The sequence below is a fragment of the Aotus nancymaae genome, unplaced genomic scaffold (genome assembly GCF_030222135.1).
Source record: "Aotus nancymaae isolate 86718 unplaced genomic scaffold, 86718_ANA_hifiasm-v0.15.2.pri h1tg000043l, whole genome shotgun sequence".
In the NCBI taxonomy this organism is placed as follows: Eukaryota; Metazoa; Chordata; class Mammalia; order Primates; family Aotidae; genus Aotus; species Aotus nancymaae.
In genome coordinates, this window is record NW_026988457.1 from 16,391,521 (window position 1) to 16,533,119 (window position 141,599).

The following is a 141,599-nucleotide window of genomic DNA, read 5'->3' on the forward strand; positions in this document are numbered from 1 at the left end:
AGAGCGAAACTCCGTCTCAGAAAAAAAAAAAAAAAAATCTTCCGGGCGCGGTGGCTCACGCCTGTAATTCCACCTACTCGGGAGGCTGAGGCAGGAGAATTGATTGAACCCAAGAGGCGGAGGTTGCGGTGAGCCGAAATCGGGCCATTGCACTCCAGCCTGGGTAACAGGAGCGAAACTCCGTCTCAAAAAAAAAAAAAAAAAAATCGTCCAGGCACGGTGGCTCACGCCTGCAATTCCAGCTACTCGGGAGGCTGAGACTGGAGAATTGATTGAACCCAGGAGGCGGAGGTTGCGGTGAGCCCAGATCGCGCCATTGCACTCAGCCTGGGTAACGAGAGCGAAACTGCGTCTCAGGAAAAAAAAAAAAAAAAAAAAATCTTCCGGCCCCGGTGGCTCACGCCTGTAATTCCAGCTACTTGGAAGGCTGAGGCAGGAGAATTGCTTGAACCCAGGACTCAGAGGTTGCGGTGAGCCGAGATCGGGCCATTGCATTCCAGCGTGGGTAACAAGAGCGAAACTCCGTCTCAAACAAAAAAAAAAAATCTTCCGGGCGCGGTGGCTCACGCCTGTAATTCCAGCTACTCGGGAAGCTGAGGCAGGAGAATTGCCTGAACCCAGGAGGCGGAGGTTGCGGTGAGCCGAGATCGCGCCATTGCACTCCAGCCTGGGTAACAAGAGCGAAACTCCGTCTCAAAAAAAAAAAAAAAAAAATATTCTGGGTGCGTTGGCTCACACCTGTAATTCGAGCTACTCGGGAGGCTGAAGCAGGAGAACTGATTGAACCCAGGAGGCGGAGGTTGCGGTGAGCCGAGATGGCGCCATTACACTCCAGCCTGGGTCACAATAGCAAAACCCCGTTTCCCCTCGGCCTTCTGTCCCCCAGGCTGGAGTGCAGTGCTGCGATCTCAGCTCATTGCAACCCCCGCATCCCGGGTTCAAGCGGTTCTCCTGCCTTGGCCTCCTGAATAGCTGGAACCGCAGATATGCACAAACATGTCCAGCTAATTTTTTTTTTCTTTTTCAGGCTGGAGTGCAGTGGTGCGATCTCAGCTCATTGCAACCCCCGCCTCCCAGGTCAAGCGATTCTCCTGCCTTGGCCTCCCGAGTAGCTGGAAACACAGGAATGCACCACCATGGGCAGCTAATTTAAAAAAAAAAAAAAAAAAAAACGCCGGGCGCGGTGGCTCACACCTGTAAACCCAGCGCTTTGGTAGGCCGAGGCGGGTGGATCACGAGGTCAAGAGATCGAGGCCATCCTGGTCAACATGGTGAAACCGTGTCTTTAGTAAAAATACACAAAATTAGCCGGGTACGGTGGCGCGTTCCTGTAATCCCAGCTCCTCAGGAGGCGGCTGAGGCCGGAGAATTGCCTCAACCCGGGAGGCGGAGCTTGCCGTGAGCCGAAATGGCGCCTTTGCACTCCATCCTCGGTAACGAGAGCCAAACTCCGTCTCAAAAGAAAAAAAATTAGCTGGGGGTGGTGGTACATGCTTGTGGTTCCAGCTACTCAGGAGGCCAAGGCAGGAGAATCGCTTGAACCTGGGAGGCGGCGGTTGCAATGAACTGAGATCGTACCACTGCACTCCAGCCTGGGGGACAGAGTAAGACACTGTCTCAAAAACAAAAAGGCCGAGGGTCGTGGCTCACGCCTGTAATCCCAGCACTTTGGGAGGCGGAGTCCGGTGGATCACGAGGTCAAGAGATCGAGACCATCCTGGTCAACATGGTGAAACCTCGTCTCTACTAAAAATACAAAAAATTACCTGGGCACGGTGGCGAGTGCCTGTAATCCCAGCTACTCAGGAGGCTGAGGCAGGAGAATTGTCTGAATCCGGGAGGCGGAGGTTGCGATGAGCCGAGATCGCGCCATTGGACTCCACCCTGGGTAACAAGAGCGAAACTCCGCTCCTGTTTTTTTTTTTTTTTTTTTTCAGGCTGCAGTGCAGTGGTGCCATCTCAGTTCATTGCAACCCCCGCCTCCCAGGTTTAAGCGATTCTCCTGCCTTGGCCTCCTGAGTAGCTGGAACCACAAGCATGTACCACCACCCCCAGCTAATTTTTTTTCTTTTGAGACGGAGTTTGGCTCTCGTTACCGAGGATGGAGTGCAAAGGCGCGATCTCGGCCCACCACAACCTCCGCCTCCTGGGTTCAGGCAATTCTCCTGCTTCAGCCTTCTTAGAAGCTGGGATTACAGGCACGCGCCACCGTGCCCAGCTAATTTTTGTATTTTTAGTAGAGATGGTCTTGATCTCTTGACGTTGTGATCCGCCTGCCTCGGCCTTCCAAAGTGCTGGGATTATAGACGTCACTATAATTGTCACTTTTCTTTCACTCTCTGAATAAAGTACCTATGCATATATATTTGTGAATGGATCTTTTGTTTCTTTTCAAATGCTTTATTAGCAGTATTATATAATCATTTGGGTTTATTTCCATCTTTCTTTCATCCACAGGCAGCATATCACAATTTGGGTCATACCAAAGATATTTCTGTATTATTTTAAACCCCTTTTATTTTCCTTAATAGTGTTTGATTGATTTGAGGAACATATTATTCAACTCTCTGAATGTCTACCTCTTTACTGCAAAGTGAGCAAAATAACATTTACTTAATAAACTAGTCTAAGGCATAACATTGAATTACTATGTGAAATTTTGCTGGCCCAATGCCTGACACATAATTACCTGTCATTTAATAGAGGTTTATTTGCAGCAACATATCATCATTGTTTCCACTATTACCACTGCCGTCATCATCATCATCACCTCCTATAGTTGTTCCAGCAAGAGAATGGCTTGGATGTAACTAATACAGAAAATAAGAAGACTCTCTTTTGTTACTTTTTATTGATTCATAATACCTATGAACACTTTTGGGGTACATGTGATATTTTATTACATGCATCATATGTGTAATGATAGGTCAGGACATTAGGAAATTTAGGACGTTTATCACCTTGAGCATTGATCATTTCTCTCTTTGTTGGAAACATTTAAATTCCTCTCTTCTAGCTATTTTGAAAAATACAATATGTTGTTGTAAACTGTAGTCACCTTACTCAAACAGTTTTTTCTCTTCACAATTTTTCACAATTTTGTCTGTGTTTCTTTGTTTTCCTTTTTGACTTTGTTGGAGTGAAACCACAGCCTATGCACATTCACTATCCTGAAAAGATTCTTACATGAAGAAGTATCTGATTCCTTCCATCATTTACCATACGTCCTTCTTAATCTCATTAACACTCAGCATGCAGGAGTACTTTACGTTACTCATAGCTCTTGAAATTATGCTCCTCAGTATTCTGATCTAACGTATAGAGAAAACAGAAGTAGAATTTACAAGGTCTATTCACTTTGGGAAGGTTAGTACAAATGAGGTGTTCAGTTTCTTATAAGGATATAGCCTACAATTTAGGGAATTTGTCGCCAGAAGAAATGTGATATTTAAATGAGCAATTTTTTTATTGTTCTAAACAGCTAACCACATTAACAGCAAACTAAACTGGAGGTAACATTATATATATTTTTTCACATAGAATACTGAATATCTATATATGCTAATATTTTACAAATGAACAAATCCACATATTGCTGTTTCTTGTATTTAGATTTATTTTCTTGTATTAACTGAATTCAGAGGAAAGTCTTAGAAAGCACAAACAACTAGGCACTGATCTAAATTTCTGCTTAGATTAACTCTCATTTTCATCACATAAGAATAAACGTCAGGATCAGCCCATCTTATTATTTCTGCACACTTCACTCAAATCATATATTTGCATTTGATTTGTCCTAAAAATTCCTGGCACACACTTAAAATAAAGATAAAATAAAAGATTTTAAAGGTGAGGCAAATAACCTTCTCACCGTGAACAACTCGAACTCGATATTTTGCATCTATCTCTTTGGTTAGCCATGTGTTTCTTTACTATTTTGAATACTCCCTGTAGCATGTGCTAAGTACTTCGTATGCAGTTTCTGATTTAAAGTTTTTCTCATGACAATTTAGTGGTAGGTACCATTATTATCACTAGGTTCTATTATTTTTGTCACCTCTCTAATAATAATCAATTTCTTCAAATTTCATCAAATTATGGCCAATTTTATGATTTCTATCCAGCTGGCTCTTGGATAGTAGACAAACTCATTCCTGTTTTTTTTTTACTGTAGTATGAGCTGCCAATTTTGACGAACTATTTTTTTTTCCCTTTTGACCTGGAGTCTCACTCTGTTACCCAGGCTGGAATGCAGTGGCATGATCTTGGCTCACTGCAACCTCCGTCTCCTGAGTTCAAGGAATTCTCTGCCTCAGCCTCTCGAGTAGCTGGGATTACAGGCACCCACCACTACACCTGGCTAATTTTTGTATTTTTAAAAGAGACAGGGTTTCACCATCTTGACCAGGCTAGTCTTAAACTCCTGACCTCGTGATCCACCTGCTTCAGTCTCCAAAAGTGCTGGGATTACAGGCGTGAGCCACCGCGCCCAGCCTGGTGAACTGTTTCATAGATACATATGGCTATTGGGTGTCTGTGTCTTGTGTACGTATGTCAGTGCTGTGAGGACAAGGATTATTATTGGGGTTTTCTTCAAGAGAGATTTTATAAGGGATGTGATCAAATGTAAAGCTATAATAATAAAAAGTGGTAATTACATCCAGTCCCCCTTTAGTGTCTGACCAAAAATGCTGAAAAGAAAAAAACACCATTATTTCACGAACTGAGGAATGAACAGGCATTTGTCTTGTCAGCTTTTCAAAGTAGAATTTTAAGATTCCTTAGTCAGTAATAAGTAATATTTGGAGAATATTTTGAAAAGTAAAACAAGAGAATAAACATCATCTCTACTTTCACCAGCCATATGTAATCAGATTTAATATACTGTTTCGTGTGTTTTCTATCTTTTAATAAATGTTGATGAAAATGTTGTCATGCTTTATATATGGTTTTAGCACAATTTGAATGTTTTAAATTATATCAAATAATCTTTCAAAACATCCACCTTAATGATCTTCAGAATTCTAGCATATGCACGTGCTGTAATTTATCAGATTCAGCATGGAAGGACAATGGAGACTAAGCTTTCATAAAGAAATACAAGCAGGAGGCAGATATGCTTGGGAGTTGGCATTACCATTTCTACGAGCACATCAAGAATATTTTACCATAATTAGACAACATTAAAAGGCTTTGCACAAAGTGAATGGACCACCACGAAATTATGTTATGTGAAAAAAAACAGCAATTCTCAAAAGATTACATGATGTATAGATCCACTCAAATATTCTTAAAATAATAAAATCCTAGAGATGGAAAAAAGAGTAGTATTTACTAGAGGTAAGCATCTGGGAAACAAGGGGTGGTTATGGCTTTAAGTGGGGAACAGAGGAGCCTCGTGGGAATGGAACAGTTACGCATCTCGATGGTTGTGGTTGTCAGCCAAATCTACGGATGTGATGTAAATTTCATAGCATTATAAACACACACACACACAAATGAGTGAATATATAACCTATACCATTCAAATATACTTTGTGAAATGCAAAAAAATGAAGTGTCTGTTCCTTCATACTTAATGATCCCCTAGAAAATTATGGAGTAGAAGTAATAGGAATGAACTTAAGGTGATCAGACTCTTAGAGAACATAATGCTAAGCTCTTTAGACATGCAGATAGATGTTAGATAGATAAAGACCCATGGTGTGTATGTGTGTCTGTGTGTGTGTGTGTATGTGTGCATGTGTGTGGGGTGTGTGTGTCTGTGTATGTGCCTGCATGTGTGTGCAGGGTGTGTGTGTCTGTGTGTGTGTCTGTGTGTGTGGTGTGTATGTGTGTGTCTGTATATGTGCATGTGTGTGTGTGTTGTGTGTGTGGTGTGTATGTGTGTGGTGTGTGTCTGTGTGTGTGGTATGTGTGTGTCTGTGTATGTGTGTGTGTGTCTGTGTGTGTGGTGTGTGTGTGCATGTGTGTGTGGGGGTGTGTGTGTCTGTGTGTGTATGTGTCTGCGTGTGTGTGCAGGGTGTGTGTGTGGTGTGTATGTGTGTGTCTGTGCATGTGTGCATGTGCGTGTATGTGTTGTGTGTGTGTCTGTGTGTCTGTGTGTGTGGGCAGGGTGTGTGTGTCTGTGTGTGTGGTGTGTATGTGTGCATGTGTGTGTGGTGTGTGTGTGCATGTGTGTGTGTTGTGTGTGTGGTGTGTATGAGTGTCTGTGTATGTGTGCATGTGTGCGTGTTGTGTGTGTGGTGTGTATGTGTGCATGTGTGTGTGTGTCTGTGTGTGTGGTGTGTATGTGTGTGTCTGTGTATGTGTGCATGTGTGTGTGGTGTGTGTGGTGTGTGTGTGGTGTGTGTGTCTGTGTCTGTGTCTGCGTGTGTGTGCAGGGTGTGTGTGTGTATGTGTTTGTCTGTGTTTGTGTGCATGTGTGTGTGTTGTGTGTGTGTGGTGTGTGTGTCTGTGCGCGCACGCGTGCCTCGCTCTATGTCTCAGGGCCTGGGTGTCCTAACTCGGGGAAGCCGACTGTTAGCTGCCCTTCTTCATGTTGCAGCTGCTTTTCATGTAGCTCTTCTGTGAGGAACTCTGAGTTTCAAGTTCACCACCTCAACTTATAAAGCCGGCCTGTCTGAGATGCTGGGGGCCCTAGGGCTGCTGCCACTCTGGTGACTGCACTGCTGTGATAAGCAGCCTATTTGAGTGAGGTGTCCTCAGAAGGGAAGTCCTCAGAAGGGCATGACCCAAACTGTATTATCTCTCACGGTGATCTCATTTGGCAGCAAATTCTCCAATTCTGTGTGGGAGAAATTAGACATTTCTCTAAGAATTTTTGTTTTAGATGTGATGCGAGGATCTGGGGACTAGTTGGGGACCTACTGAGAGACGTCCCTTTACTTCACCCACTGTGCTTGGCATATGTAATAGTTTATAGGAAGCATTTGGTGAGAACACTGTTTGTAAACACCTGGCCTCAAGGTGTTGATGTGTTGGCTCTGTTCCTGTAGTGACAGGCCAGTGGCGATCTTGGCCAAAAGCCCTTCCTTAGAGACTGGAGCACTTGCAGTTCTGGGAACCTAGCCTGCTTAACTGAGGGATGTGATGCTGGGTCGATTCAGTGTTCCTGCTCTATGTGGAGCATAGCTGGTGAGCGCTCCAAAGGATCTGAGTCACTCCTCTTCCTCTTTTTCCTTGTCTTCCTCTTCCTTCTTCTTCTCCAATTATAAAACCACATTCTTGGAAAGCTTCCTTATTATTGGCCCAGATAAGGATGCTCCAGCAACATTATTTTAAATGTTTAATATACAATGTGTAGTAGCCCCATTGACCGTTGAAAGAATTTTAAGAAGATGTGAAAGACATTCACATTGACAACATATGTGTTGCGTGAACAATGTGTACTGAAATGGACAGACGAGAGGTAGACATTGAGCTGTGAGTTGATAATCTAGCAAGTTATGGGGCTGGAGGGCTTTTCGAAAAGACAAAGGAAGAACATACAAACAAATAAAAATGACTGTCTTTCAAGGATTAAAACTTGTTAGGAAAGCGAGATAGAGAGAGCAAACATATAGGATCACATTTAGTTTATATTTCCCTCTAGTTTTCAGACTTTAGATGCTCTGTCCTTCTCTACTTTGCAAACCTTCTTCTAATTATTTACAGTAAGATACTGAGAGTCTTTGCTTCTTGTTCTCTATAGGATGTTCACAGGGAAACATAGAGGCATGGTTCAGCACATAGATGTAAAGTGAATGCTTGTAACTTTGGTTCCCTTCCCTCCGTTTCCCTAATGTGGTGACTAAGAGTGTGTTTTTATAAATAAAAAGGCTGTAGTACACATCCTTGATGGCAGCAGTGGCAAACATACTGGGGAGACTGGATCTCACTCTGGTATATGTCCTGGGACACAAGTACCTCTATGAGGGGTGTAGAAGACAACTTCAAAGAGAAAAGGAATATAGGTAAAATCTGGAGTTCTGTGAGAGAAAGGCAGAGGCGGAGCAGAAAATTTCAGGCTTGAACAGGGGAAACAGATGGCACGGTGTGGTCAGTGCCTCCAACCGAGAGGTAAGTATGACGCTCCTCTATTTAGAATCCTAGGGAGGAGACTTGATGTGTCTGTGGTCATACAACTCAGCAAAAAATGTCTGGGGCCAGAATCCAGGCCGTTGTTAGGTCTCTCCTTCCTTCTAGCACATTGGCAAATTGTACTAGGAAGTAGAGGTGGAGATGGGTTCATGTACAACGATATGGCATTCAGCTGAAGTGGATCAGGGCAGGAAGTTTTATGATTTAGGGAGGGAGTAAGACGGGAAGGATTCATTGCCCCCAATCAAGAAAGAGAGCCCTTGACCACCAGTTAAAGAATCCCCCAATTCCCTCTTTGCTATAAGTCACTGAAACTGAGATCTAAGGCAGGGCCTCCATGAGTTCGGAGCACTCAATCCAGTGGGGAGATCCCAGAACAGGATATTTCCTAGTTTGAGAATCCCTGTCATGCCAGTTATGGGTAAATTTGCATTTCAGTTGGGACATTGCTGGACCAGCCCAGTTTTAGGCAGTTCCACTTCCTGCTGGGTGGGGTAGCAAGCCCTATAAAGAGGTTCCCTGCTGCAGGACTCCTAAACTCCTGGCACCCAAGCACCGATCTGCCTTGGAGAACCTGGTGAGTCTGCTTCCTTGAGTTCCTCTGTTTTTTGTGCCCTGTAATGTTGAATTTAATCTGAATACGGCAAGTTTGGAGGATCCAAAACTATGATCATTGGTTTGATGGTACTTAGGGGATGGAACCACAGGGTTAGATAATATGATACAATGTTTTAGATTGCTTTTTGAAAAATGCAGAGTTATAGGTCCATATGGACAGAGATGTTAATAGGAAAGGTTTATTAGAAGAAGAGAAAAGGATGAGGTATTTTTCTCTTTTCCGTGTTTTTCTGGCATCCGTTTCAAAGTTTTGTATCTTAGCAGGTGTGAGGGCCTGGAATTCTTCCTGAACAGCTCTTTGCTCTGTTCCCAAGTCAATCCACTGGTACTTTACAACAGATAATGATGATAGGAATAGCTTGTGAGATTGCCTGAGGTGTCTGCACTTGTGACTGTGGAATCACATGATTAATTTTTTATTACAGAGATTTTTCTTTGGAAAAATCGTATGAGAAAAGGCAGGATTTCCCAGGTCTGATGAAGCAACTTGCTAAAGTGGAAAATAGAAGACAGTCATGTAAAGGGAGCTAAGGGTTTAAATAAATTTTTGGAAATTGGAGAAATAATATGCTACGGTATTACAAATAAGCTTTGGCTTCTCTCTCTATAGGAACCCCTTCCTGTGAACACTGTCATATCATTTCTTCCAGGTTCTGAGACTCCAGCAGGATGTCTTACCAACAGCAGCAGTGTAAGCAGCCCTGCCAGCCACCTCCTGTGTGCCCCACGCCAAAGTGCCCAGAGCCATGTCCACCCCCGAAGTGTCCTGAGCCCTGCCCACCACCAAAGCGTCCAGAGCCCTGCCCACCTCAGCAGTGCCAGCAGAAATGTCCTCCTGTGCCACCTTCCCCACCCTGCCAGCCAAAGTGTCCACCCAAGAGCAAATAACAGCTTCAGGATTTGTCAGGCCCATGAAAGGATGAGGATAATTGGCCCACCTAGTTCTGCAGCTCCACCTGCATCTTCTCATCAAAGCCTACCATGGATGCACAGGGAGCCTCTTTCCCCTTAGCCTGTGATCTGCCTGTGATGATCCCTGACAGCAAAAGCTTTTCTTTCTGAGGCTGCCATCCTGTCCAGGTAGAGACTGAGCAAAGGAAGTCCTCAGCTGTTCCAGCTCCCAGAGCTTCGGAAGAAAGAGCAGCAGCTCTCTCCCTGGGAACCATCAGAGAATTCTGTTGATGTTTTCTGTGTCTGTCTGTCACCTGGGCATGAGCTTCTCCCACCTGTGCAATTGTCACTTTTCTTTCACTCCCTGAATAAAGTATCTATGCATATATATTTGTGAATGGATCTTTTGGTTCTCTTCAAATCTGCTTTATTAGCAATATTATACAATCGTTTGGGCTTATTTCCATGTTCCTATGATTCACAGTAGGATCTCACAATTAGGGTCATACCACAGATTATTTCTTTACCATTTTAAACCCCTTTTATTTTCCTTCATTAGCGCTTGATTGATTTGAGGAACATATTATTGAACTTCTCTCAATGTCAATCTCTTTAATGCAAAGTGAGCAAAATAACATTTACATCACAAACTAGTCTAAGGCATAAAATAGGATTACTATCTGATATTTGATTGGTACATTGCCTGACATATAATTAGGCATCATTTGATAGAGGTCTATTCACAGCAATATATCATCATTGTTTTCACCATCACCATCACCACCACCTCCATCATCATCACTCCCGGCCACAACACCTCTGTATATGTACCAGCAAGAGCGTGGCTTGAATGTAACTAACGTAGGAACTAAGAAGACTCTCTAATGTTATTTGTATTGATTAGTAATATTTGTACACATTTACTGCATACGTGTAGTATTTTTTACATGAATAGACTGTGTTAATGATCAAGTCAGGATATTAGGAAATTTACAGCATTCATCACCTGGAGCATTTATCTTTCCTCTTTGTTGGGAACGTTTTCATTCCTCTCTTCTAGCTATTTTGAAGTATACAACACATTTTTGTATATTGTAGTCACCTTACTCGGCTATCAAATATTAAAACCGTGTACTCTTATGGCACGATTGCTAACAGGGGTCCCCTTTCTGCAGGAAGTAAAAGGAATTGCTTTGCTGAGAGATCCTTTGTCCCAGAACTGAGGATTTTTTTCTTTGCAACACTGAAAATTTACATGTAACACTGGACAAGTTGTAAAACAGTTAAATAAAGTAATCCGATACAAAAAAAATTAAGACTTACTCTTTTTATGTATCTGTATGTTTTTACTTATTAACCAGTATTTCTTCATTCTCTATCCCCCTGAACACCCTTCCCTGCCTCTGGCATCTATCATTAACTCTCTACCTTTATAGATGAACTTCTGTAGTTCCCACATACGAGTGAAAACATGCAATATTTGTCTTTCTCTGCTTGATTTATTTACTTAGAATAATGACCTCTAGTTCCATCTGTGTTGCTGCCAATGACAAGATTTTATTCTTTTTATTGCAATGGAATGGTATTTCATTGTGCATATATGCGTGTTTTCTTTATGCATTTATTCATTAATGGACACTTAGGTTACACAGCTTTTCTATTGTGAATAGTACTGCAAGAACCTCAGGAGTTCAGGCATCCCTTTGACGTACCGATTTCTTTTCCTTTGAATAGATACATAGTAATTGGATCGCTGGATTGAATGGTAGTTTTTTAGTTTCTGGAGAAATCTTTGTACTGTCTTGCATAGCAGCTGTGCTAATTTACATTCCCACCAAGAGTATACAAGTCCTCTTTTTTCTTTGCATCTTCTCCAGCTTAATTTTTTTAACTCTTAAGTTCAGGGGTCATGTGCAGGTTTGTTATATAGGTAAACTCGTGTCACGGGGTTTAATTATAGCGCCCGTTAGTGATTTTTCCCGATCCTCTCCATTGCCGGTGGTGGGCGCCAGTGTCTGCTGTTCTCCTCGAGGTGTCCGTGTTTTCCTATCATTTAATTCACATTTATAAGTGAGAACATGTGGTATTTGAATTTCTGTTACTGCATTAGTTTGCTAAGGATAATGGTCTCCAGCTTCATCTATGTACCTGTAAAGGACATGATCGCCTTCCTTTCTATGGCTGCATAGTATTCCATGGTGTATACGTACACGTGTACCATATTTTCTTTGTCTAGGCTATCATTGATGGGCACTGAGTTTGATTCCATGTCTTTGCTATTATGAATAGTGCTGCAATGAACATAACACATGCATGTGTCTTTAGAATATAGAATGGTTTATATTCCTTTGGGTATATGCCACGTAATGGGATTGCTGGTTGGAATGGTAGTTCTGCTTTAAGGTCTTTGAGCAATTGCCTTCTGAACTGGGTATTTTGTCTGTCATCTCTTGTGTTGTTTTATTGTGACTCTTAGCCTTCTTGGATTGGGTTTCAGAATACTCCTGCATCTTATTGATCTTCCTTCCTATCCATATTTTGAATCCAATTTCTACCATTTCATCCATCTCAGCCCAGTTCAGAACGCTTGCCGGGGAGGTCGTGTGATCCTTTGGAAGAAAGACGGCACTCTGGCGTTTTGAGTTTTCAGAGTTCTTGCATTGCTTCTTTCTTATCTTTGTGTCTTATGTTTTTTCAGTCTTTGAAGTTGGCAATGTTTGGATGGGTTTTATTTTTTTTAATCTCATTTGATAACCTTGAGCTTTTGATTGTGGTGTAAGGTCAATCCAGACAACTGACTTCATTTCTGAAAGATTTTAGGGTCCCAACACTCAGGTCCCAACTCCTGGCCTGCATGCTGTAACTCTGGGGGGACTGTATCAGGCTTGACTTTGTTCTTTGGCTCCCCCAGGTTAGGAATCCACTGTGCTTTGGAGGCTGATGTGCTCGCTGACCCCTAGCCACTACACTGTGATGGGTGGTGTCAGCCGAAGTGTTTAGCAGGATGGTGCCAGCGGGGTCCATTATTGTTTTGTATGTGCCAGGAGCAGTGGCAGCATGGCAGGTTGCATACTCTTAGACTGGGGCAGGATTCTAGCAGGTGCTAGGGTAACTGCCTCTGTGAAGGCAATGTAGCTTGGGGCTGTAGGGGGTCCCTGCTGGTGACTGTGTGTGTGGTCACACTTGTATTATTGGTATTTGGGTGGGGTGCTGGCAGGTGCAGATCTGTGTGCTTTCTCTGTGTGCAGTGGGAAGTTGTTGTTTTTTGTGGTGCAGGAGTTTCCACTGTTTTCAGTGCCTAGTTTCACTCCCATGGTAGTGTTGGCACAAGGGTACATGCTGGCATGGGCAGTACACTGGCAGGGGTGGGGCTGGCTGGCTCCAAGACAGCAATGGCCATCACCAGGGAGAAGGGGGCTGACTGTACTCTCACTGCAGCAGTGGCAGAGAGGGATGCACACACTCACATGTACTGCTGCGGAGAGGAAAGCAAAATCCACTCATGCACACACATGCTGGCAAAGTGACATGGCGTGTTGCTCTGAACCCAGGGGAAGCTGCAGTGTGTGGAGCAAGCAGATGGGCTAGTGGGTGATTGTGGGCAGCTGCCCCATTGCGGTTCTCCACTTGTCAGCTGTGATCTGCCAGCATAGAGGCTACGATGTGGGTCCCAAGGGCACCAGTGTTTTCCCTGCAAGCAGGTACAGCCAGACTGACACCCCAAGAGAGGCCAGCTGACCAGGGAGTGCTCAGGTCAGACTGGCCCCATCTCAAGGGAAAGATTGCCCTGTAGAGTTCAGGTCCAGTGGTTCCCCGAGAGCTAAAGTCTTCGATGAGAGAAAGTTGAGCTTAGGGAGATGGCCATCCCTGGCCCTGCTCCACCGCAGATACTTCCCCACCAAGCCCTTTGGGGTCCACGTCAGCTGGCGTGCTGCCCTGTCACTTCTCTAAGCAGCTCTCCCTTCCAACTGGAGTCTCCCTGGTGGTTGAGGAGGTCTCCTGCCTCGATTCCAGAGGCCCACGGTGAGAGTGGGTAGCTTCCTGCCAGTTCAACTCAGCTGTTCCCCTGAAGTCACTGGAGGCCAGGAACGAGTCCTGGTGTGTAGTGTCCCTGTGCAGGGTTCCTAACTTTCTCTCTTTTCAGCCTAGCTTCTGGGTCTTCCCTTTGTTCACTTTCAGTACCTTCCCTCTGAATATCTGTTAGACGTGCACCTGGCATCTCGGTCCCTCAGTGGCAGCTGTTCCACCTGGCTGCGTCCTGTTGGCCATCTTGCCCCGAGCCACAGGAATTATCTGGTATGGTAAATGTTTCTGAGGCTTTTTCTGCATCAATATTCATGAGGAATATTGGTCTGTAGTTTTCATTCCTTGTAGTGTCTTTGCCTGGTTTTTCTATCAGTATAATGGCGGGCCTCATGGAACAAGAGAGGGAGTATTCTGTATTTTCCGTTTCCCTTTCTGAAAGATTTTGAGAAGGATTGGTATATACATCTTCAGTAAATCCTTCTGGTTCAACACTTTTTTTTTTTCTTGTGAGGTTTTAAATTAGTGATTCAGTTTCTTTACTTACTATATATCTATTCAGATTTTCTATTTCATCATGATTTGGTTTGGTAGATAGTATATATCTAAGAATTCATTCATTTCAACTGGGTTATCTGATAAACTGACAGAATTGTTCATAGTTTCCTCTTCAAATTTTTTCATTTCTGTAAAATCAGTAGTAATGTCCCCACTTTCTTTTTGATTTTAGCTATTTGAGTGTTGTATTGTATTTTTCTCTGGTTAATCTGTCTAAAGATTTGTCAATTTTATTTACTTTTTCAAAGAAGTAACAATTTTATTGATTTTTCTCTACTGTTTGTTTGTATTTTGTTAGTATCTCTACTCTAGGCTCATATTTGCTTTTTTGGGGCTTAGTGTATTTTATCTTTTGTAGCTTCCTAAGTTGTATTATGAGGTTATTGGTCTGAGAATTGTTTTTTTCATTAAAAATGTGTGTGGTTATGGCTATAAATTTCCCTGTTAGAACTGCTTTTGCTGCAACCCGTAAATTTTGGTATCGTGTGTTTTGTTGTCAGTAGTCTCAAGCAATTTCTAATTTTCTCTGTGATTTCTTTTTTGATCTGTTGGTTGTTTAAGAATTTGTTGTTCTCTGGGTGCAGTGGCTCATGCCTGTAATTCTAGCACTTTGGGAGGCTGAGACAGATGGATCACCTGAGGTCGGGAGTTTGAGACCAGCCTGATCAGCCTGGAGAAACCTAGTGTCTACAAAAAATACAAAATTAGCTGGGCATGGTGGCACATGCTGTAACCTAAGATATTCGGGAGGCTGAGGCAGGACAATTGCTTGAACCCAGGAGTCAGAAGTTGTGGTGAGCTGAGATCATGCCTTTGCACTCCAGCCTGGGCAATAAAAGAGTGAAGCTCCATCTCAAAACAACAAAAAAAGAATTTATTGTTTAATTTCCACAAATCTGTGAAATTTTCAGTTTTAATTAGATTACAGGTTTTTTTCTTTTTTTAAATTATACTTTAAATTCTGGGGTACACGTGCAGATTGTGCAGAATTGTTACGTAGGTATACACACGCCATGGTGGTTTGCTGCATCCATCCCCATGTGACCCACATTAGGTATTTCTCCTAATGTTATCCCTTCCTATTCCTCCCACCTCCTGCTATTTCTCCCCTAGCTCCCCACCCCGCAAGAGGCCTCAGTGTATGATGTTCCCCTCCCTGTGTCCGGGTGTTCTCATTGTTTAATACCTACTTATGACTGAGAACATGCGGTGTTTGGTTTTTCTGTTCTTCTGTCAGTTTGCTGAGAACGATGGTTTCCAGCTTCATCCATGTCCCTGCAAAGGACATGAACTCATCCTATTTTATGGCTGCATAGTATTCCATGGTGTGTATGCACCACATTTCCTTTATCCAGTCTATCATTGATGGGCATTTGGGTTGGTTCTAAGTCTTTGCTATTGTACAGTGCCACAATGAACATATGTCTGCATGTGTCTTTATGTTAGAATGTTTTATAATCCTTTGGGTATATACCTAGTAATGGGATTGCTGAGTCAAATGGTATTTCTATTTCTAGATCCATGAGGAATCACCACACTGTCTTCCACAATGGTTGAACTAATTTACACTCCCAACAGTGTAAAAGCTTTCCGATTTCTCCACATCCTATCCAGCATCTGTTGTCTCCAGATTTTTTAATGATCGCCATTCTAACTGGCATGGGATGGTATTTCAATGTGGTTTTGATTTGCATTTCTCTAACGACCAGTGATGATGAGCATTTTTTCACATAGTTGTTGGCTGCATAATTGTCTTCCTTTGAAAAGTGTCTGTTCATATCCTTCATCCACTTTTTGATGGGTTTTTTGTTTTTTTCTTGTAAATTTGTTTTAGTTCTTTGTATATTCTGGATATTAGCCCTTTGTCAGATGGGTAGCTTGCAAAAATCTTTTTTCCCATTCTGTTGGTTGCTGGTTCACTCTAATGATTGTTTCTTTTGCTGTACAGAAGCTCTTAAGTTTAATTAGATCTGATTTGTATAAGTTTTCAGTTTTATTCTATTGTGATTGGGAAAAGTACTTTGTATGATTTTAGTCTTTGAAAATATATTAACTTGTTTTCTAGCCTAATATGTGGTCTATCCTGGAGAGTGTTCTTCCAAGTTCTCTTGAGAAAACTTTAAGGTGTATTCTGCTCCTTTCGGGTGGAGTGTTCTATATTTGTCTGTTTGGTCCAATTGGCTTATATATTTAAGTCCTCTATTTTTTTTAAATTCTGTTATTTTAGCCATTTTTGAGAGTGAAGTATTCGAGTTTTTAGCATTTATTATACACCTATTAATTTCTTCTTTTAATTTCTCTCACTTTATCTTTGTATATTTTGGAGTTCTGATGTTTAGTAAATGTATGTTTATAACTTCTATAATTTCCTGATGAATAAATCTCTTTAACAATATACATGTCCTTTGTAGTCATTTATAACAGTTCTCAAAGTTAATTGTGTCTAATGTTAGTGTATCCACCTCTGGTCTTTCTGGATTTACTGTTTTCTGTATATTGTTTGTCTTTCAATACAGTCTGATTTCTGTTTATTTGATTTTTTGGTGGTAAAACTAATTTATTGCGTTTTATCTTTTGCGTGTACTCAAAAATATTTTTTTGTGGTTTCAATGGGGATTATACATACTATCCTAAAGTTATATTAATCTAATTTGAATTAACAACCATTTAACTCCAATCGCATTGAAAAGTTGACTTATACCCAGCCTGGCTGACATGGTGAAACCCTGTCTCTACTAAAAATAACAAAAATTAGCTGGGTGTGGTGGCACACGTCTGCCTGTAATTTCTGAGGCACGAGAATTACTTGAAACCAGGAAGCAGGGTTGCAGTGAGCCAAGATCATGCCACTGCATTCCAGCCTGGGTGATGGAGTGAGACTCTGTCTCAAAGAAAAAAAAAAAAAGAAAGAGAGAGAAGTTGTACAATCCTATCTTCTTTTTATGTTTAGTTCACAAATTACATCTTTACACATTGCGTGTTCACTAACATGGATTTGTAATTATTTTGTATACATTTGCAATCTAAGTCTTGTAGAAAACAAAAAATGGAGTTACAAGATAAAATTGCAATAATGCTGTCTTTTATGTACCTGTGTACATTTATCAGAGATTTTTGTATTCTCATACAGTTTCAAGTTTCTCTCTAGCATTTTTTGAATGTCAGAGGCTCTCTTTATCACTTCTCATACAGAAAATCTAGGGGTAATGAACTGCCTTAAGTTTTGATTTCCAAGAATGTCATAATTTTGCCCTCATTTTTAAGGACAATTTTTCCAGCTGTAGAATTCTAGGTTGAAAGAATTCTAGGTTTTCTTTATTTTCAATATATCATCCCACTGCCTCCTGATCCTAAAGACTTTTGGTAAGAATTTGGTCAACTATTTGTTAAGGATCTCTTAGATATGATGATTCACTTCCCTCTTGCTGCTTTCAATAGTCTCTCTTTTGATAGTTTAATTATAATGTATTTCAGTGTGGGTGTCATTGAATTCATTTAACCGGGAGTTTGTTGTGCTTTTTGTATGTGTAATTTTACACTTTTCAGAATTTGTATAAATGGAACCATACAGGTTATAGTCTTTGAGACTGACTTTTTTTTTTTTAACTTATCAATTTGCATTTAAAATTCAGCCATGTCTTCATGAGTCTTGATAGGTCATTCCATGTTATCACTGCATAGTATTCCAGTGCTTGCTTGGATGTGATGCACCACAGTTTATCAATGTAATTATTAAAGGGCATCTTGGTAGATGACAGATCTTGGAGATTATGAATAAAGCTGCTATAATCATTTGAATGCAGCTTGAAATTTGTTAGATCAATTTTTGAATGTGCTTTTGCTGAATCATAGCATAAAATTATGTTTATCTCTTTAAGATTGTGAATTGGTTTTCACTTTTCTCATAACGTTTCTGGTTTATGTAACCTTTCTAATACTTCCAGTAGAATTCGGATCTCTTGTCTTATATGTTAGAATTCAAACAGTTTTTTTCTCTCCAAATTTTTTCACAATTTTGTCTGTGTTTCTTTGTTTTCCTTTTTGACTTTTTTTGGAGGGAGACCATAACTTATGCACATTCACTATCTTGAAAAGATTTTTACAAGGAGAAGTATCTGATTCATTCCATCATTTACCACTTATCCTTCTTAATCTCATTGACACTGAGCATACAGGAGTACTTTATATTACTAATAGCTCTTGAAATTACGCTCTTAAATACACTGATCTAATATACACAGAAAATAAAAGTAGAATATATAGGGTCTATTCACTTTGGGAAGGTTAGTGCTAATGAGCTATTCAGTTTCTTATAAGGATTTATCCTAAAATTTAGGTTATTTCCCACCAGAAGGAATGTGATATTTAAATGAGCAGTTTTTAATTGTCCTACACAGCTAACCACACCAACAACAAACTAAATTGGAGGTAACTTTATATATATTTTTCACATAGAATGCTAAATGTATATACATACTATTTATTTTACACATGAACAAATTGACATATTGCTATTTATTGTATTTAGACTTATTTTCTTATATAAACTGAATTCAGAGGAAAGTCTTAGAGAGTCCAAACAACAAGGAGCAATTGAAGTATCTGGTTTCTATCCTTTGCTGTAAATTTCTGCTTAGATTAACTCTCATTTTCATCACATAGGATAAGTGACAAAATCATCCCATCTTACTGTTTCTGCACACTTCATTCAAATCATATGTTTGCATTTGCTTTCTCCTAAAAACTGTGGCACACAGTTAAAATAAAGATAATATAAAAAGTCTTAAAGTTGAAGCAAATAACTTTCTGAACCATAAACGAACTCAATATTTTGCTTCTATCTCTTTTATTAACAATGTGTTACGTTAGTATTTTGAGTACTATCTGTAGCCTGTGCTAAGTACCTTATATGCAGTCTCTGATTTAATTGTTTTCTCATGACAGTTTAGTGGCAGGTACTATATTATCACTATGTTCTAGTATCCTTACTGCCTGTCCTACTAATTATCCATTTCTTCCAATTTCATCATATTATGGCCAATTTATGCTTTCTATCCACCTGGCTCTTGGTTAGTGGAGAAACTCTTTCCTGATTTCTTTTTACTATGGTATGATCTCCCAATTCTGGTGAATTGTTTCATAGATACATATGGTTGTGGGGTGTCTGTGGCTTCTGCGTGTATATGTCAATGCTATGAGGATGGGGATTATTGTTGGAGTTTTCTTCAAGACAGATTTTAGAAGGGATGTGATCAAATGTAGAGCCATAACAATAAAAAAAACTACTTACATCCAGCCCCACCTTTAGTGTCTGGCCAAAAATACTGAAAATAAGGAAGACTGTTATCTCACCAATTAAGCAATAGACAGGCTTGTCTGTTGATGGCTTTTCAAAGTAGAATTTTAAGATTACTTACTCAATAAAGGTAACATTTGGAGAATATTTTGAAAAGTAAAACAAGAAAATAAACATCATCTCTAATTATACCAGTCAAATATAATCACATTTAATATGTTGTTTTATATATTGCCTAACATTAAATAAATATATGTTAATGAAAATATCATCATGGCTTACATAAGTTTTTAGTAGAATTTGAATGTTTTAAAATGTTAAGTAATCTTCCAAAATATCCTTCTTAATTATCTTCAGAATTCTCCCATATTCTACCTGATTCATCAAATTATGGAAAGACAATGGAGACTAAGCCTTCCATTCAGAGATGAAAGCAGAAGGCAGATATGTGTGGGGACTCACAGTTACCATTTCTTGGAACATAAAAAGAATATTTTACCATGATTCCTGTTTCTTAATTTTTAAAACATATTTAATTTTAAATCTTCATTTTCCAGCACTGCTTTGTTTAGTGGAAAGTATCATAGTAAAATGTGAGATAACATGTTAAATCAAGTATTAGACCAAATAAAATTTTTGTTCTTTCCTGTCATTTTTAGGTACTAATAATTCATACTTAATGATCCCCTAGAAAATTAGGAAGTAGAAGTAATAGGAACGAACCTAATGCTATCAGACTCTTAAGGAATATAAAGCTAAGCTCTTTAGACATGAAGATAGATGATAGATAAATAAGGCCCCTGGTGTGTGTGTGTGTGTGTGTGTGTGTGTGTGTGTGTGTGCGCGCGCGTGTGTGTGAAATATGCTGGGCTCCCTGTCTGAGGGCCTGGATGCCTTAACTTGGGGAAACTGTGCCTGTTAGCTGCCTCTCTTCATGTGGTGGCTGTTCTTCATGTAGCTCATCTGTGTGGAACTGTGAGTTTCAAGTTCACCACCTCAACTCGTAAAGTGACCCTGGTTGAGATCCTGGGTGCACTAGGGCTGCTGCCACTCTGGTGCCTGCACTGCCATGATAAGCAGCATGTTTGAGTGGGGTGTCCTCAGAAGGGGAGTCTCAGGGTGTGACCCAATTGTATTATGTCACACAGTGATCTCATTTGGCAGCAAATTCTTCAATTTTGCATGGCAGACATCAGACATTTCTCTATGGATTTATGTTTTAGATGTGATGTGAGGCTCTCGGGTGGTAGTAGGGGACCTATTTCATAAGGGACCTTTACTTGGCCCAGTGAAATGCTTGCCACGTATAATAGTCTATAGGAAGCATTTTGTGAGAACATCATTTGTAAACACCTGGCTTCATGGTGCTGACATAATGGCTCTATTTTTGTAATGTTCTGGCTGGTGATGATCTTGGCCAAGCCCTTCCTTACTGACAGGATCAACAGCTGTTCTGGGACCCTAACCTGCTTAACTGAGGGATGTGATGCTGGGTGGATTCAGCACGCCTGCCTTTTCTGGAGCACAGCTGTTGACTTCTCCAGTGATTCTGAGTCTTTCCTCGTCCTCATTCTCCTCTCTTCTTATTCACTTATAAAACCACTTTTCTTGGAAAGCTTCCTGATTAATGGTCCAGATAAGGAAGCTCCAGTAACATCACTTTAAAGGTTAAATATACAATATTTAGAAAGCCTCATTGATTGCAGGAAGAGTTTAAGAAACACGTGAAAGAACCATTTTGAAAATTTGTTTCTAAATGCACTAAATGCATTGACAACATATGTGTTGAGTGAACAGTATGTACCAAAATAGACAGATGAGAGGTATACATTGGGGTGTGAGTTGATAATCTAGCAATTTGTGGGACTGGAAGGTTTATGGAAAAGACAAAAGAAGAACATGCAAACAAATTAAAAAGCACTGAGAAACATCTAAAACCTGTTTGGAAATAGAAATAATACATATTACACTACCCTTCATTTGTATTTTCCCCCTGATTTCAGACTTCAAGCGCTCCGACTTTCCTCACTCTGCAAACCTACTTCTAATTATTTACATATGATAATGTGAGTCTATGCATCTTGTTCTCTATAGGATTTTCACAGGGAACCATATAGACATGGTTCCATGCATAGATTTTGAGTGAATGCTTGTAACTTCAGTTTCCTTCTCTCCACTACCTTTTATAAATAAAAAGGCTGTAGTTCACATCTTTGATGGCAGCAAGTAGCAAACGTGCTGGGGAGACTAGATCTCACTCTGGAATCTGTCCTGGGCTGCAAGTGCCTCCCAGGAGGCACTTGTGGTGTAGAAGACAGCTTCAAAGAGGAAAGGAATATAGGTAAAAATCTGGGTTTTTATGACAGAAAGGTGGTAAATTTCCGTCTTGAACAGGGTCAGCGGATAGCACATGTGATCAGCTTGCAAACCCAGAGGTAAGCATTTTTCTCCCCTGTGTGTAATCCCAGGGAGTTGATGTGACCTGCCTGTCATCATGGAACTTAGCAAAGAAAATGCCAGGCCCAGTTCAGGCCTTTGTTAGGTCTCTCCTTCCTTCTAACACATTGGCCAATTGTACAAGGAAAGTAGACGCAGAATTGGATTCACGTGCAGCAATACGGCATTCAGCTAAAGTGGATCAGGGTGGGAAGTTTTAGGATTCAGGGGAGTTAAGATAGGAAGGGATAACTGTTCCTAATCAAGAGCGCCCTTGACAAGCAGTTAGAGAATCCCCCAATTTTCTCTCTAACATAAGTCACTGAAACTGAGAGCTAGGGCAGGTCCTCTGTGAGTCAGGAGCACTTAACTCAGTGGGGAGATCCCAGAACAGGATATTTCCTAGTTTGAGAATCCCTGTCATGCCAGCTAAGGATACATTTGCATTTTAGTTGGGACATTGCTGGACCAGCCCAGTTTTAGGCAGTTCCACTTCCCAGTGGGTGGGGTAGCAGGCCCTATAAAGATATTCCCTGCTGTGAGACTCCTAAACTCCTGGTACCCGAGCATCGATCTGCTTTGGAGAACCTAGTGAGTCTGCTTCCTTGAGTTCCTCTGTTCTTTGTGCCCTGAAATGTTGAATTTAATCGGTTATCAGCAAGTTTGGTTGATCCAATTCTGTGACCATGGGTTTGATGCTACTTAGTAGATGGAAATTTAGAATTAGAGTACAATGATATGCTATTTTAGCTTGTTTCTTGTATACACTTAGGTGTCTATAAGGACAGAGAAATGAATAGGAAAGCTTTGATTTGGAGAAGAAGAAAGAACAAAGTATTTTTTTCCTCATGTTTTCTTGGTGTTCTTTTCAAATGTTTGTGACTTAATAGGCGGAAGAGCCTGCAATCCATCCCAAACAGCCCTTTGTTCTGTGCTCAAGTCAACCCACTGGAACTTTACAACAGATAATGGTGGTAGAAACGGCGTGTGAGATTGCCCATGGTATCTGAACGTCTCACTGCCTTTCCTGAAGGTGTAATTTTCACAGAGATAACATGCTTGGTTCATTACTGCAGAGATATTTTCTTTGGAAAAATTGTATGAGAAAACACAGGATTTCCCAGGGCCAAGGAAGCAATTAATTTGCTAAAGTGGAAGAGAGAAATGAGGGAGTCATTAAAAGGCAGATAAGACTTTAAATAAATTTTTGGAGACTGGAGAAATAATATCCCATGGTGTTACATAAGCTTTGGCTTCTCTCTCTATAGGAACCCCTTCCTGTGAACACTGTCATATCATTTCTTTCAGATTCTGAGACTCCAGCAGGATGTCTTACCAACAGCAGCAGTGTAAGCAGCCCTGCCAGCCACCTCCTATGTGCCCCATGCCAAAGTGCCCAGAGCCATGTCCAGCCCCGAAGTGCCCTGAGCCCTGCCCACCACCAAAGTGTCCAGAGCCCTGCCCACCTCAGCAGTGCCAGCAGAAATGTCCTCCTGTGCCACCTTCTCCCCCCTGCCAGCAGAAGTATCCACCCAAGAGCAAGTAACAGCTTCGGGATTCATCAGGATCATGAAATGATGAGGATAATTGGCTCATCTTGTTCCACAGCTTCACCTGCATCTTCTTATCAAAGCTTACCGTGGTTACACAGGGAACTTCTTTCCCCTTTGCCTGTGATCTGCCTGTGATGATCCCTGACAGCAAAATGTTTCCTTTTTGAGGCTGCCATACTGCCACTGTCCAGGTGGAGCTGAGAAAAGGAAGTCCTCAGCTGTGCCAGCTCTCACAGCTTTGGAAGAAAGAGCAGCAGCTCTCTCCCTGGGAACCATCAGAGAATTCTGTTGATGTTTTCTGTGTCTGTCTGTCATCTGGGCATGAGCTTCTCCCACCTGTGCAATTGTCACTTTTCTTTCACTCCCTGAATAAATCATCTTTGCATATATATTTGTGAATGAATCTTTTGCTTCATTTTGAATCTGCTTTATTAGCAATATTATACAATTATTTGGGTTTCTTTCCATCTTTCTTTCATCCATAGGCAGGATCTCACAATTATTGTTATCTGAATTTTGGGCCATATCAACGATTATTTTCATATCATTTTAAACCCCTTTATTTTTCCTTAATTAGTTTTTGATTGATTTGAGGAACAATTCAATCAGAATTTTAATCTCTTTATTGCAAACTGTGGAAAATAGTATTTATATCACAAATTTATCTTAGGCATAAAATGGAATTAGTATCAGGAATTCAGCTGACACATCACTACTACTCATTTTATAGTAGTCTATTAGCAGCAGTACAGCATCAGAGAAATTCAAATCAAAACTACAATGAGCAAAGGAGAAAATGGGCAGTTGTTCCGTGTGCACTGAGTTTTACTTTTGCAAGATAAAAATGTTCTAGAGATACATCGCATAATAATATCAGTGTACTTAACATGTCTAAACTAAAAAAATTTTTATTTGTGCATAGAAATACAATTGATTTTTGCATATTGATCTTGTATCCTGTAATCTCGCTGAATTTGTCTGTAAGTTCTAAGTGTGTGTGTTTGTGTGTGTGTGCGTGTGTAAGAATTTCTTAGGTCAGCTCTCTGTATCTGTGGGTTCTGCATCTGTGCTGCTTTTTTTATGTTTGTTGGCTGTATAAATGTCTTCTTTTGGCAACTGTCTGTTGATGTCCTTTGCCCACTTTTAATGGAGTTGTTTGTTTTTTCTTGTAAATTTCTTTAAGTTTCTTGCAGATTCTGGATATTAGATCTTTGTCAGATAGATAGACAGCAAAAATTTTCTCCCGTTCTTTAGGTTGTCTGTTCACTCTAATGAGTTTCTTTTGCTGTGCAGAAGCTCCTTAGTTTAATTAGATCTAATTTGTCCATTTTTTCTTTTGTTGCAATTGCTTTTGATGTTTTTGTCATGAAATCTTTGCTGAAGACTATATCCTGAATGGCATTGCCTAGATTTCCTTCTAGGGTTTTTTTTCCCCCATAGTTTTGGGCTTTACATTTACAGTTTTTACAATAGAACCAAAAACAATAAAACATTTAGAAATAAAATTAACAAGAGAACAATGATATCAGCAAGATGGATGACTAGAGATGCCCAGTTCTCCCACCACCCTCACAAAAACAAACCAAAACAACAAATAACCAACTACATTTGGATTACAGTGTCTAAAGGAGAGCACTGGGATAAAGCACAGAAGTGGTGAAACCCATGCGGAGCACAGAAATGTAGGACATCCAACAGACTAAATCAAGCAGATGAAGGAATTTCAGAACTTGAAGGTAAGTTTTTTGAAAGCATCATTTTAATTTTTTTCCAGTTAAAAGAAAAAAATTAGAAAAGAGTAAAGAAAGTCTATGGGACTTATGGGACACCATTAAGTGAACAAATATTCACATTATAAAAATTCCAGGGGATGAAGAGATAGTGAATGGCACAAAAAGCTTATTTAGCAAAACAATAGCTGAAAACTTCCCAAGTCTTGAGAGATATATGGACATCAGATCCAGGAATTTCAAGATTCCCCAACTGATTCAAACCAGAGCTGTCCTCTCCAAATCATATAATAACCAAACAGCAAAAGTCAAAGACACAGAGAGAACCCTAAAAGCAGGAAGAGAAAAGCATCAAGTCACATATAAGGAAATCCCCATAATTTGACTATTAGCAGATTTTTCACCAAAAACCATGCAGGCCAGGAGAGACTGAAATGATATAGTCAAAGTGCTAAAAGAGGGAGGCTTCAAGGTGGCTAACTTAAGGTATATTATACTTACTTCCATTACTAAGAATAATCAAAATAGAGAGTAGATAATGATAATTCAAATAGATGATCCAGAGCAGACACTGGAATTCAGCAGGAAAATGATAAGAAATACTAAAACAAAGAAAGGAAGAAGAAAGAAATTAGGCAGCCTGCTTGCCGATGATAGGCTGGGAGCCAAGAGAGACTCCCCAGTATGGGAAAAGAGTAAATGAGAATCAATATTGTGAAAATGGCCATACTGCCCAAAGTAATTTACAGATTCAACGCTATCCCCATCAAGCTACCAATGACCTTCTTCACAGAACTGGAAAAAACCACCTTAAACTTCATATGGAACCAAAAGAGAGCCCGCATAGCCAAGTCAATTCTAAGCAAAAGGAACAAAGCTGGAGGCATCACACCATCAGACTTCAAACTATACTACAAGTCTACGGTAATCAAAACAGCATGGCACTGTTACCAAAACAGAGATATAAACCAATGGAACAGAACAGGGGCCTCAGAGGCAACACCATACATCTACAACCATCTGATCTTTGATAAACCTGACAAAAGCAATGGGGAAAGGATTCCCTGTTTAATAAATGGTTTTGGGAAAACTGGCTAGCCATGTGCAGAAAGCAGAAACTGGACCCCTTCCTGACACCTTACACTAAAATTAACTCCAGATGGATTAAAGACTTAAACATAAGACCTAACACCATAAAAACCCAGAAGAATATCTAGGCAAAACCATTCAGGACATAGGCATAGGCAAGGACTTCATGACCAAAACACCAAAAGCATTGGCAACAAAAGCCAAAATAGACAAATGGGACCTAATCAAACTCCACAGCTTCTGCACAGCAAAAGAAACAGTCATTAGAGTGAATTGGCAACCAATAGAATGGGAAAAAATTTTTGCAATCTACCCATCTGACAAAGGGCTGATATCCAGAATCTACAAAGAACTAAAACAGATTTACAAGAAGAAACAAACAAGCCCATTCAAAAGTGGACAAAGGATATGAACAGACACTTTAAAAAAGAAGACATACATGAGGCCAACAAACATATGAAAAAATGCTCATCGTCACTGGTCATTAGAGAAATGCAAATCAGAACTACACTGAGATACCATCTCACGCCAGTTAGAATGGCGATCATTAAAAAATCTGGAGACAACAGATGCTAGAGAGGATGTGGAGAAATAGGAACACTTTTACACTGTTGGTGGGAGCGTAAATTAGTTCAACCGTTGTGGAAGACAGTGTGGTGATTCCTCAAGGACCTAGAAATAGAAATTCCATTTGACTCAGCAATCCCATTACTGGGTATATATACAAATGATTATAAATCATTCTACTATAAGGACACATGCACACGAATGTTCATTGCAGCACTGTTTACAATAGCAAAGACTTGGAACCAACCCAAATGTCCATCAATGATAGACTGGACAAGGAATATGTGGCACATATACACCATGGAATACTACACAGCCATAAAAGACGATGAGTTTGTGACCTTTGTAGGGACTTGGATGAATCTGGAAACCATCATTCTTAGCAAACTGACACAAGAACAGAAAACCAAGCAGCACAGGTTCTCACTCATAGGCGGGTGTTGAACAATGATAACATGTGGACTCAGGGAGAGGAGCATCACACACTGGGGGCAGTTGGAGGGGCAGCCAGGGAAGGGAGAGAGGGGGTGGGGAGGGTGGGGAGGGTTAACATGGGGAGAAATGCCAGATATAGTATGCACTTAAAGTAAAATAAAAATAAAAATAAAAAATAAATAAATGAATAAAATAAAATATTATGCTAAGTTAAAGAAGTCAGATACAAAGGGCCACATATTGTTTAATGCTATTTATATGAAATGTCAAGAATAGGCAAATTTCTAGAAACGGAATGTAGAGTAGTGGTTTCTAGGGGTCTGGGGGCAGGGGAATGAGGATTAACAACTCATCAGTATGGAGTTATTTGGAGGAGTGATTAAAGGGTTCTGAAATTAGATAGTGTTGATAATTGCATGAACTGTGAATGTATGAAGGACTATTGAATATACACTTCAAAAGGGTGAATTTTGTAGTATGTAAATTCTGTGTCAATAAAGGTATTTTAAAAACAAAGAAAATGGGCTCTTTTGTAAACATAAATGCAAGAGAATAGAAGGAAACCAAAAATCTGAAGAGATAAAATCCAGAGTGATTTTGAGAGACAAAAGTCCATCAAAACTCAGGTTTGCAGGTAAGATTAGATTAAGTTTTGATGTCATCCCACCTAAGTTTATTTTTCCAAATAATGTCAAAGGAGCCACGGTAAAGGAAGAAGACACGGAAAAAGGAAGTACAAGAATTTCATCTGTGAAAGAAATGTGAGTATAGTTACTAGCATATAGAACTGGCTAGAAGCAAACAGATTAGAAATCCACTAAATTTTTGAGGAATCATGTTTCCAAAGTAACCACAAGCAGGATCTGAAAATAAAATGAAATGAAGCAAAACAGCTTTTCAAGAGCCTTAAATGACACTTGGTTAGAAAGTGAACTGCATTCTTCCAATCCATGAACATGAAATTTTTTCATTTGTTTGTGTTATCTATGATTTCTTTCAGCAGTGTTTTACAGTTCTCCCTGTAGAGATGTTTTATATTCTTCCTTTCACCTCCTTGATTATATGTATTCCTAGTTATTTTTTTTGTGTGTGTGTGTGTGTGGCCATTGTAAATGGGATTCTGTTTTTGATTTGACTCTCAGCTTGAACATCATTGATGTATACAAATGTTACTGATTTTGTACATTGTTAAATGGCCATACTGCCCAAAGCAATCAACAGATTCAACATCATTCCTTTCAAACTATGAATGCTATTTTTCACAGAATTAGAAACACCTATTCTAAAATTCATATGAAACCAAAAGAGAATTCAAATAGCTAAAGCAATCCTAAACAAAAAGAACAAGGAATCACATTACTTGCCTTTAAGCTATTCTATAAAGCTATAGTAACCAAAACAGGATGGTACTGGTACAAAAACAGACACAGAGACGAATGAAACAGAATAGAGAACCCAGAAATAAAGCTGCACACCTACAGCCATCTAATTGTTGACAACATCAACAAAAATGAGCAATGGGGAAAGAACTCTCTATTAAATAAACGGTGCTGGGATAACTGGCTAGCCATGTGCAGAAGAATGAAACTGAACCTCTATCTGTCACCATCTGAAAAATTAACTCAAGATGGATTAAAGATTTAAATGTAAGTCCTCAAAATATAAGAATCCTAGAAAAAACCTAGGAAACACCATTCTAGACACTGGTCTTGGGAAAGAGTTTATGACCAATTTCTTTTTTTTTTTTTTTGAGACGGAGTTTTGCTCTTGTTACCCAGGCTGGAGTGCAATGGCGTGATCTCGGCTCACCGCAACCTCTGCCTCCTGGGTTCAGACAATTCTCCTGCCTCAGCCTCCTGAGTAGCTGGGATTACAGGCACATGCCACCATGCCCAGCTAATTTTTTGTATTTTTAGTAGAGACGGGGTTTCATCATGTTGACCGGGATGATCTTGATCTTTTGACCTCGAGATCCACCCTCCTTGGCCTCCCAAAGTGCTGGGATTATAGGCATGAGCCACCGCGCCCAATTTCTTAACAATTGTAACAAAACTAAAAATTGCAAGTAGGACCCAGTTAAATGAAACAGCCTCTTCACAGCAAAAGAACCTATCAACAGAGCAAACAGACAACCTGCTAAGTGGGAGAAGATATCTGTAAATCATCTGACAAAGGGCCAGGCGTGGTGGCTCACCTCTGTAATCCAAGCACTTTGGGAAGCCAAGGCAGGCAGATCATGAAGTCAGGAGTTCAAGACCAGCCTGGCCAAGATGGTGAAACCCTCTCTCTACCAAAAATACAAAAATTACCCTGGTGTGGTTGTGGGCATCTTTAATCCCAGCTATTTGGGAGGCTGAGGCAGAGAATTGCTTGAACCCAGGAGGTGGAACCTGGGAGGCAGAGGTTTCAGTGAGCCAATGGGAGGTCAAATCACACCATTGCACTCTCAAAAAAAAAAAAAAATCATCTGACAAAGGTCTAATATCCTGAGGATATTATCCATAAGGAACTCAAACAACACTACAAGTGAAAACCGAATAATCACATTAAAAAGTGGGCAAAAAACATGAACAGACACTTCTCAAAAGAAGATACAGAAGTGACCAAAAAACATGAAATAATGTTCAACATCACTAATCACCACAGAAATGTAAATCAGGACCACAATGAGATACCATCTCACACCAGTTAGAATGGCTATTATTTAAAAAGTAAAAAAACAACAGTTGCTAGCAAGACTGTGGAGAAGAGAGAAATTTTATACACTATTGATGAGAATGTAAATTAGTTCAGCCACTGTGGAAAGCAGTTTGGAGATTTTTCAAAGAACTTAAAATGGAGGTACCATTTCACCCAGCAATCTCATTACAGGGTATATATACAAAAGAATATAGATTATTCTAACAAAAAGACACATCCACTTGTATGTTTATTGCTGTACTATTTACAATAGCAAAGTCATGGAATCAACCTAGGTGCCCATCAACAGTGAATTGGATAAAGAAAATGTGGTACATATACACCGTGGAATGTTCCACAGCCATAAAAAAGAATGAAATCATGTTCTTTGCAGTAACGTGGATGGAGTTGGAGGCCACTATCCTAAGCAAATTAATGTGAGAACAGAAAGCTACATATCACACGCTCTCACTTGCAAATGAGAGCTGAACATTGGATACTCATGGACATAAAGATGGCAACAATAGACACAGGGGACTAATAGACGAGGGAAGAAATTGAAGGGGTTAAGGGTGGAAAAACTACCTGTTGGGTTCTATGCTCACTATCTGGGTGATGGGCTTATTCATATTCAAGCCTCAGCATCACACAATACACCCTTGTAACACACCTACAAGTGTATACCCCTGTATCAGCCCATTCTTCCATTGCCATAAAGAACTATCTGAGACTGGGTAATTTAGAAACAAAAGAGGTTTCATTGACTCACAGTTCCATAGGCTGTACAGGAAGCATGGCTGGGAAGGCCTCAGGAAACTTACAATTATGGCAGAAGGCAAAAAGGAAGCAGGCACATCTTCACGTGACAGAGCAGGACGAGAGCGAAGGTGGAAGTGCTACACACTCTTAACCAACAAGATCCTGTGAGAACTCACTCACTATCATGAGAACAGTAAGGGGGAAGTCTGCCCCCATGATCCAGTCACCTCCACCAGGCCCTCCTCCAACATTGAGGATGACAGTCTCACATGAGATTGGGTGGGAGCACATAACCAAACCATGTCAACTCCTAAATCTGAAATAAAAGTGGAAACTATAGAAAAGAAAAAAATAACAAAAAATTTTAAAAAGAAAAGTGAATTGCCAAGTTACCTAACCAAGAAGGGCATAGTCCACAGTACACACTTCAGGTTTGATTATAGAGAACAGTATAAAAAAGGGATAATTCTACCTATGGCAAAAAAAATGCATAGCAAAGTTAAAAGGAGTTCTTTCCAGAGAACAGAATCAACACCTTAAAAGGAACTTCTGCCACTTCTGGTATATTGGAATGGGAAGAGTGTGGCTTCACAATGCCTGCCCAGTTGGATTTCAGAGTACCAAGGCCCAGTGGCTGCCATGTGTCACCATTATCTTCCTTTGCGCAGGGTAGTTTTGATTTAGTTTTCCTGTATCTGCATTGACATTGGATGCTGAGTAATAGGAAAAACGGCCCATTTGTTTGCTTCATAATTTTCTGAACAAAAGGAGCCATAGGAAGACATGATGGACAGCATGTGACTCTCCCGGCCCTCACCCCTTCCTCTGGGGCTGCCTTGAAATCCCAAGCCATTTTTAGTCCCCAGCCGTCCTTGTCCCCCTACCATCTCGGCAAGGGCCCTCGATTCCTGCCCCTACATCCTCAGACCAGACGGCTCCTCAAGCCGTCAAGAGTCCTAAATTCCGGCGGACGCCCTGCACCGAGTTTCCAGCGACCCACATTCTCCCTCCGGCTGCCCAGGATCGCGCGCTTGTCTCTGCGCAACAACAACATCGATGACCGCGGGGCGCAACTCCTGGGCCAGGCGCTGTCCACGCTGCGCAGCTGCAACCGGATCCTAGTCTCGCTCAACCTGGGCTTCAACCACATCGCGGACGTGAGTGCGCAGCGGGGAGAGACCCGCTGGGAGCAGGTGCGGCTCGGGCGGCTCACGCCTCCCTGACCACCCCTTAGGGCCTCCGGCTTAACTGTTCCCTGCTCTGGCTGTCCCTGGCCCACAACCGCATCCAGGACAAGGGCGCCCTGAAGCTGGCGGAGGTGGGTGTGCCGATCAGGTGGGTCCGGGACGAGGACTGGCCGGGGGAGCCGACCCTGACTCCGCTGGCGTCCGACCTCGGGGCACCCACCTTCCGCAGGTCCTGCGACCCTTCGAGCTGACGCACACTGAGGTGGTGGAGCGCCGGCGCCTCCTGCTGGAAAAAGCGACGCAGGAACGCTCGCGATCGGTGAGGAATCCCCAGGTCCCAGGCCCAGGCCCTCTAATCCTCGAGCCCACCTCCGAAGTCCGCTGCTTTTCAGCAAACTGGACATCCGGTTAAATCTCCATCCTCTGTCATGACTTTTTCCCTCCGACTTCTGCATAAACGTTTGCCAAGCCGCTGCTGGGCGGGCTCTAATTGCAGAACCACCCTATGGGCAGTTGAGTGTATTGGTTAAGAGACAGGACACTAGATTTAGACCATCTGGACCTGAAGTCCGGTTCATCCATATCCTAGCTTGTGACCTTGGGCATGTTACTAAACTTCTTCTTTTAATGGTAGAATATTTTGCTTTATTTCATTATGTGCAGGATATTTGGGATAACTAAACTTTTTTTTCTCTCTTGAGATGGAGTCTGGCTCTGTTGCCCAGGCTGGAGTGCAGTGGCACAATCTCGGCTCACTGCAACCTCCGCCTCCAGGGTTCAAGCTATTCGCCTGCCTCAACCACCTGAGTAGCTGGGATTACAGGTGTGTGCCACCAGGCCTGGCTAATTTCTGTATTTTTTAATAGAGACGGGGTTTCGCTGTGTTGACCAGGCTGGTCTCGAACTCCTGGTCTCAAGTGATCTGGCCCCTCTTGGCCTCCCAAAGTGTTGGGATTACAGGCATAAGCCACTGTGCCCGGCCTGTTATTTAACTTCTCCTTGCTTCAGTTTCTTCATCTGTAAGTGGGGATGACTGTACCTATTTCATGACTGTTGAGAGGATTTAATGACTTAATTCCTGCAATCCATTTAAAATAGCACCTGGCACTTAGCTCAATAAAAGTTAGCTGCTATTTTCCCCCCTCAGTATGACAGTCTGAGATCCTGCCTCACCCTTTGTCTCACCCCCACCCAGGTCCCTCTATTTCTATTTCTTCTCCAAAGCATCTCACCCCAGAGGAGTCCATTACAAATTATTGTAGCATTTAGGCAGGGAGGTGGGTGGGAGGTGCTGTCAGCTCCACTGCTCCCCAAGTACGGGCGCAGCTACCTTTCATGAAACCATTGAGGAGGGGGCTCTGGCTTCTTCCTCTCTCCCTTTCCATTTGTGAGCACAGCCCTCCTCCTCAAGACATGGGGACTCCAAAACAGACTGTGAGAAGAGTCAGATGGTAGGGATCAGCAACAGCGCATTGGTGGACAAGACAGACAAAACGCAGGCAATGAAAACCCCTAAGGGCCTGGGCAAGAAAAAGGAGAAATCATGGGTAGGTGTGCAATGGGACAGAGCCTGGGTGCTGGATGGACAGCGGAGGGGGCTTCCATCACGTGCAGAGGCGGTAGAGGGAAGAAGGCCACATGGGCCTTTGAATTCCCCCTAAAGCCTCCGGTCCTAACCCCTCTCCTTCCCTCACCACTGCTCATCCCCTCCAGAGGTGGGACTTGCACTTCTCTTCTCACCTTCTCCATGGGAATTGACCAAGAAAGAGGAGAAGTCAGGGGCTGGGCAGTTGCCCGCACAAGGAACCCCTAAGAAAGAAGACACCACAAAGGCAGGCAAGGGGAGTAAGTGCGGGCGCCCCTGGGCAGCACCTTCCCACGTGGAGGAGGAAAGAGTGCTGGGCAGGGTGCAGGAGGCTGTTCTGGGCCTGAGCGCGCCTGCCTGGAGCTCACCTCACCATGTCTCTCTGGGCCTGATTTCCTTCTCACAGTGGGATGACGTGGGGAGCCTCATCCGGCCCGGATGTCCTGAGCCACTGCTCTCCACACCCCCTTCGTCGGAGCTGGAGCTCTGTGGCTCTGTCTTCAAAGAACCCACCCACCTAGCTGGGGTCCCCCTCCAGCCACTTCTTCTTTTTCTTCTTTTTTTTGAGATGGAGTCTCACTCTGTCGCCCAGGCTGGAGTGCACAGATGTGATCTCAGCTCACTGCAATCTCCGCCTCCTGGGTTCAAGCAATTCTCCTGTCCCAGCCTAGCCAGTAGCTGGGATTACAGGCATGCACCACCATGCCCTACTAACTTTTGTATTCTTAGTAGAGAAGGGGTTTCACTATATTGGCCAGGCTGGTTGAGAACTCCTGACCTCAGGTGGTCCTCCCACTTTGGCCTCCCAAATTGCTGGTGTTGTGAGCTACGACGCCCGGCCCCCTCCAGCCATTTCTACTGCACCCAAACCCACGGTTGGGGGGTGTCTTTGCCTCACCTAGCCTGTTCTCTCTGGGGAGGGAGCCTGGGTGGTATCAGAAATGTGCACTGTGCATTCTGGCTCCTCTTCTGGCCCCAGAGGTAACCATCCCTGAGCAGAAGCCAAGCAGGATAAAAGGGATCAAGATCGGGAGCAGAGAGAAGCGCAGCATCTTCCCAGAGTTGGAGGTAAGCTGCCGGGAGGAATGGAGGCAAAGGGCATACCCCTGGGATTCCAGGCTTGCCTGGTACCTCTCATCCCAGCCCCTCCTGGAATGTGGTCTCCAGCCCCATGCGGGTTAACTAGGAGATACAAGTGAACCCCCTCTTCCCTTGGCAGCTCCTTCCGTAACTGTCTCCAGCACTCCAGGAACAGGAACAAAAAAGGTCAAAGTTATTTACAACAGCAAAGATGCACATACAATAAGTACATATTTATAGGACCAAAGTGACAACGGGGAGGGGAGGCACCCACCTCCGCCTGGGGTCTTGTGGAGAAAGAGGGGAGGAAGAAAGTGCATTTACACAGAAGTCTCCTTCTCTCACTTGCACGTCTGAGGGCAGCGCACGTCCAGGCATGCACGCGTACGCACGTGTATGGGGTGAGGGCAGCCGTGGTGATTGGGGGCCCTTCAGATGCAGTCAGCATCCTTAGGAGACACCAGGCATTAGAGGGTTGGGCTAAGGGAGGGAAAAGACACTGAAACTTGACTCTGATTTGAGCAGACCAAGCAACATGCCGGTCTCCCCCAAGGCCTTGGCTGGATCCGAGTTTCCCCAACTGCCTCCTCCACAGTGAGGACAGTTAGGATCCCCCCACCCTGGGTCCGGTCTCAGGCCAGTCCCTGAAGGAGTGGGGACGCAGGGGATTTGGTGGTTTGCACGGTTATGGTCCTGGTGATGCGGCTGCATCTGCTGCGCTCTCTTCCAGGGGGTGTCAGAGCCTGCGGGAGGAGGATGAAGGTGAGGAATTGGCCAGCCTGAGGCCACCGCTTCCACGTTTTGTCTAGAAAGTGTTCAGGCTCATGAGAGGAGCTCCTTCAGCACCTTCCCTCTCCTCCAGAAACCCTAGTTTCTTGTAGGGCTTGAAAAGGGTTATCTACCGAACTCCACTTGCATCAGCCCCGAAAGCCATTACGTCAAGTAGGTATGTGCCAAGTCTTCCTGAGTTACAACATAGCATGGCCCACCCAGTATGGTTCTGCGCCATTTAATAAGCACGAGTCTTAGGCCAGCACTGCGGTGTGCACCTGCAAGCCCGTATCTCAAATATAATATAAACACACACACACACACACACACACACAAATAATGAAAATAATTAAAAAAAGGAAAAAAAGTCTCAAATGTGACACCAGGCTCCTCCTGGTTTGTTACCTCCATAGCACAAGGAATAAGAGGGCTCAATTCTAAGCTCCCCATTTTGTGGGGAAGCGTCTGTGGGGTCCCTCTCTGAAGCTGAGGGAATGAATTCGTTTCACTCAAGGGGAAACCAGACTCTCAGAACCACCATCTCTTACTGCTTGGCAATGTGTCCTCACAAATCGGGGGACCTCTCCCTGACGGTAGGTACTGAGAGGGACCTGGCTTCACTCACCATCCTCAGGGCAGGGTCCCAGTTCATGGCTGTTCCCGGAGTCAGAAGCCAGGGGCTCCTTAGTGGGAGGTGAGAGGGAGCCATCTGTCCATCGAGCTGCTGCTGCTTCTGTGTGGAAACTGCCCACAGGCGTGCTGCCACCAGACGACTCTCCCCCAAGGGACTTGGGCAGCTCTCTGTGGGCCAGCACCATGTCCTGGAAGAGTTGGCGGGGGATTGTCTGCTCAAGTCCTTCTATTGCTAAGGCTCCTGGGGAAGGGGTCACACTCTGATCTGTGCTGGGCCTTGGGGAAGGGGGTGTGATTTAAGGGTGGCTGGGTGAGCTGGGGGAAGATCCCTGGGCCAGGACAGGATCTAGGGCTCATAGGGAATGGTTTTGGGGTGATGGACTGGAGTCTTGCAGGGACAAGCCCTGTTTCCCTCACCTTGAGCCTGTTGAGCTTGAGGGTGAGCTGCTCAATGGTATGGAAGATCATGCCCACATCCCTGAGGGCCAGGCTTTGGGGAGAGCGGCTGGGGTGTCTTGGATCTCCATTGCCTCCCTGCAGCTGAGGCTGAGGCTCTATCTGCCCTGCAGGGAGGCTGGCAGGCTGAGGGGGGCTCGTGGGTGCCCCTGAAAGGTCGGTGCTTGAGTCCAGGGGTCCTGCTGGCATGCTGACATAAAAGCAGTTCCCTGTCCCCACAAGAAGAGAAAAGCGATCAGGAGGCAAACAGAGAAGTTGGAGCTATCCCCCCGCTCCCGTGGGGTTCCCCAGCTGCTTGATAGTGCAGACCAGGCAGCCCTCTCCAGGCGAAGTCTGAGCACATGGGCCTTGCTCACTGTCTGCCAGCCCCCTAAAAGCCCTGGTCCCCAGCCTTTCTAGACGGTATGTTGCTCAGTCTGGCCCCAACCTGGGGGAGATGCTGAGCAGTGAACTCAAGGGAGAAGTGTCGGGCTGCAGTGTTTTGTTTGGGGAAATGGGAGTGGCTCCCCCTCCTTGAGTAAACAGATCAGGGGCTGGTTTCAGGCTCTTCTTCTAAAAGGAGCAGGCAGCAGCCCTCTCGCCCTGCCTGACTCCAGCTCTGGATGAACTGCAGCCCTGCCCTGCTCCTCTGCCACCCATGCCATGAGCCTCTGGAGGTCCCTCGACCCAACCGAGGGGTGTCAGAGACAGCTGGAGGAAAGATTTGGAGGGTTCCTGACAGGCAGGAAGCTCAGAGAACCACTGTGGAACCTGGGAGGCCCTTTCAGTTGCTTTCCACAGTGACACTGGAGTGGCATCTGGGGTGGGGAAGCAGCTGCTCGAACATCAGGTGAAGGACACTGGGTTCCTGGCACCAGGCCAGGCTTCCCTGCCCCTCTCACAACTGCAGGCTGGTGTTTATCCCTGCTGCTCTAAACGGGAGCCTGGATAGGTGGCTTCTTAAGGCTGGACGGACAGCACAGGGACCATCCACGTCCTTAGGTCCACATCTTCCTCCTCCCCTTTCCGGGCAGCTGAGGGAGCTGGTGGGTGTGTGTGTGACCGCGGGCAGGGGTCCGGCTCTTCCCTCAGGTCCCACACGCCAGTCCTGGCCTGTCTTTGGCTCCGAGGAGAAAGTTATTACCTGTAGCCTTTGTTCCGCTTTCCACTTCAGGCGGCTCGGGCTCTGACTGGCCACTCTCTGGTAGTGCAGGGACAACCTTGCTGCCTGCCGCCTCAGCTGCACCGACACCACCACCACCAGGAAGAGGAGAGACCGAAAGACAAGGAAAGGGAAGGGAGAGTGAGCAGGAAGGAGAGGGCAGGAGGTGGGGGCAGGGGAGGAGAAAACGGGAAGAACAAGGTGAACACAAGATCATACACGATGACATCCCAGGCAGCGTGGAGAAGTTTCCACCAATTCACCGAGAGAGAGAAGGAAGGTCAGTTCCCAGAAACCCAGGAGACAGGCAGGCCTCGGGCAGATGGAATGAAAAATGCTACTGGAAGGGAGGCAGAGCGGAGCCCCAGGGGAGGGCAGGAAGCCCCTGCCACGAGACCCCCAGCGTGGAACCCCACCCCGTGCGTGCCCCAGGCTTTGTTCTGCCTTTCTTGCCACCCTCTCAGACTAGCCCACTCTTCCCGGGGTGGGTACCTTCCTCCTTGGGCTCACTGCTTGGGCCAGGCAAACCTGTCTGCCTCCCTGCGGGCTTGTCTCCGCTTTTCTTGTCTCAAGGCCGCCTGTGGTGCTCCCCAACCTTGGCTGCCTTCCTGTCACCTTGCTCACTCCCCAGACCCCTCACTCGCCAGGTGTCTTCCCAGCCTTGTCCTCCACACCCTCTAGTCCCAGCTGCCACCTCTGTTGCCCGCGGCGCTGTTGCCTGGCGTGAGGGGCTGCGTGCCCCTGCCCTGTCTGTCCGGGGCTGAGGCTCCTGGGAAGGGCGGCTCTTTTCCCCGGGACCAGAAGCGCAGTGAGGAGCGCTAACAGAGACCGGTTCTGGTAGTCGGTTTGTGCCAGGCAGAAAGAAATGTCCTTATGTGTTACAAAATGAAGTTGAGCGATGATTCACAATTTTCTCTAAAGCCACGCAGATATTAAGCGGCAGAGCTAAGCTCTGAATCTCCACTGTCCACCTCCAAAGCCTGCCTGATATCGGCGTGTCCCCTTCTTCCAGGACCCAGTGTAGGTCTCTGCTCACGCGACACCCAGGGGGAATACAGGGAAGGAAGCAGCTGTTCCGAAGACTTATCTCACCTAGCAAGGGTGCTTCCCCCGCACTGGACATGCCCATTTACTTTACCTTTTCTCACAACTTTGTAATCTCCTGCTGCCTCTGTGCTTGAAGCCTCTTCAGCCAGATTCCTATCCAGTTCTGGAGATTCCCATATCCCAGAATTTCTGATCCTTGGGGGTAGATCTTCCAGAGAACGGAGAGCCACGTCCTCCTGCTCTGGCCGTTCCCCCTTCGGCCCTGGAAGCTGGGTGTTGTCCCCTTCACCCCCAGGGAGGGCTTGCCCTGGGGAGCCTGGGTCCCGGGGGTGAGAGGTGACGCTGATGACAGAAGGTGTGGGTGTCACGTCGTCCTCGGGCTCCCGGGCAGCCTGAGTTTCCATGGTGAGACCTGGCAGCAGGCTCCACAGGATCAGGCGTCGCAGGTTCTCCACTGGAGGTGAAACAGGGTGATGTCTTCCCAGCACGGGACTGCACACCACGTCAGAAGGATCGCTGTGTTGCATCACCGACCCCACCCAAGGTGGTGACCTCAGGCACAGGTAGAGCTGGAGGGCTCTGGCCAACTAGCTGGTGGGGGTTGGCTGGGCAATGACATTTGTCGCCGCATCCACCTCTCCTCAAGCACACCAGGGAGAGCCTTTGGGAAGGTGGAGGGTGCAGGCGCCTGTCAGTTTACATAGGCTGTGCGACTGGGGACCAGAGGCTGACGCCAGGGCCTTGAGGCACTCACCATCTTCCAGAGCAGAATCAGTGAGGCCTTCCATGAACAGAGGGCCTGGGAAGGCCAGGTGGATGGGGTTCCTTGTCCTGACGCCCCGGTTCTCTCCATCCAGGGATGTGGAAGGGCAAGGCAGGACACCCAGTTCCTCCTCCTCCGCACTGCCTTCCTGCTTAGGGTCCTCCAACAGGACCGGGTGCTTCCCTTGGACCCTCTGCTCGGGCCCAGTACCTGCTTTGGATGAGAAGACTGCCAGGCAGGGAAAGGGAGAGGGCACGTATGAGAGAGCCCATGTGCAGCTTTGGAGCCAAGGGGCTGGGAACACCGAGTCATTCTACCATTGTCACTGGACACTTCCTCTGGCTGGCACTGTCCCAGGCTCTAAGCATACAACAGTAAGCAAAACAAAAAGATCCCTGCCCATGCTGAGCATACATTCTAGTGGAAGGACACACAAAAATAGACACTTCAGTCAGTTATGCAGTTTGTTAGAAGGCGGTAACTTCCACGGGAAAGAAGAAAACAACAGAGTAGGGTGTGAGGGTTGGGCAGTGCTGGCGTTAAACAGATTGCGTGAAGGGGACACAGGAACAGATGCGAAGGAGGTGCGGCGTTAGGAGGAAAAACATTCTAAGCAGAAGGAAACAACAGGGACCCAGCCAGGAAGCCTGAGATTTCTCCTGAAACCCAAGACCCCAGGTTACTCCACACACAAGCTCTCAATGAGAACGCCGTCCCCTCTACCAATCCCATCACGGTAAGTGCATCTGAAGCCCTTTTGAGCGCCCCGGCCCCCCATGTTTCCCATTCCTGTAGCTGCGGCGCGCATCTCTCTCCCCAGCAGTAATCCCTGGCTGGAGGATGCAGGGGACCCCGTCAGGCTGCTCCTCTTCCTCCACGGCTGATGCCATCACCCAGAGAGGCTGGGTGGGAATCTCTGGTCAGGTGAGTGAGCTCACACTTGCCTAAGTCTATTCAGTCTGCTCTCCTTCCTCCTCCAGACTCTTTCTCCCACCCTCTTTCTTCTATACTCTTCATCAAAACCTCACACCCTGGGCCCTGATGGCCTCTCCCATCACCCCCATACTCACACCCAACCTGTGCTGGCTCCCACTGCACAGTTCAGGGCCCTTACCTCCAGGCAGCTCCCCAGGTTCAGGTTCACCATGGAACACGTCTGAGTCATCCAGTTCTACCCTGAAGGAGGAAACCAACCCAGGGTGAGATGTCATGAGATTCCATCATGGACTCCTGTGTTAGAATGGGCGATGGAGTAGGATCTGAGGACGGTGTGGGGCCTCCTCACCTGGCTGGTTTGCATGGCAACCCGGTGAGGGGGGCTGCTGGCTGAGCTTCTCTGGTCCCCTGCTCTACACCCCCATCACCCTACTTCAGGCTCAGGCTCTATTACAGCCAGGTGGCAGGCTGTGGGGGAGCAGACAGGGACAGGAAGCAGGGACAGGGGGCATGTTCTTCCATCTGCCAGCGCTTGGAGCTGTCTGCTCCCTGCTAGCATTTCCCTGCTGTGGCTGTCCATCCCTGGGGTGAAGGACTTAGAAGCAGCAGGAAACAGGCGGTTTGGAGTGGAGAGAGTGCAGGGTCTGGAGGGCTAAGCGCTGCACCTGCTGGGTGTAGATCCCTGGTGGGCTGGCTCCTGGGGCCCTGGGGGTGGAGGATGGACAGGCATTGGGGCAGCTCTGGGGTGCCTGGTGGCATGCTGCACAGCCTCTTCTAAGCGCTCCATCCATCTGTTGCTCGGCAGGAACAGAGAGGACTGTAGTGAGAGCAAGACCACGGCACACACCAACCCCGTGCTGAGCCCACTGCTTCAGGGCTTCCAGGTCCTTCTTCAGGCCCTAAGGACCACCTGCCTGGCAGGTTCCCACCTCCCCGTACAGTCCTCCCTGGCTTCTCCCTTGGGGTTATATTACTTGCAGTGACCAAATCCTAGACACCAACCCTCTGTTACGCTCTGTGCAAAGCATTCTGTTTTCTCTCTAAAGTAATTCCCTAACAGGGAGCATTAGCCACATTTTACAAATGAAAACCCTGGAGGTGGGAAACGGGTTGACTCGACCCGCCTCCTTCCACTATACCACGCCACCTCTGGTGGCTGCTGTCAGAAAACACGGGCTGGGTGGGAGGCAAACGCCTGAGAAGGATGCATGAATCTAATTCGCCTGATGGTGAACGGAGTAGGGCAGGAAGCAGAGAAGCAGCAGCAGCGGCTGCGGCTGGAAGACAGCCAGGAGCTCATTCTCCCAGAGGCGGGCCTGGTGACCAGTTCAGGGGTTATGACCCCTCCCAGCTTCTCTTCTTCTGTCCTACCTCCCACTTCCCTTCCCAACTCCCTGTCCAGGGACTGCTCTGGGGCCCAGCCCTGGCCTTGCTGTCCACCGTCCTCATACACACCACCCTGGTCCCAAGGGGACCACAGTTATGGATGACCCCTCAATCAAGTCTCACGTGTTCTTGTCTGATGGCGTCAGTGCAACCAGCTCATAGATCTGAGGTGGGACCAGAATGGAGGTGCAGATGATGAAGAAGGCCTGTTTATCTGCGTGAGGAAAGGAAGGTAGAAGGGCCTGTATTAGGGACGGCAGGTGTGACTGCAGCCTGGGCCAGGGTGACAGAGTGGGACCCAAAGCCCTGACCCTCAATGAGGATGAAGAGTGCAGCGTGAGACAGAGGTGGGTCATCGGGACCACTTGGAACCCACTTACACAAGGGGCAGAGGAAATTCCAGGACCCCTAATGTCACCTTTCACAGCCACCACCATTCCTTTCATGCTCTAATAATAGTGATGGCTGATGTGTGTATGGTGCTTAGGACTGACAAAATGTTTTTTCTTGAGACAGAGTCTTGCTCTGTCGCCCAGGCTGGAGAGCAGTGGTGAGATCTTGGCTCACTGCAACCTCCGCCTCCTGGGTTCAAGTGATTCTCCTGCCTCAGCCTCCGGAGTAGCTGGGATTACAGGCACCTGCCACCACGCCTAGTTAATTTTTGTTGTTTTAGAAGAGATGGGGTTTCACCATGTTGGCTAGGCTGGTCTTGAACTCATGACCTCAAGTGATCTGCCTGCCTCGGCCTCCCAAAGTGCTGGGTTTGCAGGCGTGAGCCGCTGAGCTGGCCAGGAGTTTATACAACTTTTTCATACCTGTCATCCCTTTTGATGCCCCCAAGAGGTAGGGTAGGTATCACTCCTATCTCACAGATGAAGGAAATGAGCCCAGAGAATTTGGTTGCCTGACTCTTGCTCCAGAGTCCTTTCTCACACACATGGCACTTCTCACTGAAATGCCTTTGTCCAGTGGACCCAGCTCTGTACCGTAGGTACTAACATCTAACATCTTTTGGAACCAAGCTCTGCTCAAGTCACTCTTGTAGCAGAAAGCTGTGCCCTACTCACCCTGCCTAATCCCATTCTTCCTAGTCCTGCTCAGACACCCTTACCCCATCCTCGGTGTGCACATCCCAACCAAACCAGCACTGTGCCGGAGGACCGTTGACCACGCCTGCACAAGGCTGTCTAGTTTCCTCTCGGTGCTGGAGGACTGCTGACCATGCCTGCGCAAGGCTGTCTAGTTTCCTCTTGGTGCTGGAGGACGGCTGACCACACCTGCGCAAGGCTGTCTAGTTTCTTCTCGGTGCTGGAGGACCGCTGACCACGGCTGTCTAGTTTCCTCTTGGTCCCTCTCAACCCTCATCCTACCCCACTCTGTCCTCCTGCTTAGGCTGGGTCAGGACAGGAAGAAAGGAACATAGGTGGACTGGTAGGTCCTATAAAGGCCCCAGACTGGTCTTGCCTCATCCAGCTGGACACAAGTAATAGAGATCACAGTCCTCGAGCCCGAAGCCAGCCTGGACCATCTCCCCAGGTACCTGTGGTCACAGAGTGGATGAGCATGGCACTGAGCTTGAGCACGGGGCTGAAGGTCTGCTTGCTGCCTGAGAAGCCCACGGCAGTCTTGCTGTGGCACTTCAGCTGTAGCTTCTTCTTCTTTTTCTGCAGCAGCACTAGGAGGTCCTCCAGCAGCAGCACGTGAAGGTCTGGAGGAGTATGGTAGGGGGGAGGCGTTCCCTGGTCCCACTCATCCCTCATGAGCACAATGTGGAGCCTCAGGCTCTTGGAGGCTCTAGGAAGCCCTGGGAGTCTGGTGACCCCATTTCTCTTTCTGGTTACTCCTTTCCCATGTCCCAAGATGTCACCTCCAAGCCCTGGGAGTCTGGTGACCCCATTTCTCTTTCTGGTTACTCCTTTCCCATGCCCCAAGATGTCACCTCCAATCATGTTTCAATGCTTGGGAAACACACAGAGAAGAGCCCAGGGAGGCCCACCCACTGCAGGTTCCTGCTCAGTCCCAGTGCCCTGGCACATACCCAAGGTCTTATCCTTGCTGATCCTCCAGGTCAGGGGCCCTTCATGAATCATTTTTCTGGTTGTAAGATCCAGGCTCTGTTAAGGAGACACCATTCATTCAAATTCGTTCATTCATTCATTCATTAAAGTATTTGAGAACCTACTGTGTGCCAGACATTGTGCTAAGGTGCTGGGAATTGGTGAATAAGAAACAGTCCTTGCCCTTACTCTCTTGTAGGAGATGAAGACAAGCAAAAAGGTAACTGTGAAGTCATGTGCCACGTGCCAGCTGGGAGATATACTGATGGCTCTGACTTTGGGTCTCCCATCCGCCCCTACCATGTGCCAGCTACAGTCCTAAAAAGACCACACACTGCTTTTCCTGGCCATGCCTCCAGTTCTATCCTGTGCCCTGCTCTCTCAGGCTGAGTTCCAAGATCTAGTCTTTCCTGGGTGGGGCTGTCTGCCTTGTTCAGCTAGGGACAGGGTGACAGTAACAGGGTATGTGTCTTCTGGGGCTCCATCGTGCCACCGTATCTGGTCTGTGTCTCCTACCTCTAAGACTCTCCAAGCCCTGCCAGAGTTCTGCTCCTAAGGGTGCGCAACAAGTGTGAGGGGTTGACGGTGCTGCAGCCTCTGCCTCCTACCTGGAACTCTGCTGCCAGGGGGTTGCTGGCCCTCTTCAGGGCGGTGGCATCCAGGCATTTCTGGTAGCCCTCTAAACGGTGGCGGTTCTCTGTTTGCTTCACTGCTTCATTCACATACTTGAGAATCTCCCGGCACTGGTCCCGGGCCCGGCAGAGCTTCTCATGCTCAGAGGTGCCACCTACCAAACAGGACAGAGGAGATGGTTGGGGCTCCTGCCTGAGAAGTCTATCACAGCGTCAGCTGTTACCTGCCTGAATGCATCCATGGCAACTGGCTTGCTTCAAACCAGCAGGCGTGGGTGGGTAGAGGTGAGCCACTCCTGCCTCACATGAGGACCTCAAGTGATAAGGGTAACTTTTACTGAGCATCACCAGGTCTCAGACAGACCACTGCTTTGAAGACACTGATAGCTCTTGGGAATTCCTGCCTCTATCACAGCCAGCTCTACAGATGCAGGGGACAGACTGTGGGAATGGTCACGATAACACCTCCAGAAACCCTGTTCAAATCAGGCTGGGGTTCCTAACACTTCTCTGTCCTGATCCCAATGTCTGAAATTTGGGGGTAGTAAAAGATGCCCAGGACCCCAGGGAGAGTGACAAGCTGAGGCTAGACCCCCTTGTTCAGTCTCACCCCCTGCTCCTCTAGGGTTACCACATAGGCTGTGTCTTTTGTGCACTGTAGGGGGCATGAATGGGGATAAAGTCCAGCCCCATTCAACCAGAGGGACCCAGGTGCCCTTGAGTGCCAGCCTGTGCCAAGCACCAGATGGATGCTTTCCCTGGATTTACACAAAGGCTCCAAACAGGTGGGCCTCTGATAGTGGCCCTTACTCCTCCCGCTGTTGAATACCTTATATTTTCCAAAGGACATTTATAATCATTTTCTTCTCTGACATGCCCCACAATAGGACAAGGATGAAGACACCAGAGGCCACAAGGCACAGTGACTTGCTAAGGTCACAAAGCAGTGCCAGAATGAGGGTCTGGCAGGAGGCCTGCTACCTGTGGTGTGAGCCCCTCCCCAGGCCTACCCTCTGTGTGCTTGATGATGCTCTCCAGCAGCAGTGGGTACTTGGTGAGCCGCTGCATCTCGGAGACGATGAGGTCTTTCAGCTGCAGCCGCCGGCACTGAGGGTGGCTCTCAGCCTCCTAGACAGCAGGAGACACAGAGGGGAGGAGATGTCAACGTGGCTGGGAGCTGATTTACGGCCTCAGGGCCAAGATGGGTGTGAACATGAGAAACAGGTCCTAACCCCAGATGGGTCACTCAGAAATGGTAGTGGCAGCTTCTTCCTTAAAGGTGTAGAGAAGGGTTGGTGGTGGCAGGGAGACACCAACCCAAGGAAAGGATACGGTCAAAACAGAAGGGCAGGTATACTGCTGCCACTCTATAGACAAGGAAACTGAGATCCACCACCGTGCACACAGGTGCTGGTGGATAAGCCAGGCCTCTGACTGCTAATCCAGGATCCTTTTCAACAAACAGCCATCTCTTTGTCTAGAGTGAGTCAGTGCTTATTAGGAGCTTGTGCGGAAGGATGGAAGGAGTCGCTGTAGAGAGGGAGGGTGTGGCCAGAGGAGAGAAGCTCAGGAGACCCTTGGTGATGCTGATGGAGATGAAGGAAGGCCGGGGCATGGGTGAGACGTACCTGCATGAAGAGCTGGAATCGGCTCTCCTTGCGCTGCTTGGTACTGACTAGCTCTAGGGCTATTGACTGATAGGAACAGAACTGTGCAGCCACCTGCTGGAATTCCTCTCGGGCAGGGCCATCGAACTAAAGAGGCAGAATGGACACAGGACTAGGCATCACATCCCTGCCTGGGACCGGTCCCCTGCCTATCCCTTCCTTTGCCAAATTCCCTGGCCTTGGGGAATGGGAACCTGCCTCCCCCAATCTCCTTGCTGAGAGGGAAAAGTTTGGAGCTATACCCAGGCCAGCATGAGGTCACCGATCTCTTTGATGATGGGGCCTTCCTCCCGGAGCTTCTTCATGGCTTTACACCAGGAATCTAGGGTGAGAAGAGAACAACTAGAAATGCCTGGGGTTGAGCTCAATTACCAGAACCTTTCTGACAGAAACAAGTGAATCTCTGACATCAGTGCCATGGGGAGGGTCTGGAAACCATTTTACTTTTGGGTGAACTCCAGTGCTGGTTTCAGGCTGTCCACAGATCTTTTCCTCACCAGGGATTGGTGGGGGTTTATCTACTCAGGGAGGTCCAGGCAGGTGGGCCAAAGTGGAACAGGAAGCTGAAGGGCAGCAGAGGAGGAGTCTGGAGGGGCACCGGCTCCTTACTGTGAATCTCTATGAGTTCAGGCAGCTTCGGGAAGAGTCGGGCCAGCTCCTCCCTGGGCATCAGGTTCTCCTTCTTCATTCGCTGGTAGAAGATCAGGTCCAGGACACGAAGTGTGCGCAGGTGGGAAGCTTCAGTCACAAACAGCTCTGAGTGGTGGTTGTGACAAGGAGGGTAGAAAGCCAGGGAGAAAAGAGATCAGCAAGTATCTAGAGTCCCTGCCCTGGCCCCTCCACCACTCTACCTTTGGGGGAATTGAAGTGCTGGTTTTAGATCATACAACTTTTCTCTCACCCCAAGGGCCAGAACTGAGGGGGACCTTACAGCAATAGGCAATGTGGAGCTGCTCCAGCCCACAGGGGTCCCCACCCTATTTGCCTCTTTCCTGCCCTTGTGTCTTAGGCATTCTGGACCTATTCCCACGTGTGTGAGCAGAGCTGCAGGCAGTGGTTCCCACGTGTGTGAGCAGAGCTGCGGGCAGTGGTTCCCGTGTGTGAGCAGAGCGGTGGGCAGTGGGGCCCTTCTCACCATTGATGACCTCTTGCTGGACAATCTCCCTCTGGGTTAGCCCAGCCACCACATCCTTACCCACTGTATCCTGCCAATTTTGGGCATTAGGCTTTGGCTCCAGCTCAGATAGCAGGCCCAGATCATCCTCTAGGAGGTGGGGAAGGAGGGCATCTGTGCAGAACCCCAAGCTGGGGGACTCAATGCTCCTAGGGGAAAACAGGCAGCTCAGCTTCACCCAGGAGGAAGAACTCACACACAGGGTTTGGCCCTCCTTCTCCTGCCCAACGTGCTTGCCTCATGCACATGGGAAACCAGTGGGCCCAGAAGAGGAGACACCCACCCAACCAGCCCCTTGCGGGTGAGAGAGCAGCTAGGTGTGGCTGGGACATGGAGACACCAAACAGAGGCCCCACCGTGCCCATCACTTACCTGCGGCCCATTTTGGGAGTGAAAGGAGGGGTTGGGTTCTCAAGAGACCTGTTGAGGGCATGTCAACTCTCAGCAACCCTCTATCCTTGCCCACCCCCCAAAATGACCATGGGTGCAGCCACTGTAGCCCTGCCCACCTGGTGGAGAGGCTGGGGACGGAAGACGATGCCGACTGGTGCAGGCGAGTAGCTTCTGCGGCAGCATCCATGTCAACGTCACTGCGAGAGCGACAGCGGGGCACGTTCTCTGCCTTTCGAGACCATTTCATCTCTTCCCGGCCCTTGAGGCTTTCAGAGCAGCCCAGGTGAATCTCTGAGCGTGAACTGCGGAGAAGAGACAGAGACTTTGGGACTTGGGAAGCCAGTGGGCCATGCTTACATCCTGGCCAGCTCTTACCTGCGGCTCCATCTCAGGGGTGCCTCCGTGCCGCAGGTTCTCCCTGCCAAACATGGCCAAGGCACCTGGATGGCAGTGGAAGCTTCTCAGTGACAGGCCATTTTTGCTGCTCTACAAACTCCTTCCCTCTCCCCAGCCTAGCCTGATGGATGAACAGTCATCTTCCTCTGGAGCTGTTAGGAAGGGATCCTAACAGGAAGATGAAACCTGGGGCAAATGAAATCAGACTTGTAGGGTGTCCAGAGGCCTGGGAAACCATGGTCCTGTCAGGAAGGTGGTGGACATCATTGTCCCTCATCAGAGACCACAGAGTCCAAGCTTCCTGCCCCTGGGGCCGTCCAGTGGCCAGTCCACATTGCCCTTGCTTTGGAACGAGTCAGCTCCCACCTTCAACTCTGCTTGAGGCGGACCTCTTTTACAAGGTCATAAGAGGAAAGCAGAGTCACTATATTGGCAGCTTATTTTAGGATATTCCACAACTGTCAGAAATTTCTATCAGAAAATTCTATCTGCTGCCTGTCAGAAATTGCTGCCTGTCAGAAAATTCTGTCTGCTGCTGGATTCCTAGCCCTCCAGTTGTGATGAGGATGAGTTCCATTCTTAACAGCACCCTTTCTAAGATTCCATTACCTCTCAGGAGCAGACAGGCTTGTGCTTAAAGGGGCCTTTTTACTGATGGGCAGGACCCGCTCCTTGGCCGGCTGTGCTTGGCCACTGAGTGTCTCTGGGGTTTGATGAGATGCTGACGACTGGGTGTTGCGGTGTTGGGTCCTGCCATGCATCAGCCCAAGACAGCTGGCATCTCTGATCCCTAACTGCCCCAGGATGGTCCCCCACCCCCATGCCATGGCCCTGCTGGGCTGGTTCTTTTCTGATATTATCAGTAATCTACATCCTGCTCTGCTTCTAGGACCACAGGAGGCCTGGAAATGTCTGCAGAGCTCTTAACAGCACAGCAAGTTGCTGCAATGAGGAGCTAAATGTCTCAGTCTCCATTCATTGTGGCCAAACTGCCAGATGATCCAAAATGGAGCTCATCTCCTAGGGTCCTGAGATGGGTTTATCTGCAGGGTTAGAAAACACATTGCCCACCGATCCCCTACTAAATCCACCCTCCAGAATTCTGTTAGAAAATCCCGACCCAGACTAACTCGGAACCCTTTTCACAGCATCCTAATGGGTCCCTGTACCACCACAACAAACACCCAGTAGAGTCACTGGAGCTGCAGAGCTAAGCACCTTCCTTCAAGCACCCAGAAGTGAGTAATGCTCCCACCAACAAGTGAGGCGTATCATCTAGCTTTGGCCCAAAATTCCTAGGATACTGCCCTCTAGAACTGGGGAATCTTAACCTTGCTGAGTATCTACAACAAGCTCTCACCCACCATACTGCTAATACTATTTCTTCTGAGATTGCCAAAGAATTTATAAGCATCAAATCCAAAGGCTTCTGCTTAGAGTGGCTTTAGGATCCTAGTGAACGTCTTAGGGCAGATTTACCTCACAATGCCAAGAATACAAGTTTGTAAATGGTCTCAGATATTTTCTCAAAATGCTGATGTCTTATAATCTTTTTTTTTTTTTTTTTGAGACGGAATTTCACTCGTTACCCAAGCTGGAGTGCAATGGTGCGATCTCGGCTCACCACAACCTCCGCCTCCTGGGTTCAGGCAATTCTCCTGCCTCAGCCTCCTGAGTAGCTGGGATTACAGGCATGCGCCACCATGCCCAGCTAATTTTTTGTATTTTTAGTAGAGACAGGGTTTCACCATGTTGACCAGGATGGTCTCGATCTCTTGACCTTGTGATCCACCCGCCTTGGCCTCCCAAAGTGCTGGGATTACAGGCATGAGCCACCGTGCCCGGCTGATGTCTTATAATCTTAAAATATTTGCTGTATCTATGACATGTGCTACCACAGGAATCACATAATTTGTGTATTAATTAATGTTAGAACTCAATCTTCCCCCTAGTACAAATCTAACCTTTACCTCCCGTAAATCTGTCAATTCTCATGACAACAAAATCTTTGTTTTTTTTTTTTTTCAACAAAATCTTTAAATAAGTGTTAAGCTGAAAAAAGGCTTCAGATAAACAGGAGTAACCTGCACTCAAGCAGGAAAGCTTGACTCACGGTTTGATGATCAGTTATTTCTTTTTTTTTTTTTGAGATGGAGTCTTGCTCTGTCACCCAGGCTGAAGTGCAGTGGTGCAATCTCGGCTCACTGCAACCTCCACCTCTTGGGTTTAAGTGATTCTCTTGCCTCAGCCTCCCGAGTAGCTAGGATTATAGGCGGTTGCCACCATGCCTGGCTAATTTTTTTGTAGTTTTAGTAGAGACGGGGTTTCACCATGTTGGCCAGGCTGGTCTTGAACTCCTGACCTCATGTGATCCACCCACCTCGGCCTCCCAAAGTGCTGGGATTACAGGTGTGAGCCACTGTGCCTGGCCTGGCAATTAGTGTTTCAAAGGCAAAATAGGCCAGGTGCAGTGGCTCATGCCTATAATCCTAGCACTTTGGGAGGCTGAGGCAGGAAGACTGCTGTGGTCGGGAGTTTGAGACCAATCTGGGCAACTTAAGACTGTCTAAAAAAAAAAAAAATTAGCCAGGTGCATGCCTGTATCCCTAGTTACTCAGGAGGCTGAGATGGGAGGATCTCTTGAGCCCAGGGGTTTGAGGCTGCAGTGAGCTATAACTGCACCATTGTACTCCAGCCTGGGTAACAGAGCAAGACCCTGTCTCAAAAAAAAAAAAAAAAAAAAAATCAAAGACAAAATGGCTTGAATATCCAGACTACTACGTGCTGACTTGCTTTCATGCCTGCCTGTACTCCACCTCAATGGCTCTCAGGCTTGAGTGTACACAAGCATTATTCCCCCATATAAGACCATGTGACTATACCTTGAGGGTGACTTAAATAATTTGCATGAATACTTCTGACTACAGGCATTTGATTTTAAGTGTTGGCTGTAGAATTTTAGACATGACTTGATTGTTGTCATGCTACAGTCAAGAGCAAGGAAGTCCAAGAATATGTTTTCATGCCAGACAAGGACTCTAGTTAGAACCTGACCAAAGAAGGAGAATATGAGAGATGCCAGTGTCTCAATCCCTTTTTCCTTCTTAAAAGGAAAAAACAATTCATTTATAATCAATCCACTTGGCCTCTCTTTGCTGAGGTGGACATGATGCCTATAGTTACATCCCTGGTCGTTAAAGTACCCAGCAGAACCTCATCTCTGGCTCTCTTTTTCACATACAGACAGGAAACGACTTTCTTTTGCCTGCTGGGTCTTTATTTCTCAGGATTTCCTCTTGCCCCCACTATAGTCTTCCTTATCCTTGTCACTTAGGGTTTCCTGATTAACTGCTTTACAATATCTAGCTGGATCTTAGATGAAGGCTACTGAGTCATCAGGTGGTAAATCCAAAGGGAATTTTAAAAGCGTGTCGTTCTTGGGCTGGAAGTCGGGGATATCCTTGCTCTCCTACTGGCCTGCTCACCAGCAAATAATGTGTCTCCTGAAGATACTGGGGCTGGGGAGGAAGTTCTGTACAGGGAGCTTAGAGGCTAGTGGAGATGGGTAAGGTAGCTGGAATGAAACCCTAGCATCAGCCCCGCCCAGGCCCTACTCTTTGAGCAGCTGGCAAGTCCCATCCAGCCACTGCTACCTGTCACTCTCCAGCAGTTCCTCGGGAAAGCTTCCCATCAAGTGTCGCCGGGTCCCAGGTTCTGGGGCGTCATGCTGCTGAATGTTCTCAAAGTGCTGAATGATGTTCCTCACACTGCCTGGTTTGACTAGAAGCAAAAAGGAAATGAAGGATGCTAGGCTTGCTGTTCAGGGATCGCTTCTCAGGCCCTGACTCCCCCAGATCCCAGCAGACAGAGCAATGAGCAAGTGTGGATGAGAACAGCACCAGATCAAGAGTCAGGAGATGCGCCCTGGTCCCGGCTCTCCTATGAATTCGCCGTGTGGCCCTGGGCAGTCATGCTACCTTTCTGGGTCTATTCTTTCCTCATGTGCAGAATGAGAGGGTTTGGAAGTCTATTTTCCATAAATGTTCTTTTGGCTCTCATATTATTACAATAATGCTTCTGCTTGAAAGTCACGATCAGGTTTTTCCTAAGAGCCACATACAGTTTAAAAAAATAGCCAGGAAGACCAAAGCACATCTACATGTAATTTGACCATGTTGCCAAAATATATCAGGCGTTTCTCAAATTTAAATGAATTTTAGAGTTCATTATTTCTGTTTCTCTCTGTCTCTCCTTCCTGTCCTTTCTGCCCTTCTCTGGCCTCCATCACTACAGAATCAGACTCTCTAGTACCGTGAGAGATGACCTAGGAGGAACAGAAGAAAGACTTCACTGGCATTCAAACTCCAGCCCCCTTTCACAGCTAAGGCAGAAGAGAGCTGTTCTTGTTCAGACAGACAGGGCAGAAGAGAGAGTGAAAAGGCACAGGTAGTGCCATCTAGAGCCCCTGGAGAAATCAGACCCATTGTTCCATGGCTCTCGGCAGGAGGGAAGAGAGATAAGGAATTCACCTTCAAGTCAACTAGCTCAGTTCTCAGCCCAGCCCAGCGATGCTAGAACAGGGGTGGGCTAGAGATGCTGGCTGCCTGAGACCAGCGGTAAGGATGAGTGGACATGAGGAGGCAATATCAACAGCTCAGGGTCTGGGCCTTGATCCTAACCATACTAAGAGTTCTGCCGATGACTTCAGAGATTCTGACATCTGAAGTCATGGGCAAACTTATAAATATACAATCTTACAAAGCTGTCTCAAAATCTGACTTTCATAGGAAAATTTCTAAGTCAGAGAGAACAGAAAAAAAAAAACATTTAGCTGCTGTTTTCAAAGTCTACAGCTCCACAGCCTTTAGGCAAGTGGCTAGGGAATATTTTTCTAAAACTGTGTAAGTGGCTGTGTGTGCATATTATAGGAACAAGGGCTACTAACATCACTCTTGTTTTGGAGATTAAGAGCAGATTCGCCTGTGCCAGCCTGAATGTGCACCTGGGCCTTGAAGCCATGCAGATGCCAGGGTCAGCTGAGCAGACACAGCCCTGAGCCACCTTGGCTGGGTGGTGATGTGGGAGTCTGGGAACATCCTATAATGGAAAGCCAACAGGCTGAGTCCCCTCTTCCCTTTCCCATGGGCCACTTGGAAAACACCCAGTTGTGCTCTACATAGAGTTATACCTGACCTGTGGCAAGAAACAGGTGTAGCCCTGAGATCTGGTATAACCGAATGACCCAGAGTAACGGGAAAAACAGGTAGAAGGAAATGCATTTTTAAAAAGAGCGAAGTTATTAGGCACATGGTGCCTCATGCCTACAATCCCAGCATTTTGGGAGGCCAAGGCAGGAGGATCACTTGAGCCCAGAAGTTTGAGACCAGGCTGGGCAATATAGTGAGTGAGACCCTGTCTCTACAAAAGTAAATTAGTCAGGTGTGGTGATATACGCCTGTGGTCCCAGCTGCTTGGAAGGCTGAGGTGGGAGGATTGCTTGAGCTCAGGAGTTCAAGGCTGTAGTAAGCTATGATTACACCATTGCACTCCAGCCTGGGTGACAGGGCAAGACCCTGTCTCAAAAAAAAACAAAAAACCAAAAAAAAAAAAAACAAACCAAAAAAACAAAACTGAGGACTGGATTTCAAGGCCATTCTTTTTTCCCCATTGTTTTATAAACTTTTTTTCATTAATTCCTTATTTTTACTGCTTAAAATGGCATAGAGTCTAAGAGTTTAGTAACTTTTAAAATAATTTTGAATATTTTTCATTGTCACTTTTACATAAAATAAATTGTAGTAACAGAATAATTTCCTGATTGCATCCCATTGCTCCCTCCCTCTCTCTCTCTCTCTCTCTCTCCATTTACTGTAGAGCCTAGAGAGTGTGAATCAATTGCATGTACATGGTCCTTATTAACAGGAAATGAACTTGCTCCGTTCTGGGACACTTCACTGTGGGCGCCTCCCTCTCTCTCTCTCTATTTACTGTAGAGCCTAGAGAGTGTGAATCAATTGCATGTACATGGTCCTTATTAACAGGAAATGAACTTGCTCCGTTCTGGGACACTTCACTGTGGGCGCCTCCCTCTCTCTCTCTCTATTTACTGTAGAGCCTAGAGAGTGTGAATCAATTGCATGCACATGGACCTTATTAACAGGAAATGAACTTGGTGCGTTCTGGAACACTTCACTGTAGGCGCTAAGCTTCTCGTGCGTTAATATGTATCACATTAATGTTTTAAATACATAGATTCTGGAAGATATTAGGTCCTTTAAAATACATTAAGGGTCATTCTTTTTTCACTGCCATGATTACGCGGTGCTGGTAGTTAAAAGTCAAGAGAGATGGAGGTGCTACACTGAAGGGCTTAAGTAGATGATAGGAACAAAAATACCCAGGAGAAAAAATTGTCAGAGACTCCTACTTTACTTTAAAAAAAAAAAAAAACCACTTTCAAAAATGAGAATTTTTATTATTATTTTAACTAAAAACAAAAATCTGAGGCACTGGCCGGGCATGGTGGCTGGCACCTGTAATCCCAGCACTCTGGGAGGCCAAGGTGGGCAGATCACTTGAGGTCAGGAGTTCGAGACCAGCCTGGCCAATATGGTGAAACCCCGCCTCTACTAAAAATACAAAAATTAGCTGGGCGTGGTGGCACATGCCTGTAGTCCCAGCAACTTGGGAAGCTGAGACACGAGAATCCCTTGAACCTGGGAGGTGGAGTTTGCAGTGAGGTGAGATCACACCACTGCACTCCAGCCTGGGCAACAAGAGTGAGAATACGACTCCAAAAAAAATTTAAAACAAAATCTGAGGTGCTCTGCTTCACTGCAAGACCCTTCAATGTGTAAGGATTCCTCTCATTTATATAGAACTCTGGATTTTTGGAATGCTCATCCATGGAGATGTGACTGAATAATAGAGAAAAGGCCTCCAGCTGTGAAAAAACTGCCAGAGGAACCAGAAGTCTAACCTTGGCCAGAACTACCAGAAGGAGCTGTCCCTGCAGAAGAAGGGGCCCTGCCCCCTGAAACTCTGGGTTAGGAGACAAGGTCTGGTACCTGGCATGAGGGTGGTGCCCTCCCCAACCCCCCACAGGGTTTGCAGCACACAGCAGCTTTAGCAACAAAGAGCAATGCATAAGAGAAATGGAGAGGAGAAAGAAAGGGAGGGAAGAGGAACAGAAAAGACAGGATTTGGGAGATGGAAACTCAATGCTAATGCAAAGACAAACCCAAAGAAAATGGTCCTTTTACCTTCCACAGGGACAAGGGAATATGAAATGCTAAAAGAAAAACCAAAACAGAAGTAAACCATTAAAAGTCACATCAATGTTTTAAGAATCAAAATACAAGTTACATCAAGCCAGAAAATGAAAAGGCAGTGGCAAAAATCAAGGCTGATCTCGAAGAATCCCTTTCCCTCTCCTGCAATGCAGCAGTTTCAGAAAGGGCAGCTGGCCCACCCCACTGCCCTTCACAGATTCCCACTGATGCTGGGGGGTTTAAGGTAATGACTGGGAGGGGCCAACAACAATTTCCAGACAAGTTTCTCCGTGCTGGGAAGAGATCAATGGCAGGATCACTTGAGTTTTAGGTTATTGATGGCATTAGAGGAAACTCTGGGTCCCAAACTTGCCCCCAAACTGACTAGTTCTACTAATAGTGACTCAACCATCTCCCACCTGCATCTGTACTCCTGCAGTCCTGTGTGCTGGGAAATATGATAGGCCCTTGGATGAAGGTGAAGGGGGCATTTACTGTCCACAGGGCGATCCTTGCCAGGGGGAGATGTTTCTCACATGGCTGTTTGCTAACTACAACTGTTCTGGGTTCCTAGACTAAGACCCAGGGACCGGCACAGCTTCCTTGGCTTGGAAACATCTACCTGAACCCCAGAGATCCTGCACTGGATTTGGCAAGGGGAGAAAGTGGCTGTGGTCTCAGTTCGAGCCTGTGGCTCCCAGAAACACTGGAAGGCCCTCTGCCAACATACCGGTATATAAAAGGGCTGAGGTCCCTGCCCAAGGAATGCCCAAGGCTGTTGCTCCCCAAATACTCACTGCTTTGAGAAGAGCTTTTGGGCTTCCCAATGTATTTGAGGATGGGCTTTCTCTTCTTGTCCTCCAAGGCATCCTTTTCTTTCTTGGAATTGCTGCTCTGCTGAGACAGGAGACATTGGGGTTTGGAGGAGGTCCCGATACCCAGGTGTGGCTGCTAATCAGTTCTGTCACTGTCCCCCAAGGCTGGCCCTCAGCAAATAACTGGAGAGTTCACTCTTGCTGGTACCCTAAGAGTACATTCACCTCTGGCCTGGGTTTGGAAGGGACTGAGAGCTGCTGTAGTCTGGGGGTTCTCACTGACTCCACATCTAGGTGGAGGGATATAGCCAGAGACCTGCAAGATGGTTTTCCTGATCTACCTTAGCACAGCGCACTGCACCAAGAGGAGGTATTTTCTAGGACAGCTGTCTTACTTTCTTCTTCTTTTTTTTCTTTTGAGACAGAGTCTCACTCTGTTGCCCAGGCTGGAGTGCAGTGGTGTGCTCTTGGCTCACTGCAACTTCCATCTCCCCAAGCAATACTCGTGCCTCAGCTTCTCGAGTAGGTGGGGTTACAGGCATGCACCACCACGCCAGGCTAATTTTTATATTTTAGTAGAGATAGGGTTTCACCATGTCACCCAGGCTGGTCTCAAACTCCTGAGCTCAGGCAATCCGCCAGCCTTGGCCTCCCAAAGTGCTAGGATTACAGGCATGAGCCACTGCGCGCAGCCCTCACCTTCTTGGTCTTAGGGAAGCAGAGTAGCCACTTGTCCTTGGCAGGAGCAGACTGGGCCTTTTCAGCTGTGTTAGAAGGTCGTGCCTCTCGAAGACGGATCCCAGCATGGCTCATGTAGGTATTGAGGGCGAAGTCCATGGGGGCGCTGTAAAAGAGGAACACTGTCTTAAATCAGAGAGCTCAAGTTATCTTCCCTGTGTGTTTCACCACCACCCAGTGGAGTGGGGAAGGGGTAGTTATAGGTCAAAGTATTCAAAGGGAAGTCTAGAATAATTAAATGGGAGAGCAGGCAGAAGCTGGCTAAAAGTCTGGGCTAGCAAGACTCCCAGGAGAAGTCTTAATTCTTTCCCTAAGCAGAACTGTTCCCCATGAGCAGATGATGGTCAGTGGAAGAACATGCCAATTCCCTAAAATGTAAATAAATAATTTCCTGGCTGGTCAAGTCATAGGCAGACCTGGAGGACTGGCTGAGGTCAGCAGCTGATACTCTCAGGCATATGTGCAGGGGTGGGGAGGCCAGGGCAAAGGAGAAATGTCAAGCAGCCTCTGCCAAGGTATACTGCCGTCACCATCCTCCCACCCCCAGGACAGAGAAAAAGAGACAGAAAAGGAGCTGGCAAGTGGCCTCCAATTGCCACAGATGAAAATGTCCAGAGCTCTGTGTTTAAAAATGCATTTGTACCCACAATTTCCTGGATGGATGATGATCCACCCTGTGCATTCAATGCAGCAAGGCTTCGGCTCTGGCTGTTTTTCCCTCTTCAACAGACTCCTAACCCCATTTTCTCTCCCCTATTAGTTTGTCTGCTCAGGGAGTGCAAACTCACTTTAACCTTGGCTAATGAAAAACAATGAGATGAATATATAGCTTGCAAAACAAAATTCTAATATGTGCCAAGAAAGGAACTGTGCTGCACCCCAGCTCCCCTCTGCAGATGCCACTAACAGGCTGACTTCATGATTACCATCACCACTTTAGGTGATTTAAGGGAAAAAAGTGGCTCATCTGGGTAGAGAAGCTGCAGCCAGGTATGGGACTGTGAGGAGCGATGGCAGCTTGGTGTCTTCCCAATGAGGAGTGGGCCCACATGACCAGGCAGTGATCCCTGAACACTGGGGCATGGGCCTCATGATCTCCCCTGAGAGCTAAACTTGCAGGAACCATGGTCCTGCGTGGTTGTACAACACTAGGGACTGCCCTGTTATTGGCAGGAATGGAAAGCACAGTAGCTCAATCCCACTCCTTCCACTTTGAAAGCTGCAGATGCATGTCATAGACTTTCTTACCTCCTGTCTTCCTCATACTCGGACCTGGAATGAAAGAAAGAACAGATGACTCAGGCTGCAAAGACACAGGCTGGTCACCTGGTCAGACACTAGGAGGAGGGTAAGATTGCTTCTAGATGAAAGGAGGGTTAGTGGGGGAAAAGTGCGCAAGTGTTTGGTACACAGGAGGAACTCCACGATATTTGCCGAGTTGAAATATCAGCCTTAGCAGAGACAGCATACATGTCATCCTCTTTGCTATTTTGACTCTGTCCTTGAAGTGCCCGACTGTGCCCATGGATCTGACTTGTATGGAATGGCTTAACCAAGGCCACATAACTACTTAGTGAGAAGCAGTATTAGGCAAAAACTTGCTTCTAAGCTTGAAGTGTCCCCACAAAGTCTGCGATACTGGAGCTTGCATCACAGGAGCCTATGATGCTTTAGAAAATGGGGCCAGGAATGCATAACAAAAGCAGCTGTGCCAGAAGCGCCTAGTTCAGGTTTCTGACGTGGAGGAGTAAAAGATGGTTCAATTTCTCCTAAGCCAGTTCTAGCTGCCTCCTGAAGGAACTGTATCCACTGGGCACACATAGCACTGGCCTCACTCACTGTGACAGGTAAGATCTTAGAGGCAGGAAGGGAGAGAGGTCAGGAAGAGGGCCAGCAGGGGAAGCAGAAAGCTCATCACATTCGTGGGGTCCGTGGTCTGTCATAACCACCAAATGACTATCAGGAGCTCTGAGCTCTGCCACACCCTTGACACCTGCAGCCCTCAGCCTGACCAATGCAGCAGGAGGGCATGACTCGCCGTCTTCCAGGGGCAGGAGAATCAGGCAAGAAGTGGAAGAAGGTGAGAGACTGAAAGAACAGATCCACAAAATATGTCAACCTGCTTGGCACATTCAGTGGGGAGGGAGGAAGCTGAAGACTCACAAAATATCTCCAAGGGCAGCCAGCTGCTTCTCAGCCACTTGGCGCTCTCGGAGAGGGTCCCCATCCAGGTCCAGCAGGTCGTTTTCACCATACAGGCTGCCCAGGCCCAGAGTGTGCTTCGTTCTAAGCCAGAGAAACACAGGGAAAGAAAGAACTATACACAAATGCTCAATAGATGGACACCCAGAAAGAGTGAGGCAAACACACATAACAAGAGACACATGCAGGCCCCAGAGGGAAGGAGCAAGGGCCAAGTGGTGGAGGTGAGAGGAGAGTGGTGGGAGGGCAGCTCCTGGGCCAACCTGTAGTCATGGATCTGCTCCTGGATCTCAGGCACGGCTGCCTCTTGAGCTTCACAGAGAACGTCGCGGGCGTCCTTGCTGTTCCGCAGGCACAAGTCTGTAGTGGGAGACCAGAGAAGGCACAGTGGGTGGGGTGCTGGGGGTGGGCGAAGGTCACTTCTGCTGAGCAGCTCAAGGCATTTCAGCTCGCTGTGACACTGGGAGGAAGAGCTGGCTATCTGCCCTGTTAGCCTAAAGGAAGAGGAGGCCTGGACCTCTCAGATCATTCCTGAATTCAGGACTGGAATCCTGATATACAAAGTCCACGGCAAGGACAAAAATATTTTCTGGATGTTCTGTGCTCCATTGAGAGAAGTATTAAAGCCCCTCTCATCAGATGTGTCTAAGTGCCAGTCTGACATCCAAGTGCAGACCTCTGAGAGGCTTGCTCCCCTCTACTGCCCCAGAAGCAACTCACAAGGCTAAAAAAGGCAAGCACTTCACATCCCATGAAACCTGAGCTCCCCAGTATTAACCGAAAGATGTCTCTCCTCTAATTCCTGCATCCATCCCCACCCAGGCTAGGCTAAGTTCCTGGGAGATGCGCTTCACTCTCACTCTGCATTTGAGCAAGCTCTGTTCACCCTCTGCCTGGGTCCATAAGCTCTCCTCCCTGTCACATGTGCCCACAAATCATCTCTTTCTAAATGCAGCTTCTAATTCCTGTCCTCTAAAAAGCTGCTAGTGATTAGCTTCTCAGGCTGACATCACCTTAGACTGCCTCTGCTTAATTCTTCTTCTCATGATCAGAAGGAAAAGGGAGCCCGGCACCATCTAGCCTGCTGGGTCCTCACTCTGGACTAGCTGCTGTCAGTTCCTTAACTTTCATAAGTTAAGGAACAAAAATACCCCCCCCCCCCGCCAAAAAAAAACAACAAGAAAAACCACCCTAGAGATTCCAGCTCTGCAGGAGGATGGAGTGAGGCCCTAGTTTCTCTATTTTTTGTTCCCCAAGGGATTCTTGATAATCAACACCTGGCTTAGGAATCCCTGATCAAGTCTGATTTCCTCTTTGTACAGATAAGCCAGCGGAGGCCCAGAGAGGTCATGTGGAAGGATGGCAGACATGAACCTAGGTCTCCTAACTCCAAGTCCACTGTCTTCCCATGACAAGCTCCCCACGGCAGAGTGAGCGCCTAGGCAGGGTCTGTCCCATTTGCACCTGTCCGTTAGCTACAGTGCAGTGCTCTGGAGCAACTGTCCTATGGGTCCTTTCCCCTATTAGAGGACGGTTGCCCAAGGATAGCGACTATGTCCCTTCTGTCCACTGGAGCCTCCTGAGAGCTCAGGAGAAGAAAGGCACCAAGCACAGACTAACCAACAATTGAGCCAACTTACCAATTAAAGCCTGTAACGTCTCAGGGATCTTCACTCTCAGAGGCTAAAAAACAGAAGCGTGGAGCAGAATGGTCAGGTCTGCACACTCGAGAGATGAACAGTGTGTGGGGTGAGAAGGGCTTGGCCACATGCCTTTTTGCCTACATCTGCCCACCATCATTCTCATTACTCTCCAACTGCACACCTGAATTCTAGGCTAGGGTTTTTGGGAAACGGAGTCTGAGGCTACAGAGCTGGGACTATATTCTGAGAGCGGCACACGCAGTTTTTTCCACTCTTATTTCCAGGCCATTAGAGTACATGGAATGGCATGTTGTCCAAAAAGTGGACCTGTGCTGACTTAGCAGCAAGGGAAAAGCCTTCATTAGGCTATGTAGTGAACTTTTCCTCCCTCCAAGTCCCAAGGGAAAGCTAGCCTTGTGTCACCCAGCCTTGCAGTTAGTATGGTGTCTGGCTTTTGCTACACAAGTCGTTGAAACCTGGGTACTGGAGCGGCTCCAAACAGCCAACAGAGAACAACCAGCAGCTCTAACCTTCCTACTCAAGACCCATTTAAGGGGGCAAATATAAAACTCTTTTTTTTTTTTTTTTTTCTGAGACAGAGTCTCACTCTTTTGTCCAGGCTGGAGTACAGTGGTGCAATCTCAGCTCACTGCAATCTCCACTTCCCAGGTTCAAGAGATTCTCCTGCCTCAGCCTCCTGAGTAGCTGGGACTACAGGCACTTGCCACCATGCCCAGCTAATTCTTTTGTATTTTTAGTAGAGACGGGGTTTTACCATGTTAGCCAGGATGGTCTCGATCTTCTGATCTTGTGATCCACCCACCTCGGCCTCCCAAAGTGCTGGCATTACAGGCCTGAGCCACCGCGCTGGGCCAAAACTCTTAAGAAAAACCAATTTTCCCCAACCTCATTAACCCTACTAGCTTACTGCCAGAAGAATAAAGTCACCTTGGAATTAGTTTAGTTGATCAGATTAGAAACTCTGGGATGGCAGTTGCCCTCTGCAGGCAGAAGTGCTCTTGCCCGTGGGATCCCTGACACACCCCTGGGAACTCTGCACCAGTGCACAGGGTGCTGCCTATGCCAGACACTCAGAGGCCTCCCACCTCTGACTCCTGCCTTCGGGTAGTAATAGCAAGTCGGACTGAGCTTCAGAAGCCAGGATTCTTCTCTTGCCTCACTGATCTAGATCATCTGATGTCTCTAGACCTCTGTTTCTTCAGCCCAGAGATGGGCAAGGCAGGGACGGCTGGGGGGAACCAGGGTGCTGAATCAGGGGAGGGTAAAGAGAATCTGGTACAATCTCTTCCTCCAAACATTCCAGAGAGACACAATGTGTATTCTATGTGGAAAACGAGGTACAGCGAGATTTTTTGAGAGTGGCGCTGGAACAGAATCCAGGGATACTAATCTCTCGGCCTAGATTTCTCTTTAAGAACGTGTCTCCATTTGGTCTGAATGTTTTGCTTAATTTTCCTCTGCCTCTGGGTAGTTCAAAGAATATAATAAAATTATAATCCTCACCGCATTTTTCTCCAGGAAAATACTCCAGATGTCTTTCCCCAAGCTTCGGGACTCCTTGGGGTTTGTCTGCTGATAAACTTCTGCACACAGGTAAAAAAGCTAGGAGGAGAGACAACTGGGTTAGAGCAGTGGTTTTCCCCCAGCAGGAATTTTGCCCTCTAGGGAACATTTGGCCGCCTCTGGAGACATTTTTAATTGTCACAACTACTGGGCGAGTATGGTGCTACCGGCATCTAGTGGGTACAGCCCGGCGACACTGCTCTATTTCCTTAAAGCCGCAGGACAGTCTACCACAACAAAGAATTCTCCAGCTCAAAAGAGTGCCGAGGTTGAGAAAGCTGGGGTCAGACCATTTCAAAACCCGTGGTAAAGTAATCCCCACCCCCTTCCCACGGGCACATCTTCAACACTGATCACGCCTCAACTCCGCATCCTCTCCACACGTGTATTTCACTTGCATCTTGTGCTTGTTTACATCTTGTTTCCTAAGGGGTCATGTTTTAATTCTCTCTGTGGTGTGCCCTGTCTTATTCAGGAATGCTTCTGAGTCACCAGCACCTGGACTTGCACACAGGTGTTCAGTGAATAACCGTGGATGGCTGTTCATTCTGGCTTCTGATGGTATCCCCAGAAAGACAAAACAGCAGCCCATGCCCCAGGTGAGAAGTTTATTCTGAAGGCTACAGCCCCAACCCCTCTCCTCCATCTCCCTTTCCTTTCTAAGCAGCTGAGCAGAAGGAAGAAACTGGGAAGGCTGCTGGCTCTGAGCACTGTCCCCAGACACTTTGGTTCCATGCGCTCACATTCCCCCGTCATCATCTTCGCACGGAAGACCCTTTCAGCCTTGCCATCTGCAAGTTTTTTCGCAGGGCAACTGTCTCAACTCCCTAGTCAGTCTCTATCTACCTTCATTTAAAAAACTCTAGGAACAACAACTTCTCCAAGAAGACGTTCTGAACTGATCAAGAATGAGTTTTCCTGGCCTTGCCCTCTTACTCCCCTCTAGGCAACTGATGTAGTGAGTTAGCTGTGTCATACAGTGAAAAGTTCCTTCTGCATAGGTTACATCTTCTTGGCTATTTTGTCTCTGTCCTTGAAGAGCCCGCTGTGCCCATGGATCTGACTTGTAACAGTTAGGGAGCAGAAACAGAGGCTAGAGGTTCTCTCTGTTCAGCACAGCAGGCACTCAATCAAGACGGATGCTTCTGACTTACCAGTGGACTGGGGTCCGCCTCAGAGAAGACGTAACATAGAAAAACCCCCAGGTGAGCTGGCCGAGACTTCAGTTTCTCCAGATCCTGGAATATGATGTCACTCTGAAAGGCAGAAGGATGAGTGTGATGGGAGGCAGGGCACAGCAGCACAGCTGGTTCCAGCTTAGCTCCCATGTGATCCCCCTTCCTGGGTTCATGAGAACGGCTCCCTGCCCCAAGTTCCCTTCACAGCTGGTGCTAGTCAAACTGCTTCTAGTCAAGAGCATCTTGTATGACACACACAAAAAATGATAAAAGGAGAAAACTAGGAAACCGTTACCTCGTTGTTGACAACCCACAGTTTGAAAATACAACCTATATAACTCCTGACACCAATGTTTTCCAGTGTGTGAAGTAGAACTCAAGATGATTTTAAGTGAGATGATTTTTGTTGAGGGTCAAAATGATCTTAGGTGAGGTGGACAGGCATTAAATAACATTGGCTCATATTGTAAGAAAGTTAGTTTCTTTTCAGTTCTCATTCCATCCTTTTGATTAACCCAGAAAAAAATTCGGCCTGGTGCCTGCATAGCAGTAATACCTTAACCAAGGCAGAATTGGCCTCAAGCTTCATTAAAGCCTTTGGCAAGCAATAGAATTGAGCTAGAGTTTATTTTTCAGCTTGTTTTAAATTTTGTCTCTATTTTTTTTTTTAGTAATTTTCTACATCATGTAGTTTTAAATTGAAAGGACACAAAGGAGTAAATATAAAATAAAAAGTCTTCCATCCACTTCACCCTCAAGCCAGCTAATTCCCCTCCTCAGTGGCAATAACCATCAGTTTCTAAACATTCAGAGTGGTCTAAAGAAAGAGGCTCCTTTTCCTCTTTTTAATATAAATGGCAGCTTTCTTCTACACTGCTCTATATATTTCTAGGTAGAATTTAACAAACTTGGTTCTAAACTTATATTTAGTGTTACATTTTCTCTGCATTTATAGTGTGTGATGTTGGTTTTCATTTCAGGTAATGACAGATTTCCTTAAGATGAATTTAAGTTTAAAGAACTGAGTTGGCTTAAAGAAAAATATTAAGTAACCTTATACTTAGGTATAAGGTTGAAAATAACATATATAGTGTATATATATATACTATATATATATAATATAATATTATAATATAATGTATATAGGTAGAATGTCGAATATTTAGATGTCTAACGACATCTGAACATTGTTAGATGCTACTGTTACTAGACACCGTTGACAGTGTCTGAAAAACAACAGGACAATTCTCTGGCTCTCAAGTCAGTCCACTCCATTGCCACACAGCCCAGCTTCTTTGCAAGCTGTGTGCATTGAGTCAAAACCCGTCTTCCTGAAGTCTCTCCTGGATCTAGCTCTGCCCCTGAGAGTAGGGCCTTTCAAATCAGGTTTTGCAGAACCTTAGGGCTCCATGGAAGTGCCCTTGAGGGCAGGGGGTTGCTGATCAGTAAAGGTCCTAGGAAAGCTGAGGTTTTTTTTTTTCTTTTCTTTATTTTTTTTTTTAGACGGAGTTTCGCTCGTTACCCAGGCTGGAGTGCAATGGCGTGATCTCGGCGCACCGCAACCTCCACCTCCTGGGTTCAGGCAATTCTCCTGCCTCAGCCTCCTGAGTAGCTGGGATTACAGGCATGCGCCACCATGCCCAGCTAATTTTTTGTATTACTAGAGACGAGGGTTTCACCATGTTGATCAGGACGGTCTCGATCTCTTGACCTCGTGATCCACCCGCCTCGGCCTCCCAAAGTGCTGGGATTACAGGCTTGAGCCACTGCGCCCAGCCCACCTTTACTTTCTTAATAGCATCCTTTGACACCCAAAAGTTTTACATTTTGATGAAATCCAACTAATCTTTTTTTTTTTTTTTTTTCGGTTAGCTTTTGGTGTCCATCTAAGAAACCACTGCCCAATCCAAAGTCATGAAGATTTACTGCTATCGAAAATTTTTTCTAAGAGTTTTATAGTTTTTAAAAATACTTTTGGCTTTTATATTTAAGTCTTTGTCCATTTTGAGTTAAATTTTGTTTACCGTGTGAGGTAAGGGTCCAAGTTCATTAACTGTATGTGGATATCCATTTGTCCCTGCCTCATTTGTTCAAGACTATTTTTTCTCCATTGAATTGTCTTGGCACCTGTGTTGAAAATCAGTTGACCACAGATGTATGGGTTAATTTCCAGAATCTGAATTCTATTCCATTGATCTATAGGTCTGTCCTTGAACCAGTACCATACTGGCCTGATTACCCTGACATTTGCCAATATATAAATATCAGCACTTATCATAATATAGTATATATTCATTCATCCATATCCTATGGAATCACTAACTCATTAAAGGAGAGGTTTACTTCTTGTTTATCTTTGTAACCATTCCAACGCCCACCCCTGACATTACTCCCACCTACTGCCCCAACATGCACTCAGTACCTAGCATACAGCAAGAACTCAGTGCTTGTGAAATAAATACATGTATTTTTACATGTTTGTGTCTTTGACCTATGCTGTCTTTTCACTAGCATTCCCTCCCCCATCTCTTTTGCCTACTCAAGTACTGCTCTTCAAGGCCCAGCTGAAATATTATCCACTCTGCAAAGCCCTTCCCCATATTTCCCATTATTACTTAATTGTGCTCTCCTTTGTTCTCTTATTGTAAGCTCTTTGTTCCTCCCACTCTCCCTCCTGCTGTAATTTAAATTACCTCCATTAGATTTTAAACATGTTGAGGAGAAGAACCAGAATCTTTTTCATTTCTATATAGTCTAGAAAATAAAACAATTTTTTTTTTTTTTGAGACGGAGTCTCACTCTGTTGCCAGGGTGGAGTGCAGTGGTGCAACCTTGGCTCCCTAAAACCTCCACCTCCTGGGTTCAAATGATTCTCCTGCCTCAGCCTCCCAAGTAGCTGGGCCTACAGGCGCGCACCACCACGACCGGCTAATTTTTGTATTTTTAGTAGATGCGGGGTTTCACCATGTTGGCCAGGATGGTCTTGATCTCTTGATCTCACGATTCGCCCACCTCAGCCTCCTAAAGTGCTGGATTACAGGTGTGAGCCACCACGCCTGGCCAACCATGTTCTGTATATGGCGGCACTTACATGTATGGCTGTAATAGGAATCTGGTTATTCTACTCCAGCAAATTAATCTACTTACTGTTCTCTGTGCACATCACTTCTAGGCCTGAAAACTCTCTTCATCCTTCATCCAAGTGCTCCCCACCTCTATCAGGCTGGCTCAGGACTCACCTGACCCTTCTTTTCTTCTCTCTTTCCCTTCCTTTCCTTGGAAATGTCCCAGATAAACTCCATTGACCTTTTTTTCTGGTCTACATATTCACTATCCTAACCTATTACACATGGAGAATCCTATTCATTCTACTGGTGAAGTTCTGCTTTAATAAATTCTACCGGCCAATGGTCACTCTTTAGTGGGCCGGAAGTTTCATTTTTTGAGGTTTTACTGCGATGGGATATTGCCTGTAAATGAAGTTGTGCACGCTGGCAGGCTGCTCTGAGAAAGTATTATTTCACTCAGGCAATGGCCAGTCTACCGTTGGCAGTGGCCTTACCTGTAATTCTTTTTCTTCCTGTCTCAGCATATTTCTGAGGATCTGGGTGGCATGTTTTTGATCTTCAGGACCCTAGAGATGGAAAATATGGCAGTATAAGAGTTAGGGATGAACTCAATAGCTTACCTCTCTTCTATCTGCTGATTCTTGGGCAAGGAAAGCTACGAGAGTAGAGCCTGAATCATAAGTATGTTTTATTCAGTACCTTGCTGGAATGCAGTAAACACACATCTTATTTTGAGTTTATTCCTGAACTTCTAGAAACCTTGGCTGTAATCACCTTTGGCATCAAGTTGCTCCCTAAAGTCTCCCAAGACTTGTGGGTTTAGTCTTCATTCCAACTGAAAAATCCTGTTCCCTCTACCTGTCTGCATCTTGTCCTCTTTCAACTCTTCACATAGGTGTTCCTTCCTTGCTTCTAGAGCTCCCTTTCTACTTATTTGTTCTGTTTCTTTGAGATGGGGTCTCCCTCTGTCACCCAGGCTAGAGTGCAGTGGCACAATCATGGCTCACGGCAACCTCTGCCTTCTGGCTCAAACAACCCTCCTACCTCAGCCTCCTGAGTACCTGGGACCGCAGGTGCATGCCATCATGCCTGGCTAATTTTTTGTATTTTTGGTAGACACAGGGTTTTGCCATGTTGCCCAGGCTGGTCTCAAACTCCTAAGCCCAAATGATCCTCCCACCTTGGCCTCCCAAAGTGCTGGGATTACAGGCGTGAGCCACTGCACTGGCCTCTACTTGTTTTTGTCCTTTTCTGATCCCTCCCTCTACTGAGTGGGCTCTGTATTTTGCACCTTGAAGCAGGCTTTTCTCTAGGAAGCCTTTCCCCTACACCTTGACTTTATACCATACCCTGGTTAACACTGGCTGGCAACGGTCTTGAACAGATACATTCAGTCCCTGCCAGAAGTGTGCACTCTCTCTCCGATGAGGAGTACTTTTGGAGAGTGCCCTTAGAGTCTTCCACACATTTAGTAAACACCCAATGTTGCTGTGTGATAAAACCAATATGCATTTCCATGGAAGGAGGACACTGAGGCAGGGAACAACTGTTACTGTGCAGCCCTGGTTTTTGTTGAACTCTTTCAATCGTCTTCCATATGCCTTTTGACTTGCTCTGCTTACCACAGCCCCAATGGATTTAACCTGCTTTCCTCCCCAATGCGGAGCTCTTCAACAGGACATTAGGGTGAGGAAAGAGAACCGGAAGGATCATTACCTGCAGAGGTCTGGGTCCTGTGATGCATTGTGGAGGTGGTAGAGGTGGAGGAGGTGGCAGTGGGGGGATCGCTGGGGTGATTCGGGGAGCTCCTGCTGGGAATGGGTTCTGCTGAAGTCCAGGGATGCCCACGGATGAAGGTGAAGAGCCCAGGAGGGTGAGTTTGACAGAGGCACCAGCTAGAGGGAGACAGAGACTTGCTCCAGGAGTGCTGTTCTGGACACACAGTCCACGTACGGTGGTGGGGGGGGGTCAGGGGGACTGTTCTCCCTTGTCCTGTCATTAAGCTTATAATCCTGTAGGTTAAGTTCTCCTCACTTTTAATGCCCCACCTGTTCTTTAATCCCTGCCTTCATGCCCTGCATGGACCCAAGTACCACGTCCTGCCCTTCCTTCACGCACAGACCTTAACTAGAACTCCACTCATAAATATCTGGGAACACACCCCACGGGCCGCCTCAGCAGCCCCTTGTTTCCCCCTTTATCTCACTAAAGTGAGTAGCCAGTGTCACACTCTGGGCATATTGCCCACATGGCACAGACCAGGCACTCAGATTCCAGCCCTCTGCCCTCCCCAAACTTCCGACATTCTTAAATTCTTTCTTCAACATTTGTTGCTTCTATTTGAATATTTGGACAGACTCAACTGGTTGAGCCTTCCTGGCTACAAACAGATTATAGTTGCTTTTCCCTGACAACTAGAAAACAAATGAGTATGAATGTCCATGAATGGGAGAGGGAATTGGAAGGTATTTGAGGGAGACCTGGTCTCAGTAGGATGTGGTCTAAACAGGAGAGGCAAAGACGGGTGTGGGTAAACATAAGACGTCTCATGACAGCCTAGTAGTGTCTCCACTTGAAATAATAGGGAATTGTGGCCATTTAAGTGGATCGCTAAATGTTAAGATTGAAGACGTGACTTCAGCTGACTCACACATCTACAAAGGAAACCTCCTGGGATGGCAGGCCTGCCCTTTCCTCCCTCCCAGCCCATCTGCTCCCCTACGTTAGCTGTCACCTCTCTCCAACTCACATTTGATCAGCTTTACCACTTCCAGGTGTGAGCTATTGGTCACCATGGTGCCGCTGACCTGTTGGAGGGACAAACAATTTTGAGTAATGGTGATGAACAGCTAGGGCATCCTTCTGTAAGTTCAAAACACCACTTCTTCAGGAAGCCATTTTCCAGTGCTCTTTAGCCTCCTCTGCTCACTTGTTTACTCAAGTCACACTATGAATGTGTGTCTGTTCATATCTGCTATTTGTTCTGTCTCTCCAGCGAGCCTGTAGGTTTTCAGGGATAAGACCTGCGTCTTCATTCCTTAATTTGTTCATTCATTCACTTAGTTTTGGTATACACTTTTCCGACCATTTGTCTCACACACATGTGAATGTCCACTGCCCCAGTGTGCTTCCTCCTCACAGAGGACTAAGCAGTCTCTGCATCTGGATTTCCTCAATGCTTCCCCACTATGCTGCCCAGGCTGGTTCTGAACACCATTCTGTCGAAGAAAGGCCTGAACAACCAGGGCAGGTTATAGTAGTTCAGCATGGGCAAGGACCCCAGGTTGGCATTATATGGAGGAAAGAATATCAACCTGACAATCAAAGTCTTGGGTCCTTCCACGAGTTACTACCAAAATAAGTTGATCTTATTTTGGTCAGTTATGAAATGAGAATAATAAAACTTGTTCTCAAAGCTTGGTTGCTTCAGAGTCAAGAAGGGCCACAGCTATCTTCCTCCTTGCTCTCTCTCTCACACTATACCACCGTGCTCCCTCGCATGGACCACCCCTAACTCAGTGGCTGCCTGGCAGTTGGTATCAAGATGGAAGTGTGCAGGAGGGGCAAGGCCAGGGGTGCCCTGCACATCTGCCTCCACAGCTGGGAGTGGGAGTGCATGTTGGGGTCACTCACTTTGATGATCCGGTCGCCCTCTTTCACACCGGCCTTCATGGCTGCACCTCCTGTAAGGAGAAGGCCTGGTCAGCAGAGCCCAACAACCTCTCCCAGAGGCCACTGAAGCTACACCAAGGTCCCTGTCAGATCACCTCTTCTCTGAAATTTCCTCCTATTTCTCTGTGTTAAGTACCTCCAATGCTGGGTGCACTTCCTATTCCACTTTAGAGACACAACTACTTTTAAGCTAGAGTGGACTATGTAAGGTCCCATCTCCTGCTCTTCCTTCCAACTAGATAAGGTGCTAGACTTCTGATAGCAGGCCAAGGCAGGAGGCAGGCAGGGCCAGGCTCTGGGAAGAGCACGTGTGCTTCATTCTAATGTATCTGGATATGTTCTAAGGTCAAATCGAGTTATTTTTTATTATCCAGGGGGAAAAATGAGTTTCCTGTATGAAACAGAATTGTTAAAATAATTAATAAGGGAAATATGGAGAAAAGGCTTAAAACAAGACTTTCCTAAGTCCTGAGAGGTTTTGTAAAATATTCTGGGGGTTCACATCATTAAAAATGATAATAACTTTTCTTTTAAAAAAACCTTTCTAAAGCCGTTTACAGTTTTTCCCTTCCTTTTTTTTTTTTTTTTTTTTTTTTTAACAGACAGAGTCTTGCCCCGTAGCCCAAGCTGGAGTGCGGAAGCATGATCTCAGCTCACTGCAGACTTAGTCTTCTCAAGCGATCCTCCCAACTCAACCTCCCAAATAGCTATGGGACTACAGGTGTGTGCCACCATGCCTGGTTAATTAAAAAAAAAATTTTTTTTTTGTAGAGATGAGGTCTCACTATGTTGCCCACGCTGGTCTTGAACTCCTGTGCTCAAGTGATCCTCCTGCCTTGGCTTCCCAAAATGCTGGAATTGCAGGCGTGAGCCTCCATACTCAGCCCAGTTTCTCCCTTTAAAATAAACCAAATTAAGAGCTTCTGATGGTGACTGACTGAGGTGCTCATGCTCTTCACCTTTTCAACTTGTCATCTGACTGGAGGCTACAGTGGTTTTGATCACAATATGGTTTGTTTGTTTGTTTGTTTTTGAGATACTGTCTCCTCACTCTGTTACCAAGGCTGGAGTGCAGTGGTGTGAGTTTGGCTCACACACCCCTGACCTCTTGGGTTCAAGCGATCCTCCCACCTTGGCCTCTGAAGTAGCTGGGACTACAGGCATGTGCCACCCCACCTGACTAATTTTTGTATTTTTTGTAGAGACAAATATTTTCACCGTATTGCCCAGGCTGGTCTTGGATTTCTGAGCTCAAGCAATCATCCCGTCTCGGCCTCCCAAAGACCTGGGATTACAGGTGTGTGTCACCATGCCCAGCCTCACAAGATAGTTTTAAATGACTTAGTCCTAATTTAATTTACATCCAGGAAGCGCAAAAAGCATTAAAGCCAAAACAAGTTAATGAGAAGCATAAAAACTACATATTGTACATTTTCCCAGCGTGATCATTAAGTCTATAAGTTGCATTCCTCTGATCAAAATAAAACTCCCACAAAGCCCATCTAAATGTTTCTACTCTGAAAAGAAAAATACAGTGATGACTGCATTCCAATTTGGCTTTTCAATACTGGGACTCAAGACTACCCTCATCTAAAGTGTGCTATTTATGGAAGAACACTTGCAAATAGCTTGGAATTCCTGCTTAGACATTCATTTAGAAACTAATGTTGAAGAGAACAGAGCCGTCTTGCCTGAATGTATGAAACATGTGAGGTGACTTCTAATAACTTAGTGATTAAAAAAAAGCAACTAAACTCTTCAGAGTAAAGGAACTTGAGCAGAAGTTCTCAGACTTCAGCAAGCATGAGAATCACTGCAGGAATTTTTAAAAGTGTGTTTCATGGACCTCTTGCCAGAAAGCAATTCAGTGCTTCCAAGGTCAGCCCCAAGAAAAAGGATTTCAATCATCTTGGGCGTAGGTGATTCTGATTCAGGCAGAACGCAGACTATACTTTCAGAAACAGTGAATTAAAGAAACCTAATATATATCTGGAAAAGATAACTACTGCTTTGTTATTCTTGTGACTTCAAGGCCAATCCAAATGAATGAAGTCTCTTCTACTCTCCTCCCCAACACACACATGCACACATGCATGCATGTACACACACACACACACACACACACACACAGTCTCTCAAACTCACATTCTCCTTGTAAGCCATCTTTTCCTTCTTTCCTCTCTGGGTCTGACTCTGCTCAGCCTAAGAGAAGGAAGAAGGTAAAGGAGAGCTGAACCTACACTTCCCTGGAGGGGATCCCGTATTTTCTGCACCAGATAGGCTGCAGAGGAGAAGTACAAGGTATCGGCAGTTCTACTAACTCTGTCTCACCCCAGTCCAGGAACCCTGAGAAATGAGAAAAGCAAAGAATAAAACTATCTTTTTAGAGCTTTACCTCAGGATACGCAAAACAAATCTCCCAAACATAAGAAGCCATGCTTATTTATATCCTTATATGATCCACAGATCTCATTCTGGTCACAAATTTGGAATTCTTTTTTCACCTTTCCTGTGAACATAGCCCAAATCTTCCTCCAGAATCAATGCAAGTACATTTTCCCTCCTCCTCTGCAACATCTCTAAGGGGAAACCTGCTCCCAATCCTTTCCCTGTGCTCTCATCTAAGCAAAGCCTAGGATGCTCCCTGGCACCAGCCCAACGCTACTTACTGCACTGAAGTTCACTCCTTTTAGGCACACTTCTCTACCTTTTAGGGAATCTTCCGCACCCACCATCTTTCTGACTATCCTCCTCAGCCTGGACCACTAACAATGTTTCCACTAGCTGGCACATGCTAGAGTTTTGACTGTTCGCACCCCTTCTATACACAATTGGTAACTTGATGGATTTGGCTATGATGCCCACTCACTCTTTACTCCCTTCCCACCAAATTCCTATTCTGCCGATTTGCTTTTCATTTCCGTCTTTCAAACTACTTCTGAAATCCTTTTTTTTAAAAGAGGGCTTCCCCAACGATCACAAGGAAAATGACTACACCTCAAATCGCAAACTACTCAAACTTCCAAACACCGTTTCCCCCGATACCATGTCCAGCACATATCATTTATCTGTTGGTAATTTATTATTTAATGTTAATTGTATCAGCAAATGTGCTCTGTAATCATTTGGACTATTGCACCTGTCTCAGGTTATAAACCTCTGTAGAAAATGACCATCTGTGTACTTAGCCAGGTAGTGTGGAGGTAAATATGAAGAAAGGGGACCTTGGATTCTGCCACAGAATCTTGTGACCTAGTATGAGGATCCCCCTTTGACGGCAATCAGACATCTGCCTGATGATGACCAGACAGCTACTTTGCTGGTTTTTCCCTTCCCAACCAGGGAAGCAAGCTTGAGGTGCAATCTCTAGAACTCTGGCCGGGGGCTTTGCATTGAAGAGGCTTCCCCAGGCACCCATGGAGAGCCAGTTCTAGAATAATTCATTCCTGCCCCACAGGAACGCACAAGTTCTCCAAGTACAGTGGCACTGTCACATACATGGTGGCTTTGTAAGAACTGTCCACTGCGGGCAGGACGGATGCAGCACTTACCAGGCCGCACAGATTGCACCAGAAAACTTCGATACCCACTGACTGCAAAGCCAAAGCCATGCTGGTCCTTTCGGATAATGACACAGCGTTGAACAAGACCTAGAAGGTGGAGAGAAAGGTTGAGTATACAGTGTCTTTGGAAGGTTAGTGTACACATGCGAAGACCAACTCAGGGAAGCCCCACTACGTGTCTTCTTCAAGAAGCCTTTTCACACTAACCAAAGTCCCTAGACTATTCCTGTGTGAATACTACCGCATGCCTCCCTCGGTGGTTGGCAAAACCTGTATACTTTGTATTCCAAATAAGAAACTACCTGTAGAAACTAGGTAGACATGTCTACCTATAGAAACTACCTGTAAACATGCCTCTTACGGTGGTTGGCAAAACTTGTATACTTTGTATTCCAAATAAGAAACTACACTTGCCGGGCGCGATAGCTCATGCCTGTAATCCCAGCACTTTGGGAGGCTTAGGCGGGTGGATCACGAGGTCAAGAGATCGAGAATGTCCTGGTGAACATAGTGAAACCCCGTCTCTACTAAAAATACAAAAAATTAGCTGGGCATGGTGGCACGTGCCTGTAATCCCACCTACTCAGGAGGCTGAGACAGGAGAATTGCCTGAACCCAGGAGGCGGAGGTTGTGTTCAGCCGAGATCGCGCCACTGCACTCCAGCCTGGGTAACAAGAGGAAAACTCCGTCTCAAAAAAAAAAAAGAAACTACACTTCTCTGAGGTGCTAAAATGCTTGTCTCTCACGTACATGTCTGTGCCTTTTGGTGTGTCTGGGTGAGACTGGTCAAAGAAGGGGCAAAGAAGGGGTGCCCTGGCCTGGGTATGTGCCGGGGTCCAGGGTGTCAGGACAGGGGCAGGTGCCAGGGGGCCTGGGTCTCTGGACAGGGGCAGGTGTCGGGGGGTCTGGGTCTCTGGACAGGGGTAGGTACCGGGGGCCTGGGTCCCTGGACAGGTATAGCTGCCGGGATCCTGGGTCTCTGGACGGGGGAGTCGCCAGGGGTCCTGATTCTCTGGACATTGGTAGGTGCCGGGGGCCTGGGTCTCTGGACAGGGGTAGGTGCCAGGTGCCTGGGTCTCTGGACAGGGGTAGGTGCGGGGGGGGCAGGGTTTGTGGACAGGGGTAGATGCCGGGGTACATGGCCTCTGGATAGGGCTAGGTGTCGGGGAGCCTGGGTCTCTGGATAAAGGTAGGTGCTGGGGGGCCTGTACCTGGGTAGGTGCTAGGGTCCAGAGCCTGTGGACAGGGGCAGGTGCCAGGGGGCCTGGGTCTCTGGACAGGGGTAGGTGCCGGGGGGCCTGGGTCTCTGGACAGGGGTAGGTACCGGGGTCCAGGGCCTCTGGACAGGGTAGGTGCCAGGGCCTCAGTCTCTGGAGAGTAGTAGGTGCCAGGAGTCCTGGGTCTCTGGATGGGGGTAGCTGCCAGGGTCCAGGGCGTATGGACAGGGGCAGGTGCCACGGGGCCGGGGTCTCTGGACAGGGGCAGGTGCCGGGGGCCTGGGTCTCTGGAAGGGACAGGTGCCGGGGAGCCTTGGTCTCTAAACGGGGGTAGGTGCCGGGGGCCTGGGTCTCTGGACATGGTAAGGTGCCAGGGGTCCTGGGCCTTTGGATGGGGTAACTGCCGGGGGCCTGGGTCTCTGCACAGGGGTAGGTGCCGGGTATCTGGGTCTCTGGACAGGGGTAGGTGCCGGAGGGGCCTGGGTCTCTGGATAGGGATAGGTGCCGGGGTCCAGGGCCTCTGGACAGGGGTAGGTGCCGGGGGTCTGGGTGTCTGGACAGGGGTAGGTGCCAGGGGTCCTGGGTCTCTGGACGGGGGTAGGTGTCAGGGTGCCTGGGTCTCTGGACAGGGGTAGGTGCCAGGGGTCCTGAGTTTCTGGACAGGGGTAGGTGCCAGGGTCCTGGGTCTCTGGACAGGTGTAGATGCTGGGGGGCCTGGGTCTCTGGACAAGGGTAGGTACCGGGGTCCAGGGCCTCTGGACAGGGTAGGTGCCGAGGCCTCAGTCTCTGGAGAGTCGTAGGTGCGAGGGGTCCTGGGTCTCTGGACGGGGGTAGGTACCGGGGTCCAGGGCCTCTGGACAGGGTAGGTGCCAGGGCCTCAGTCTCTGGAGAGCAGTAGGTGCCAGGGGTCCTGGGTCTCTGGATGGGGGTAGCTGCCAGGGTCCAGGGTGTATGGACAGGGGCAGGTGCCAGGGGGCCGGGGTCTCTGGACAGGGGCAGGTGCCGGGGGCCTGGGTCTCTGGAAGGGACACGTGCCGGGGGGCCTTGGTCTCTAAACGGGGGTAGGTGCCGGGGGCCTGGGTCTCTGGACATGGTTAGGTGCCGGGGTCCGGGGCCTTTGGATGGGGTAACTGCCGGGGGCCTGGGTCTCTGGACAGGGGTAGGTGCCGGGTGTCTGGGTCTCTGGACAGGGGTAGGTGCCGGAGGGGCCTGGGTCTCTGGATAGGGATAGGTGCCGGGGTCCAGGGCCTCTGGACAGGGGTAGATGCCGGGGGCCTGGGTGTCTGGACAGGGGTAGGTGCCAGGGGTCCTGGGTTTCTGGACGGGGGTAGGTGTCAGGGTGCCTGGGTCTCTGGACAGGGGTAGTTGTGGGGTCCTGGACAGGGGTAGGAGCCAGGGGTCCTGAGTCTCTGGACAGGGGTAGGTGCCAGGGTCCTGGGTCTCTGGACAGGGGTAGGTGCTGGGGGGGCCTGGGTCTCTGGAGAGGGGTAGGTGCCAGAGGGCCTGGGCCTAGGTAGGTGCCAGGATCCAGGGCCTCTGGACAGGGTCAGGTGCCAGGGGGCCTGGGTGTCTGGACAGGGTTAGGTGCCAGGGGGCCTTGGTCTCCAGACAGAGGTAGGTGCTGGGGGGCGTGGGTAGGTGCCAGGGTCCAGGGCCTCTGGACAGGGGCAGGTGTTGCGGGACCTGGGCCTTTGAACGGGGGTAGGTGCTGGGGGGCCTGGGTCTCTGGACGGGGGTAGGTACCGGGGTCCAGGGCCTCTGGACAGGGTAGGTGCCGAGGCCTCAGTCTCTGGAGAGTAGTAGGTGCCAGGGATCCTGGGTCTCTGGATGGGGGTAGCTGCCAGGGTCCAGGGCGTATGGACAGGGGCAGGTGCCAGGGGGCCGGGGTCTCTGGACAGGGGCAGGTGCCGGGGGCCTGGGTCTCTGGGAGGGAAAGGTGCCGGGGGGCCTTGGTCTCTAAACGGGGGTAGGTGCCGGAGGCCTGGGTCTCTGGACATGGTTAGGTGCCAGGGGTCCTGGGCCTTTGGATGGGGTAACTGCCGGGGGCCTGGGTCTCTGCACAGGGGTAGGTGCCGGGTGTCTGGGTCTCTGGACAGGGGTAGGTGCCAGAGGGACCTGGGTCTCTGGATAGGGATAGGTGCCGTGGTCCAGGGCCTCTAGACAGGGGTAGGTGCCAGGGGGCCTGGGTGTCTGGACAGGGGTAGGTGCCAGGGGTCCTGGGTCTCTGGACGGGGGTAGGTATCAGGGTGCCTGGGTCTCTGGACAGGGGTAGTTGTGGGGTCCTGGACAGGGGTAGGTGCCAGGGGTCCTGAGTTTCTGGACAGGGGTAGGTGCCAGGGTCCTGGGTCTCTGGACAGGGGTAGATGCTGGGGGGCCTGGGTCTCTGGACAAGGGCAGGTTTCGGGGGCCTGAGTCTCTGGATACGGGTATGTGCCAGGGGTCCTGGGTCTCTGGACAGGGGTAGGTGCTCGGCGGCCTGGGTCTCTGGACAGGGGTAGGTACCGGGGCCCAGGGCCTCTGGACAGGGTAGGTGCCGGGGTCTCAGTCTCTGGAGAGTAGTAGGTGCCAGGAGTCCCAGGTTTCTGGACGGGGGTAGGTGCCGGGGTCCAGGGCATATGGACAGGGGCAGGTGCCGGGGGGCTGGGGTCTCTGGACAGGGGCAGGTGCCGGGGGCCTGGGTCTCTGGAAGGGACACGTGCCGGGGGGCCTTGGTCTCTAAACGGGGGTAGGTGCCGGGGGCCTGGGTCTCTGGACATGGTTAGGTGCCAGGGGTCCTGGGCCTTTGGATGGGGTAACTGCCGGGGGCCTGGGTCTCTGCACAGGGGTAGGTGCTGGGTGTCTGGGTCTCTGGACAAGGGTAGGTGCCGGAGGGGCCTGGGTCTCTGGATAGGGATAGGTGCCGTGGTCCAGGGCCTCTGGACAGGGGTAGGTGCCGGGGGCCTGGGTGTCTGGACAGGGGTAGGTGCCAGGGGTCCTGGGTCTCTGGACGGGGGAAGGTGTCAGGGTGCCTGGGTCTCTGGACAGGGGTAGTTGCGGGGTCCTGGACAGGGGTAGGTGCCAGGGGTCCTGAGTTTCTGGACAGGGGTAGGTGCCAGGGTCCTGGGTCTCTGGACAGGGGTAGATGCTGGGGGGCCTGGGTCTCTGGACAAGGGCAGGTTTCGGGGGCCTGAGTCTCTGGATACGGGTAGGTGCCAGGGGTCCTGGGTCTCTGGACAGGGGTAGGTGCTCGGCGGCCTGGGTCTCTGGACAGGGGTAGGTACCGGGGCCCAGGGCCTCTGGACAGGGTAGGTGCCGGGGTCTCAGTCTCTGGAGAGTAGTAGGTGCCAGGAGTCCCGGGTTTCTGGACGGTGGTAGGTGCCGGGGTCCAGGGCATATGGACAGGGGCAGGTGCCGGGGGGCCGGGGTCTCTGGACAGGGGCAGGTGCCGGGGGCCTGGGTCTCTGGAAGGGACACGTTCCGGGGGGCCTTGGTCTCTAAACGGGGGTAGGTGCCGGGGGCCTGGGTCTCTGGACATGGTTAGGTGCCAGGGGTCCTGGGCCTTTGGATGGGGTAACTGCCGGGGGCCTGGGTCTCTGCACAGGGGTAGGTGCCGGGTGTCTGGGTCTCTGGACAGGGGTAGGTGCCGGAGGGGCCTGGGTCTCTGGATAGGGATAGGTGCCGGGGTCCAGGGCCTCTGGACAGGGGTAGGTGCCGGAGGCCTGGGTGTCTGGACAGGGGTAGGTGCCAGGGGTCCTGGGTCTCTGGACGGGGGTAGGTGTCAGGGTGCCTGGGTCTCTGGACAGGGGTAGTTGCGGGCTCCTGGACAGGGGTAGGAGCCAGGGGTCCTGAGTCTCTGGACAGGGGTAGGTGCCAGGGTCCTGGGTCTCTGGACAGGGGTAGGTGCCGGGGGGGCCTGGGTCTCTGGACAGGGGTAGGTGCCAGAGGGCCTGGGCCTAGGTAGGTGCCAGGATCCAGGGCCTCTGGACAGGGTCAGGTGACAGGGGGCCTGGGTGTCTGGACAGGGTTAGGTGCCAGGGGGCCTTGGTCTCCAGACAGAGGTAGGTGCTGGGGGGCCTGGGTAGGTGCCAGGGTCCAGGGCCTCTGGACAGGGGCAGGTGTTGGGGGACCTTGGCCTCTGAACGGGGGTAGGTGCTGGGGGGCCTGGGTCTCTGGACGGGGGTAGGTACCGGAATCCAGGGCCTCTGGACAGGGTAGGTGCCGAGGCCTCAGTCTCTGGAGAGTCGTAGGTGCCAGGGGTCCTGGGTCTCTGGACGGGGGTAGGTACCGGGGTCCAGGGCCTCTGGACAGGGTAGGTGCCGAGGCCTCAGTCTCTGGAGAGTCGTAGGTGCCAGGGGTCCTGGGTCTCTGGACGGGGGTAGGTGCCAGGGTCCAGGGCGTATGGACAGGGGTAGGTGCCGGGGGGCCGGGGTCTCTGGACAGGGGCAGGTGCCGGGGGCCTGGGTCTCTGGGAGGGAAAGGTGCCGGGGGGCCTTGGTCTCTAAACGGGGGTAGGTGCCGGGGGCCTGGGTCTCTGGACATGGTTAGGTGTCAGTGTTCCTGGGCCTTTGGATGGGGTAACTGCCGGGGCCTGGGTCTCTGGACAGGGATAGGTGCCGGGTGTCTGGCTCTCTGGACAGGGGTAGGTGCCGGAGGGGCCTGGGTCTCTGGATAGGGATAGGTGCCGGGGTCCAGGGCCCCTGGATAGGGTTAGGTGCCGGGGGCCTGGGTGTATGGACAGGGGTAGGTGCCAGGGGTCCTGGGTCTCTGGACGGGGGTAGGTGTCAGGGTGCCTGGGTCTCTGGACAGGGGTAGTTGCGGGATCCTGGACAGGGGTAGGTGCCAGGGGTCCTGAGTTTCTGGACAGGGGTAGGTGCCAGGGTCCTGGGTCTCTGGACAGGGGTAGATGCTGGGGGGCCTGGGTCTCTGGACAAGGGTAGGTTTCGGGGGCCTGAGTCTCTGGATAGGGTTAGGTGCCAGGGGTCCTGGGTCTCTGGACAGGGGTAGGTGCCGGGTGTCTGGGTCTCTGGACAGGGGTAGGTGCCGGAGGGGCCTGGGTCTCTGGATAGGGATAGGTGCCGGGGTCCAGGGCCTCTGGACAGGGGTAGGTGCCGGGGGCGTGGGTGTCTGGACAGGGGTAGGTGCCAGGGGTCCTGGGTCTCTGGACGGGGGTAGGTGTCAGGGTGCCTGGGTCTCTGGACAGGGGTAGTTGTGGGGTCCTGGACAGGGGTAGGAGCCAGGGGTCCTGAGTCTCTGGACAGGGGTAGGTGCCAGGGTCCTGGGTCTCTGGACAGGGGTAGGTGCCAGGGGGACCTGGTCTCTGGACAGGGGTAGGTGCCAGAGGGCCTGGGCCTAGGTAGGTGCCAGGGGGCCTTGGTCTCCAGACAGAGGTAGGTGCTGGGGGGCCTGGGTAGGTGCCAGTGTCCAGGACCTCTGGACAGGGGCAGGTGTTGGGGGACCTGGGCCTCTGAATGGGGGTAGGTGCTGGGGGGCCTGGGTCTCTGGACAGGGGTAGGTACTGGGGTCCACGGCCTCTGGACAGGGTAGGTGCCGAGGCCTCAGTCTCTGGAGAGTCGTAGGTGCCAGGGGTCCTGGGTCTCTGGACGGGCGTAGGTGCCAGGGTCCAGGGCGTATGGACAGGGGCAGGTGCCAGGGGGCCGGCGTCTCTGAACAGGGGTAGGTGCCGGGGGCCTGGGTCTCTGGGAGGGACATGTGCCGGGGGGCCTTGGTCTCTAAACGGGGGTAGGTGCCGGGGGCCTGGGTCTCTGGACATGGTTAGGTGTCAGGGGTCCTGGGCCTTTGGATGGGGTAACTGCCGGGGGCCTGGGTCTCTGGACAGGGGTAGGTGCCAGGGGTCCTGGGTCTCTGGACAGGGGTAGGTGCTGGGGGGCCTGGGTCTCTGGACAGGGGTAGGTACCGGGGTCCAGGGCCTCTGGACAGGGTAGGTTCCGGGGTCTCAGTCTCTGGAGAGTAGTAGGTGCCAGGAGTCCTGTGTCTCTGGACGGGGGTAGGTGCCGGGTTCCAGGGCGTGCGGACAGGGGCAGGTTCCGGGGGGCCGGGGTCTCTGGACAGGGGCAGGTGCTGGGGGCCTGGGTCTCTGGAAGGGACAGGTAATGGGGGCCTGGGTCTCTGAACGGGGGGGTGCCGTGGGGCCTTGGTCTCTGGACGGGGGTAGGTGCCAGGGGCCTGGGTCTCTGGACATGGTTAGGTGGGGCCTTTGGATGGGGTAAGTGCCGGGGGCCTGGGTCTCTGGACAGGGGTAGGTGCCGGGTGTCTGTTTCTGGACAGGGGTAGGTGCCGGAGGGGCCTGGGTCTCTGGATAGGGATAGGTGCCGGGTTCCAGGGCCTCTGGACAGGGGTAGGTGCCGGGGGCCTGGGTGTCTGGACAGGGATAGGTGCCAGCGGTCCCGGGTCTCTGGACGGGTGTAGGTGTCAGGGTGCCTGGGTCTCTGGACAGGTGTAAGTGCGGGGTCCTGGACAGGGATAGGTATTGGGGTCCTAGACCACTGGACAGGGGTAGGTGTTGGGGGACCTGGGCCTTTGGACAGCGGTAGTTGCGGGGTCCTGGACAGGGGTAGGTGCCAGGGGTCCTGGGTCTCTGGACAGGGGTAGGTGCTGGGGGTCCTGGTCTCTGGACAGGGGTAGGTGCCGGGGTCCAGGGCCTGCAGACCGGGATAGGTGTCAGGGTCCTGGGTCTCCGGACAGGGGTATGTGCCAGGGTCCTGGGTCTCCGGACAGGGGTAGGTGCCAGGGTCCTGGGTCTCTGGATAGGGGTATGTCTCGGGGTCCTGGGTCTCCGGACAGGGGTAGGTGCCGGGGGGCCTGGGTCTCTGGTCAGTAGACATGTCTACCTATAGGTGCTGGCGGGCTCGGGCCTGGTTAGGTGCCCCCCGGGACCTACCATCGTCTAGAGACCCATACCCCCAGAACCCACCCCCGTTCAGAGACCCAGGCCCCAGCACCTGCCCCTGTCCAGAGACCCAGGTGCCCCGGAACCTACTCCTGTCCACAGACCCAGGCCGCCCGGGACATGCCCCTGTCCAGAGGACCTGGACCGCGACGCCTACCCAGGCCCAGGCCCCCCGGCACCTACCCCTGTCCAGAGACCCAGGCCCCCCGGCACCTGCCTCTGTCCAGAGACCCAGGTGCCCCGGAACCTACTCCTGTCCACAGACCCAGGCCGCCCGGCACATGCCCCTGTCCAGAGGACCTGGACCGCGACGCCTACCCAGGCCCAGGCCCCCCGGCACCTACCCCTGTCCAGAGACCAAGGCCCCCTGGCACCTGCCCCTATCCAGAGGCCCTGGACCCCGGCACCTACACAGGCCCAGGCCCCCCAGCACCTATCCCTGTCCAGAGGACCAGGCTCCCCGGCACCTACCCCTATCCAAAGACTCAGGCCCACGACACTTACCCTGTCCAGAGACCGAGGACCCCCGGCACCTACCCCTGTCCAGAGACCCAGGCCCCCCGGCACCTACCCCTGTCCAGAGACTCAGGCACCCCGGCACCTAGCCCTGTCCAGAGGCCCTGGACCCCGGCATCTACCCCTGTCCACAGACCCAGGCCCCCCGGCACCTACCCTGTCCAGAGACCCAGGCTCCGGGCACCTACCCCTGTCCAGAGATTCAGGACCCCCGGCACCTACACCTGTCCAGAGACCCAGGCCCGCCGGCATCTACCCCTGTCCAGAGACCCAGGCCCTCCGGCACCTACCTCTGTCCAGAGACATAGGCGCCCCCGCATCTGACCGTGTGAAAAGACCCATGCCCGCGGCACCTGAACATGTCCAGATGCCCTGGACCCTGGCCAGGGTACCCCTGTCCGGATACCCAGGCCCCCCGGCCCCTGTACCTGTCAAGAGACCCGGGCCCCCCTGGCACCTACCCCTGTGCAGAGACCCAGGCCCCCCGGCACATACCCCTGTGCAGAGACCCAGGCCCCCCAGCACCTACCCCTGTCCAGAGACCCAGGCCCCCCGGCACCTACCACTATCCAGACACCCAGCCCCTCCGACACCTACCACTGTCCAGACACCCAGCCCCCCCGGCACCTTCCCCTGTCCACAGACCCAGGCCCCCAGCACCTGCCCCTGTACAGAGACCTAAACCCCGGCACCTGCCCCTGTTCAGAGGCCCTGGACTCCGGCACCTACCAAGGCCTAGGCCCCTCGGCATCTGCCCCTGTCGAAAGACCCCAACCCCCGGCAGCTGCCTCTGTCCAGAAGCCCAGGACCCCGCACCTACCCCTGTCCAGAGACCAAGGTCCCCCAACACCTACCCCTGTACAGAGGCCGAGGTCCCCCAACACCAACCCCTGTCCAGCACCCCGCACCTACCCATGTCCAGAGACCCAGGCCCCCAGGCACCTACCCCTGTCCAGAGACCCAGGCCCCCGGCACCTACCCTGTCCAGAGACCCAGGGCCCCCGGCACCTAGCCCTGTGCAGAGGCCCTGGAACCCGGCACGTACCCCTGTCCAGAGACCCGGGCCCCCCGGGAACCTACCCCTGTCCCCAGACCCAGGCCAGCCAGCACTTATCCCTGTCCAGAGACCCAGGCGCCCCTGCATTTGCCCCTGTCAAGAGACGCAGGCCCCCCGGAACCTGCCCGTATCCAGAGGCCCTGGATCCCGGGACCTACCCATGTCGAGTCCCAGGCCCCCAGGCACCAGCCCCTGTCCAGAGACCCAGGCCCCCGGCACCTACCCCTGTTCAGAGACCCAGGCCCCACGGCACGTGCCCCTGTCGAGAGGCCCTGGACCCCGGCACCTGCCCCTGTCCAGAGGCCCAGGACCCCACACCTACCCTTGTCTAAAGACCCAGGTCCCCCAATACCTACCCCTGTCCAGAGGCACAGGACCGCAACACCTACCCCTGTTCAGGACCCCGCACCTCCCCCTGTTCAGCGACCCAGGACCCCGACACCTAACCCTTTCCAGAGAACCAGGCCCCCAGCCCCTACCCTGTCCGGAGACCCAGGCCCCCGTCACCTACCTCTGTCCAGAGGCCCTGGATCCCGGCACCTATCCCCATTCAGAGACCCAGGCCCCCGGCACCAGCCCCTGTCCAGAGACCCAGTCCCCCCAGCACCTTTCCCTGTCCAGAGACCCTGGAACCCGGCACCTACCGAGGCCCAGGCCCCCTGGCACCTGCCCCCGTCCAGAGACCAAGGACCCCTGGCACCTACCCGTCCAGAGACCCAGGCCCCCTGGCACCAACCACCGTTCAGAGACCTAGGCCCACGGCACCTGCCCCTTCCAGAGACCCAGAACCCCCGGCACCTACCCCTATACAGAGACCAAGGCACCTGCCCCTTCCAGAGACCCAGGCCCCGCAGCACCTACCCCTATCCAAAGACCAAGGCGTCCCGGCACCTACACCTGTCCAGAGACCCAGGCCTCCGGCACTTACCCCTGTCCAGAGACTCAGGACCCCGGCACCTACCCCTGTCCTGAGACCCGGGCCCCCGGCACCTCCCCCGTCCAGAGACTCAGGACCCCTGGCACCTACACCTGCCCAGAGACACCCGCCCCCAGCAGCTACCACTGTCCAGAGACACAGGCCCCCCGGCACATGCCCCCGTCCAGAGACCCAGGCCCCCTGGCACCTACCCCTGTCCAGAGACCCCGGCCCCCCGGCACCTACCCCTGTCCAGAGACCAAAGACCCCCGGCACGTACCCGTGTCAAGAGACTCAGGTCCCCCGGCACCTGCCTCTGTCCAGAGACCCAGGTCCCCCGGAACCTACCCCTGTCCACAGACCCAGGCCCCCCGGCACATGCCCCTGTCCAGAGACCCTGGACCGCGACACGTACCCAGGCCCAGGCCCCCCGGCACCTACCCCTGTCCAGAGACCAAGGCCCCCTGGCACCTGCCCCTATCCAGAGGCCCTGGACCACGGCACCTACACAGGCCCAGGCCCCCCGGCACCTATCCCTGTCCAGAGAACCAGGCTCCCTGGCACCTACCGCTATCCAGGGACCCAGGCCCACGACACTTACCCCGTCCAGAGACCGAGGACTCCTGACACCTACCCCTGTCCAGAGACCCAGGCCCATGGCACTTACCACGTCCAGAGACCGAGGACCCCCGGCACCTACCGCTGTCCAGAGACCCAGGCCCCCCGGCACCTACCCCTGTCCAGAGACTCAGGCACCCCGGCACCTAGCCCTGTCCAGAGGCCCTGGACCCCGGCACCTGCCCCTGTCAAGGGACCCAGGCTCCCCGGCACCTGCCCCTGTCCAGAGACCAAGGCCCCCCGGCACCTACAGCTGTCCAGAGACTCAGGACCCTGGCACCTGAACATGTCCAGATGCCCTGAACCCCGGCACCTGCCCCTGTCCAGATACCCAGGCCCCCCGGTCCCTGCACCTGTCCAGAGACCCAAGCACCTAGGCACCTACTCCTGTGTAGCGACCCAGGCCCCCCAGCATCTACCCCTGTCCGGAGACCCAGGCCCCTGGCACCTGCACGTCTCCAGAGACCTAAACCCCCGGCACCTGACCCTGTTCAGAGGCCCTGGACCCCGGCACCTACCCAGGCCAAGGCCCCTCGGCACCTGACCCTGTCCAGAGACCGAAACACCCGGCACCTTCCTCTTTCGAGAGACCCAGGACCCCGCACCTTCCCCTGTCCAGAGACCAAAATCCCCAAACACCTACCCCTGTCCAGAGACCCAACCCCCAGCACCTACCCTTTCCAGAGACCCAGGATACCGGCGCCTACCCCTGTCCAGAGACCCAGGACCCCGGCACCTACCCCTGTCTAGAGACCCAGGCCCCCCGGCAACTGCCTCTGTCCAGAGGCCCTAGAGCCCAGCACCTATTAAGTCCCAGGCCCCTCGGCACCTACCCCGGTTCTGAGACCCAGGGCCTCCGGCACCTAGCCCTGTCCAGAGGCCCTGGACCTCGGCACCTGCCCCTGTCCAGAGACCCAGGCTCCTCGGCACCAGCCCCTGTCCAGAGACCCAGGCCCCTGGCACCTACCCCTGTTCAGAGACACAGACCCCGGCACCTACCAGTTTCTAGAGACTCAGGCACCCCGGCACCTACCCCTGTCCAAAGACCCATGCGCCCCGGCACCTGCGCCTGTCCAGAGGCCCAGACCCTCGGCACCTGCCCCTGCCCAGAGGCCCTGGACCCCTGCACCTGCCCCTGTCCAGAGGCCGAGGACCCCTAACACCTACCCCTTTCCAGGACCACGCACCTATCCCTGTCCAGACACCAAGGCCCCCCAGCACCTACCCCTGTCCAGAGAACCAGGCCCCCAGCACCTACCCCGTCCAGGGACCCAGGCCCCTGGGCACCTACCCCTGCCCAGAGGCCCTGGACCCCGGCACATACCCCTGTCCAGAGGCACTGGACCCCGGCACCTACCCAGTCCCAGGCCCCTCGGCACCGACAACTATCCAGAGATCCAGGCCCCCCGGCACCAAGCCCTGTCCAGAGACATCAGGTCCCCCGGCACCTAGCCCTGTCCAGAGGCCCTGGACCCCGGCACCTACCCCTGTCCAGAGACACAGGCCCCCGGTACCTACCCCTGTCCAGAGACGCAGGCCCCCCGGGACCTACCCCTGTCAAGAAACCCAGAACCCCCGGCACCTAACCCTGTCCACAGACACAGGCCCCCGGCACCTATCCCGTCCAGAGACGCAGGACCCCGGCACCTAACCCTGTCCAGACACCCAGGCCCCCGGCACCTACGCATGTCCAGAGACCCAGGACCCTGGCAGCTACCCCTGTCCAGAGACCCAGGACCCCCGGCAACTGCCTCTGTCCAGAGGCCCTAGAGCCCAGCACCTACTAAGTCCCAGGCCCCTCGGCACCTACCCCGGGTCAGAGACCCATGGCCTCTGGCACCTAGCCCTGTCCAGAGGCCCTGGACCTCGGCACCTGCCCCTGTCCAGAGACCCAGGCTCCTCGGCACCAGCCCCTGTCCAGAGACCCAGGCCCCTGGCACCTACCCCTGTTCAGAGACCCAGACCCCGGCACCTACCAGTTTCTAGAGACTCAGGCCCCCCGGCACCTACCCCTGTCCAAAGACCCATGCGCCCCGGCACCTGCGCCTGTCCAGAGGCCCAGACCCTCGGCACCTGCCCCTGTCCAGAGGGCCTGGACCCCTGCACCTGCCCCTGTCCAGAGGCCGAGGACCCCTAACACCTACCCCTTTCCAGGACCGCGCACCTATCCCTGTCCAGAGACCAAGGCCCCCCAGCACCTACCCCTGTCCAGAGAACCAGGCCCCCAGCACCTAACCCGTCCAGGGACCCAGGCCTCCAAGGGCACCTACCCCTGCCCAGAGGCCCTGGACCCCGGCACATACCCCTGTCCAGAGACCCAGGCCCCCAGGCAACAACCCCTGTGCAGAGGCACTGGACCCCGGCAGCTACCCGCGTTCAGAGACCCTGGCCCCCGACAGCTGCCCCGTCCAGACACCCTGGACCCCAGCAATTACCCAGGCCAAGGCCCCCCGGCACCTACACCTGTCCAGACACCCAGGCCCCCTGCACCTACCCCATCCAGAGGCCATGGAGCCCGGCACCTATCCCTGTCCAGGACCTCTGGACAGGGCAAGTTGCAGGGCGGCCTGGGTCTCTGCACAGGTATAGGTGCCGGGGGGCCTGGGTGTCTGGACAGGGTTAGCTGCCGGGGCCTGGGTCTCTGGACAGGGGTAGGTGCCAGAGTCCAGGTCCTTTGGACAGGGGTAGGAGACCCAGGCACCCCGGCACCTGCCCCTGTCCAGAGACCCAGGCCCCCCGGCACCTGCCCCTGTTGAGAGGCTGTGGACCCCGGCACCTGCGCCTGTCCAGAGACCCAGGATCCCGCACCTACCCCTGTTCAGAGTCCGAGGACACCTAAGACCTGCCCCTGTCCAGAGACCCAGGCCCCCGGCAGAGGCACTGGACCCCAGTACCTGCCCCTGTCCAGAGACCCAGGCTCCCCGGCCCCTACCCCTGTCCAGAGACCCAGGCCCCCCGGCACCTAGCAGTATACAGAGGCCCTGGACCCTGGCACCTACCCCTGTCCACAGACCCAGGCCCCCGGGCACCTACCCCTGTCCAGAGACTCAGGACCCCTGGCACCTACCCCTGTCCAGAGACACAGGCCCCCAGCAGCTACCCCTGTCCAGAGACCAGGCCCTACGGCACCTACCCCTGTCCAGAGACCCAGGCCCCCCCACATCTGCTCCTGTCAAGAGACCCATGCCACCCCGCACCTGCCCCTGTCCAGAGACTCAGGCCCCCTGGCCCCTTTACCTGTGCAGAGACCCAGGCGCCCCGGCACATACCGCTGTATAGAGATTCAGCCCCTTCGGAACCTTCCCCTGTCCAGAGACCCAGGCCCCAAGCACCTAACCCTGTGCAGAGAACCAGGCCCGCGACACCTACCCGTATCCAGAGAACAAGGCCCGCCGGCTCCTGCCACTGTCTAGATACCCAGGCCCCCAGCACCTGCCCCTGTCCAGAGACCTAAACCTTCGGCACCTGCCCCTGTCCAGAGGCCCTGGACCGAGGAACCTACCCAGGCCCAGGTCACCCAGCAACTACCTCTGATCAGAGACCCAGGCGCCACGACACCTACCACTGTCCAGAAACCCAGGCCCCCTAGCACCTGCCCATGTCCAGAGGCCCTAGACCACACCACCTACACAGACACAGGCCCCCCGCACGTACCCTGTCCAGAGACCCAGGCCCCCCGGCACCTAGCCCTGTCCAGAGGCCCTGGACTCCCGCACCTACCCCTGTCCACAGACCCAGGCCCCCGGGCACGTACCCATGTCCAGAGACCCAGGCCCCCCGGCACCAACCCGTCCACAGACCCAGGCCCCCAGCACCTACCCCTGTCCAGAGACACAGCCCCCCGGCACCTACCCTGTCCAGAGACCCAGGCCCCCGGCACCTACCCTGTCCAGAGACCCAGGTCCCCCAATACCTATCCCTGTCCAGAGGCCCAGGTCCTCCAACTCCTACCCCTGTCCAGAACCCCTCACCTACCCCTGTCCAGAGACCGAGGCACCCCGACACCTAACGCTGTCGAGAGACCCAGGACCCCCGGCACCTACCCCTGTCGAGGCACTCAGACCCATGGCACCTGCCTCTTCAAGAGACCCAGGTCCCCCAGCACCTACCCAGTCCAGAGACACAAGACCCGTGGCACCTACCCCTGTCCAGAGACCCAGGCCACCGGCACCTACCCTGTACAGAGGACCTGGACTCCAGCACCTACCCAGGCACAGGCCCCCCAGAACCTACCTCTATCCAGAGACCCAGGCACCTCGGCACCTAGCCCTGTCCAGAGGCCCTAGACCCTGGCACCTACCACTGACCACAGACCCAGACCCCCGGCACCTACCCCTGTACAGAGACCCAGACCCCCGGCACCTACCCATGTCCAGAGACCCAAGACCCGTGGCACCTACCCCCGTTCAGAGAACCATGTACCGGCACCTGCCCCTTCCAGAGACACAGCCCCCCCGGGACCTACCCTTGTCCAGAGACCCAGGCCCCCCGGCACCTACTCCTGTGCAGAGACCTAGGCGCCCCCGCATCTGCTCCTGTCAATAAACCCAGGGCCCCCAGGACCTGCCCCTGTCCAGAGGCCGAAGACCCTGCACCTACCCCTGTCCAGAGACCCAGGTCCTCCAATACCTATCCCTGTCCAGAGGCCCAGGTCCTGCAACTCTTACCCCTGTCCAGAGACCGAGGCACCCCGGCACCTACCCCGTCCAGAGACCCAAGACCCGTGGCACTTACCCCTGTTCAGAGAACCATGCCCCGGCACCTGCCCCTTCCAGAGACCCAGGCCCCCGGGCACCTACCCCTGTCCAGAGACTCAGGCCCCCCAGCACCTAACGCTATCCAGAGACCCAGGCCACACGCCACCTGCCACTGTCCAGAGGCCCTGGACCCCGGCACCTACCCAGGCCCAGGCCCCCGGTACCTATTCCTGTCCAGAGACCCAGGCCCCCGTCACCTGCACCTGTCCAGAGACCCAGGTTCCCCGTCACCTGCCTCTTCCAGAGACCCAGGCCCCCTGACACGAACACCTGTCCAGAGACCCATGCCCCTCAGCACCAGCCCGTGTCCAGAGGCCCTGACTCCGGCACGTACCCAGGCTCGGGCCCCCCGGCACCTTTACCTGTCCAGAGACCCAGGACCCCTGGCACCTACAACTGTCCAGACACCCAGGCCCCCGGCACCTACCCCTGTCCAGAGGCCTTGGACACTGGCACCTATACCTGTCCAGAGACCCAGGCCCCCCAGCACCGACCCCTGCCCAGAGACTCAGGCACCCGCACTTACCCCATCCAGAAGCCCAGGATCCCTGGCACCTACCCCTGTCGAGAGACCCAGGACCCCGGCACCTACCCCCGTTCAAAGACCCAGGACCCCGGCACCTGTCCCTTCCAGAGACCCAGGCCACGGGCACCTATCCCTGTCCAGAGACCCAGGCCCCCCGGCACATTCCCCTGTCCATATCCCCTGGACCCCGGCAGCTACCCAGGCCCAGGCACCCTGGCACCTACCCCCGTCCAGAGACCCAGGACCCCTGGCACCTACCCCTGTCCAGAGACCTAGGCCTCTGGCACCTACCTTGTCCAGAGGCCCTGGAAGCCGGTACCTATCCCTGTCCAGACTCCCAGACCTCCCGGAACCTACCCCCGTTCAGACACCCAGGCCCTCGGCATCTGCCCATTCCAGAGACCCAGGCCCCCTGGCACCTACCCCTGTCCAAAGACACAGCCCCTCGACACCTGCCCCTGTACAGACGCCCTGGACCCTGGCACCAACCGAGACCCAGGCACCCAGCACCTACCCATGTCCAGAGACCCAGGCCCCCCGGCATCTCCCCCTGTCCAGGGACCAAGGCCTCCGGCACCTATCCCGTCCAGAGAACCAGGATCCCGGCACCTACCCCTTTCCAGACCCAGGCCCCCGGCACCTACCCCTGTCCAGAGACCCAGGCCCCCGGCACCTACCCCTGTCCAGAGACCCAGGCCCCCGGCACCTACCCCTGTCCAGAGACCCAGGCCCCCGGCACCTACCCCTGTCCAGAGACCCAGGCCCCCGGCACCTACCCCTGTCCAGAGACCCAGGGCCCCAGTACCTACCCCTGTCCAGAGACACAAGATCCCGGCACCTACCCCTGTCCAGAGACCCAGGCCCCCCGACAGCTACCCCGATCCAGAGAACCAGGCCCCCCGGCACCTACCCCTGTCCAGAGACACAGCCCACTGGCACCTACCCCTGTCCAGAGACAGAGGTCCCCGGCACCTACCCCGTCCAGAGACCCAGGCCCCCAGCACCTACCCCGTCTAGAGACCCAAGACCCGTGGCATCTACCCCTGTTCAGAGACCCATGTACCGGCACCTGCCCCTTCCAGAGACCCAGCCCCCCCGGGACCTACCCTTGTCCAGAGACCCAGGCCCCCGGGCACCTAATCCTGTGCAGAGACCTAGGCGCCCCCGCATCCGCCCCTATCAATAAACCCAGGCCCCCCAGGACCTGCCCCTGTCCAGAGGCCGAAGACCTCGCACCTACCCCTGTCCAGAGACCCAGGTCCGCCAATACCTACCGCTGTCGAGAGACCCAGGCCCCCAGCACCTACCCCGTCCAGAGACCCAGGACCCCTGGCACCTACCCCTGTCCAGGCACTCAGACCCACGGCACCTGCATCTTCCAGAGACCCAGGTCCCCCCGGAACCTACCCTGTCCAGAGACCCAAGACCCGTGGCACCTACCCCTGTCCAGAGACCCAGGCCACTGGCACCTACCCTGTCCAGAGGCCCTGGACCCCAGCACCTACCCAGGCACAGGCCCCTGGAACCTACCTCTGTCCAGAGACCCAGGCCCCCCGGCACCTAGCCCTGTCCAGAGGCCCTGGACCCTGGCACCTACCCCTGACCACAGACCCAGGCCCCCAGCACCTACCCCTGTTCAGACACCCAGGCCCCCCGGCACCTAGCCCGGTCCAGAGACCCAGGCCCCCTGGCACCTACCCCTGTACAGAGACCCAGACCCCTGACACTTACTCACGTCCAGAGACTCAGGACCCCTGGCACCTACCCCTGTCCAGAGACCCAGGCCCTCGGCACCTATCCCTGTCCAGAGACCTAGGCGCCCCCCGCATCTGCCCCTGTCAAGAGACCCAGGCCCCCGAGCACCTGTCCCTTTCCAGAGACACAGGCCCCCCGGCACCTACCCCTGTCCACAGACCCAGGCCCCCGGCACCTACCCCTATCCAGAGACACAGCCCCCCTGGCACCTACCCCTCTCCATAGACACAGGCCCCCGGCAGTTACCCTGTCCAGGGACACAGGCCCCTCGACACCTACCCCATCCAGAGACCCAAGACCCATGGCACCTACCCCCGTTCAGAGAACCATGCCCTGGCACCTGCCCCTTCTAGAGACTCAAGACACCCCGGCATCCACCCCTATCCGAAGACCCAGGACCCCGACACCTACCCCTGTCCAGAGACTCAGGACCCCTGGCACCGACCCCTGGCACCTACCCCTGTCCAGGACCCCAACACCTACCCCTGTCCAGAAGCCCAGGTCCCCAAACACCTACCGCTGTGCAAGACCCTGAACCTACCCCTGTCCAGAGACCCAGGCCCCCGGCACCTGCCCTTGTCCAGAGGCCCTGGACCTCGGCACCTACCCAGGCACAGGCCCCCTGGCACCTAAACCTGTCCAGAGACCGAGGCCCTCCGGTACCTACCCGTATGCAGAGACCCAGGCTCCCCTTCTCCTGCCACTGTCCAGAGGCCTTGAACCCCGACACCTACCCAGACCCAGGCCCTCCGGCACCTATACCTGTCCAGAGACCCAGGCCCCCGTTAACTGCCCCTGTCCAGAGACCCAGACCCCCGGCACCTACCCTGTCCAGAGACCCAGACCCCCGGTACCTACCCTGTCCAGAGAACCAGGCCCCCGGCAGCTATCCCATCCAGAGACCCAGGACCCCTGGCACATACCCCTGTCCAGAGACCCAGGCCCCCCAGTACCTATCCCTGTCCAGAGACTCAGGCCCCCTTTACCTGCTCCTGTCCAGAGACCCAGGCCCCCCGGCACCTGCCTCTGTCCAGAGGCCCTGGACCTTGACACCTACCCAGGCCCAGGCCCCCGGCACCAACCCCTGTCTACAGACCCAGGCCCCCCCGGCACATACCCCTGTCCGGAAACCCAGGCCCCCCGGCACCTACCCCTGTCCAGAGACCCAGGCTCCCGGCACATACTGTGTCCAGAGACCCAGGACCCCGGCACCTACCCCTGTCCAGAGACCCAGGTCCACGGAACCTACCCCTGTCCAGAGGCCCTGGACCCTGGCAGCTACCCCCGTTCAGAGACCCAGGCCCCCGGCATGTGCCCCTGTCCAGAGATCCAGGCCTCCAGGCACCTGCCCCTGTCCAGATGCCCTGTACCCCGGCACCTACCCAGGCCCAGGCCCCCGGACACCTACCCCCGTACAGAGACCCAGGACCCTTGGCACCTACTCCTGTCCAGAGACCCAGGCCCCCGGCACCTACCGTGTCCAGAGGCCCTGGTCCCCGGCACCTACCCCTGTTGAGAGACCCAGGCTCCCCGGTACCTACCCCTGTCCAGAGATCCAGGGCCCTCAACACCTAGCCATGCCCAGAGGCCCTGGACCCCGGCACCTGCCCCTCCAGGCACCTGCCCCTATCCAGATGCCCTGGACCCCGGCACCTACCCAGGCCCAGGCCCCCGGACACCTACCCCCGTCCAGAGACCCAGGACCCTTGGCACCTACCCCTGTCCAGAGACCCAAGCACCCTGGCACCTACCCCTGCCCAGAGACCCAGGCCCCAGTCACTTATCCCATCCAGAAGCCCAGGATTCTTGGCACCTACCCCTGTCCAGAGACCCAGGCCCCCGGCACCTACCTCCGTCCAGAGGCCGAGGTCCCCCTACTCCTACCCCTGTCCAGAACCCCACAGCTAACCCTGTGCAGAGTCCGAGGCCCCCGGGCACCTACCCCTGTCCAGGCACTCAGACCCACGGCACCTGCCTCTTCCAGAGACCCAGGCCCCCCAGGACCTACCCCGTCCAGAGACCCAAGACCCGTAGCACCTACCCAGTCCAGAGGCCCTGGACTCCAGCACCTACCCAGGTACAGGCCCCCCGGGATCTACCTCTGTCCAGAGACCCAGGCCCCCCGGCACCTAGCCCTGTCCAGAGACCGAGGCCCCCCGGCAACTAGCCCTGTCCAGAGACCCAGGCCCCCCGGCACCTACTCTTGTACAGAGACTCAGGCCCCCGGCACCTACCCTGTCCAGAGACCCAGGTCCCCAGCACCTACCCCTGTCCAGAGACCCAGGACCCATGGCACCTACCCCTCTCCAGAGACCCAGGCCACCCGGCACCTACGCCCATTCAGAGACCCAGGCCCCCGTGACCTGTCCCTGTCCAGAGACCCAGGCCCCCCGGCACCTGACTCTCTCCAGAGAGCGAGGCCCTACGGCACCTACCCCTGTCCAGAGACCCAGGCGCCACGGCACCTGCCGCTTTCCAGAGACCCGGGTTCCCCGGCACCTGCCCCTGTCCAGAGGACCAGGACCCCCGCACCTACACCTGTCCAGAGACCCAGGTCCCCCAACACCTACACCTGTCCAGAGGCCCAGGTCCCCCAACACCTACCCCTGTTCAGAACCCGGCAGCTACCCCTGTACAGAGACCCAGGACCCTCCGCACCTACCCCTGTCCAGAAACACAGGCCCGGGGCACCTACCCCTTCCAGAGACCCAGGCCCCTGGCACCTACCCCGTCCAGAGACCCACGACCCGTGGCACCTACCCCTGTTCAGAGAACCATGCCCCGGCACCTGCCCCTTCCAGAGACCCAGGCTCCCCAGCACCTACCCCTGTCCAGAGAAGCAGGCTCCCCGGGACCTGCCTCTGTTCAGAGGCCCTGGACCCCGGAACCTACCCAGTCCCAGGCTCCTCGGCAACGACCCATTCCCAGGCCCCTCAGCACCGACTCCTATCCAGAGATCCAGGCCCCCTGGCACCTAGCCCTGTCCAGAGACCCAGGCCCCCCAGCACCTACCCCCTTCCAGAGACCCAGGCCCCCCGGCACCTACCCCCATCCAGGAACCCCGGCACCTAACCCCATCCAGAAGCCCTGGACGCCGGCACCTACCCCCGTCCAGAGACGCAGGCCCCCCGGCACCTATCCCTATCCAGAGACCCAGGCCCCCGTTACCTGCCCCTGTCCAGAGACCCAGGCCCCCCGGCACCTGCCCCTGTCCAGAGGTCGTGGACCCCGGCAGATACTCAGTCCCAGGCCCCCGACAACAACCGCTGTCCAGAGACCGAGGCCCCCGGCACTTACCCCTGTCCAGAGGCCCTGGACCCCGGCGCCTATCTCTGTCTAGAGACCCAGGTCCCCCGGCACCTACCCCCATTCAGAGATCCCGGCCCCCGGCACCTGCCCCTGTCCAGAGAACCAGGTCCCCCGGAACCTGCCCCTGTCCAGAGGCCCTGGATCCTGGCACCTACCCAGGCCCAGGCCCCAAGGCAGCTACCCTTGTCCAGAGACAAAGGTACCCCAGCACCTACCTCTTTGCAGAGACACAGGACTCAGGCACCTGCTCCTGTCCAGAGGCCTTGGACCCCGGCACCTACCCAGGCCCAGGCTCCCCGGCACGTACCCCTATCCGGAGACACAGGCCTCCCCGGCATCTACACCTGTCCAGAGGCCCTGGACCACGGCACCTACCCAGGCACAGGCCCACCTGCACTTACTCCGTTCTGTAGACCCAGGACCCCGGCACCTACTCCTGTCCACCGCACTTACCCCTGTCCAGAGACCCAGGCGCTCCAGCACCTGCCACCGTCCAGAGACGGCGGCCCCCCGGCACCTGCCCCTGTCCAGAGACCCAGGCCCCCGTCACCTGCCCCTGTCCAGAGACCCAGGCCCCCGGCACCTACCCCTGTCCAGAGACCCAGGCCCCCGCCACCTCCCCTGTCCAGAGACCCAGGACCTCGGAACATACCCCTGTCCAGAGACCCAGGCCCCTGGCACCTAGCCTGTCCAGAGGCCCTGGACCCCAGCATCCACCCCCGTTCAGACCCAGGCCCCTGGCACCTGCCCCTGTCCAGAGACCCAGGCCCCCCGGCACCTGCCCCTGTACAGAGGTCCTGGACCCTGGCACCTACGCAGAGCCAGTCCCCCTGGCACCTACCCCCGTCCAGAGGCCCAGGCCCCTGGCACCTACCCCTGTCCAGAGACCCAGGACCTCAGCACATACCCCGGAGACCCAGGCCACCGGCACCTAGCCTGTCCAGAGGCCCTGGATCCCGGCACCTACCCCCGTTCAGACCCAGGCCCCCGGCACCTGTCCCTGTCCAGACACCCAGGCCCTCCGGCACCTGTCCCTGTGCAGAGGCCCTGGACCCCGGCACCTACCAGTGTCCAGAGACCCAGGCCCCCCTGCACCTACCCCCGTTCAGAGATCCAGGCCCACGGCACCTGCCCCTGTCCAGAGACCCTGGCCCCCTCGCACCTACCCCTGTCCAGAGACCCAGGTCCCCCGGCAACTACCCCAGTCCAGAGACCCAGGCGCCGCCGCATCTGCCTCTTTCAATAAACCCAGACCCCCCAGCACCTGCCTCTGTCCAGAGGCCCTGGACCCCGGCACGTGCCCCCGTCCAGAGACCCAGGCCCACTGACACCTACCCCTGTCCAGAGACCCAGGCCTCCGGCACCTATCCTGTCCAGAGACCCAGGACCCTGGTGCCTACCCCTGTCCAGAGACTCAGGCCCCCGCCACCTAACCCTGTCCAGGGACCCAGGCACCCCGGCATCCACCCCTGTCCAGAGACCCAGGACCCCTGTCACCTACCCCTGTCCAAGACCCCGTACCTACTCCTGTCCAGAGACCCAGGTCCCCCAACACCTATCCCTGTCCAGAAGTCCAGGTCCCCCAACACCTACCGCTGTCCACGACCCCGCACCTACCCTTGTCCAGTCACCCAGGCCGGCACCTATCCCGTCCAGAGGCCCTGGACCCTGGCACCTACCCAGACCCAGGCCCCCGGCACCTAAAGCTGTGCAGAGACCAAGGCCCTCAGGCACCTGCCCCTATGCAGAGACCCAGGCCCCCCTGCTCCTGCCACTGTTCAGAGGCCCTGGATCCCGACACCTATCCCTATCCAGAGACCCAGGCCCCCGTTACCTGCCCCTGTCCAGAGACCCAGGCCCCCCAGCACCTGCCCCTGTCCAGAGGCCCTGGATCCCGGCACCTACCCAGGCCCAGGCCCCACAGCACCTACCCTTGTCCAGAGACCCAGGTACCCCGGTACCTACCTCTCTGCAGAGACACAGGACCCAGGCACCTGCTCCTGTCCAGAGGCCTTGGACCCCGGCACCTACCCAGGCCCAGGCTCCCCGGCACCTACCCCTATCCAGAGACACAGGCCTCCCCGGCATCTACACCTGTCCAGAGGCCCTGGACCCCGGCACCTACCCAGGCACAGGCCCCCCCGGCACTTACTCCTTTCTGTAGACCCAGGACCCTGGCACCTATCCCTGTCCACCGCACCTAACCCTCTCCAGAGACCCAGGTGCCCCGGCACCTGCCACCGTCCAGAGACACAGGCCCCCCGGCACCTGCCACCGTCCAGAGGCCCAGGCCCCCCAGCACCTGCCACCGTCCAGACGTCCAGGACCCCCGGCACCTGCCCCTGTCCAGAGACCCAGGACCTCGGCACATACTCCTGTCCGGAGACCCAGGCCCCCGGCACCTAGCCTGTCCAGAGGCCCTGGACCCCGGCATCTACCCCCATTCAGACCCAGGCCCCCTGCACCTGCCCCTGTCCAGAGAACCAGGCCCCCTGGCACCTGCCCTTGTCCAGAGGTCCTGGATCCTGGCACCTACGCAGGCCCAGTCACCGGGGCACCTACCCCCGTCCAGAGACCCAGGCCCCCTGGCACCTACCCCTGTCCAGAGACCCAGGCCCCCGGCAGCTACTCTGTCCAGAGGCCCTGGAACCCGGCACCTACCCTGTCGAGAGACCCAGGTGCCCCAGCACCTACCCCTGTCGAGAGACCCAGGCCCCCTGGCACCTGCCCCTGTCTAGAGGCCCTGGACCCCAGCTGCTACGCCGGCCCAGGTCCCCCGGCACCTACCCGTGTCCAAAGACCCAGGTCCCCCGGCACCTACCCCTGTCCAGAGACCAAGGCCCCCCGGCACCTACTCCTGTCCAGAGACCCAGGACCCCGGCACCTACCCTATCCAGAGACCCTGGCCCCCCGGCACCTACCCCTGTCCAGAGACCCAAGTCCCCCGGCAACTACCCCTGTCCAGAGACCCAGGCGCGCCCGCATCTGCCCCTTTCAATACACCTAGCTCCCCAGCACCTGCCTCTGTCCAGAGGCCCTGGACCCCGGCAAGTGCCCCTGTCCAGAGACCCAGGGCCACCGACACCTACCCCGTTCCAGAGACCCAGGCCCCCCGGCACCTAACCCTGTTCAGAGACCCAGGCCTCCAGCACCTATCCTGTCCAGAGACCCAGTACCCCGGTGCCTACCCCTGTTGAGAGACTCAGGCCCCCGCCACCTACCCCTGTCCAGAGACCCAGGCACCCAGGCATCCACCCCTGTCCAGAGACCCAGGCACCCCAGCATCCACCCCTGTCCAGAGACTCAGGACCCCTGGCACCTACTCCTGTCCAAGACCCCGCACCTACCCCTGTCCAGGGAACCAGGTCCCACAACACCTACCGCTGTCTACGACCCCGCACCTACCGTTGTGCAGTCACCCAGGTCCCCGGCACCTATCCTGTCCAGAGGCCCAGGCACCCCGGCACCTACCCCTGTCCAGAGACCCAGGCCCTCCGGCACCTGCCCCTGTCCAGAGGCCCTGGACCCCGGCACCTACCCAGGCCCAGGCCCCCCGGCACCTAAAGCTGTCCAGAGACCGAGGCCCTCCGGCACCTAACCCTCTGGAGAGACCCAGGCCCCCCTGCTCCTGCCACTGTTCAGAGGCCCTGGACTCCAACACCTACCCAGACCCAAGCCTCCTGGCACCTATCACTGTCCAGAGTCCCAGGCCCCCGTTACCTGACCCTGTCCAGAGACCCAGGCCCCCTGGCACCTGCCCCTTTCCAGAGGCCCTGGACCCTGGCACCTACCCTGGCCCAGGCCCCCCTGCACCAACTGCTGTCAAGAGACCCAGGACCCCGCACCTACCCCCGTCTGGAGTCCCAGGCCCCCCGGCACCTACCCCTGTCCAGAGACACCGGCCCCCAGCACCTATCCCGTCCAGAGACCCAGGACCCCTGGCCCATACCCGTCCAGAGGCCCTTGACCCCGGCACCTGCCCCTGTCCAGAGACCCAGGCCCCCCGGCACCTGTCCCTGTCCAGAGACCCAGACGCCCCGGCCCCTGACCCTGTCCAGAGACCCAGACGCCCCGGCCCCTGACCCTGTCCAGAGACCCAGGTCCCCCAGCAACTGCACCTGTCCAGAGGCCGTGCACCCCGGCAACTTCCCAGGCCGAGGCCCACCGGCACCTAGCCCCATCCAGAGACCCAGGACCCCTGGCACCTACCCCTGTCCACAGACCTAGCCCCTTGAACCTACCCCCGTTCAGAAACCCAGGTCCCCTACCCTGTGTCCAGAGACCTAGGACCTTGGCACCTACCCCTGTCCAGAGACCAAGGCCCCCAGCACCTACCCCTGCCCAGAGGCCCTGGACCCCGGCACCTACCCCTGTCCAGAGACCCATCCCCCGGCACCTACCACGGTTCAGAGACCCAGGTCCCCCGCACCTGCCGCTGTCAAGAGACCCAGGCCCCCGGCACCTACCACGTCCAGAGACCCAGGACCCCTGGCACGTACCCGTCCAGAGACCGAGGCCCCCGGCACCTACCCCGTCCAGAGGCCCTGGACCCCGGCACCTACCCCAGTCCAGAGACCCAGGCCCTGGCACCTACCCCCGTTCAGAGACCCAGGCCCCCCAGCACCTACTACTGTCCAGAGACCCAGGCCCCGCACCGTTTGCCCCTGGACGCCTCCGCCAGGACCAGCTCGCCATCCCTGGTCTCCTCCTGCCCCCCCTGCACCATTTGCCCCTGGACTCCCGCACAGGAACCGGCTCGCAATCCCTGGTCTCCTCCTGCCCCTCCCGCACCGTTTGCCCCTGGACTCCCACGCCGGTACCGGTTCACCATCCCTAGTCTCCTGCTGCCCCCACCGCACCGATTGCTCCTGGACTCCCTCGACGGGACCGGCTCGCCGTCCCTGGTCTCCTCCTGCTCCCGCCGCACCTTTTGCCCCTGGACTCCCCCGCTGGGACCAGCTCGCTGACCCTGGTCTCCTCCTGCGCCCCCTCGTGCCATTTGTCCTGGACTGCCGTGCCGGGACGGGCTCGCGGTCCCTGGTCTCCTCCTACCCCCTCCGCACCGTTTGCCCCTGGACTCCCCTGCCGGGACCGGTCCGCAGTCCCTGGTATCCTCCTGTACCCCCCGCACCGTTTGCCCCTGGACTCCCCCGCCCGGACCTGCTCGCCGTCCCTGGTCTCCTCCTGCTCCCCCGGCACCGTTTGCCCCTGGACTCCCCCGCAAGGACCCGCTCGCCGTCCCTGGTCTCCTCCTGGGCCCCCCAACGGCACCGTTTGCCCCTGGAGTCCTGGGCCGCAACGGGCTCGCTGTCCCTGGTGTCCTCCTGCCCACCCCGTATCGCTTGCCCCTGGACTCCCGGGCTGGGAAGGGCTCGCCGTCCGTGGTCTCCTCATACCCCGCCCGCACCGTTTGCCCCTGGACTCCCCCGCCGGGACCGGATCGCCGACCCTGGTCTCCTTCTGCCCACCCCCCCGCACCGTTTGCCCCAGGACTCCCGGGCTGGGATGGACTCACTGTCCATGGTCTACTCCTGCCCCCCCACTGCACCGTTTGCCCCTGGACTCCCCCGACGGGACCGGCGCACCATGCCTGGTCTCCTCCTGCCCCCCCCCCGCACCGTTTGCCCCTCGACTCCCCCGCTGAGACCGGCTCCCTGACCCTGGTCTTCTCCTGCCCTGTCCCACGACATTTGCCCCTGGACTCCCGCGCCAGGACCCGCTCGCCGTCCCTGGTCTCCTGTTGCCCCCCCCGGACCGTTTGCCCCTGGACTCCCCCGCCAGGACCAGCTCGCCGTCCCTGGTCTCCTCCTGCCCCCCCGCACCGTTTGCCCCTGGACACACCCACCGGGACCGGCTCGCCGTGCCTGGTCTCCTCCTGCCCCCCCCCGCACCATTTGTCCCTGGACTCACCCGAAGGGACTGGCTCGCCATCCCTAGTCTCCTGCTGCCCCCACCACACCAATTGCTCCTGGACTCCACCAATGGGACCGGCTCCCAGTCCCTGGTCTCCTCCTGCCAAGCCCCCCCACCACCGTTTGCCCCTGGACTCCCCCACCGGGACCGGCTCGCCGTGCCTGGTCTCCTCCTGCCCACCCCGCACCATTTGTCCCTGGACTCGCCCGAAGGGACCGGCTCGCCATCCCTAGTCTCCTGCTGCCCCCAGCACACCAATTGCTCCTGGATTCCACCAATGGGACCGGCTCCCAGTCCCTGGTCTCCTCCTGCCACCCCTCCGCACCATTTGCTCCTGGACTTCCCCGACGGGACTGTCTCACCATCCATGGTCTCTTCCTGCCCCTCCCGCACCGTTTGCCCCTCGACTTGCCCATCGGGACCAGCTCGCCGTCCCTAGTCTCCTCCTGCCCCCACCGCACCGATTGCCCCTGGACTCACCCGCCAGGACCAGCTCTCCGTCCCTGGTCTCCTCCTGCCCCGCCCCCTGCACTGTTTGCCCCAGGACTCCCCCGCTGAGACCAGCTCACCATCCCTGGTCTCCTCCTGCCCCACCCCCTCCACCATTTGGTCCTGGACTCCCCTGCCGGGACCGGCTCACCGTCCGTGGTCTACTCCTGCCACCCCCTACACGGGAGGCTGAGGCAGGAGAATTGCTTGATCACAGGAGTGGGGGTTGCGGTGAGCCGAGATCGAGCCATTGCACTGCAGCCTGGGTAACAAGAACGAAACTCCGTTTCAAAAAAAAAAAAAAAAAAAATCTTTCAGGCGCAGTGGCTGACGCCTGAAATCCCAGCACTTTTTTTGAGGCTAAGGCGGGCGGATCACGACGTCAAGAGATCGAGAACATCCTGATCAACATGGTGAAACCCCGTCTCTACTAAGAATACAAAAAATTAGCTGGGAATGGTGGCGCATGCCTGTCATCCCATATACGCAGGAAGCTGAGGCAGGAGAATTGCTTGAACCCAGGAGGGGGAGTCTGCGTTGAGGGGAGATCGTGCCATTGCACTTCAGCCTGGGTAACAAGAGCGAAACTCCTTCTCAAAAAAAGAAAAAAAAAAATCTTCTGGCCACGGTGGCTCACGCCTCTAATTCCAGCTACTCGGGAGGCTGAGGCAGGACAATTGCTTGAACCCAGGAGGCGGACGCTGAGGTGAGCCGAGATCCCGCGACTGCACTCCAGCCTGGGTAACAAGAGCGAAACTCCGTCTCAGAAAAAAAAAAGAATAAAACAGATTTCCACCTGTGTTTAAAGACTTTAAAAATTAAGCTTCTATATCAGAAACATTTCTAGAAGGATAAACTAGACTAACAGTGACCGCGTAATGAAGTGAGAAACGGGTGCCGCGTGGTGCTTTGCACTTTTCTCCACCTTCTTGATTCTTTACACAAGAAGGTGAAACTGAGGCCCACCCACAATATCTGCCAGTGTGCGTGTGAAACTGGATCTGAGGCTTCTGGAAAAGGCCCATGGATGGCATCTGTCCCAGGGTAAGCCGTCTTACCTTATCGTCCCTCCTGGATGAGACAGCCAGGTGCAGTCTATTCAGCACCTCATTCACTTTCCTTCCCTTCATTTTGGTTTCCACTCGATGAGCCAAAAGCCTATCGCAAGCCTAATAATGTAAAAAACAAAGCAAACACATCCTACAGCAGCCGCTTTAGGCAAAAACTGTCTGGGGTAGGAACAGCAAAGCATCCCCTCAAACCACACTGTCCACTGGGGAAAGTGGGTCTTGGAGGGGTCTCTCTTCATGCCCCTCATCTCACCGCTGTGAGGGCTCCAAGTGTTAATAATGTCTAGAAAGAAAACTCTTTTATCCCGACGACTGACTTTAATGAAACAAGAGAAAGACGGTAAAAAGACTGATACCTGACTTAAGGCAGCACTGGCCTCTGCTTTAACTTTAATAACACCTTCCTCAGTCAGGGTGCTGGTCTCTAGTATAGGGAAGCCTTCAGCCTGCAAATCTGTAAATATTTTCTGGGAATGCAAAGAAAAAATGAGAGATGTATTATTGATTTCCAGTTCCCTACAGAACAAACTATATAGTTCTGCAGATGGAGGTTGCAAATGTGAACTGTTCAACATCTGTGGCTGTTTCAAACTCTTAAAAAACAGACATATCCTAAAAAGTTGTTTTCCTCATATTCTTCAATGATTAAGAACATACAAAGGACATCAACAAGATGGCCAACTAGTAGCCCCTCATATCTGTCCGCACAACAAACGTAGTCAGAATAATGAACAACTACATGTGAATGACTGAGGGAGAGCTCCACAGAATATCACAGACCCTGGTGAGCACAGAAACACAAGACAGTGAAATACAGCCCAAAGAAAACGCTGGGCCGCCAGCAACCCACCCCACAGCTGTGACACGACGGGACCCAGGAGAGAGGTATCCCAACAGCGAGGGGTAGGCAAGAGGATGCCAGCAGCCCCCACCACCACTATGGACACCCAGAGCCCTCACCACTGGCGTCTCCCGGCATCCTCACAGCTGCACTCCCTCCACAGAGGAGCTGACACTGGGCCCTGTCTGCTGGGCCCATGCGGCGACGATGCTCTGCCATCCTGGGGTTGGAACCACAGTTGGAATGTGTCTTGTTCAGGGTAAAGTAGCCACAGATCCCCTTCGTCTCTGAGGCTAAGCTGCCTTGAAGCTACCCAAACCTGGTGGCCCACCGCCCCTGAGCCAACTGCAAGCAGCCACTACACCCTTCCCAGCAGGGCCGGGTGAAGGCAGAGCCAGTCCGCCGCCCATTGCTCCAGGATCCAACAGTACCCTGCCTCCTGGAAAACAGCACCTGGCCTCTCACAGCATCCCTGTCTCCCTGCTGCCTAAGCTGAAGCAGTGCCCTGCCTCCTGGGAAATGCCCAGAGTGGTCACGTATCCCAGCACCTACGCTGAAGAGGTACCATGTATCCCAGGGAAACGGTGCCTGGGCCGCCCAGAAAAGTCACACCCCTCAGGCCCACACTGACCAGCCAGGCACCATGGGGAGGAGCTGACATCATACTCCACATCCCAGGGAAACAGAGCAGGGGCTGAGCAGAGGCACCTGCCCCACCATGCAAACAGCTCCAGCACCTGCTCTAACCCTGGAGCTGGACTAACCCTACAGTCTGAGCTGCGGAGACACCACTCTTTCCAGGAAGTGGAGTCACTGCTGTTCTCCTCCCTGTCCCCTCCAGGGCCCAAGTGACAGCTGGACTGGTCCATTCTGGGGGTCGTTGCTGCCACCTCACAGAGTCTGGGATACTGCTGGGCCCCACCATCCCAGGGTCCAGAGTTACTACCACACAGTGCCTCATCCCCTCGAGTTGACACTAAGCCCTCCCTACTGGCTCAGGTTTCTGAAGTGCAGCTGTACCTGGCTTCCCAGGCTCAGACTTCCAGAGTGCTTCTTCCCAGGAGTCAGGCTAGGACTCCTTACCCCCTGGGTAGAGTCACAGCTACAACCTGGCCCTGGGCCTAAGCTGCTAGGGGTGCTTCGGAGTCACAGATCCTCCACAGAGAACAAACCTGCATCCCAAGGCCAGGTACCATTACAGGTACACGAGGCCCTAAGGCTAGAGCCCCAGTCCCTCAGCAATCTGGGTTCCTGCAGCTAGAACCCAGTACTGTGGCAGCTACTTGCAGACCATGTCAGACGTGACACCAAGAGAGATCCCCTCAGCTAAGTCCGCCATTGTGGGGAAAACAAGAATAGCAGGACCCCAAAAGCCCTTTACACCAAGGATATTAAAAACGTACATCGCCACTGGCACAAACTTCCAGAGTTGTGGCGACTCAGCCACCTACAGTTATTCTGTCGGAGGTGAGGAAGATGCACAGAAATGATGTCACTGCTCCTATCCAGAATGAGTCACGGTTCCCTTCCAAAATGGCACACTAAAACCCAAGTGAGGTGAAAATCTTTCTTCATGAAAACCACTCCAGAAGAAAGTATAAAACAAGCCATCATTCTACTAAATGCAGGGACATCAATGCAGGGACACAAGAAACATGAAAAAGCAAGGAAATAAGAAATCATGAAAGGAATACAACTCTCTAGAACAGATCCTAATGAAAAGGAAACCAATGAACTGCCAGAAAGAGAATTCAAAATAACAATTATTTTTTGAAGGAAACTCAATGAGAAACAAGAAAATATAGACAGACAATTCAACAAAATCAGGAAAACGATTTCATGATATGAACAAGAAATTAAATTGAGACAGAAATTGTAAAGAAAAGAGTCAAACAGAAATCCTGTAGCTGAAGAATTTAATGAATGAGATAAAAATACAATAGACAGTTTTGATTTTGTTTTTTAATTTCTTTTTTTTTTTTCTTTTTTTGAGACAGAGTCTCGCCCTGTCGCCCAGGCTGGAGTACAATGGCACGCTCTCAGCTCACTGCAACCTCCTCCTCCTGGGTTCCAGTGATTCTCCTGCCTCAGCTTCCCGAGTAGCTGGGATTACAGGTGCCTGCCACCACACCCGCCTAATTTTTGTATTTTTAGTAGAGACAGGGTTTTGCCATGCTGACCAGGCTGGTCTCGAACTCCCAACCTCAGGCAATCCGCCTGCTTCGGCCTCCCAAAGTGCTAGGATTACAGACATGGGCCACCAGGCCTGGCCCAACAGCAGTTTTAACAGCAGACTGGATAAACAAGAAGAAAAAATCTCTGTCATTTGAAACTACCTAGTCAGAAAGAAAAAAGGAGTAAGAATGAAAAAGGATGAAGGAAGCCTAAAAGATTTACAGAATAACATTAAGTGAATACATGTTAGTATTATGGGAGTTCAAGGAGAAGAGAAGGGAAAAGGCTTAATAACCTATTTAAGTGAAAACTTTCCAAGACTGGGGAGAGGTATGGACATCTAAAACCAGGAAGTTCAAAGTTTCCCAAATAGAGTCAACCTAGAAAAGTCTTCCCCAAGGCACATTGTAGTCAAACTGTCAAACGTCAAATACAAAGGAAATTCTAAAAACAGCAAGAGAAAAGCTTAAAGTCACATATAAGATCCCTATTAGACTAACAGCAGATTTCTCTGCAGAAACCTTACAGGCCAGGAGAGAAGAGGATGTTACATATTCAAAGTGTTGGGGAAAAAAAAAAAAAAAGAAGAAGAAGCCTGCCAGCCAACTATACTACATCCAGCAAAGCTATCCTTCAGAAATGAAGGAGAAATAAATTCCCAGAAAAGCAAAAACTGAGACAATTCATCACTACTAGACCAGCCTTACAAAAAATGCTTCATGAAGTCCTACATCTGGAAGTGGAGACAATAATCACTACCATGAAAACATGAAAAAGCATACGAGAAATTCACTTAACCTGTAAAGACATACACAGACTGAAAACAAAGAAGAGATGCAAAAAGATACTCTACACAGGAAACCAAAGCCAAGTAGGAGCAGCTCTACTTGTATCAGATAAAGCAGATTTTAAGTCAAAAACAGTAAAAAGAGACAAGAAGGTCATTATATAATAATAAGGGGGTCATTAATAATTGGGGACATCAACACCCGACTCTCAGCATTAGACAGATCCTAGGCAAAAAAAGAATCAACAAATACTGGATTTAAAGTGCACTGTAGGCCAAGCATGGTGGCTCAAGCCTGTAATCCCAGCACTTTCGGAGTTCGAGGCAGGTGGATCACTTGAGATCAGAAGTTCAAGACCAGCCTGGCCAACATGGTGAAACCGCATCTCTACTAAAAATACAAAAAAATTAGCCGAGTGTGGTGGCATGCACCTGTAATCTCACCTACTCTATAGGCTGAGGCAGGAGAATCACTTGAACCTGGGAGGCGGAGGCTGCAGTGAGCTGAGATCATGCCACTGCGCTCCAGCCTGGGTGACAGAGCAAGACTCTGTCTCAAAAACAAACAAACAAACAAACAAACAAACAAACAAACAAAGTGGACTGTAGACCAAACATCTACAGAACATATCATCCAACTACTGCATAATACACATTCTTCTCCTTAGTCCATGGAACATTCTCCAGGATAGACGAAATGTTAGGCCACAAAACAAATCTCATCAATTTTTAAAACTTAAAATCATGTCAAGTATCTTTTCAGATTACAATGGAATAAAACTAGAAATCAATACCAACAGAAACTTTCAAAACTGTAAAAATAAAAAGGTGGGGGGAATTATACACATGTCCCAGAATGACCAATGGGACAATGAGGAAATTAAGGAAGAAATTAACAAGGGAAAAGTGATGCTGACATTGCTGGTCCAGGACCACAATTTGAAAGCCACTCTACCAGTGCACGCTTCTAAAAGCACTTATCATGAAGGACGCCTATTGACAAGGTTTGTAGAACTCAATTAGTTTGAAAAATTAGGCCCAACAATCACTGCCTGCCTCTTGGAGAAAGCTAGCAGACACTCATCATTTATACATCCAGAAAGCCCCAAATTCCGAGAAACTTCTCCTTCACTCAGTCATTCATTTCCCAAACTTATTCAATCACAGAACCTGTTTTAGGAAGTAACACCTGTGAGCACCCTTCTCGAACAGCTCTCTCACAAGTCATCACATTTTCCAGAAGTCCAACCATCAAATACACGTTTCCACACACTCAAGAACAAAGTAGGAATCCAGAAACCTCTGCTTTTACTTTAGTTTGCCACTAACTAGGCTTTTACTATGTCACATCACTAAACCACTGAGGATCCTGTCTCAACTATAAAATATAAAATACAGTTGTGGACTAAATATTTCTAAAATTCCTTCTTCTAAACTTTGGCTGTCTGAGATGAGAATTCAAAATGGCTAAGTAAGAAATATTCAAAATATTAACATGATTTACCTGATCATCCTCAGAAAGTTCAGCTATTCTCTTCACATCACATTTGTTGGCTACATCTATAAGAGGCTAAGCAAGGAAGAAAAATAATGAAATCATTATTCTCATACTGCAGGATATGAAGGAAAACATGAGTGACCACACTCACCTTGTTGACAGAGAGAGGTCTGATGTTCTGGAAGAGTTCTAGCTGCTCCCTCAGCCCGTGCCCACACTGCTCAGACAAATCCATCACATACAGGACCGCAGCACGGAGGTGGGCCAGGGCGGTGATGGCCTGCATCTCGATGGTGTTCCTATCCTCCAGAGGGTGGTCCAGGATCCCAAGAGTGTCTACAACCTAACACAGCCAGACCATGTCACTGAAAGCACACTCACCCACGAGCTTCTTGTCCAGCACATTCCAGAAGTCACTCACACACCCAACCAGACCTAATAATCTTAACGGGAGAATTTATTAAAAAAAGAAGTCGTCTCCCAAACTGAGCATGATAAGATAAACAAAGCAGTGAGAGAAAAGTACACACTATTTAAACATCAAAAAAGGGGGGAGGAACCCTGTAGAGCTCAGTGAAATACTAGCCACACCCTTACGACAAATGACTCTTCTTTTTACTAGTGACATAATAAAATACAAAAACTGGGATAACTGAGAACCCTCCCATGTCTTAGGTATTACTTTCTTCATGATTAATAAAATTACAGTGTGGAAATATTGCTTTGTGCTTATTATTATTATTTTTTTGAGACAGAGTTTCATTCCTATCGCCCGGGCTGGAGCTCAATGGTGCAATCTTGGCTCACTGCAACCTCCGCCTCCCAGGTTCAAGTAATTCTTCCGCCTTAGCCTCCCGAGTAGCTGGAATTACAGGCACCCGCCCCCACACCTGGGTAATGTATTTTTAGTAGAGATGGGGTTTCACTATGTTGGCCAGGCTGATCTCAAACTCCTGACCTCAGGAGATCCACCTGCCTCAGCCTCCCAAAGTGCTGGGATTACAGGTGTGAGCCACTGCGCCCCGCCTGCTTCATGCTTTTAAACTGTATACATGCAATTTTTGATAACAGAGTTAGAAATGACACAAAGAGAATTTCATTTTATGTTACGTCTGGCTACAGTATAATTAAATTTTCTTGTTTTCAAAAGTTTGAACTCCAATAAAAGGACTTTCAATGTGCTATTTTTGCAATTTTCAGTAACAAATGTGTGTATACACAAACAATAAAACTGACATATTCGAGTAACATTAAAAAATTTTTTTTTTCTTTAAAAAAAAAAAAAAGGCTGCATGATGAATCAGTTACATGGCTTTGGCCGGGTATGGAGTGGAGCTCAATTTCAACCCAGATGCTTCTGACTTGGAAGGCCATTCTTCCAAGCATCTTTTTTCTAGTATGTTAGATACACATTCTGACTCCAGGTCTAACTCCAGAGACTACACTGTTTTCACAATACCACGTCTTCTAAACTGAACAAAGTACTTGCACAAAATGGTTGATTCTCTTCTCCCAGTTTCTTTTCATTCAGGAAAAGGGAAAGAAAACACATTTAATTAAGCAGCCAATAAATATAAACAAATACAATAGTAACATTTATATGCTTTCTCAGCAATATTCTTTTAAATGATAAACCAAAAGAATATATAACTAACACACTAGAAAAAAGATGCTAGCAATTAAGGAGTGCAACCATTAACGTTGTAACTACGTGCAATCAGGTAAGTCACTGGGAAGTGAAAACCACCTAAATTTCTTCCAGTTAAAACCAAATTAATAACTCTCGTCTTATAAATATGATAGCCAAATGTGAGACACGACCCACAAAATGCAGAGGGGCACAGACAAGCCGCAGCAATATCACGACCCCTCAGTTCACAAGTAAGGGAGACACACCATTATCTGAGATATACTATAAGGACACCAATACATATGGCATTGCAATGGCTGTTTCAGGAAACATCCATTTACACAGGTTCCTGGATTTCAGGCATAAAAACATGACTGAAGACATATACCGGCCCTCTTGCCTTGACAACTCATAACCATTGTAACAGTTACCATTTCGCTACTCAGAAGATTATAAAAAAATCGTATTTTTCATAAGGCTCTACGACCCAAGACCTACTACCCGTAACTCTGACATACACATATTGTACAACTTTAATATATAATTATCAAATCTGATAACCAACGTTCTGTAAATTACCAGATATTACAATATTTTGGTGTTTGCCTGTTAACCAAGCTGAGGGGGAGAGGGGGAGGTTGGAAGAAACCTCATTTCACCTGCCCTTCCCAAAATTTCACTTCAAGAGCGTTCAAAAACTCAGTATGTCCAGGTATCAATCTCCAAGTTTGTCTAATTTTCACTGCTTAACAAAAGCGATGTAGAGAGCAATTACTGTATCTTCCATCAATCTTTTCAGATTGCACAGAATTTCTTCCAGAAAACTCCAATAGAAAAAAAGACAGGTATTCCCGTTTTATTATGTACGTCGTCTTTCGCACAAGTCAGTGGAGAGTGAAAGCCTTTAAAACGTTTCAATGTTCCTGGTATTGCTTTCCGATCAACACGATAAAATAGACAATCCATATTTACCAAGATTAAAAACGCTTCCACCACGTACGGAAAATCTCTCCAAAAACACAAAATCTAACTCAAACATTATAAATAACAAGAGAAACGTAAAAACAACTGCATCAACAAACTTCGAAATGCGTATGGGGTTGACAATACTGAAGCCATTACTCAAAAGAAACCTCTGTAAAACCAAGAACGCACAACCGATGCTGGAGAAAGCCAAACCAGAGGGGCTGCGCAGTCCCGCATTGCAAATTTCAACACACTCACTTCTACACGAATACATCCAAGGCCACTCACTAAGGAGAAGAAAAGTGCGTGGCTCTCCAGAGCACACAAGTTTTGCCGCGCGCATCAGGAAGGGGGCTTCCCCGGCGCGAGGACTGGCCGGTGGGCGTTCCGGCAACCTACAGCTTGCAAGGACCACGGCCATCCCCCGGGCCTAGGAAGGGTGGCCCGAGGGAAGGCCCGCGTCTGTGGGATGACCCAACCCGCCCCTCCCCCGTCCCCGCGTCCGCCTGCACAGCGCCGCCACCCCCCCCCGCCCCCCCTCCGCCCGCCAGCCTCCCTGTTCTGCTTCAAACAAAGCGCGCGCTAAGGGGCCGGCAACGGCCAGGGAAGTGGTGACAGGAGAGTGGCGGCCATGTTGGCTGGGGGCGGAGGAAATGGGAAGACGGAGGAGTACGGGCCGGTGAAAAAGGAGCGCACGCCCGCCCCGAGGCCGAGGCCCGCCCCGCCCGGGTCCCCGCCGAGGCCCGGCCGACAGTGGGCGCGGTGCGGGCGCCGCCGGAAGGACAATTCCCCACCGGGCCCCGCGCGGGCCGCGCTCACCTGCACCCCCGGCCAGGCCGCCGCACCCCTGGCACGCCCGCAACCCGCACCCCGTCACGGGCCTGCAAGACCCACCCTCCCCCGCGCGGACCTTACCTGCCGGCCGCTGAGGCCGCCGTCCACATTCCCGCAGTTGCCGCCGTTACTCGTTCGCGCTCCAGCCGGCCCCAGCCCGAGCCAGAAGGCGCCTCCACGCCGACGCTCCCTCGCGGTGGACGCCAACGGCTCCCCAACCGCCAGACAACCCGCGCACTGCTCCCGACCGACTGCAACTGCAGCCCTGCCGCTCCCTACGCAGACGCAGTGCAACGGGGCGCAGGCGCCCTGCAGCGGGGCGGGGCCGTGGAGCGAGGCGGGGCCGTGGAGCGAGGCGCAGGCGCCGTGGAGCGGGGCGGGGCGGTGGAGCGGGGCACAGGCGCGGTGTAGCGGGACGGGGCGGTGGAGCGCGGCGCAGGCACGGTGCAGCGCGGCGGGGCGGGGCTTTGGAGTGGGCGGCTAAGGCGGGGCCCTAGCTCGGGACTTCCAGGTGCGCGCCGGGAATGGGCGCCTGCAGGCCCCCGGAGCCCTGGAGCCTAAGGGGCGCAGCTTTTCCCCGACGTCAGGCAGCCAGAGAAGGGCTTCGTTTTTGCGCAGTAGGACTTTCTTTTTTCTTTTTTTTTTTTTTGGAGACGAAGTTTCGCTCTTGTTACTCACGCGGGAGTGCAATGGCGCGATCTCGGCTCACCGCAACCTCCGCCTCCCGGGTTCAGGCAATTCTCCTGCCTCAGCCTCCTGAGTAGCTGGGATTACAGGCACGCGCCACCGTGCCCAGCTAATTTTTTGTATTTTTAGTAGAGACAGTGTTTCACTATGTTGACCAGGATGGTCTTGATCTCTTCACCTCGTGATCCACCTGACTCGGCCTCCCAAAGTGCTGGGATTGCAGGCGTCAGCCACCACGCCCGGCCTTTTTTTTTTTTTTTTTTTTTTGGGGACAGAGTCTGACTCTGTCTCCCAGGCTGAACTGCAGTGGTGCGATCTCAGCTCATTGCAGCCCTCGCCTCGCAGGTTCAAGCGATTCTCCTGCCTAAGCCTCCTGACTAGCTGTAACTACAGGCATGAACCACCATGGCCAGCTAATTAAAAAAAAAAAAAAAAAAAAAAAGGCCGGTCGTCGTGGCACACGCCTGTAATCCCCGCACTTTGAGAAGCAGAGGTGGGTGGATCACGAAGTCAAGAGATCGAGACCATCCGGGTCAACATGGTGAAACCCTGTCTCTAGTAAAAATAAAAAAAATTAGCTGGGCACGGTGGCGCGTGCCTGTAATCCCAGCTCCTCAGGAGGCTGAGGCAGGAGAATTGCCTGAACCCGGGAGGCGGCGGTTGCAATGAGCTGAGATCGCACCACTGCATTCCAACCTGGGAGACAGAGTAAGACTCCGTCTGAAAAAAAAAAAAAAAAAAATTGCTGGCCGTGGTGGTACATGCTTGTGGTTCCGCTGCTCATGAGACCAAGGCGGGAGAATCGCTTGAACCTGGGAGGCGGGGGTTACAATGAGCTGAGATGGCACCACTGCACTCCAGCCTGAGAGAAAGAGTAAGACTCTGTCTCAAAAATCAAAAAATAAAAGGCCAGGCGTGGTGGCTTACGCCTGTAATCCCAGCACTTTGGAAGGCCGAGGCGGGTGGATCGCGAGGTCAAGAGATCGAGACCATCCTGGTCAACATGGTGAAACCCCGTCTCTACTGAAAATACAAAAAATTGGCAAGGTACAGTGGCGCGTGCCTGTAATCCCAGCTACTCAGGAGGCTGAGACAGGAGAATTGCATGAATCCGGGAGGCGGAGGTTACGGTGGGCCCAGATCGCGTCATTGTACGGCAGCCTAGGTAACGAGAGTGAAACTCCGTCTCAAAAACAAAACAAAACAAAAATTAGTTGGCCATGGTGTTGCATGGCTGTGGTTCCAGCTACTCAGGAGGCCAAGGCAGGAGAATCGCTTGAACTTGGGAGGCGGGGGTTGCAAAGAGCTGAGATGGCACCACTGCACTCCAGCCTGGGGGACAGAGTAAGACACTGTCTCAAAAAAAAAAAGGCCGAGGGTCGTGGCTCACGCCTGTAATCCCAGCACTTTGGGAGGCGGAGTCCGGTGGATCACGAGGTCAAGAGATCGAGACCATCCTGGTCAGCATGGTGAAACCCTGTCTCTAGTAAAAATACAAAAAATTATCTGGGCACGGTGGCCCGTGCCTGTAATCCCAGCTCCTCAGGAGGCTGAGGCAGGAGAATTGCCTCAACCCGGGAGGCAGAGCTTGCGGTGAGCCGAAATGGTGCCATTGCACTCCAGTCTGGGTAACAAGAGCGAAACTCCATCCCAAAAAAAAAAAAAAAATTAGGTGGCCATGGTGGTGCATGCCTGTGGTTCCAGCTACTCAGGTGGCCAAGGCAGGAGAATGGCTTGTACCTGGGAGGTGGGGGTTGCAATGAGCTGAGATGGAACCACTGCACTCCAGCCTGGGAGACAGTGTAAGACTCCGTCTCAAAAAACAAACAAAAAAAAGGCTGAGGGTCGTGGCTCATGCCTGTAATCCCAGCACTTTGGGAGTCAGAGTCCGGTGGATCACGAGGTCAAGAGATCGAGACCATCCTGGTCAACGCGGTGAAACCCCGTATCTACTAAAAATACAAAAAATTACCTGGGCACGGTGGCGAGTGCCTGTAATCCCAGCTACTCAGGACGCTGAGGCAGGAGAATTGCCTGAACCCGGGAGGCGGAGGTTGCGATGAGCCGAGATTGCGCCATTGCACTCCACCCTGGGTAACAAGAGCGAAACTGCGCTGTTTTTTTTTTTTTTTTTTTTTTTTTTTCAGGCTGGAGTTCAGTGGTGCGATCTCAGCTCATTGCAACGCCCGCCTCCCAGGTTGAAGTGATTCTTTTGCCTTGGCCTCCTGAGTAGCTGGAATCACAGGCATGCACCACCACGGCCAGCTAATTATTTTTTTTTTTGAGACAGAGTTTCACTCTTGTTTCCTAGGCTGGAGTGTAAAGTCACGATCTCGGCCCACCGCAACCCACTCCTCCCGGGTTCAGGCAATTCTCCTGCCTCAGCCTCCTTAGTAGCTGGGATTACAGGCATACCCCACCGTGCCCAGCTAATTTTTTGTATTTTTAGTAGAGAGGCGGTTTCACCACGTTGACCAGGATGGTCTTGAACTCTTGACCTCGTGATCCACCCGCCTCGGCCTCCCAAAGTGTTGTGATTACAGGCGTGAGCCACGACCCTCGGCCTTTTTTTTTTTTTTTTTGAGACAGAGTCTTACACTGTCTCCCAGGCTGGAGTGCAGTGGTGCTATCTCAGCTCATTGCAACCCCAGACTCCCAGGTTCAAGTGATTCTTCTGCCTTGGCCTCCTGAGTAGCTGGAACCACAGGCATGCAACACCATGGCCAGCTAATTTTTTTTTTTTTTTTTCTTTTTCAGGCTGGAGTGCAGTGCTGCGATCTCAGCTCATTGCAATTCCCGCCTCCCAGGTTCAAGCGATTCTCCTGCCTTGGCCGCCTGAGTAGCTGGAAATACAGGCATGCACCACCATGGCCAGCTCTTTTTTTTTTTTTTTTTAAGACGGAGTTTTGCTCTTGTTACCCAGGCTGGAATACAATGGCAAGATTTCGGCTCACTGCAACCTCCGCCTCCCAGGTTCAGGCAATTCTCCTGTGTCAGCCCCCTGAGTAGCTGGGATTACAGGCGAGCGCCACCATGCCCAGCTAATGTTTTGTGTTTTTAGTAGAGACGGGGTTTCACCATGTTGACCATGATGGTCTCGATCTCTTGACCTCGTGATCCACCCGCCTCGGCCTTCCAAACTGCTGGGATTACAGGCTTGAGCCACCATGCCCGGCCTTTTTTTTTTTTTTTTTTTTTTGAGACAGTCTTACTCTGTCTCCCAGGCTGGAGTGCAGTGGTGCGATCTCAGCTCATTGCAGCCCCCGCCTCACAGGTTCAAGTGATTCTCCTGCCTTGGCCTCCCGAGTAGCTGGAAACACAGGCATGCACCACCATGGCCAGCTAATTTTTTTTTTTTTTTTTGAGACAGAGTCTTTTGAGATGGCCCCCTCCTGTAAGGGGTTTGAGCAGCATCAGTGGCAACTGAGCAGAGAAGCCACACTCCTGTCAGACGTCCACAAGGGGGGATCAGGGAGTGCTCTGTTTTCAGTATGGTAAACTAACCTTGCATTCCTGTGTCAAATCTCACTTGATCATTGTACATACTCCCTTTTATATGTTGCTGGATTTGGTTTGATTTAGTATTTTGTCAAGGATTGTTATGTCAATATTTTTCAGGGCTACTAGGCTGAAGCTTACTTTTCTTATGAGGTCTCTGTCCAGTTTTGGTATCTGATTAATACTGGCCCCGTAGAAGGAGTTGTTAAGTGTTAGTACCTCCCATGTTTTTGAAAGAGTTATATATAATTGGTACTAATTCTGTTTTAGATGCATAGTTGAACTAAACGTGAAAACATCTGATCCTGGAATTTCTTTTTTGGGAGGTTTTCTTTAGTTTCTGATACAGCCTGTTCACTTGCTGTAGGTCTCCTCAAATTTTCTATGTTTTCTTGTTTCCATTTTGGTAGTTTGTGCCTTTCTAGGGATTTGTTCATTTCATCCAAGTTACCTAGTTTTTTGAAATAGGTTTGCTCACACTATTCTTTTGTAATGCTTTTTACTTCTGTCAGGTTGATGGTGTTTATTTCTTATTTTGGTAATTTGAATTTTGTCTTTTCTGGTGTGGTTGTTTGTTTCTGGTCAATTGAGTTAAACTTCCCCTTGTCATGATATGACAGCATCCATACTTGGGATAAATTATATGTAATTTTCTGAAACCTGTGAGCCCAAAATATCTGAGACAGGTCTCAGTCAATTTAGAAAATTTATTTTGTGGCAGGCTGGCAAGATAGCCAAATAAGAACAGCTCCAGTCTGCAGCTCCCAGCGAGATCAATGCAGAAGGCGGGTGATTTCTGCATTTCCAACTGAGATAGCCGGCTCACCTCATTGGGACTGGTTAGACAGTAGATGCAGCTCACAGAGGGCGAGCTGAAGCAGAGTGGGGTATTGCTTCATCTGGGTAGTGAAAGGGGTCTGGAAACTCCCTCCCCTAACCAAGGAAAGCCACAAGGGACCCTGCAGTGAGGGACGGTGTGTTCCAGCCCAGATAGTACAATTTTCCCATGGCCTTCGCAACCCACAGACCAGTAGATTCCCTCACATGCCTATACTACCAATGCCCTGGGTTTCAAGCACAAAACTGGGCAGCCATTTGGGCAGATAGCAAGCTAGCTGCAGGAGTTTTTTTTCATACTCCAGTGGTGCCTGGAATGCCAGCAAGACAGAACCATTCCCTTCCCTGGAAAGGAAGATGAAGCCAGAGAGCCAAGTGGTCTAGCTCAGGAGATCCCACCACCATGGAGCCCAGAAAGCTAAGATTCACTGGCTTGAAATTCTCACTGCCAGCACAGCAGTGTGAAGTCGAACTCAGAAGCTTGAGCTTGGTGGGGGGAGGGGCATACGCCATTACTGAGGCTTGAGTAGGAGGTTTTCCACTCACCGTGTAAACAAAGCCACAGGGAAGTTTGAACTGGGCAGCGCCTGCCACGGTGCTGCAAAGCCACTGTAGCCAGATTGTCCCTCTAGATTCCTCCTCTCTGGGAAGGGCATCTCTAAAGGAAAGGCAGCATCAAGCCTGTAATCCCAGCACTTTGGGAGGCTGAGGCGGGTGGATCACGAGGTCAAGAGATCGAGACCATCCTGGTCAACATGGTGAAACCCCGTCTTTACTAAAAATACAAAAAATTAGCTGGGCATGGTGGTGCATGCCTGTAATCCCAGCTACTCAGGAGGCTGAGGCAGGAGAATTGCCTGAACCCAGGAGGCGGAGGTTGCAGTGACCCGAGATCACGCCATTGCACTCCAGCCTGGGTAACAAGAGCGAAACTCCGTATCAAGAAAAACAAAAAAAGAAAGAAAGAAAGGCAGCAGCCCCAGTCAGGGGCTTCTAGATAAACTCCAGTCTCCCTGGGACAGAGCACCTGGGGGAAAGGATGGCTGTGGGCGCAACTCAGCAGATTTAAACATTCCTGCCTGCTGGATCTGAAGAAAGGAGCAGATCTCCCAGCACAGCCCTCAAGCTCTGCTTAGGGATAGGTTGCCTCCTCAAGTTCACTGATCCCCATGCCTCCTGCCTGGGAGACACTTGCCAGCAGGGGTCGACAGACACCTCATACAGGAGCGCTCTGGCTGGCATCTGGCAGGTGCCTCTCTCAGACAAAGCTTCCAGAGAAAGGAACAGGCAGCAATCTTTGCTGTTCTGCAGCCTTTGCTGGTGATACCCAGGCAAATAGGGTCTGCAGTGAACCTCCAACAAACTCCAACAGACCTGAAGCAGAAAGGCCTGACTGTTAGAAGGAAAACTAAAAAACAGAAAGGAATAGCATCAACATCAACAAAAAGAACATCCACACAAAAACTCCATCCGAAGGTCACCAGCATCAAAGACCAAGGGTAGATAAATCCATAAAGATGAAGAAAAACCAATGCAAAAAGCCTGAAAACTCCAAAAACCAGAACACATCTTCTCCTCCAAAGAATCACAATTCCTTGCCAGCAAGGAATAAAACTGGACTGAGAATGAGTTTGACAGACTGACAGACATAGGCTTCAGAAGGTGGGTAATAACAAACTCCCCTGAGATAAAGGAGCATGTTTTAACCCAATGCAAGGGACTGTTCACAATAGCAAAGACTTGGAGCTAACCCAAATGCCCATCAATGATAGCCTGGATAAAGAAAATGTGGCACATATACACCATGGAATACTATGCAGCCATAAAAGCAGATGAGTTGATGGCCGTTGCAGGGACATGGATGAAGCTGAAAACCATCATTCTCAGGAAACTAACACGTGAACGGAAAACCAAACACTGCATGTTCTCACTCATAAGTGGGAGTTGAACAATGAGAACACATGGACACAGGGAGGGGAACATCACACACCCGGGGCCTCTCAGGGGATGGGGTGAAGGAGCAGGATAGCATTAGGAAAAATACCTAATTTAGATGATGGGTTGATAGGCACAGCAAACCACCATGGCACATGTATACCTATGTAACAAACCTGCACATCCTGCACATGCACCCCAGAACTTGAAGTATAATATATATATATATTCAAGATTACTTAAGTAAAATCATTAATAAACAAGCTAGCTTTAAAATTCTTGGTAAAGTAGTATTAGGGATGTCTTAAAAACTGCCAGCATACTTTTTTTGGCATTTATTGATCAAGGGATTTTATAATTATCCCTGCCAAATACTGTAAGCTGTCCCAATTTTGTGTAGGGTTTACAAATCTGTAAACTCAGCCCAAAATAGAATGATCTTTGCTTGTGCAATTTTTAATAAATAAGGTATTGATATTGGTTTAATGAAAATAGCTACATCTTGAATTATTTGGTAAAATTACCATAACTTCAAATCTTGTGGCTTTGAGCAGTCTAGTCCACAGGCAATAAGGAGGTTTGTTTTGGGAAAGGACTGTTATCATCTTTGTTTCAAAGCTAAACTATAAACTAAGTTCCTCTCAAAGTTAATTTGGCCTATGCCCAGGAATGAACAAGGACAGCTGGAAGGTTAGAAGCAAGATGGAGTCAGTTAAGTCAGATGTTTTCACTGTCTCAGTTATAATTTTGCAATGGCAGTTTCATAACCTTAAATAATGATTATTGTGTTTTCCATAAATAATCTATGTAAACGATTAAAATAAAATAATTAGGTAAATGTAATGGGATAAATACTTGTTGACAAATGTCATAATTTAGAATCTAAAGTTATATTAAATTTAATAGATATTTTATTATTTGGCTATTTTCCAATAAAATATATTATAGAAAAACAGTTTTTCTGAACAAAAAGTGTCCTTTTAAAAATGATGAATTTTTTTTCTAATTCAAATCTTATTTAAAGTTTATTTATAAACAAGGTAACAGGATCCAAGCAATAAGAAAGATATAAAGAAAGTCATGGAAAAAAAAATAAGTATTTTTTGGTAAGAAAGCTTACAGAGAAATAATTTTATATGAGAAAGAATCTTGTACAGAAATTTAGTCCTAAAACAAAATGACTGATTGTTTAAGAAACAGGGATGTTCAGAAAAAAACAGTAAGTCCAATCATGTCATAAATGGTTGTAAGTCACAGTAAGAGGATTAACTTTTTTAAAAAAAGCTTATATATGATCAGGTTGTCTAAATTTAAAGGGAAATTATAATGGTTTTTTTTTTAACCCAAAGTTGAACTTTTAATTGCATCTCACCATTGGTTTTCTCTCCCCTTTTAAAAATTGTGAAGTAGTAACAATCTTCTTCAATTCATTTTCAGCTCATACAAACTTTGTTTCCCCTTGGGTTCTGTTTGTTGTGGCCTAATGTTAACAATGTTTCCTTAAAGCCCTAAAGAAAATGGTTTTTTCCATCAAAATATTCTGTGCACTGAAGAAGATCTTTTCTTTTGACTTTTGGTAAATGGCCTAACAAATGTTATGTTTTATCAAAATAATTCTGATGCTATTATTATTAAGTTTGATTTGCTTAGAAAAATAACTGTAACTAAAAAAAAAAATTTAATTAAGTTTATTACATCCATGTGTCTTTCTGTGTGTGCTTTTAAAGACCCTGTGACGTCGTGTTACGGGCTTTGACTCCTGGAATCTAAAAACGACACACAAGTCCTGCTAAATCTTAAACACTAACAGAAATTAAATCCTCATCTTTGGCCAAGTGCAGTGGCTCACGCATGTAATTCCAGCACTTTGGGAGGCTGAGGCAGGTGGATCACCAGGTCAGGAGTTCGAGCCCAGCCTGGCCAACATGGTGAAACCCCGTCTCTACTAAAGATACAAAAAATTAGCCAGGCATAGTGGCAGGCGCCTGTAATCCCTGCTACTTGGGAGGCTCAGTTATACTCAGGAGGCTCAGGCAGGAGAATCGCTTGAACCTGGGAGGCAGAGGTTGCAGTGAGCTGAGATCGTGCCATTGCACTTCAGCCTGGGGAACAGGGTAAGACTCTGTCTCAAAAAAAAAAAAAAAAGTCCTTGGCCACCATTTCCCCCTCTGTAAATGAGCCCGATATCTGTGACATGGAGGCCGGGAAGGTGGTGTGAGCCTGAGCACTGGAGCAGGGCCCTGAGTGAGCGTGGACAGGGAAGCAGGGGTGTCCTCCGCTTTATGCACCTTGGGGATGGCAGCAGCCTCCCTGCGTGGGTTGACAAGGCACGGCTTCCCCATCCCGCCTCTGTCCCAGCACTGCAGGTCCAGTCCTTGGGGACTTAGGAGAGAAGAAGCCCCTGGCTGTGTGACCTCGGACCGGTACCTGGCCCTCGCTGGCTGAGTTCCTGGGAAAGGCAGCAGTGTTGGAACTCCAGATTCATTCCTCAGGGTTGAGGCGCTGTCTGGAAGCCATGGGGCGAGGTGAAGGACGGGAGAGGAGAGGTTTGGAGTTGGGGTTTCAGCAGAGGGAGCAGCAGCGTGAGGGGCCGCCTGTGTGTAGAGGAAATGGAGTAAGGCCAGGAGTGAGGACTGAGTCTGAGTGCCCCAGGATGGGGCACTCTCCTCCCACATCCACCCGGCCCAGGAATCGGGAGAAGAAAGGCCAAGAGACAGAGGGGAGACTGAGTTGGGGCCACACATGTCCTTCCCAGACCTGGAGTGCCACTGTCTGGCCCTCATGTGGTGGAAGTCAGGGAAGGGAGATTCCCTCCCACCCTCTGTGCCCTGACCCGGGTCTCTTGGCCTCCCGTGGTCCTACGTTCAGTCTCTGTTAGCTCCCAGCATCATTTCTAGGGTTGGTGGGAGGCAGCTGGGAACCGGCTAGGGTAGGTGGGGGGCTTGGGGGAGTCTGCTAAGCCTCCTGGACTACTGCCCACAGTAGCAGGAGCTTTTCTGGCACACTGACTGCACCACCCCTGCACTGCCAGCATCAGCCCCCTAGGAGTGTTTGCAGGAGGCCTTGGCAGCAGGAACAGCAGACCCCACCCAGAAGAAACACCTGGTGACGCTTGTGGAGAAGGGCCCTCCACTTACCTGTCTGGAGAGCGTCCTCCGTACTGCACTGTGCGCTTCTATGCCCCAGGCTGGACACCCCGAGGCACGCCCTCCACTTTAGCGCCTTGACAAGAAGGGCGGGGACACTGGGATCAGGCCCAGCCCCCTGGCCCCAAACCCCGAGGCCCCAGCTGGAGGGCGAGGAGAGGCTGGGCTTGGGTGGGTGAATCAGGGGTGTAAAGGGGCCTGCTCACCCCTCAGCTTGGCTCAAAGGGTCGAGGGGTCAAAGGCTCAGCCTGCCCCTCAGGAAGGAGCCTGGGCCCAGCCACACTCACCAGGACAAGGGCAAGGGTAAGGAGCAGGAGGCCCAGGATGAGGAGAGCCACGGCATAGCCAGGGAAGAAAGCGTCCAGCAGTCTGGAGGCTGTGAGGCTAGGCGTGCCTGGAGCAGAGCAAGAAGGCCGTGGCAAGGCGGGGCCCTGCCTCCCAGACTTCTGAGAAGGCAGAGTCTGGACCCAGAAGGTGCTGCGGGACCAGAGAGCTGGGGCTAGGGGCAGCTTGGAGGGCTCCATGAGGAGGGGAGGCAGGCTTCAGATCAGGGCATGCAGAGGCAGTGAGTCTGAGGGAGGAGGCCGATGGACAGAGGGAGGGGGCCTGCAGAGGGAAGGAGGTACTGACCGAAGTCTGGAATGACCATCTCTGCCAAGAGGCCCTCTGCCTCCCACAGGGCATGCAGACCCTGGCGCATGTGGTCCCACACGAGGGCCTGGGCTGGTGCCTCCCTGAAGAAGGTGGCTCCCATTCTGGTGGTCAGTGGGTCCAGCCTGGTGGGAGGGTCATTGCAGACTTCAGGGTCCTGGATAGCCTGGGGGGCTAGGGGAGGTCATCTCTTCCAGCCTCCTGCCCTCATCCCCAGAACCCAGGTCTGAGCTCTGGGTCACCCAGGACCACCCCAGACCCACCGGAACTCCTCCACCACCACTTGGTCAAAGTTCTGCAGAGGTCTGAGGACGAGGGTCAGCTAGGGGGTCAGGAGAGGATGAAGAGGGTCACAGCTGTACCAAAGCCTTGTGCAGTCATCCCCATCCCCCCAGGGCCTCTTCCCCAGCCCCTTTCATCCCAGCACTTCACCCATCTGCTCAGCTGCCCCTGAAGTGCCCAGAACTCAGGGCTGGCTCTGTCCTCCAAGGCCTTGGTGTGGGGATGGCCCAGGATCTGCAGCCACACTTCAGACAGCACCAGGTCTGCCTTCTCCCCTAGAACCACAGGGGTGGAGGCGGCATCAGCCTGTGCTCCCCCTATGGTAGGACCCACACCCAAGCTTTCATGTTCCGTGCAGGGGCCAGCCGCGGTTGGTCTAAGGCCAAACTCCTTGCTGCCTGTTTTTGTGTGGCCCATGAGCTAAGAATGGCTTTCACATGTTTAAATGGTTGAAAACGTGGAAAGTAGAATATCTTGTGACATATGAAAAGTACATGATATGCAAACTTCCACGTCCGTAAAGAAAGTTTTTCAGGAATGTGGCCATGCTCATTTGCTGACATGTTACCTGGGGCTGCTTCAGGGCAGGGTGTGAGGAGGTGGTGACAGACACCCACTGGCCTGCAGAGCCTGACAGAGCTCCCATCTGGCCCTGCCCCCTGCACTAATCCATCCAGTGGAATACACTGCTCACCCTGAGAGCTGAAGCTAGGAGGAAATGTTGCTGATAATTTCACATTTGCTGTTTTTATGTTTTGTTTCGTCCCTGCTCTGGTGGGAGTCATGTAAGAAATTTCACTCCCTGGGAGGAGGTCGTGGTGCTTATGGCCAAAGCCCTCTTGACGAGGATGTGTGGGGAGCTCTACCGTCTGCTGAGAGGGTTGTGATGGGCCCTCCGTGTTGGGGAGTGAAGAGGGAATACTACCGGTCTGCTGGGAGCTGGCTCCCTGGGGAGCAGAAGAGATGGTGGTTCCAGCTTGCAGAGGTGGAGGCCGAAACTATTCTAGTCTCTGGAGCTGCCGGCATGGAGAATAGCTGTGTAGGAGTGGGTGCAAGGGCAGAGCCCGAAGGGGGCACCCCTGACTGCACCCCCAGAAGGCTGCAGGGTGGGGGGCAGCACTGTAGGAGGCCCAGCACCGTCTGTGGCTGACGGGTCCTTGGAGAGCAGCTCCGGGCTGTGTGTAGCTGGAGGCACTGACCAGATGCGGCGCTCTCTTGACCTGGTGTGGAGCGGCTCTCCCTGTTTGGACGGCACGAGCTTGCAGAAGTTGTCCCATCAGGAGGCCCCAAGAGGAGATAATGGCTTCCCACAACCCCAGCACTGGGACAGAGCTGAGTGCCTTGGCCCCTGACTTGGTTGGACAGATCTTGTCACGCATGTGAGGACTCAGTGAGGTCCTGGGCAATCGGAGGTGGCTGGACCCTCTCGTCCCACTGATCCCAGCTGCTTCTTGCCTCTATCCAGCTCCTTGCTAAAGCTCTATGCCCTGTTCCTCTCTCTAACCCCAACACATGAGCAAGTATTGTTTGAAGGAAATTCTGCCCATTCTCTAGAAGGGGAACAGCGAGGGAAGAGCCTGCTGGCCCAAAGACACACAGGGGTCGCAGCCCTGACTCACCATTGGCCACGATGCTGGATTTCTGGAGAATGGGGTCTCTTATGTTTTGGGCCAAGTGATTAGCCAGGCCTTGGAGGTGGGTAGGGACGGGGATCTGGAACTTGTATTCGATATATACACCCACCCACTGGTCCGCATTGCTGGAGAAGCACAAGGAGGGAGTGCAGGGGTCACAAGCTCTTTCCCATACATTTCTAGAAGCAGGCAGAGTGTCCCCACCATGCACACCCTCTAGCATTCGGGCTCCCTGCCTGGAAGGCAGAGCCAGCTTACACGGCCAAGCTGCAGCTACCTGGGACAAAGTCCTTTCCCAGGTAGTCCAAACCTACATCCCTACATCCTGGTTCTGGGACAGAGCTGCCTCCTTATGTCCCAGGGCAGCTCCCAAGAGAGCAGCGGGGCTGGCTGGGGATGGGAGGGTGACCCCACCCACCTGAAGAGGAGCAGGGGCCTCTCCTGGGGACTCGCCTTGTAGAATCCTGACACCACTGGTGTGACCTGTGGGGAAGTCTGGAGGTCGGGGCAGGCCTGGGAGCTGTCTCTCCTGAGACCCAGTGTGGGGAGGGGACCAGGTGAGGCAGGAGGCAGGACCTGGGAGGGAGCATACCCTGAAACATGTGTCCTGGGTGGGGGCGTCTGCTTACAGATCCTGGCTGTGTTCCCACTCAGACAGAGTCACCTCCTCCTTCAGACCACCCTCTCCCCCAGGGCAGGGCATGGCATGGTGCCCTCCATGCCTGCCTTCCCCGACAGTGCCACAGCGGGGTGCTGCCTGCATGCTGGGAGGCCTGCTTCCATAGTGAGTGTTTTGGGGTCCAGAAGGGGTAGAACAGGCCACCTCACCTGTTGGAGGATCTGCCCTTCCAGCAGGACAAAGGGGACAGAACCACGTATGAGGAGCTGCGGCAGGAAGGGCTTCATGGCTATGAAGCGGATACTGATGGTCTCCCGGGCCAGGGTGATCAGGTCGGCCCCTGTAGAGCCATGGATAGGAGTTCTGGATGCGCCAGGACCCTCCTCACCCCCTGCACCGACAGCTGCTTCAGGGTCAGGGCAGAAGCTGAATCCCTCTAGGGAGTCCACCCAGTGCCGCCCCCCCCCAGGCAGGTGAAAAGGCACTGCGGTAGGGGCTGGGGATGGGACTCACCATCAGAGGTGAGGCTGTTCTCAGCCAGCGACAGCTTCCCCAGCATGTGCCCTGAGCTCTTCACTTTGAGATACAAAGCCCAGAGGACTTCACAGGGAGAAGGGCCTGGGACATGGCCCCCAAATACAAGGGAGGCATTCACGGCTACAGAGCCAGGCCTGTGAGGGCAGAGCCACATCCTCAGCCAGGGCCAGTGAGGGCATGATGGGTCGTGTGCGCCCAGTGGGGGCCTGGGAGCTGGGCAGAGTCGGCATCCCAAGGGAGCAAAGTCCACAGGGGAAGCCGTGGCCACACGGAGAAGAGCCTCCCTGAGTGACTCCAGGCAGGTCGCCCCACCCCTCTGGGCCTTGGCTGCCTTCTTGGTACAAGGGGACAAATGATCCCTTTTCCAGCCACTCAATGAAACTGAGTTCCCTTAAACACCCCAGCAAGCTGGCTGTCATGGGAATACCATGAATCCTGCCCAGGGAGAGCCCAGGGCAGGTTACCCAGCCAGGTTGCAGCTGGCTGTGAGCTCTCAGGACGCTAATCTAGGTCACACTGAGAAAAAGAACTTTGGCTGCATCACAAGGAGCAGGGGCTCTGGAGAGAGGGAGGTGACAGGCCTGAAGAATCTCTGAAAGACAGTGGGAGATGGACTAATTGCCCATGTCCTGAGGAGGTAGCCTGGCCTCGACAGGGCACTGAAGAAGCTTTTGGGGAGACACCAGGAAACAAGAGTCTAGAATAACGTTTTTCCTTCCCGTGAGCACTTATGTGCTGTGCATATTGAAGTTGGGGAGAGGAAACTTCTCTTCTGGCCCAGGGCAGGGATGTCATAGAAGAAAGCTTCAGTTTTTAAAAGGAAAAACTGTCTCAGCAGCTCTGGAGCATGGCCTGGACAGAGAGTGAGCTTCCTGTCCCTGGGTGCATTTGAGCCTTTAAATTACTTGCAGGATTCAAAGTTCACAAAGCCCACAACTCAAGTGGAGCTGCGGTGATTTGGACCTTTTCAGCCTTTCTCATGCCATTGCAGGGCTCCTCTCCAATGTCTCCCCCAGCATCCTCTTCCCCCAGAGGCTCAGAGTCGAGGGCCCCACCCAAGGGATTTGCATTCCTTTGCATATCATTTACATGCCTGCTGCCATTGCTGTCCCTGCCTTCCCCACTGCACTCAGACAACACTTGGCATTCCTGCTCAAATCCTGCAGCTGGAATCAGGGCTCAGGGTAGGTCAAAGGGCATCTGAGGTCACACAGCATAGCCAGTGGCAGAATCAGACGTGGGCCTCCTCCCTGCCTGTCCACGGCTCTTTTGCCTCTCCCCTGGGGTGCTCCTGATTAGGGGGTGGAAGGGGCAGGGCTAGGTACCTGGGACAGTGTCCTTGTGGCTGAGAAGGGTCAGAGCAGCTGATGGGTGAGGGGTGGGCCCTGAGAGCCACGTGCACTCACCTGAAGACCAGGACACCGATGCTCTGGAAGCTGGGGAAGGCCTCCTGGTAGAGGGACTGGAGCTGAGAACAGGCAGAGGCATGGAAGGCCAGCACGTGCCACCCACTGCCACCTTCCCTCCTACCCTATCCCGCCCCCACACTGCACCCCACCGCCTACGCTCGTCCACCCTCCATCCTTTTGTCGTGGCCCCTCACGGACCACCTGGAATTCCCTGGCCCTGCCCAAGCTGCTCCTCACACAGCAGCCAGAGATAACCTGCCAATCACCCTCTGCTGAAAGTCTCAAGGTCTGTCTGGGTGCCGAGGCTCATGCCTGGAATCCCAACACTCTGGGAAGCTGAGGCAGGAAGATTGCTGAGCCCAGGAGTTCAAGGCCAGCCTGGACAACATGGTAAAACCCCTTTTCTACCAAAAATACAAAAATTAGCCAGGCATGGTGGTGTGTGCTTATAGTCCCAGCTACTCGGGAAGCCAAGGTGGGAGGATGGTTTGAGCCCGGGAGGCAGAGGCTGCAGCTAACATCCAGGCTTCCTAGGTTTTTCTCTCTCTGCTGTTTTCTCGAAAATTGCTCTCCAATGCAGTCATTCTCAGCTCTCCAGTGCGGTCACTGGACAGCTGCCATGCTGGTCTGCCATCCAGACCTCTCACCTGGACAACTGCCCTGCTCCTAACAGGCCTCTCCCTCTCCCTCTCCCCCACCGTTCCAAATGCTTCTCCTTCCAGCCCCTCTCCCCTGTGTCCCTCCGCCTCTGCTGCCTCCGACCACCTACTCACCTCAGGGTCCTCACAGGTGCTGTTCTCTGCCTAGAAAGCCCCTCTGTGTTTCATCTGGCCACCTTCTGTGTCCCAGTTTAAATTCCTACTTCTCAGAGAGGTGTTGTCTGGGCAGCCCCCCTCCCCAGCAGCCCCCTCTTGCTGCCTATCCTGTCTGCACTTCCCCTTTCCATAGCATATCTCAACTACAGTGACATCTGGATTCGTTTGATCACTCATTGTAGGGCTGTCCCTTCCTCCAGACTGCAGGTTCCCTGAGGGCAGTGGCCTGCTTGCTTTTGCTTACCAGCGTGCTCCCAGCACTTAGCACCATAACTGCTACAGTAGGTGCTCAGTGAGTGGTAGGAAGAAATGAGTTGAATAAACGATGGAATGAACCAATAAACTAATGGCGAGAGACTTAGAGTTCCCCCTGGATGACAGGCAAGAAATGGCACTTGCTGGCTAGTGCACTCATGCTTCCAGAATCGAGGTGGAAGTGGCTTTGGTTTGAACTGCAGGAACTCTGCCTCACTTTGCCTCACTGGCCACCTGCGGGCCAAAGGAGGGGCCCTCACCTGGTGGCTGATGCTCTTATGTAGCAGCTGGTGCTTCTGGGAGGCAGGGTTCAAGAGCGCAGCTGAGAAGGCTTCATTGGTGATTGCAAAGGTCACGGAGCGGGTCACGTGACTGGGTCTTGTGGTGGAGGAGACCGAGTCCTGCCATGAGAAGATCTGGCTGTGGTGAGGCAGGGCGGAAGACTGGATGAGGTCAGCACCCCCAGGGACCCCTGGGGAGCCAGGGTTGGGCAGCGCAGAGGGAAGGCTGGAGGAACATCTGAGAGGGAGGGTAGCTGTGGGGGCTGGGCTGGCAGGGACCTCCGGCCCAGGCTGGACTGTCCTCTGCAGAGTGGCTGGCTCTGCAACTGTCGGGGGTGGTGGGGTGGGTGGGAGGCTGGAGGTATCAGTGGGAGAATCTGTGCTTGCACGTGGGAACACAGACACAGAAGGATCTACAGAGGTCTCAGCTCTGGTACTCACAGGGGAAACTGGGGCCAGGACTGGGGATAGGGATGCAGTTGATGACTGAAATGGCAGTTGTGGTGGGGACAGTGACAGTGACAAAGATGGAACAGTGGGTAGTGGGGATGAGGGTGGGGCCAACACAGGTGAGAGGCATGGGGAGGACAGTGATGACTGTGGAGGTGGTGCTGCTGAGGCTGATGGCGATGTCAAAGAAACACTGGGCCCCGGGCCCTGGCTGGAAGCCACAGCCTCTCCATGTGACCCTGAGCCCCCAGTGAGGACTGGGGAGGTCATGGCCAATGCTGACCACCCTGGAGCTACAGGGGTAAGAGGCTCTGTGACTGCCAGTGTGTTAACGATTGACGCAAACACAAGTGGGCCAGAGGGTTCTGAGGACATAGCCTCCTCCGAGGCCCCTGGAACCAATGTCAGCGATGGGGAGGTTTCTGGGCCAAAGCTGCTGGCCCCTGATGGCATCCAGCCACGGGGACTGAAGGTGTGCCTGCTGGTGAGCCAGGGCAGCTGCAGTGGGGATCCAGATATGGGTGCAGGAGTGGTAGGGGCAGAGGGTGTTCCAGCTGGCTGCTGGGTTGGTCTAGGGGTGCCAGGTGTCCTCAGGGTTGCAGGGGCAGGAGCATGGGTTGTCACACACAACCCAGGGGCCCCACTGGACTTTTGCCCAGACCTGAGGTGCTTTGGGCCAGGAGAAGCTGGTGGTGGGAATGTGGCAGCAATCTCTGGAGATTCAGGGGCCACCGTCTTCTCTGCAGGTCCAGCCACAGGTCCAGCCACTGAGGATGCTGGCTGGGACTCAGTGGTTCTGTGGACTGTAGGCCAGGCTGGTACTGAAGGGGCTGGTCCAGGTGGGGCCCTGCCTGTGACCCAGCACTTCCTGAAGGGACAGGTTGGTCCAAGGGGGAATCCAAAGACAAGGCAACAGGGGCTTCCTGGTCCCCAGACACCTTGGGAGAGAGGGCTTTTGCCCTTGTGCTGGGAGCCTCCTCTTTCCTCTCCACTGAGAGAGGCTCCATCTGCCATGGCTGGCAGGAGGTTCAGTGACAGGAGTGTCTTCTCTCTGCTGCCTTCCAAAGCAGATGTGCCAGGGGCTGAGGGGGTCCAGCCAGGGTCTTTATGACTAGAAGGAAGGATCAGAGTGGAGGCTGAGACCATCCAGAGAGCTGCAAACAGGAGAGGCCAGTTCTGCCTGCCACCAAGGGGGCCGGGACGGGACTGCCCACAGCCTCTCAGATGCCACACACTCCCTGCAGCCTCTCTCATTTCGGGGAGGTTTGCGGAGATCCAAACCCTGGCCCAGCTCTGGCCCCAAACCACTGAGCTACCCCAGGTAAGCACACTGATCCTAACCCACCAGAGCTGAGGGAAGCAGGAGAGGACCCTGACACTCCTCGAGGACCCTCTGTGCCTCCCACCCCAACTCTACCCCATCTCAGGACCCTTCCCCCGGGGCCTCAAGAGCTCCCCAGGGGGATGCTGTCTCCAGGCTGGGGCCCTGGACTGTTCTGTTCCAATGACCCGTGAGGTCCAGGCCAGCCTGAGGGTGCTGGGAAGTGCTGCCCAGTCCTCAGCATAAGATAAGGCTATTGCTTAGCACATCCTCAGAGCACAGAAGGCTGTGGGCTGGACCTAAAGTTATGTTGGGGGAGGGCGGGGTGCATCTCTGAAAGCCTTGGGGGCTAATTCCACACCTACATACAAGGGTACACTGAGACCCATGCAGGATCTGCTCTGTGCCAGGCTCCCCACAGCTGGTCACCCTGAGTGCCATCTGGGAGCCCCAAGCCTGGGGGACCGAGGAGAGGACCCTGGCCCCATCTTGGTGTCCCCCATGCTGTTCAATTGAAACCCACATGAGGACTATGAAGGCCAGCCCAGATGTGGAAATTCATTGAGAAGGAGGACCCCTGGCCCAGCCCCAGCCGCCCCACCCTACTCCCTTACCAGCCAGCAGAACCCCAGCAGCCAGAAGCCACTGCACGCCCATGCTGAAGGCACTCTAGGCAACTGAGGTTTCAGAAGCAGGTGGCAAACACAAAGATACCCTCTCGAATTTCCCTGCAAGAAAAGACTCATGTTGCCCAGCCTTTCCCACATTTCTACCCCTTCATCTAGGGGTGCCCACCTGGCTGCCCTAACTCTCCAGGTGGCCTCCAGCAAAGCCTCTGCGGCTGCAGTCTTGAATAGGGATGGCACGAGCCTGCCCCCCAGCCTGGGTAGTGATAGGCCTGAAAACACACTGAGAAGGAGTTCAGAGTCCTGTTCAGTCTTCCCATGGAGGTGGCGGCCGTGCCGGTGATTGGGTGTGAGTGTGGGTTTGGGTGTGGTGTGGAGTGACTGTGGTGAGCGCAGTCATGAGGATGGTGGCTGTGGGGACGCTGGAGGTGCTGATTGTGGCCATGGTGGGAGCTCTGTCTGTGTCCAGCTGGTGTGGAGCTCACTGGGAGGCGTTGGTATTAACAGCCATGCCCCATCCCCTGGCCAGCTCCTGTCCCATTCCATCAGGCTGTATGGGGGTTTGGAGGGGGACAGATCAGAAGAGAACAGTCCTCCTCCCCCAGCGCTTTTCCCATGTGGAATCCTGATCAGAGCCCCGGACGGGCAGGGTGTGTGTGGAGGTGGGCGCTCCTGAATAGAGCAGTCCTTCCCAGGTTCCCTGCGCGTTCCTCTAAGCCCCTGCCCCTCCCCAGCCTCTGACACAGAAGAAGGGCCATGGCAACCCTAAGGGGCTCAGAGAGCTGCCAGGGGATAGGCAGGGTGGGAGGCTGGTGCCTCGTGGGATGGCTCGGGCCTCAGACCTAGCCCCCTACCCCACCTGCTGAGGTCCTGGGGAGTTTCCAAAGCCTCTCCCACCAGGCTCTTGGTGTCTGTGTGACCCTGCCATAATTTGTCCCAGGTCACCAGAGCCTCCACTGGTGGGAAGATAATGGCTGAAACTCTTCAGTAGGAAATCAGACCTGGAGAGGGCCTCGGCCAGAATCCTGTCCTCCCCAAAGCCTCCTGACCCCACCCAGCTCCTTCTACCTGGATACCCCTTTCCCCAGCTGTCTCCCCTCCTAGTTGGAGATATTTTCCAAGGAAGGAAAAGCAATCCTCCACGACCCACTCCCCTCCGCAAGGCCTGCAGGCCCGGCCGTACACGCCTCCCAGCGCAGCCCTTCTTCCTCCCGGTTCACCACAACTCATCTGTTTGGAAAGCTGGCATCCTCTGCTGCTTCCTGGCTCCTCTGGAGAAGCTGTGAAGGGGCCAGCCTGGCCAGGTGGGGGTGGGGATGGATGGCTTCCCAAGGGCAGGGAGGGAGGCTTAGCCTTTGGCAACTTCTACCTTGAGTCCCGGTTTCACCGGCCCCTGTTCTCCCACAAACCCTTCCACAGCCACCCATTTAATGGGCCGTGACCTCATCTCCCGGCCAGCCAACCCACTCTAGCAGCCCCAATCTTCCTCCCTTGCCTGTGCCCCCAGGACGCCCAGGTCTCACCTGGTGGACCTGGTACTGCCGAGAAGCCTCTGTGTGTGAGGGCGCTGGTGTCCCACAGAGGAGGGGTGAAAGCAGCATCAGGCCCAACCCCTGCTGGGCCTGGCAGGGCCACCCCTTTTTCTGGCACACTCAGGGCCAGGAAGATCTGGTCCCTGATGGCCCTGCCCACACCCTAGGACACTGGATTCTCATCTCCTGTCCCCTCCAGATCAGGCTGGCTGGAGCCAAAGCTGGGGGGCAGGGCCCTGGCATTGCTGGGCCTCTGCTAGAGATTCTCTGGATGCTGAGGCCTGCCTGGCAACAATGGGGAAAGCAGCAGCTACCTGGGACATGATAAGAGATAAGGGACAGAAACACACCTGAAGGCCATTCCATGCCTTCAGGCAGAGGGCCCAGGCTCCAGGAGAGGGGAGTGCTGCAGGAAGCCAGGAACATGCTCCCTCTCCCACCAACACCCTCCCCTGACCAGGGACAATTTTAGAGAAAATTCAATCAAGAACTGGAGATCAGGGCTCTGTGTGGGCCAGGGTCAGTGTTCTGTCTTTGTCTAAGATCAGTGCTCAGAGAATGGCCAGGACCAGGGCGGAGTCTGTGACAAGTGTCAGGGCTCAGTGTGGGGTCAGGGGTAGGCAAGTCTGGCATTTGACTGTGTGCCAGGCTAGGCCTGGGCTGTCTCTCACACTGTTCTTCCCCTGCCCAGCCTCTCACCAGAGGCCAGTCCAGGACCTGAACTAACCCATCCTGATACCTGAAATAAATTCAGTGGGAATTCTGGCCTCACATGGATAAATATTTCAACAATAATACTTTTAAAACACCCGCAGTGTCCAGGACAGAAAGGAGGTCAGGTGATATTCCTCTTGTCATGAGCCAGCTTCAGCCCCCTCTGCCAGGACCTCCCTGGCCCTTCAGTCCAGTGTTCCCCTCCTCCTCTGAGCTCCTGAGCCTTGCCAGGCCTGCAGTCCAGCTGCAATTACACCTGCTGTTCCGTGGTAGAGTTCTGCCCCTCTCCATACCCTCCATGCACCTCCCTGCACAGAGGGGACCCTTCTCCACTGACAGTCCAGGGCTGTGGCTTCCCATCTGCTCTATCCCACTTGGCTCCCTGGGGCAGGAAGAGGAGTCTGCACTGGGGGTCATCCCGTGTCCCTCCTCCAGGGCCAGAGGAGGGGGTATGTGGAGCCCCAAAGGGTCCTGGAGTATGGGGCAGCAGCGGGCAAGGTGGGACCCCAAGGGGAGGAGCAGGACAGAGGCAGGTCACTCACGGGCTGAGCCAGGAAGACATTTGCCTAGACACACAGGCAGTGGGGCCAGCGGATGCTGCACTTTGCCTGTGTACCTTCCAGGGCAGGCTTCCCCAGCTGCAGGGATGGGGGCCAAGCTGGCCTGCTCTTTCCTGCCTCCCAGTCCAAGCTCCAGTGGAGGCAGGGCTCATGCCATCTTACTCTCCTTGTGTGGCCCTTGGCAAGTGCCTGCCAGATCCAGACCTTAATCTCCTGTCTGTTAACTTACTCATCAGAGAAGTGCTGTGAAGGTCTGGGAGCTCAGGCCTCTTGATCTCCTGATCTGTCCTCAGAACGTGGGGCTCACAAGAAAAACAGGGAGGAAAGGGTGGGGGAGCCCCTGGGACCCTGCACATCCTCTGCAAATTCTGAATTCTCCATGTGACATTCAAGGCCTCAGAGCTCCAGCGCCAGCCTGCCTTGCTGACCTCAGGCCTGGGGCTGGGTGGACCAGGAAGTGCTCGCAGTCCCATCTCTCCCCCATCCCTCCAGTCACAAGCCAGAGCCCTCCAGTTCCCTCCCTACCCCAGGGACCCAGCCAAGACTCCCTGAGGCTGAGGCAGGAGAATTGCTGGAACCCCAGAAGTGGAGGCAGGGTTGCAGTGAGCCAAGATTGTGCCACTGCACTCCAGCCTGGGCAAAAGAGTGAGACTCCATCTTAAAAAAACAAAACAAACACAAAAATAAAATAAAATAAGGCCAGGCATGGTGGCTCACACCTGTAATTCCAGCACTTTGGGAGGCCAAAATGGGCAGATCAAGAGATCAGGATTTTGAGACTAGCCTGACCAACATGGTGAAACTTAGTCTCTACTAAAAAAATACAAAAATTAGCCAGGCATGTAATCCCAGTAATCTATAGCCAGTAGCTGTAATCCCAGCTACTCAGGAGAGTGAGTCAGGAGAATCACTTGAACCCAGGAAGTGAAGGTTGCAGTGAGCCAAGATCGCACCACTGCACTCCAGCCTGGGCAACATAGTGAGACTGTCTCAAAGAATAATAATAATAATAAAAGTTAAAAAATAAAGAAACTTTAAAAAGAAAGAAAAACAAAAGTAGCCCTAGAGAGTTGACTTTTAGGACAGGATTCCAGAACTCACTCGTCAGATGGCAACAGGACCCCCTGCTGGTGGTGAGTGGGTAGGGCTGCGCTGGGGTGCTGTAGCAGTTCCAACACTAGGACACTCGCCCACTGTGGACTGGGATATGATACAGGTGGAAGGGCAGGCATTGCTGATGCAGTAGCTCTAGAACAAAGTTCTCCAAATGCAGATTCTCAAACACTGCCTTAGACTTACTGAATCAGAGACTCTAGGAGTGAGGCCATCAATTTGTGTCTTAATAAGCCTCAACATGATTCTTATACAGCTAATACTTGAAAAACACGGCTCACACTTGAACAGTATGGGGGCAACTGCAATGATAAGGATTGTGGAATTGCTGACTTACGTTGATTTCTTTAGACATCTTGAAGAAAGGGAGTGAGCTGACCTGTCAGCTCAGAGCATGTTGTGGAAGCCAGAAACCCTCTTCTCCTGCCCAGAGCAGAAGAGGCTGAAAATCAGACATGGAATTGAACTATAGGGATGGTGGAACTGCAAAGGATCAGCTGTAATGGGCCACATATGCTAAATTCAGGGCTTCTGATAGAAAAGTACTGGGGCCAGGCACATTGGCTCATGCCTCTAATCTCAACATTATGAGGATGCCAAGGTGTGAGAATGGCTTGAGCCCTGGAGTGGGAGGCCAGCCTGGGCAACATAGGGAGACCCTGTCTCTACAAAATATTTAAAAATTATTGGGGCATGGTGACACTTGCCTGGTATTCCAGTCACTCAGGAGGCTGAGGTAGAAGGACTGCATGAGCCCAGGAGGTTGAGGCTACATCAAGCTGTAATCAGGCCACTGCATTCCAGCCTGGGTAATAGAGCAAGACCTAATTAAAAAAAAAAAAGGGTTTGGCACTGTGGCTCAGGTCTGTAACCCAGCACTACAGGAGATGGAAGTGGGCAGATCACTTGAGCTCAGGAGTTCCAGACCAGACCGAGTAACATGGCAAAACCCCATCAGTACCAAAATTCAAAAAATTAGCCTTTCATGGTGGTGTGCACCTGTGGTCCCAGCTATTCAAGAGACTGAGGTGGGAGGATTGCTTGAGCCCAGGACGTTGAGGATGCAGCAAGCCATGCTTATGCCACTGCACTCCAGCCTGGGTAACAGAGTGACACCTAATCTCAAAAAAAGAAAGAAAGACATGGGCACAGTGGCTCACTTCTGTAACCCAGGACTTTGGAAGGCCGAGGTAACATGGCAAAACCCCATCTCTATCAAAAATACAAACAATTATCCAGGTGTGGTGGTGTGAACCTGTGGTCCCAGCTATTCAAGAAGCTCAGGTGGGATGATTGCCTGAGCTCAGAAAATTGAGGCTGCAATAAGCCATGATCATACTACTCTTCTCCAGCCTGGGTAACGGAGCGTGACATAATCTCAAAAAAAATAAAAATTAAAGAAAGAATAAAGAAGAAACAAGGGCTGGGCACAGTGGCTTTTGCCTGTAACCGAGCAATTTGAGAGGCCAAGGTGGAAAGATCACTTGAATTCAGGAGTTCGAGACCAGACTGGGCAATGTGGCAAAACCCCATCTCCACAAAAAATTCAAAAAATTAGTTAGGTGTGGTGGTGTGCAGCAAGCCATGATCACATCACTGTATTCCAGCTTGGGTAACCGAGTGAGACCTAATCTAAAAAACAAAAAACACAGCTGGGCACAGTGGCTCATGCCTGTAACCCAGTAATTTGGGAGGTGGAGGTGAGCAGACCACTTGGTTTTGGGAGTATGAGACCAGACTGGGCAACATGGCAAAACCCCATCTCTACCAAAAATACAAAAAATTACCCGTGCATGGTGTGCACTTGTGCTTTGAGCAGTTCAAGAGGCTGAGGTGGGAGGATCACTTGGGCCCAGGAGGTTGAGGTTGTAGCAAGCTGTGACATACCACTGCACTCCAGCCTGGGTAACAGAGCAAGATCTAATCTCAAAAAAAAAAAAAGAAAGAAAAAGAAAAAGAAAAAGAAAAAAAGAGGAAGAAAGTTCTGGGTAGAGTATCTTATGTCTGTAACTTAACTCTTTGGGAGTCTGCGGTGGGCACATCACTTGAGTTCAGGAGTTTGAGACCAGAATGAGCAACATGGCAAAACCTCATCTCTATTAAAAATACAATTAGCCAGGCATGGTGGTGTGCACCTGTGGGCCCAGCTATTCAAGAAGCTGAAGTGGGAGGATCACTTGAGCCCAGAAGGTTGAGGCTGCAGCAAGCCATGCTTATGCCACTGCACTCCAGCCTGGGTAACAGAGCGAGACCTCATCTTAATTGAAAAAAAAAAACAGAAGAAAAAAGAAAAAAAAATGGCTGGGCACAGTGGCTCACACCTGTAACAAAGCACTTTGGGAGGCCAAGATGGGCAGATAAATTGAGTCCAGGAGTTCAAGACCAGACTTGGCAACATGGCAAAACCCAATTCTACCAAGGATAGAAAAAGCCAGGTGTGGGGTTATGCATCTGTGGTCCCAGCTATCCAAGAAGCTGAGGTGGGAGGATCGTTTGAGCTCAGGAGGGATAGGCTGCAGCAAGCTGTGGCCATGATGATGCACTCCAGCCTGGGTAACAGCACAATTTGTAATCTAAAAACAAACAAACAAACAAAGGAATAAGAAGAAAAAATGGCTGGGCACAGTGGCTCACACCTGTAACCCAACATTTTGGGAGGCCGAGGTGGGCAGATCACTTGAGTTCAGGAGTTCGAGACCAGACTGGACAACATGGCAAAACTGCACATCTACCAAAAATACAAAAAATTAGCCAGACATGGTAGTGTGCACCTGTGGTCCCAGCTATTCAAGAGGCTGAGGTGTGAGGCTCACTTGAGCCCAGGAGGTTGAGGTTGCAGCAAGCCTTGATCACGCCACTGTAATCCAACCTGGGTAATGGAGCGAGACCTAATCTATATGTGTATATATATATATATATATATATAAAAAAACAAAGGCTGGGCGCCTGTAATGCCAGCAAGTTGAGAGGCCGAGGCGTGCAGATCATGAGCTCAGGAGTTGAGACCATCCTGGCCAACGTGGTGAAACCTGGTCTCTACTAAAATACAAAAAATTAACTGGGCGTGGTGGCGTGCGCCTGTAATCCCAGCTACTTGGGAGATTGAGGCAGGGGAATCGCTTGAACCCAGGAAGCAGAGATTGCAGTTAGCCCAGATAGCACCACTGCACTCCAGACTGGGGACAGAGCAAGACTGCATCGCAAAAAAAAGCAAAAAGAAGAAAAAAAAAGGGCTGGGCAAAGTGGCTCACGCCTGTAACCCAGCACTGCTAAAGTTAGCAGGTCAAGGTGGGCAGAATACTTGAGTTCAGGGATTTGCAACATAGCAAAACCCCATTTCTACCAAAAATACAAAAATATTGGCCAGGGGTGGTGGTGTGCACCTGTGGTCCCAGCTACTCAAGAGGTGGGAGAATCTCTTGAGCATGCGAGGTTGAGGCTACAGCAAGACGAGGGAGATGTAATCACAAAAAAATTTTTTTTAATTAAAAAGAAGAAAAAAGTGCTGGGCACAGTGGCTCACGCCTATAACCCAGCAATTTGGGAGGCCGAGGTGGGTAGATCACTTTAGCTCAGGAGTTTGAGACAAGACTGTGAAACATGGCAAAACCCCATGTCTACCAGAAACACAAAAAGTGAGGCAAGGTGGTGTGCACCTGTGGTTTCATCTATTCAAGAGGCTGAGATGAGATGATTGCTTGAGCCCAGTTGTTTGAGGCTGCAGCAAGCTGTGATCATGCCACTGCACTCTGGGCTGTGTGACAGAGCGAAACCTGATCTAAATAAGCATTTCTAATCAATGCTTTTATTTCTCTCCCTTTCACACACAAGAAAACCTGAGCTTCTCTAGGAAGGGCTCTAAATCCAGGAGCACTGAGAAGTTTCTGCACCTTTTCTGGAAGGAAAATGCCGTCTATGTCTTACTAATGACATGCAATGAGTCTCCCACCCGGGGTCAAGCAGTAGGACTCTCTATCAATTGCTGAAGTAACTGAATCAAATAGGCAAAGTTTTCACTGGGCTTCCTGCTACCAGATTTTCCTTCTAAACATTTCTCAAATCAGTCCCTCTCCCCTAGTCCTGCAGCCCAGCTCAAGTCCTAATCATCTCTCCTAGACTTTGTAAAGGAGCTATATACAAAAGGCTTCTAGTTCCTCAGGCAGTGTCTTATGAAGCCCTGTAGCTAGGGGCATGGAAAAGTCAATCCAGGCAGTTCATAGCCACAAGAGCTGCTACAAACAGAAAAGCACCGCTTCAATCTGCTTCATGAGGCAGAAGCATCTGCTCCTTAACATGAATGAAGCAATATCCTCTTAGGATTGAATTCAGAGAATAAGAAAGTGTTGAACTTCTGCCACCAAAAAGAAAAGCTATAGAAAATTCCAACCTAAAACAAAAATTTGATCATGAGCGTGACTTAGGACAGACTGCTCTTTGAGACCCTATAGTGGTCCCCAACAGGCTCAAAATGAAGCTGTTTCTCTATGTGATGCAAGTACTTTCGTGATCTGCAACCACTACACACACACACACACACACACCATTTCAGCATCTTCCTTTTGCACACCATCTTCCAACGACAATGAACAACTTGTATTTCCCAGCAGGCATTGTATCACGGCCCTAAGCTTTTGTTGATCCCTTCTCTCTGCCTAGCCCTATCCACCCCACTAAGCCCCAATCCAAGCTTTCACAATCAATTTGACTGTTATCTCTACCAGAAAGCCCCCATCCCTACCACTCTCCCATCCTCTGCACTCAAAACACACTGCAAATCATTATCACTGTTTTATAACTATCAGATCAGGAGTCTGCCCCACTCTACACCGGCCGTTGCTTAGACACAGGGCTGGATTTTAACCTCTCTTTGTGTCTCTGTGCCTAGCAGAGGGCCTGGTAGATGCACGCACTCAGAAAGTGTGTGCTGCATCCATTGATTCGATTTCATTGCATTTAGAGTACTCCTTTATTACCCTACCCTCCCAGATGAATGACCATATTTTTGCATACTCATAACTTGCTCCTCTCTTATTCTTGTCAGTTTACAGTCTGCTTTATTTTTGGCTATGACTCAGCCTCACAGTTCTCCAAGCTTAGCATTATCCTTATAAGAATTCAGCGTTCTTCACTTCCACCTTTCTGGCTCCTTTTTTGATTTCATATTCCTCACTGCCTCATAGTAGTTATTTGTGTGCTTGCTTTTGTCTTCCAGTGGATTGGTGTCTATGGAGAGAAGGAGCTTACTATGAGGTTTTGTTCTCCTCACAATACCAGTCCAGGCCCTGCTCCTAGTAGATACTCAATAAACATTGGTTTTGCTCTGTTGACAGTTTTCAATCAGATAGGCCTTGGCTACTTTTTAAAAATTTTGATTAGATTCACATAAGTAAAATTCACATATTTTGGCATATAATTCTGAGTCATGGAAAATACACAGTGATATAATCATACCACAATTAAGATTTAGAACAACTCCATTATTCCAAAAATGCCTACATGCTGCCCTTTCGTAGTACAAAACTCTACTTTCCCTGAGTTTCTAGAAACCATTGATCAGTTCTTTGTCCCCATAGTTTGTCTGCTCTTTAGTGTCATATAATGTCCTTTAGCTTGTTTCACCTAGAAAAGTGCATTTGAGAGTCACTAATTTTGGTGCATGTGAAATAGTTCATTCTTCACTGCTGAAGAGCATTCCATTGGATGGATTCACCAGTTGAAAGACACTGGGTTTGCCAGTTTGCATTTATGAGTAACGCTATTTTAAATATTTGTATGCAGGTTTTTTGTATGAACATAAATTTTCATTTTGCTTGGATAAATACCTAAGGGTGGAATTGCTGGGCGATACAATAAGTGTGTTTAACTTTATAAGAAACTGCCAATATTTTCTAAGAATACAATATGAGTGTACCATTTGATATATTTATCAGCAATATAATTTGCAGTTTCTCCACATCATTCCCATCAGCTCATGGAATTGTCCATTTGTTTCATTCTGTTTTGTTTTGTTTTAGTCAATCTGATAGGTGAATAATGTTATCACATTGTGGTTTTAATTTGCATTTTCCTAATTAATTATGACGTTGAGCATCTTTCTATGTGTTTATTTGCCATCTACATATTACCTTCTTTGACAAAGTGTCTGCTCAAATCTTTTGCTCATTTTTTATTGAGATGTTTGTTTTCTTACTGTAAGTTTTGGGAAGTCTTTTTTTTTTTTTTAATAAATGGCTTTTGTTTAAAAAGAGAAAAGATAATGTGGGCTAGATGCATGCATAAAGGATGGAGAAAAGTGAGGGAAAAAGCCTTTCTTGGCCAAACTTCTTCTTCTATTAAGCTTCTTCTATTAAGCCTTAATAGAAGTCCTTCTATTAAGGAGGGCTTCTTCTTCTATTAAGCCATGGCTTGTCCTGTGCTAGACACTAATGTGACTCTCAAACTGCTACACTGTCTCAAGACCAGAGACTCCCTCACTCACATGCCTGTGAAATATAATGGAATCCTGCATGATTCAAAAGGCTCCTGAATTGCTTCAGGGTCAAAATGATGAACATCAATTATCCCAATGGCAGCAAAGAACAGATGCAAAAGTTAATAGAGTTTTCTGGATGACAGAATGCTGGAGAGACAAAACCGTGCTGCATTAGACAGCAAAAGATACTGAGATGCGGAGACATGAAACAATTTGGTGCTGAGCTGCGAGTGCCACACAGTCTGGGGTGTTGTCAATCACAGAAATCCTCCACGACGGCTGCACTGATCAGAAGAATCAGGCTGCCACTCAGTTGGTGCAAGTAAATCCAAATAAATACCCCCCAGATGAGGATCCAAGTGCTCAATTAGCATTTCAGAACATACTCAGGGAGTTTCAAAGAGCCCAGCACTCTCGTACCATTATGAGGGGAAAATCTTCTCCCAGCCAGGCTTTTTCATTATCCAGTGCTGTGAAAAGCCCTCCATGAGGGGCTGGGAAGTACTCGACCTCCCCATGCACCAAAGTCTATTTTCAGCCAACAGTCACCGTGTGCTCCTCTGGATCATTTTAAAATTTCTCTTCCCAGAGCTATGCTTTTTCTTCTGTGAGACTTCATTGCACCTTCAATATGTAATTTTTTTCTTAACATGATTTACTACTTTATTTTTAATTAAAAAATAGACTTTTATTGGCAAGCCTGCACATAA

The 141,599-nt window shown here is 51.3% G+C and overlaps 5 protein-coding genes across 5 annotated transcripts; 3 read left to right on the forward strand and 2 right to left on the reverse strand.

Annotated features, from left to right (window-relative positions):
• The first annotated feature begins 8,590 nt into the window (after window positions 1–8,590).
• LOC135268802 (small proline-rich protein 2E) lies at window positions 8,591–9,588 on the forward strand. The gene is made up of 2 exons (XM_064361810.1): window positions 8,591–8,659; window positions 9,351–9,588. The coding sequence occupies exon 2, from the start codon at window positions 9,370–9,372 to the stop codon at window positions 9,586–9,588; it is 219 nt and encodes a 72-aa protein (XP_064217880.1). The 5' UTR covers window positions 8,591–8,659; window positions 9,351–9,369.
• Window positions 9,589–23,071: 13,483 nt separating this feature from the next.
• LOC135268803 (small proline-rich protein 2A-like) lies at window positions 23,072–23,450 on the forward strand. Its single transcript, XM_064361811.1, has one exon. The coding sequence runs from the start codon at window positions 23,232–23,234 to the stop codon at window positions 23,448–23,450; it is 219 nt and encodes a 72-aa protein (XP_064217881.1). The 5' UTR covers window positions 23,072–23,231.
• Window positions 23,451–27,143: 3,693 nt separating this feature from the next.
• On the forward strand, window positions 27,144–35,039 carry LOC135268790 (leucine-rich repeat-containing protein 71-like). Its single transcript, XM_064361784.1, has 8 exons — window positions 27,144–27,188; window positions 31,643–31,873; window positions 31,951–32,034; window positions 32,133–32,222; window positions 33,301–33,445; window positions 33,650–33,748; window positions 34,468–34,556; window positions 35,004–35,039. Exons 1-8 carry the CDS (start codon window positions 27,144–27,146, stop codon window positions 35,037–35,039), a joined length of 819 nt encoding a protein of 272 aa, XP_064217854.1.
• A 9-nt stretch (window positions 35,040–35,048) lies between these two features.
• LOC105707345 (rho guanine nucleotide exchange factor 11-like) lies at window positions 35,049–81,852 on the reverse strand. Its single transcript, XM_064361785.1, is given in 39 exon segments — window positions 35,049–35,311; window positions 35,965–36,160; window positions 36,390–36,637; window positions 37,552–37,647; window positions 38,708–39,070; window positions 39,371–39,589; window positions 40,494–40,555; window positions 40,981–41,106; window positions 41,825–41,915; window positions 43,242–43,409; window positions 43,740–43,815; window positions 44,367–44,545; window positions 45,401–45,518; window positions 46,019–46,144; window positions 46,300–46,379; window positions 46,667–46,813; window positions 47,193–47,380; window positions 47,604–47,651; window positions 47,741–47,926; window positions 51,674–51,800; window positions 55,283–55,294; window positions 55,297–55,311; window positions 56,089–56,185; window positions 56,806–56,950; window positions 58,093–58,116; window positions 59,008–59,130; window positions 59,310–59,406; window positions 60,687–60,729; window positions 62,214–62,312; window positions 63,428–63,529; window positions 67,014–67,085; window positions 68,236–68,414; window positions 69,269–69,326; window positions 70,153–70,202; window positions 73,743–73,841; window positions 74,687–74,833; window positions 74,967–74,991; window positions 81,481–81,610; window positions 81,800–81,852. Coding segments are annotated over 39 exon segments (4,677 nt in total).
• A 40,747-nt stretch (window positions 81,853–122,599) lies between these two features.
• LOC110568618 (taste receptor cell protein 1) lies at window positions 122,600–125,470 on the reverse strand. The gene is made up of 5 exons (XM_021672408.2): window positions 125,318–125,470; window positions 125,014–125,144; window positions 124,604–124,668; window positions 124,171–124,310; window positions 122,600–122,826 (listed from the first exon to the last, which is right to left on the reverse strand). The coding sequence occupies exons 1-5, from the start codon at window positions 125,361–125,363 to the stop codon at window positions 122,600–122,602; spliced, it is 609 nt and encodes a 202-aa protein (XP_021528083.2). The 5' UTR covers window positions 125,364–125,470.
• Between the last annotated feature and the right edge of the window lie 16,129 nt (window positions 125,471–141,599).

What these genes read in the sequence shown, in the direction of transcription:
- LOC135268802 (XM_064361810.1), top strand. Translation starts at nt 9,370, where the DNA reads ATGTCTTACCAACAGCAGCAGTGTAAGCAGCCCTGCCAGCCACCTCCT.
- LOC135268803 (XM_064361811.1), top strand. Translation starts at nt 23,232, where the DNA reads ATGTCTTACCAACAGCAGCAGTGTAAGCAGCCCTGCCAGCCACCTCCT.
- LOC135268790 (XM_064361784.1), top strand. Translation starts at nt 27,144, where the DNA reads ATGGAATACTACACAGCCATAAAAGACGATGAGTTTGTGACCTTT. An exon ending in GCTTCAACCACATCGCGGAC is followed by an intron (nt 31,874 to 31,950) that starts GTGAGTGCGCAG and finishes ACCACCCCTTAG; the next exon opens with GGCCTCCGGCTTAACTGTTC. An exon ending in CGCAGGAACGCTCGCGATCG is followed by an intron (nt 32,223 to 33,300) that starts GTGAGGAATCCC and finishes TTGTGAGCACAG; the next exon opens with CCCTCCTCCTCAAGACATGG.
- LOC110568618 (XM_021672408.2), bottom strand. Translation starts at nt 125,363, where the DNA reads ATGCTGGGGAAGCTGTCGCTGGCTGAGAACAGCCTCACCTCTGATG. An exon ending in AGGCCCCTGCTCCTCTTCAG is followed by an intron (nt 124,311 to 124,603) that starts GTGGGTGGGGTC and finishes GTGCTTCTCCAG; the next exon opens with CAATGCGGACCAGTGGGTGG. An exon ending in ATCCAGCATCGTGGCCAATG is followed by an intron (nt 122,827 to 124,170) that starts GTGAGTCAGGGC and finishes CTGTGGTTCTAG; the next exon opens with GGGAGAAGGCAGACCTGGTG.